Here is a 144179-nt window from a genome sequence, read left to right on the forward strand (position 1 = left end):
GCCATCATTTGCTAATCCCTGGTCTAGGCAAAAGATTATGGTGACTGGAATCGGGGAGATGGCATTGGAGATGAAGGGTTTTAGAAATGCTTAAGACTTTAGGAGATGAAGGAGATGAATACAGGGAGATGAAGGAGATGAATACAGGAGAGGGACATATCACGGAACTCATTCACCCATTCCACGGTATTTAATAAGGTCTGTCTCGGGGGCAGACACTGCTAGCAGTAGGGATACAACCAGTTAAAAACAAAACAACAACAAAAGAGTTCCCTGTCCTCGTGGAGGTTATATTAAATGCGGGAAGCAATAAACAGGTGGTGGTAAGTACTAAGAATATTTAAGAAGCCACAGTGACAGGACTGGAATGTGCTATTTTAGAAAGGGTGGTCAGAGAAGGCTTCCTATGGAAGAAATATTCACCCGTTCTTTTTCATCCCCGATCCTTCTCCCCTTCCATCATTTCTGTGATTTCACTCTGAGGGTTCTCCCAGCTCTCTGGCCATGCTCTCTCAGGCTTTTGAGGGCTGTTTGCTCGCTTCTTAATACCTGTGCTCAGCTGCAACCTCTTCTCACTTGATAACTCTTCCTGACAATTCCATTGACTCCCTGACTTCAATTACAACCTAAACACTTACAGCCGAAACACGGGTCTGGGTTCAACCTCAGCTGCACATACCAAACACCTGCTGGATATCCTCCGCCAGATTGTCCTCAAATCCAGAAAGCAAAAAAAAGGAATTCATTTTTTCTTGTCTTCTTCCAAATTCCCATTACTGGGGAATGGCATCACAATCCACCCAGTTGTACAAGCCTGAAACCAGGGATTCTTGCTAGACTATTTTCCCTTCCCTCCGGATCCCATCAATCATCAAGTCCATCTGCTCCTGTCTCCCTTCCCGCTGTCCTCTTCCCTGCGTCAGCACTCTCACTGGGACTCCTGCAATTACCACTACTGGCGTGATTTAATTTTTTTGAGTAGGTAAACCGTTTACATTTTCAAAAAGCATAAAAGGGGTTTATAGTGAAAAGTCTTCCTCCACCCATCTCCCAGATAACCCAGTTCATCTTCCCAGAGGCAACGATGTTACTCACTTTTTTATATATATCTTTCCAGGAATATTTTATACAAGAATGTGTATTATATATTCTAACCCTTTCTTCCATCACCAAAGTTGTAGCATACCACAGACAGTATTCTAATTGTTTTTTATGTGATACATCTTTGAGATCTTTCTTTTCAGTACGCAAAGAGCTTTACTGTTCCCATTTCATGTCTGAATAGTATTCCTTTATATAAATGCAACTATTTAAGCAAACCCGTTTGTTTCCAGTCACTTGTTATTATACACAATGCTGTAACCAACAACCTTGTAGTCCATAATTTTGTCCATTTATAAAATTCCTAGAAGTAGCTAGGTCCAAGGATTTGTCATTTTGATAGACACAATGGCTTATTTTAATTTTTATTAAAGTATACAAGCACATAGGTTTAAGAATCAAATAATTCTATAGGATTTGTTATGAAAAAAAAAAGGAACCTAAACAGATACCATTCTCAAAGGCACCTCTGTTAACCCCCCCTTTTTTTAAATTTATCCCCATGACTAGATAACAGGATGCTTCGTCTATTTTCATGAGTTTTAGCATTATCCATCGCTCTACACTACGGAGATGAGGATTTGGCCTTCCTACCCGGTCCTCATTACACATTCGTATTCAACCGCACGCACACCTTTTCCAAGGGTCCTCCCTAAGGCAGCTTTTAAGGGGTTTCCGACGGCACTCCCCCGCGAACTCGCAGCATTTCCCCACGCTCGCGACGCCCCACACCACGTGAAGCCACTAAGCCCCCGGAAGCTGGCGGGACCGGGGGCGTTCCCGCTCCAACCCCCGCCCCCTGCGCCTTTCCGCCGTTCCGGCCTCTTAGGCTAGGCCAGAAAAGAGGCGGAACCCCCGAATCCGAAGGCAGTTTACTCGCGGGACTGAAAAGCCGAGTGCACCGAGTGTCGCGGGAGCAGCGCTTTGGTCCCCTGCTCCCGCGACATGGCCTTCAACTTTGGGGCTCCCTCGGGCACTTCTGGCACCGCTGCAGCTACCGCAGCCCCCGCGGGTGAGTGATCCTCCCGGACCTTCTCCCGGGGAGAAAGGGAGCCCTCCGGTCCACCCCCTCGGTCCGAGATTCTCCAGTTCGGGGATCCTGGGGGCGGAGGGATCTCCTGGCTGCTTGGGGATTTTAGGTGTTTCGGGAAAGGGCGGGCGGCGGCGGCGGCGGCGGCAAAGTGGGCCCAGGCGGCTCCTGAGGAGGCCGCGGGGGAATTCGAGGCCCAGCCTGTGGCTCTCACGCTGTGCGTGGGTCCCCGCAGGGCCCTGTCCTTCTGGGGGTCGCTTCCCGCCGCCGGGGAGCCCTTCTCGGAATGACTGGAGGGCGGCTCCTCTTTCCCATTGCGGGAGACCCGCCCTGCCCTCCTCACCTCAGCCTCCGGGACCGGCGGGAACGCTTGCTCGGCTCCCTCTGCTGGGCTCGGCGAGGTGAGGGGTGGGGAGCCGCGGGCGCTGCCCTGCGGCTCCTTCGGTGCTGGCCCTTTGGTTCTTGCCGCGGGGACTTGACGCTCCTGCTCCTCTCTCCTGTCCCCACCTGCGCTTTCTTAACTCGTTTGGAGCTAAGTCAAGGTTTGTCTTTGTTCCCTTCTGTAAAACCTGCTGACTCTTCTAATCCTTATCTTGCTTTCTTTTTCTTTTCTTTCCCCTCCCCCGTTTTAAAATTTTGTTTGTTTCTTTGCCTACACGCCTATCAGGATTTGGTGGGCTTGAGACTGCCAACTCCACCGCCAGTGGGTTTAATTTTGGGGGTTTCGGATTAACTGCTAATCCTGCAGTGAACTTTAATATTGGGAATTTCGGTGTTTCTACTACCTCGGCGACTCCGTTCAATTTTGGTAACAGTCTGGCAAGTGCAGGTAGATACTGCGGGTCGTATGTGTAACGAATGTCGGGAGCTGGAGTCCAAGAATATTTTGTGGTTCCTAGTTTTGGAAAGAACAGCGACTTGTCTAATGAAGAAAGGAAATTCATTTTCTAGTGTCGAATCAAAAACATTTGTATCCAGTTTTGACTATCTTAAAAGATTTGGTATTAAGAAGTCTTGCAAGTTATAACGTTCCTTTGTTAAACTTGAATTTGATTGAACAGAATATACCTTCCAAGTGACAAGAATTTGGAATGGATTATTATTTTGAGTAGAATATGTTTTCCAAATTGTTACATATCTCTTCCAAAATAGAAGCTCAGCAGTCAGGCCCATTTCTCTGGGATTCTTGGACTCCTGCAGTCATTTTTTTTTTTTTTCATTTTTCCTGCATCTTTCATTGGAATTTCATTTGATTGTCCTTGTGTTTCCCAAGAGAAACAAGTCTTATACGAACAGCAGTATCCTGTCTTGTTTTTTTAAGGTGTATAACAACAATAATGTATTTCTTTGATCCACTCAGCAGATTAGGATACATTTCTATAAGGTATGTAATTATAGAAAAAGCCCCCAATTTTTTGCTGGATTTTTTGAGAAATGAGCAGAGCAACTTAATTTATTGTCAGATAGCATTGAGTTCTAGTAGGTAGGCTAGACATCTTTGCGTTAAAAAAAAAATGAAGATTTTAGTATCTATATAGGTTGAAGCTCATTGGAAATTTGCAAAACACAAACTATAATGTGTATATATGTGTATATCAATTTAAAATAGGTCTGTGTGTACTTCATATAGTTATCCTATAGAAAAGTCTTGTTCCTCTGCTGCTCGTATATGAATTTATTGTCCATATTCTCTTACATTATTCTACTTCTGCCCATGCCAATTATATGCATTTGGTAAACATTATTTATTCCCTAAAATTTATTTGAGTATTTGTGCAGTATTTGTTACTGCAGTGCGAATATCACCTTGGCATCTGATTTGAAACATTTTGAAGAATACTTGAAACCTTGGATTCCAAAGATAAAACTGTCCATTATCGTTAAGGTATATTTTAAGTGATCATGTATCACTGTCATTGGTATGTTTATTATTCCCTGTTTGCTTAAAATTGGCACTGGGTAAAACAACATTATTTTGAAATTTGTGTTTCCGAACAGAGCCACCCAGCTTGTAATTCAACAACAATAAATCAACCTGTTGGTATTTGCTTGATTTCATGTTCATGTGGAGTTATCATTGTTAAGTATTGAGTTGTGATAATATAACTGTATTTTAACCACTTTTATATATGTTCATTAACTGAGACTTCAGCAAAGGGATGATAGAAATTCTTGTTTATTTTGTATCTTTGCAGATCCACTATTACTAATAAACATTTTTGGTATTAAGCATGATAAGACACTAATACTGTGTAGCCAATTCAGAATATATCAGTAGTTTTTCTGTAGGAGGGAAGAATAATGAAAAAGACTGAGAACAATGTTCTATACTTTTAGGTGATTTTTTTTTTAATGAAAATGTTTACGGTTTCCAAAACTGCAAATAGAACCTACAAGAAAATAGAGTATTTGGTTATGGCTACAACATGCAGTCTATTCTTAAGTAATTTTCCAAATCAAAATTATATGATGAACATCAGAGGGTTGGGGTTTTTTCCTTCTTATATCTTTTATGTAACATGAATCTGTCTCTTTTACTAGAAATATATGAGATTAAAAGTTAGAATTGCAAAAAACTGTGGCATAATTCAGCACTAACGGTTCAAATATTTTTCGTAAAAGTCTTTTTGGCACCACATTGGTAATCAGGTAAAAACTGACAATAAGAAAAAAAAACAGTATTAGATTGGCTACATTCCATCCCATTCATATGTGAAGTTACATATGGTTAAGATGAGTTTCATTTCTAAACTTACCTAAAAATGAAATTTGCGTATCCGTCAGTTGCCAGACTAGTGCAGAAAGCTGTGCTAGTTCTGCTCTCCTTCCTTACCGCTGCCTTCCACTTGGGGGGGTTTCCCCTTATCTCTTCCTTCAAGAAAGGGAGTTCATTATGTTTCCTTTGAAAAGTTTCTAAGTTTTCATGAAGACTAAGTAGAAACATAAGCTAAAAGAGAATATAAGTTAATTCACCAAAGCCAAAGTTGCAAACTGGCACCACAGTCTGCCAGTATGATCTGTTTGACACACTATTTTAAAAACGTTTGAATTTGTTGTCCCCCCCCAAAAAAAATTGAATTAGGGTTTAAAATTCTGTAAATTTCATGTAGAAAATCTAGATCTTCTGTTTCTCTTGGGAAAAATAGGAATATACAACATTACTAAACTACCATTCTCCCGTAGCAGTAACCTGCTGGAATTTAGAAACTCCTGCCAGTTTTAAAAACTATTCATGTTGTCTGTTTCACTTATTAATGTTCTCAGCCTAAATCTTGTAGGCATTTGAATTTGCACCTCCTACTCTAGAAAGTACATGCATAATCATTTTAGAGTTTGTTAAGCATGGTAATAGGCTTAACATGTTTTATCACCTGTAACTGTTAATCGGCCCTTTAGTTGAAGGGTATATATTGCATTGTGGTATTTCTATTTTAAATACTTAGTCACTTATTTCTTGCAACATTGACTTCTTGATTAGTAGTATAGTTTAAAAAATTGAAGTTGAAAGTAGAGAAAGGAAAAATTAGATCAAAATATTTTGTCTTTTTACGTAGCAATGATATAAAATAATTCAAGAAAGAAATTAGTTATGTATACAAAAGATTCTTCCTTTCTGTTTTATTTGTCCTTTTTAAATTAGGTGGGTTTGGAGGATTTGGGACAACATCTACAGCGGCAGGTTCTGCATTCAGCTTTTCTGCTCCAGCTAACACAGGCACTACTGGTAAGAGGACATCTGAAGTCATTTGTAGAAGTGAATGAGCTAGAGAGCAGATTTTTTTTTTTTAACTTTTGCAATTTACATTTTTCCTTCAAAGGACTCTTCGGTGGTACTCAGAACAAAGGTTTTGGCTTTGGTACTGGTTTTGGCACAACAACTGGAAGTAGTACTGGTTTAGGTACTGGTTTGGGAACTGGACTGGGATTTGGAGGATTTAATACACAGCAGCAGCAACAGCAAACTAGTAAGTATAAGAGGCCTTCATCTTACTTCAAATATAAAACTGTGACATATAGCTAACATTGAGTGCACTGGTCAAAACGCTTTAATGGATATCTCTTTTTTCGAAGATTTATCAATATTATGTTCCACAAGACTCCAAAAGCTACTTCTCATGTTTATATATGAAGATAGCAAGTGGGGAGAAGAGTGATTGACAGGATCAGGATTATAAAGCCTCTGTGTGTAATAGCATTGTTTAAATTTTCCCTGTTGTTAAAAGTAACACAAAAAAGAAAACTGCACAAAAGTACAGCTTAATGAATTATATCAAGGTGAACACCCTTGTAACCACTGCCTATGTCAGGAGGTGGCCTCTGGCCAGCCGCTTGAGAAGCCCTCCACATTGCGCTCACGGTCACTTCCCTGTCAGAGGAACGATCGTCCTCTTTCATGGTGACCTGTTCTTTACTTTACTTTACTTTATAGTTTTGTCATGTAAGTGTGCAAGCATTATTGTTTAGTTTTATTTGTCTTAAACCTTTGTAAGTTCCCCTGTTAGCCCTCTTTTTTTTTTTTCCCCAGTTTGTTAAAGAAATGAGATACTTGTCATACAGAATTTTTCAAGTCAGGACTTTACTGGATTGCATTCCTGTGGTATAGTTTAACATATTTCGTTGTCTTCATGTTTCTTGTAAATTGGGTTGGATGTAGGTACCTATTTATGTTGCTGGTTCAGTGTTTTGTTGGGTTGCAAGACTATAGGTCGTATTGCATTCTTTATCAAGAGGTATGTAATGTCAGTCGTGTCTATTCTTTGTCGTGTTAGCAGCGGCTGTTGGTGATCATTACTTCGATCCATTAATTTATCAGGGGTTGCAAAATGGTATTATTCTGACCCTGTGACTCTTTTTCCATGTATTTGTTAGAATACTTTTATAAAGAGAAACTTTATCTACTATTTGGTTGATTCTTTCCATATTTATAATTAGTTTTCAAAATAAAGAGTTGGTTCTCTATGATTCTCCAAAGGAGACCAATTAATTTTTATTTAATGTTAGGAACTTAAGTATTTCAGCTCTTTGGTATTTTTTAATCTGTTGCAGTTATTATCCTTATTGATACTTAAATTGTTCCATTTTTGGCCAAAGATACAAGCCTCTTCGGCTTGGCTTCCAAGTCCTTTGACACAAGCTTAGAATTAGTCTTTGATAGCTGATAAGGCAGTATGCTCCAGGGTTATCTTGTATGGATTAATTTATTTGATTCTCACAAGAACCCTATGAAATAGTACTCTTCTTACCTCCATTTTATAGGTGAAGAGAGGAAACAGAGATTGTGACTCTTCCATAGACCTCCCAAGATGTAGGATAGAAACATAAATTCAAGTTCTTTGACTTCCTACCTAATGCTCTTTTCACTTTTCCAGTCTGCTACCTCTTAAAATCACTTTCATTTCATTGTTCTTAGGTAACTTGATTGATTGGCTAAAATTCATCCTACTCAGTTATTGAAGATTATTAGTTTATTAAACATGAATTTCAGGAATTGTCTAGCCAATAGGACAAAGAGAATAGTAGTCTCAATTCTTCTTTCTAGTATTTCGGTCATTTCTCTTTGTTGGAAATCCAAGTACTTTAGGAGAAAAAGGGGAAAGTGAACTTTTTGTTTGTTTGTTTCTTGAAATAGTCTCTCCAATTCTCAGTTATCATAGTTACACTTACTTTCATTAGGAAAAATGGGAAATTGAATTTGATTTTATTCATTTGCAGAATAAAGGGGCTTATTCAATTATTAGCAGCCACTTACTGACTGTATGTTGTATGTCAGGTACTGGTAATATAAGGTTGAAAGCCACAATTTCCTGCTAATAGCCTACAAGGAGACAGAATAACAAATATTTAATTAGAATAATAAACATCCAGTTATACAAAATACATATGTAATGTGAAAGCACTAAAATGAACCCCTACAGGGTGTTGTGGAATACAAAAGAAGAGCTGAATCTTGAAAGAATTAGTTGGATAAATTCAGAAGAGGGTATTCCAAGTAGAGGGGATAACTGACAAAAGCATTGCATGGCATATCATAATGACATTGGGACCTGCTGCTGTAGGGAGTTTTGAGTTTAATCTGCAAAGATTATGGAGCTGTTGCCTTATTTTTAAAACCCCTGCTTGTATGAGATGCTTGCTGTCTGGTTATACTGTCTGTGATATGTCTAATCTCAGCTGCTGACTTCCTGGACGGTACTTCTTATTCATTGAAAACTTTGGCAACTGGCTGTTAGTCTTCCTTTTCTTTTCAACTTCTATCTATCTGGGTTATTTAAACATCACATGCCAAATATTCAAACAGTCATGCCATCTACCTTTTATTCCAAAAACCTTCCATTTCTCTTAAACAATTCTTACCCTGGACCTTGGTGACATCTGAAAACGTTCTAATTTCAAAATCACTGGTGTGACCATCCCACAACCTATTGTTCTTTTAGCCTGCCTTTTTAAGTACTTCGAATATAGCTGTTCCTAGACCTCATTAGGTCTTTAGATCAGTGATATTTTCATTTAGCCCATTAGACCATTTAGAACATTTTCTGTTCTTCCATCAGCTCCTTCTTGTCTTCACTAACCTCTCTAATTAGCTTAGATTCCATGTCCTTCCATTTCAGTCACTGGTTGCCAAATGCTAAAATTTCTTGTCATTGTATCATGTGCCTGAGGGGGTAAAAAAAATCCCAAGCGGGTGAAAGCCCAACTGTCTATCCGATACTGCTTGAGAAAAATCACGCAATACAAAAGATTGAATAATACCTCTAAATTCTTAATCACTGACTTAAGTTGGGGCCTCAACATTGCCTGGTAATCCTTAGAAGTTTATTTAATTTATTCTCCCACCTTCTGTAACAGTTAAACCTTTATTCTCTCCAAATCTCAGATTTCTCTATTCTTATTTTTAGCAGATGGCCTTGACCTCCACTTCAAAAAGAAAATAAAATCCCTCATTGCAGTTCCTTCAGTCTCCCACTACCAGATCTGTTTATCTGCCGCCCTCTGTACTCATCCTTTTTCCCTTTTCACCTGTGCTCTGGATCGCATTCTTCCAAGCGACCCTTGTACTGTTGATTATTCTTTTCAGCAATACCCCTCTCCCCAAAATAGTCTTCAAGTTCTCTCCCCAAAGATCCTTCTTATCTACATTTAAACAACCTGAAGTTTCCTTTTTCTTAAAACAGTAACCACAAAACAAAACTTTAATCTCACATCACACTTCAGTTGCTGTTCTCTTCTCCTCTTCATAAACTACATGAAATAGTTATGGAAAAGGGGATCCCCTTCTGTTGTCTTCTGTTACCTCTTAGCCCACACTGATCTGGATTCTGTTTTCTTTACTCAAACAGATCATTAATCCTCTCAAATCCAATGAATACTTACTTTCTTCACTTACATGAAAAATTTAATACACAAAAGAGTAAAATGACCCCATAGTCTACTGAATAGATTCAGCAAGTCAGAATTTGCCATACTTGTTTTATCTATCTCCTTGCCCCCCACTTCTTTTTTTGATTGCTGAAGTATTTTAAAGCAAATCCCAACATGTCCTTTCACCCTCACTTTACTGTGCTTCTCTCTTTAAAAACTTGGACTTCATTCCAATTCACCATTAATAATTCCTTGGTATCATCTAATACCTAGTCCTTAATCATATTTCCCCATATGTTTCATTAAGGCTGGTTTATTCAAATCATGATCCAAACAAGATCCCCACATTCATTTTCTTGTTATCATATCTCAAGGTCTTTTTTTTTTAGAACAAGAAAGCATGTCGGGGGTGAGGGAGAGAGAGGGTGAGAGAGAATCTTAAGCAGGCTCCACATGCAGAGCTGGGTCTCACAACCCTGAGATCATGACCTGAGCTGAAATCAGGAGTCGGACACAACCAACTGAGCCACCCAGGCGCCCCTCAAGTTTCTTTTTAGTATAGAGAGTTCCCCACTCCTTTTTCCCCCCTCAAGAATTGTTGGAGAGACTGGGCCAGTTGTCCTGGCCCTACAGACGTCCCCAATTGTAGATTTGTTTCCTTGTAGTATCATTCAACTTTATCCCCCATTTTTCTGGTAAATGAAGTTAGCTTTAGGTACTTCATTAGATTCAAGTTTGACTTTTTGGCATGGATACTTTGCCAGTTGTGCAGTGTACTTCATACTGCATCACATTAAAAGGTGTATCCCTCTTTTGGTGATGCTAAGATTGATCAGTGGGTTTGGGGGAGTGACAGCCAATCTGTCTTATAAAGTTCCCCATCAGCCTTTAACTTAATGGTTTCATTCATTGATGATCATTGCCTCAGTCAGTTATTTTATTAGGAGTTGCAAAATGGTGATTTCCTAACTCTGCCCTCCCTTCCACACTAAAATTCTTCTGTAAAAGGAAGTTTTTAATCATCCCACAAGATTGCTTGGTCACCCTGAAACATAATTTGTAGAGGAAAGGCAGGCGAAATTCTTTTTAATTGACAGTTTTTGTAAAGAAGTTGTTGGTGGCCCGATTATTTGCAGTGGTGTCCAAGGAATTGAGGTTTTTAAAAATTTTTTATCTTTTAAAAAATATAATTCTGAATGCAAAGGTTTTAAGAAATCGAATGTGCTTGAGTTGGTTGCATTCTTTTTTTTTTTGATGCTCAGATTGTCAGTTTTGGCCAATATGAGCCCTTAACTTCGATAACCTGGTCTATTTTTTTCTTACCTAATTGTTTAGTACTCTTTATTGCTTCTGCTGGTTCATCTTCCTCCTCCTCTTTACCAGAGATTTGCCCATGCTGTTCATCTTTGCCCCTACATCATGGCCTGGCTGACTGCTTCCTTTATGCCTTAGTGAATTTCTAGTGGAGCAGAGCAGCCTTCCCTTGACCTCCCGCCCCCCACTTGATTAGCTCCCCCATTTAGTACTCTGATGACCTCTGTATTTCTCTGAGGGACTTATCACAGTTGTTACTATTTATTTGATTTGCTCAGTTTGTTTACCACTCTGTCCTTAGTATTTAGCTCTGTGTCTGATATTTAGTGGATACTCAATAAGTATTTGTTGAATGAATGAACGTATGTATGTATGGTATATAAAACCAGGACAGACTATATATTGTCAGGAAATGTAAAGGAAAAGAGCTTTTCAAGGAGGATGTGTGTTCAGTGAAAGTTGAAGATTTTCTTTGGGAGCTAAGCAATAATCAACAGCATGAGGGCCCTGAGAATTTAGAAAGGTATGAGAAGTCTAATACACTAAGGTTTGAAAAGAGTGTATTGGGTTTTGTAATTTGAGTTCCTCAGTGCCTTCCACCTAGTGAACTCTGAGTAGATTAGTATTGCTGTAATCTAGTTTGAAGTGTAAAAAGGAAGCTCAGTGTAAATCAGTCCAGATCATAATTTATCTCATTTAAAAGCTGAAGAGATAAAGCCTAGGAATTTCTTGGCCAATGCTACAATAGATAGCTTATTTATTTATTTATTTATTTTTTTTACAATTTTATTTATTTGAGAGCACAAGTAGGGAGAGGGATAGAAGCAGAGGGAGAAGCAGGCGCCCCGCGGAGCAGGGAGCCCTACGTGGGGCTCAGTCCCAGGACCTGGGATCACGACCTGAGCCAAAGGCAGACGCTTAACCCACTGAGCCCCCCAGGCGCCCCTACAATAAATAGCTTATGAGCTTATAATGACCAGGATTCAAGTCTTCTGGCTTCTAGTCCAGTTCTCTACAATTTTTATATGTTCCCATTTGGAAATTAATACTATTCATCTGGAGGATAATAAGAGACCCTCTCTAGCCCTGTAGCAGCCCCAATGACCTTGTGGTACTTAGAACCTTTAGATCTGAAAGAAAAGTTAAATATCATCTAATATAGTGGCCCTAAAACTCAGAGCATTTTGGTATTCGTGGTTTTTCTCTTATCTCTATACCATTTGTATTATTAAGAATTTTAAGTCAGTTTTCTTTTAAACATTACCTATTTATTTTAAAAGGAAGATTTGTATTACTGCTATAAATTTTGGAAAGCCGGTATCATCTGCTGTAACAGGATAACCGAAATTAAGTACACAAAATGTAATAATGTTAATAGATTCTAGCTAATACTTTTGCCTTAAGCTCTAAGCCTTAGACTTATGCTTTCCTTTGGTAAAATGTGAGATAAGCAGGTGTTGTGAGTCATTAAAGGCAGACTAGTACCAAACTGAAACTTTTAAAATACATTATCAGATAATTAAAAGATAACTTTTTGTTCTGTGAATTAGTCCATTTAGTGACTCAACTGTTGCCTGACAGCTATAATTTCATGTACTGGGGATACTTAACCTCCCACTTTGGAGATACTGATCTGATCTAACAACTTTACCTTTTCTGTTGGAGAAATTGTAAGCACAGAGAAGTTAAGTGACTTACCCAAAGCTACACGGCCTGCTAAAGCTTTTAGCTTAGAATCCTAATGATTTAGTTCATTTGTTGTTCTTTTTACTATGTATTTCTTTGTAGTAAGAGAAGGAAAAGTGATTAAGTTGATACGGATAAAACAATGATATAATGATTCTTTTTGCTTATTTTGTGTCCTCCAATTTGTATTTATTACACACATGTAATAGCAATTAAGGTTTAAAAACCAGTTCTGCAACTTCACAAACTTTACTTTTCCTTATATCCATATGCATTTTTTTAATGTGGGTCTAATATGAATCCAACTAGTGTACTGGCAATGGAATTACTTGTATTAAGAAGATAATCGTTAGAAAAGTTAAGTTTAACATTATAAGAATTGTCCTAGTATATTAGTTTCCTAATGTTGCCATAACAAAGTATCACAGACTTAGTGTATTAAAACAATACAAATTTATTATCCTATAGTTCTGGAGATCAGAAATTCAGAAATGGGTTTCACTGGGCTAACATCAAGGTGTTGGCAGGGCCATGTTACTTCTTGAGGCTCTAAGGGAGAATCCATTCCCTGGCCTTATCCAGCTTTTAGTCTCTCTCCCCGCATTTCCTGGCTTGTAGCCAGCCCCTTCCTTCATCTTCACGTCTCACTTTGACTCTTGACTTCCCCTTTCCCTCCTCAGGACCTTTATGATTGTGTTGAGCCCACTTAGTGATAATCCAGGATAGTCTGAACTCAATCTCTTAATTTCATCACATCTACAAAGTTTCTTCTGCTGTGTAAAGTAACATATTTACAGGTTCTGGGGATAGGATGTGGACATGATGGGGGGAAGGGGCATTATTCGGCCTACCATACCTAGGATCTGAATTGATGCATTCTTTTGTTTTGAAATACTAATTACGGGGTACATTTCTAGCATTAGGTGGTCTCTTCAGTCAGCCCACACAAGCTCCTACACAGTCCAGCCAACTGATAAATACTGCAAGTGCTCTTTCTGCTCCAACGCTGTTGGGAGATGAGAGGGATGCTATTTTAGCAAAATGGAATCAGCTGCAGGCCTTTTGGGGAACAGGAAAAGGATATTTCAACAATAACATTCCACCAGTGGAATTCACACAAGAAAATCCCTTTTGCCGATTTAAGGTATTAGTATTTCTTTTGATCCTCACTTGAAGAGTGTGTGTAAGAGAGAATGTGATATTTGGATTAAAATAATACGAAGGAAACAATTGCTTGGTCTTTAGTACTCCTTGAATATGGTACAATTATACTTTTGTTTTAAAGATATAGACGTTATTAAATTGAAGTGATTTCTTACGTATATGTGATTGAAGGTGACCAGAGTATGAATGAAGGACGGTATGATCAGAATGTAATTTAAAACAGGAAAAAATGTTAACAGAAGGGGAGTGGTCTGCTTGGCATCTATAAAGTGGAGACCCAAAACTAGAATTCGGTGATACTCATGTAACATTGTCGAGGAATGTATACCCTAGCCAGCAGACAGACTGTATGTTCTGTTTGGCATGTATAATTCTGTTGTCACTATTATAACTGGATGCTAAAGCCATTAAAACAGTATAATCTTTTTCTTTCTGATTCCATGCCTACCAAACAACCTTCTCATTTGAATTTGGCTTCTCAGAGATTGTTTCATCAGCCAGTCAAGAGTATTTAGGTCGACTTGATGGCATATTTTTAATAACTAATGTATTGCAATCCAGTTTATACTTCAGCTACTTTTTTTTTTAAGATGTATTTAATAATTTTCTAGAGAGAGCACATGTGTGCGGGGGGCAGAGGGAACGAGAGAATCCCAAGCAGATTCTCCGAGTACGGCGGAGCCTGACTTGGGGCTGGATCCCACGACCCTAAGATCCTGACCTGAGCCAAAACCAGGAGTCAGACATTCAACCGACTGAGCCACCGAGGCACCCTAGCCACATTTCAGTGGCAAAAAAAAAAAAAAAAAACTTTTTGTTGCCTGTGTCAGTCTCTAGTCAATATGTACGTAAGCTTGTGTTTGGAGCTGCAAGGCTAAGGATCAGACCCTTCTCGACATGGTTAAACAACAAAAAGTTACTAGCTTATCTTACTAAAGAACATCTCTCCATCTCATCACTCTAACAAAAAGAATTTTTAAGTGTATATAGTTGAAATTTTATACTTCAGTGACTAAGAGCTATACAGTGGACATAGGTTGAATAGAACTTTTTTTTAAGTTGATATATAACATACATGTGATAAAATGAGAACTAGAATTCTTTTTTAAAAGGTGGATTATTGGGCTCCTGGGTAGCTCAGTTAGTTAAGCATCTGACTCTTGATTTTGGCTCAAGTCATGATCTTAGAGTCGCGGGATCCAACCTTGTATAGGGCTCTTTGCTCAGTGGGGAGTCTCCTGGAGATTCCCTCTGTCCTTCTCCCCTTCCCCCCCCCAAAAAATCTTTTTTAAAAAGGTGCATTATAAGTGGTGACAAAAGAAAAGGCTTCTGTCTAAAAGAGTAATTCCTTAGAAAGGTATAATCTGTCATATTTAATATTATGTTAAAAACTAACATGCTTTGTAAAGTTTTGTATTACATGAAACCATAAAATGATGTAGACATTCTTTATAGTATTGTAAGGTTGACAGTGTTATTCTACTTTTAAAGTATTTATATTTAGAAAAAAAGTATAGTAATCATATCTTTGTATATCTAAAACTTAGTTTAACATTCTGTAAGTCAGTATAGTAAAATAAATTAGGTCCTGGTCCGTGAGTTTTGCAGTCATTTTTATAATGATATGCGGAATTGTTTCATCAGAGTTCAGAAACACCCAACAATAATGAATATCAAAGTTTTTTAGAGGAGAAGGCTATTTGGTTACTCTGTTGAAGAGGAAATTTTAATTTCACTGTAAGTTTATATTATTCTTGGGTAAAATAGTTTCTCTTTATACTTGTGTGATGACCTAGGGCACAGAGTGGTGGGAAGAATAATTATTTCCTTCATTAGCAGACATTAAGCTGTTTTCCCTGTTTTAGCAGATATTTAACGTATTAATATTAAACATCTGATGTAAAATCTGTACATAGTTTTGATACTGTTTTTGTCATTCTACAGGCAGTAGGATATAGTTGTATGCCCAATAATAAAGATGAAGATGGGCTAGTGGTTTTAGTTTTCAACAAAAAAGAAACAGATATTCGAAGCCAACAACAGCAGTTGGTAGAATCATTGCATAAAGTTTTGGGAGGAAACCAGACCCTTACTGTAAATGTAGAGGGTATTAAAACATTGCCAGATGATCAGTAAGTATACATTAAATACACCATTTATTTCCTTGCGCCTTTGTCCAAAGAGAGTGATCCAATAGTGTTTTTGTTGATAAAGCACAAATTAAATCTTAGAATGTTGTTACTCAGCTAGTGATTATTCGGTATTTATAACATTTGTTTAAAAACATTTTTCTTAATCTTGGAGTTATTTTATTTTATATTTATTTATTTTTCAGAGGCAGGAGGGACAGAGTGAGGTGGGGAGAGAGAATTTTGCAGGCTCCACGCCCAGTGCGAAGGCCAGATGCGGGGCTTGATCTCACAACCCTGAGATCATGACCTGAACCGAAATCAAGAGTCAGACATTTAACTGACTGAGCCACCCAGGCGCCCCTTAATCTTGGAGTTCTTAACTTACCAGATGCTAATAATTCCTTAGATTTTTCATTCAGAAACAGAAAGAAATGTTAATCATGGCTGTGTGTGCAAATCAAAGGCCACAAAGACGTTATTGGAAAGTTTTAACTGATTACTGTTCATGTTCATTCATGGATAATAACTATGATTCATTTACTTCTGATGTCTTCTGTGTAATTTTCATACTTAGTTGCAAAAACATTTACTTTGGGATATGTTGGGTTAGAAGAATTATTATTAGTGAGATATAATAACTGAGATCAGATAAGCTTCAGCAGAGTCTCCAAAGTACTTCTCAATGCTGGAAAAGATAGTAACATTTACATAGGACTTTGCAGCGAAGCAAACCTTTTACAAATATTATATGTCTGTCTCATTTTAACTTTTATCATTTAAGTTGATTTACAAGTGAACATAACATTAAATAAGGTTCTTTATTTTGCAAGATTTAAGAGAATACTATTTTCTAAAACAACAATTTCTGAATTCAGCTAGCACCTTTCTAAAATTACATGCTGCACTGATACTGAGTTGTAGCTATGAGTTGTGTGCTCTTTTATAACTTGGTTATTTTTCCCCCAGGACAGAAGTTGTCATTTATGTTGTTGAGCGTTCTCCAAATGGTACTTCAAGAAGAGTTCCAGCTACAACACTATATGCCCATTTTGAACAAACTAATATAAAAACACAGTTGCAGCAACTTGGTGTAACCCTTTCTATGACTAGAACTGAACTTTCTCCTGCACAAATCAAACAACTTTTACAGAATCCTCCTGCTGGTATGTTTTTAGTCACAGAGTTGAGGAAATTAAAGATTTAGAAGTATATATGCTTCCTCTATTTTTGGAAGGTGTTAGTTGGTTATTAATAAAACTAGTGTCTATCATGTCTGCTAATTTGGGACAAAGTTTTGAATGTTTGCATTTAGCTTTTTTATTCTCTAGCTAATATGCTTGTTAGAAATGTTGGGAAATGACAAACTAAAGAAAAATAATCCATAATCCATCTACCCAAAGATAATTCACTTTTAATATTTTTATTTTTTTCTAACTTGTGCTGAGCATTCAAGTAAAACCTAAATAAATGTATTCTCACCAAAAAAGATTGTAAATGGCATAACTACATTGACTGTATTACAGATCCTCTTTGTCTCCTTTCCACAGAAATAGCTACTACTACTAATTTATTATACTCTATTAGTCCCTTATCTGTGATTTTAATATGGCATATGTACATGGAAATCCTTAAAAGGATTCTGCATTGTACATTTACTGCAACTTGCCTTTTCAATTGTAGTATTTCATAGCACTTCCCATCCCATATCAGTACATGAAAGTAAATATTCTTTTTAAAAATCTACATGGAATACCATGGATGTACCTTACTTCACTTAACTTCTATGTCATTTCCACTTTTTCATTATTATAAACTATGCAGTAATTAACATCCCTATAAATATGTCTTAGAACACGTGGATATGTATTTTAGAATAGATCTCTGGTAATGAAATTTTTGAGTTAAGATTATATATATTTTATGTATTGTTAGATACTGCCAAATTGCTCTCCAAAGAAAGTTGTACACATTGTAACAGGAATGTCGTCTTTTTCTCATATTTCTCTTTTTTAATATTTTCTCATTTTGATCCTTTTTTGCCAGCAGTGAGATTGTCAGTCTCTTTTAATTTTGCCATTCTGAATGCAAAAATCACTTACTTTCATTAGCATTTCCCTGATTTCTAGTCAGTTGAGCATATTTTTATATGTTTATTAGCCATGTTTGTATCTTTTGTGAATTAACATCTCATGTCCTTTACCCATTTTCTGTTAGATGTTTTTGTCTTCCTTCCTGATTTATAGGAGCGCTTTCTATATTCTGGAGGTTAATGTATCATCCTATAGATTATAGATATTTCCTTTCAGTCTATAATTTTTTTTTTTAAGCTTATCCTACAAAACTTTTCACTTTTGTAGCGGTCATATTGAATAGTCATTTTTCAGCTTCTTTAGGAAGGCCTCTTTAGGAAGCTTCTTTAGGAAGGCCTCTCCCATACAAATATAAAAACAGAGAATAGTTTTTTTCAGAAAAAATATTTCTTCTTTTTGGTAGGTGTTGATCCTATTATCTGGGAACAAGCCAAGGTGGATAACCCTGATTCTGAAAAGTAAGTATACCTTCATCTTATTTTCATATAAGGACTAAAATTTGCTAAAGAATGTTGACCCCTGGCTGGTTCAGTTGGTAGAGCATGGAACTTTTGATCTCAGGGCCATAAGTTCAGGTCTCATGTTGGGCATGGGAGCCTACTTAAAAAAAAAAAAAAAAAAATGTTGACTGATAAGGCCGTATAAAATGGTGAAAACCTTGAAATCTGAGTATCACTCCCCTAATTATACTTGTCTTTAAAAGTATAATTTTTGACTGCACTTTATTTCCTCATTTGTAAAATAAAGTTGAATAAAATCTGATTTAACACTGTTGATTTCATAGTCATTGATCTGCCTTTGAACCCTAGAAATTTATTGTGAAATTACATGAATGTTATTATGAAAAACCCTAATTTCTTGTACTTTGTAATAACAGTAAAAAGCGTAAGGTCTGATAATTGACCACTTGGATTTCTTCAGGTTAATTCCTGTACCCATGGTGGGTTTCAAAGAACTTCTTCGAAGACTGAAGGTTCAAGATCAGATGACTAAGCAGCATCAGACCAGATTAGATGTAAGCATTTAGCTTCATTCTCTGCCTCTGGGAATAGTAAAAGAGATTACAGACACTTCTTTTTACCATGTGGATTACTGTTATATCTTAGAGGGAAACAATATAGTGTTATGTGCAAATTAACAATTATAGTTTTGTGTAGCTACTTAATATACAGCCTCCAAAATCATGTAAATCTGATTTGGTATATTTTAACAAAGAAATTAGAATTGTTGGCTTAGCATTGCTATTAGGCTGTTATTTCCATTTCCAGCCAGGGAATGCATATTATTATTTGGGGGGAGTTCTTTTTTTTAATTTAAAGTCAATTAATTAACATATAGTATATTATTAATTTCTGAGGTAGACAGTGATTCATCAGTTGCGTATAACACCCAGTGCTCATTCCATCAAGTGCCCTCCTTAATGCTCCTCACCCAGTTAACCCATTCCCCCCTCCACCTCCCCTCCAGCAACACTGTTTCCTATAGTTAAGAGTCTCTTACGGTTTGTCTCCCTCTCTGTTTTCATCTTATTTTATTTTTCCCGGGTTTGTTTCTTTTACTAACCAGAATCATGCTGTATGTATTGTCCTTTGATGTGCTTGTTGGGGATGTTCTCAGCCTAGCACACTCCTTTTATCCATTATATATTGCACAGAATTAGTGTCACTATTTGGGTTGCTTCATTCTGCTGTTATAATTATGCCCACTTTTGTGCACAACCCAGCACAGGGGCTGGAATTTGAGGGGAAGGTGTGTTGACTTGGCATTGAGCAGGTGGCAGGCTGTGCATGCTGACTCAGGCAGGAGGGCGGCTAGACTGTGAATTTGGGACCCACAGGCCAATGGCATCCATGTGTGATGGGGACGTGGCTGGTTTTGCTTTTAACTTTTATTTTTCTGGGAAACTATCTCTCCTTCTATTCTGAATGAAAGCCTTGCTGGATAGAGTATTCTTGGCTGTAGATTTTTTTCTTTTAGCACTTGGAATTTATCATGCCACTTCCTTCTGGACTGCAAAGTTTCTGCTGAAAAACCCACTGATAGCTGTATAGGGTTTCCCTTGTATGTCACTGCTTTCCTTTCTCTGCTGCTTTTAAAATTCCCTCTTTCTCACTACTTTTGGCCATCTTATTTACTTTGTGTCTGGGTGCAGACCTCTTTGGGTTGGTTTTGTTGGGGGCTGTCTGTGCCTCCTGGATCTGGATTTCTCTTTCCTTCCCCAGATTCAGGAAGTTTTCGGCTATTATTTCTTCAGACAAATCTGCCACCTTTTCTTGCTCTTCTCCTTCTGGGGTCCCTATCATGCAACTGTTATGCTTGGCAGTGTCACTGAGTTCCCTGGGTCTGTTCTCATTTTGCATATTTTTTTCCCCTCCCATCCTCTCAGCTTGATTACTTCCCATTACTCTGTCTTCCAGGTGGCTGATCCTTTCTTCTACTTCCTCTTGTTTGCTATTTATTCCAGGTGGTCTATTTTTATTTCCATCTAGTGAGTCCAATAGCTCTAACTGGTTCTTTTTTATATCTCCTATCTCTTGGTGGAGGGTCTCACGGAGGTCCTGCACTCCTTTCTCAATTCTAGTGTGTATCTTCATGAGCATTACTTTAAATTTGCTATCAGACATATTACTTATCTCCATTTTGTTTAGGTCTCTTGCTCTGATTTTGTTCCGCTCTTTCATTTGGGACATACTCCTCTGTCTCCTCATTCTGTCTATTGCTGTGTCTGTTTCTATGTGTTAGGAAAGACACCTGCATCTCCCGCACTTGAAAGTAGTGGCTTTATGAAGAAGAGGTCCTGCAGCACAATGTCTCCTTTTCACCAGAAAATGGTGTGTCAGGGCTGTCTCCTATGTGTGTTGCTACAGGGGTGTCCTGTCGTTGTGGCGGAGCTGTGTTTGCCCTCAGTCCAGTCTAAAGTGGCTCTCTGCCTGTTGTGGGCAGAATCTGGTGCCCGTGTTGTTAGTGGGCCGGTCTGAGGATGCCTTGGGCTTGAGTTGAGTCAGACCAGGCGTTTGCTGGAGATGCAGTAGCACCAAACTGCAGGCACTGTCCCTGTGTAGTCCCCTGAGGAGCTTTTGTTGGTGGGTGGGGCCTGCACTCAGACCCACTGCCTGCCCCCAGCCCACTGCTGGGGTCACTATCAGACCGGTGTGTGGTTATCTTCCCCTCTCCCTGGAGCAGGACTCACTTTGGAGTGGTGCTGACCTTGTCTGGGCCGCACGCACACTGCCAGGCTTGTGGCACCACTTTGATGGGATCTTACTAAGAGCGATCGGAGGAGGTGGATCTGCTTTGCTCTAGTCTCTTGTCTATGCCGGGCTGCGGAGAGTCTGTTCTGTCAGTTTTCGGGCTGCTTTCTGGGTTATTTATGCCGACGTGGGTTTTCTCTAGGCGGCGACGCGGCAAGAGGTGAGCCCAGGGTCCTCCTACTCTGCCATCTTCCCAGCTGCCTCTCGCATATTATTTTCTTAAACACGTATTTATGAGGCCTTACCAAAATGAAGGCTATAGTTGTGATTCTTTTTGTTGGCATAGTATAATTGTAGATTAATGAAGCACACTTAAATTATTGAATGCTTAAATCTACCTAATATCCTCAATGGTTCTTAAAGGTAACCTCCAAATTCTCTTATGTGGAATTTCTGATACCATACTCATTCAGACTGAATAGTGAAAAACTTACTGTTTTATAAGCAACCCATTTCATTGTCAGCTAATTGGTATAAATTCTCTTATTTACATTGATCCAGTATCTGCCTTGGTATAACTTAAACCCATTTTCTCTGGCATTGATTTGTAGGTGATCACTGTGCTTCCTATGATAGCATTACAGATATTTGAACATCGTAATCATTTCTTCCTTTTTATTATTCTCTTCTCTGGCTATAAACTTAAGCATGGTTTTTCATGTGACATGATTTCCAGAGCCTTCATTATCTTGGGCTGGACACATTGGATTTATCAGCATCATTTTTAAAATGAGTTGCCACAGTACTATAAATTGGGTATGACCAAAGTTCTTCAAAATAAGATCAAAGAAGCTATTACCTCTCTTTATTTTTGTTAGTCTTAGAGGTTTGTCAATTTTGTTGATCTTATCAAAGAACCAAGTTTTTGGTCTCATTACTTTTTCTCTAGTATTCTGTTTATAATTTCATTTCTGTTTTTAACCATTTTATTTGTTCTGCTTGCTTTGGGTTTATTTTTTTCTTTTTCTGGTTCCTTTAGGTAGCAGCTTTAGGTTATGAATTTGAGACTTTTTTTTCCCTTCTAAGCACTGCTTTAAATCCCACAGATTTTGATGTCATATTTTCATCTCTGATACATTCAAAATATTTTCTAATTTCACTTGAAAGTTCTATCTGTTGAATTTTTTTGATTAATAGATTATTTAGAAGTATGTTTCATTTCTACATGTTTGGAGATTTTCCTTTTGCTCGTTGATTTCTAGTCTAGTTCTATTATGGTCAGAGAACTTTGTATGATTTCAATTATTTTAAGGTTTTTAACCCACATGCCTTTGAAAAGAATGTGGAGAATGCTGTTCTTGGGTGGAGTTTTCTGTTAGTGAGATCTGGTTGGTAGATTGTTCAAGTTCTTTATTCTTGTTGATTTTTGTGTTTACTAGTTCTGAGAGGAGAATTGGGAGTCTCCAGCTACAGCTGTGGATTTGTCTTTTTCTTGCAATTCTGTCAGTTTTTGCTTCATGTATTTTGAAGATCTGTGGTTTCCTCTTTTCTGCCTTCTTTTGGGTTTTTTGGGACACTTTTTAGCATTGTTTTTAACTTACTGTCATTTCAACAATTTTTTTTTTGATTGCCATAGGGCATCTCTCTGGGTGTGGGCGTTGTGTTTTGTCCCCAGGGCACATTTGGCAATGTCTAGGGACTTGTTGGGTTGTTAGAACTGGGGGAGTGCTACAGGCATCTACTGAGTAGAGGCAAGGATGCTGATCAGTGCCTCTGCAACAATTACCACGCCCAAATTAATACAGTAGTCCCCCCTTATCCACGGTTTCACTTTCCGTGGTTTCAGTTACCACGGTCAACCACTATCTGGAACCCCTATCTATGAATCATCAGAAGGACAGTAGTAGCCTGGTGCTATGTCACAATGTCTACGTCATTCACTTTGCTTCATCTTATCCGGTAGGCATTTTATCATCTCACATCATCATCAGAACAGTGGTGAGTACAGTACAATAAGATATTTTGAGAGACCACATTCATGTAATTTTATTACAGTATAATTGTTCTATTGTTAATTTCTTAATGTGCCTAATTTATAAATGAGGCTTTATCATATGTATGTTTATATAAGAAAAAACATAGTAAATATAAGGCTTGGTACTATCCATGGTTTCAGGCATCCATTGGGGGTTGTAAAACATAACCCTCATGGATGAGGAAGGACTGCTGTAGTACTGGAGTTGAGGAAACCTTTTCTAGATATTACAGTGTATCTCCTAACATCAGTGTTAACACAGACTTTTCTTGGAGCTGTAAGCATGATGCTCACTTCACAGTTTTGGGCATTGTTGAACCCAGAGTGGGGTATGCCAGAGGTTGGAGACAGTGGTAACTCACCACCAGTTCAGTGGTACTTCAAATTCATGTCTTCTTCCCCGATCCTCTTGCCACTATTTATTTTTCAGAGTCCTCAAATAGTTGCCTATGCATTCAAGTTTTATAGCTATATTCAATAGGAGAGATAGAGTAGCATATACTTAAGTCCATCTTGTCCAAAATCAAAATTGTTCCTATCTTATGCTAGTTTTTCTGTTGCACTTAACTTTTCTTTACTGAATTTCAGGAGTTCACCATTACTCTGGATTTTAATCTCTAGTCTGATTATATTGTTCAGATATCTCCTACTTTCTCATCTCTCTGCCAACTCTGCAGAGTGTCCTTAGTTGAACAGAAAACTTTAATAATATCCGCTAGTATTTTGCCCTGTTTTCTTTTTGGGAATTTGCTCAAGAAATCATTCTTTACCCCAAGGTCTGAGTGTCTCCTACATTTTTTTTTCCCTAATATTTTAGAGCTTAACCTTCCACATTTGGGTCTTCTATCCTCATGGAGTTCAAGTTTGCACAATAAGTGGTATGAACCCAACCTTATTTTTCTTTAGTGGGTCAGATTTTCCAGTGTCACCCATAAATAACATCAGTGTTATTTTCCCCCAGTGATTTATCTATCAGAGCATTTATCCTCTCAGGTCCCCATATGTAAATATATATATATGATGTATTCTGTTCTTTAATCAGTGGCTTGGTAGTGTATTTCAGCGTGTGATAGTGAATCTGATTCTTTGTTTCAGAGTTGTGGCATCTTTATGGATCTTTACTGTTCTACTAACAGTGTTAGATCAGTTTGTCAAAATGCTAGAATTTTAGTTGGAATTGCATTAAACATATTATTTGTAGAGAACTGAATCTTAATAAGTTATTCCACCATGAACATGTTACATTTCTTTACTCATTCAGGTCTTTACTCATTGAGGTACTGTCCTTTGAAACAGTTCTAAATACTTTATTTTTATTATGTTAGTCACCATACAGTACATCATTAGTTTTTGATGTAGTGTTCCATGATTCATTGTTTGCATATAACACCCAGTGCTCCATGCAATACGTGCCCTCTTTAATACCCATTACCAGGCTAACCCATCCCCCCACCCCCTCCCCTCTAGAACCCTCAGTTTGATTCCTGGAGTCCATAGTCTGTCGTGGTTCATCTCCCCCTCTGATTTCCTTAAAAACCTCGTGCATTCTTCCTTGGGTTAATGCCTAGATTATTTTAGTGTTTGTGAATAAATACTGAATGGTAACATTTCCATTTTTTCTTAGTTATTGCTGGTTTAGAAGACCACTATATTCTTTCGTGTCTGGAAGCCTGCCAACTTCTCAGAACTGGGGCGGGGGAGGGGGGGGTGCCTAGGTTACATAGTATAAAACATGGCTACCTACTTTTGTTCCTTCAGCATGACCTGTCACTGGAAAGTTTCCTTAAAAGGTGACGTGTCCAGGTGGACATACTAAAATATGTCTTGCACAATCTTCCCTCTTTCTTATAACCTCTTAATATAAGCCAGTGCCGAAGAATGATTAATTATGATAGGAACAATTATGGGATTAATTTAGGTTGGGTAGCTTTTGTTAAATCAGATTTAACTCCCATCTGTAAGGTTAAGACTTCATAAGGCAGAACAGTATGCTTTCAGACCAGGCAAAGAGCAAATCCAAGATGCAGAGGCATAAAAACGTATTTGGTTGTATGATTAATATCCTTCCTTTCCCCCTACACTCTCATCAGTCCCTCTCAAGTATTGTGCAGCAGTTAATACTGGAGTATACTATACTTTCCAGAAGTAGTTAGATTTAATTGTCTATTAATGCCACTCCTGGATGTCACTATAGCTATTAACTTTTTCCATTCATGGGCTGGTTGTTAATATTACTAAAAATAATCCTTATTTCTGAAGTATATGTTTTATTTTTCTGTGCACTTCGCCTCATCACTAAATTTCCTAGAGCTCTTAAGAAACCTTTGAGTGGTACTTTTTAATTTTTAGATGCACAAAGGGGAAGAAATATAAGGCAGATTTAAAGAGTTTATATTTTGAGAGATGAATCTGTCTCATTTTAGAATTAGACTTTGCATATAGATAAACCTGATAAATATTTGTGATGTCTATACTTCAAAACTTTCTTTTAAAAAACAGATCATATCTGAAGATATTAGTGAATTACAGAAGAATCAAACTACAACTATGGCCAAAATTGCACAATATAAGAGGAAACTCATGGACCTTTCCCATAGAACCTTACAGGTAGTAATTTGGAAAAAATTTTTTGAACAGTTTAAGACGGTATGTGAGACAGTGCTTAATAGAGATTTTTCTGGAATAGAGAAAAACATACTGAAAGGAAGTAATAGTAACTTGAAACTGAAAGTACCAAACTTTCTCAGTAAAACTTGGAAGATGGAGGAGAGGTCTCACAGGAGTGGGTGAAGAAAGTAAATATATTCTAAAATTCACATCTTATTGAGAGGGTAGAAGCAGTGAAGAAATAAATCATCTTGGTGCAAAGAAAGCCTGTAATCAGATCACTAACATCCAGTTTTCATAAAAGTAGTAGAAAAAAAAATACTTGATTTTTCAGTGCTAGAAAAGGGAGTATAACCATTAATGAAAACAATAGGATGAAAAACAACAATAGAACTTCAAAATTAACAGAGGGAATAAAAGCATGAACAGCAACAAAAATTGAAATTATAAACTATCATGAAGACAGAACCATTACGTGTCAGAATCCGTGGAATACAGCAAGAGCTGTAGGCAGAGTAAAATTTATATAGCCTTTAAGCCTTCTTTTTAAAATGCAAAAAGTAAGGAACCTAGTACTCATGAAGTTAGAAAGACTATCAAGGAGAAGCCAGTAAGAGAAATAAAGATATGAAATGAGTGAAACAAAATTAATCATAGTACAGAAAATAAATTGAAAGCTGTTTCTTTGAAAAGATGTTTTAAAATAGCTAAATATGAGTCTGAAGGAGGAAAAGAAAAATTAGTGAGAAAGGAAATATTACTTATAGATAACACAGAATAGAATGAGAAAATACTTTATGAAATTCAGGGCAACAAATTTGGGAGCTAGAGAAAATAGCTTAATTTTGCTGATTTTAATTTTGCTAAAAAATCATCTACAAGAGATGCAAAAATCTTAAATAGACCAATACTATAGAAACAATTGAGAAACTTACTAAATATCAACCATGGAAAAATACCAAGGCCAGACAGTTTAATTGCTGAACTTTGTATAACCACTAAAGAGCCAAATCCAAAGTTGTTGTTATTCTAAACAAAAGGAAAAATATATAGACCATCTCCCCGTTTTTTAAAATCACTTTGAGGTAAAATTCACCAGCCATACAATACACCCATTTAAAGTATACAATTCAGTGGTTTCTAGTACATTTAGTCTGTGCAACATGGCCACAATTTTTGAACATTTTCATCACCCTAAAAAGAAGCTTCATCCCTATTAGCAGTCACTCCCCATTTCATCCCGAACCCCCCAGCCCCAGGCAACCACTTTCTGTCTCTATGGATTTGCCTATTCTGGACATTTCATGTAAATGGAATCATGAGATGTGGTCTTTTGTGACTGGCTTCTTTCATGTAGCATAGTGTTTTCAAGGTTCATCTGTGTTGTAGCATATAATCATATTTCCTTTTTATTGCTGAATAATATTCCGTTATATGAATATACCACATTTTTAATCTATTCATCAATTGATAAACATTTTGGTTGTTTCCCCTGTTTGGTTATTATTAATGTTGCTATTAACATTTGTGTATAAATGTGTGGATGTGTGCTTTCATTTTCTTGGGTACATAAACCTAGGATTGGAATTGCTTGATCATATGGTAACTATGTTTAACATTTTGAAGAACTGCTAAAAACTGTTTTCCAGAGCAGCTACACTATTTTACATCTGCTTTTGGTACCCCAAAATAAAAATCTGTTAACAGATACTTCTTATAAATAAAGATACAAATTATGCTACATGAAAGCAGCCAGATTTAAAGGCTACATATGACATAATTCTGTTTTTATGATGTTATGCAAAAAACAAAACTAGAGACAGATAACAGATCCATAGTTGCGAGGGGCAGGTAGTCAGGGGAGAGGAGTGGCTACAAGGAGTAAATGAAAATGTTCTGTATCTTGATTGTGGCGATGGTAACATGACTTTATCAAGATTCATGGTAACTGTACACCTAAAATGGGTGGATTTTGTTATATGTGGATTATACTTCAATAAATATGACCAAAACAACAGAAGTGCAGTAGTTTTAAATGAAATACAAGCAAAAAGATTTGAACTATTTATCAAATTCTGTAGGAATATACTGTGACTAAGTAAGGTTTATTTCAGGAATGCAGGGTTGGTTTTATAACAGGAAATCTATCAGCATATAATTTATCATGATCAATGCATTAAAGAAAAAAAATACGGTAAAGGCTTTAGCAAAAATTCAAAGAAGCAAAGCACTAAAATCACATTTCAGAAAGCAATACCCAATACTATTGTTATCTTGGAGGTTTTCATAAATATAATGAATAGGTAAGTAAGTTAACAAACACTGGAAGAGATTTTCTTTTTGCTAATGACTTGATTGCTTATCTAGAAAACTCAAGGGGAAGAAAACATAGAATATGGTAAGATGGCTAGATACAAGATAAATGTATAAAACCAGCATTTCTTTATACTATTAGTGGAAATAGGAAAATATTCCATTTACTATGATGAAAAATTGTAAAATACTCAGGAATAAATTTGAGGGAAGTAAAAAAATGTGAGATAGTCTTTACAAATAGACATATAAACCATATTCTTAGATGAGATTTACTGTTCATTTAATAAGGTTAGAAAACACAACTTTTAAAGACTTGATTAAAATCTTTCAGTTCATAAAGAAGGGTAAGTGTTTTTTGAGAATAGCTTTTGAGGGAACAAAATAGTGAGGGGGACTTGTCAGATTTTGGAATCTATTTTAAAGGTTCTATAACAAATCAATGTGGGATTGGCATAGAATTGGACAATAAAGATAATAGAACAGAATAGAGAATCCAGAAATAGATGCCAGTATACCTTAAAACTTAGTGTAACAAAGTGGTAGTATTTCAGTTGGTTTATTTAATAAATAATGCTAGAGTAACTGGCTGTCTAGGGGGAAAAAATGGACTGCTGTATTTTACCATAGACAAAATAGGTGGATTAAAGAGATTTAACAAATTATGAAGTTACACACACAGCCCTAGGGATTGGAGAGATTTTTGGCCAGAAAGCCAGGAACTATAAAACAAAATTGGCTAAATAATACAGAAATTTTCTGTAGCAAAAGATACCAGAAGCCATTTGTTAATAGTCATGTGACAGATACCAGAAAAAGAAAATTGAATTTGCAAATGGCACTGATTATTCATATTATACAAAGAGATCCTTTAATTCTGGCCAAAAAACCCAAGTGAAATATGGGTAAAGAATGTGTAAAGGCACTTCACCGAAGAGCAAATGCAAAGTAGTTCTTCACTATTAAAAGATGCTCCTTTAACTTTCAGGGAAGTGCAGATTAAAGAAAAAAATGTGGGTTCCATTTATACTCATTAGTTTGGGAAAAACTTAAACAACTTATTGCTGATTGGCATGTGGGGAAAAGGATACTCTCATGTGGCTTATGAATCTAAATTGTTTGTGAAACAATTTAGCAACTTGTTAGACTGAAAACATGCTTTTAAAAGAATCCAGCAGTTTTATTCTTGGGGGGGGCGGGTTCTATATCAGCGAATCTATCTATATATATATAAATGTTTATTACAGTATTTATAATATCAAAACTAGGAACAAAATATATACCCCTCAATAAGAATAACAATAAATTACTAGTTATTAATGCATGAAAAATTATGCAGGCATTAAAAACAAATTACAGGCATATATTGATATACTAACGTAGACTGCCAAATAAAAATGGGCAAACCTAATTCAAATCTTGAACTCTTAAGATTCTCAGCTGGTCTCTTTCAACAACTGACTGTAATAATATTACACAACTAAAAAGAGAATCATGATTCTATTGGTATTGTTGGTGGGTTTTCTTTATATAGGTCCTAATCAAACAGGAAATTCAGAGGAAGAGTGGGTATGCCATCCAAGCTGATGAAGAACAATTGCGAGTTCAGCTAGATACAATTCAGTGTGAACTGAATGCACCTACGCAGTTTAAGGTAGGCATTTGTAAGACCATAAAGCCAGAATTTGCTAGTCTTCAAAAAAGAGGAATTTTGTATTTATTTTTATTTTTTTAATTTTTATTAAATATTTTGCTCTCTTTAATCAAAACTTCCCTTCTAAAGTAGACTCTTAATGTTGTTTTTGGCTTGTGTTACTGTTTCACATAATGGACAGAGGGAGAATTAGGTAACTTTATTAGAGTAGTACCCATCCTTTTAAAAAAAAGAAGATTCTCTCGGGTCGCCTGGGTGGCTCAGTAAAGTGTCCGACTCTTCATTTTAGCTCATGATCTCAGGGTCATGAGATTGAGCCCTGTGGCAGGCTCCCTGCTCAATGGGGAGTCTACTTGAGAGTCTCTCCCTCTCCTTCTGCCCCCCCAACACACACGTGCAAGCACACAGTCTCAAAGAAATCTTAAAAAAAGAAAACCTGTTGTTAGCAGTTGTAATTTGACTTGGTCTTATTTTTAGGGCCGACTAAATGAACTGATGTCCCAAATCAGGATGCAGAATCATTTCGGAGCAGTCAAATCTGAGGAAAGGTATTACATCGATGCAGATCTGTTACGAGAAATCAAGCAGGTAAGTGCAGTAGCATCTTTTAAAAAGGTGAATTCACTTCACATCCGTTAGGCCTGCTATTACCCAAAAAAGAAACCTAACAAGTGTTGACAAGGATGTGAATAAAATAGAATCCTTATGCATTGCTGGTGACAATGTAAAATGGTGTGGCTGTGGAAAACAGTTCTTCAAAAAATTAAACCTCTGTCTACCTCTGTGATCCAGCAATTCTACTTCTGGATATACACCTAGAAGAATTGAAAGCTGGGACTTAGATATTTGTACATCTGTGTTCTTAGCATTATTCACAGTAGCCAAAATGTGGAAGCAACTCAAGTGTTCATAGATAGATGAATAAACTACATGCAGTATATATACATTGTGGAATATTATTCAGCCTTAAAAGCAAAGGAAATTCTGACACTCACTACAACATGGATGAATCCTGAAAATGTTATGCCAAGTGAAATAAGCCAATTTTTAAAACGACGCGTACTGTAGAATTACACTTCTATAGTATACCCAGCGGAGTACAATTCACAGAATGGTGGTTGCCAGGGGAGGGGGAGCGGGGGATGAATATTTATTAGGTACAGAATTTATTTGGGAAGATGAAAGTTCTGAAGTTAGACTATGGTGATTTTTGTATAATGTGAATATACTTAACGCTACTGAACTGTACACTTTTAAGAACGGTTAAAATGAGTATTTCAATGTTTTGTCTATTTTATAATAAAAGATGAATTCAGTTAGTAGAGGCACAGAGTTCCCGAGACCCTGCTATTCAAGGGGCAGTGGTAGTGGCGGCGGCAGCAGCACTTGAGAGGTCATTAGAAAGGCATAATCTCAGTCCTTACTCTGTACCTACTTAATCTACATTTTATTTAAGGTCAGTGATTTGTACGTACACTGAAGTCTGAGAAGTAACTTCTGTATGTCATATTCCCAACCTATGTGCTACATATAAATTGTGAATATGTCCAGTTATGGATCCCCTCAGGGGACCTGGGTAGAGGTTGGGGTGGCCAAAACCACTCCAACCACTTTTAGACTCATTTGGTTTGAAAAACTTGGGAAGTAGTGCTCTAGCTTATTTTCTTTAGTGTAAATACAGTTTGGTTTAATGAAAAATAACCATTGACTGTATCTAAAGATACCTAAATGGTAAATTTTATAGAACATATTTGGTGGGCCTGTTGGCATGGCCTTGAGGATTTTAGATGGTTATAATTATCATCCACAAATCCAATTTTATTATGTGCTTTAGAATGGATATTGTCATTTTATACAGTTAAAAGACCAGTTTGGCCCCTAGATTCTTGGGAACTTAGGTATACACTTGATTATATCCCATTGTAAATATCTACAATAAAATTAGCTGAGAAAGATTTCAGCATATTGAGGTAAAGGACTATTTATTAAAGAGTTTATGCAGTAAAATCTGGAATAACATAAACACCTCCCTAAAACAATGAAAAGCAGTGTATTATTTTGGGATTGAATCACATCTCATCACCTAGTTTAGGACCTTGAGCAAGTTTCTTACCTGCATCTCAATTTTTGTATCTGTAGCACCAAAGCGTGCTTAAAAGAATATTAAATAACTTATTTAGTACCCGCGAGGCTCTAAAAACTGCCTTAACACCTGGATACTTAAAAAATGTCAGCAATTGTAGTTACCACATTATCATTATTATATACTTTATACTTCAAAACATGAAAATTCAGTTTACAGAATGATTATTTTGCTAGTCATCTATATTCGGGTACCTTCTTGCATTCCATTTTAATATAAAATCTGCATCTTCTGTAAAATTTCTGTTGAAGATATTGTTCATGTGATTTACAGTATGTTATAGTAGTTCATAGAAATGTTAGCAAAAGATGTAGTATGAATGTCTATGCATGTGCACTATATTTAGAGCAGCTATTAAGTGCTGTATTGCTAGTAAAATAGTGAAAAGTCCTTATTCCTGTGGGTAACTTGCACTTTAATAGATTAACATATTATTTTTTTAATTCCTTCTAGCATTTGAAACAACAACAGGAAGGCCTTAGCCACTTGATTAGCATCATAAAAGATGACCTAGAAGATATAAAGTTGGTAGAACATGGATTGAATGAAACCATCCACATCAGAGGTGGTGTTTTCAGTTGACAGTTCACAAACCTATGTTAAGGGTTTGTGAAATGTATCTTGCTACATCAGACCTTCCTTAGGAATGAAACTGACCACATGGAGGGAGAAAAAGGGAAACAATCCTCTCCTGGCTTTTGAGGAGTTAGACAAATTACTTTTCATCAAATCTGAAATGACATCGACTTCACAGCTCTTCAAGATAGCCTTTGAAAGATTTATACCTGAAAGCTGTTCTTTACAAGTACATAATTACCAAAAATATGTACCATTGTACATTTTGACAACGGCATTGTTCTTAAAACTAATCAGTGTTTAATGATTATTCTCCATTGAGCCTGTACTCCGCTTTCCATAGCAAGTAAATATGAAATACCTACTTTGCACATAAACTATAACTACGTGGCTGTTGGAGCTTTGTACTTCAGAATGTAAATGTACATCAGTTTTTATATATTTGTGAATTCATCTGTGGGAGGAGTAAAGGAAATCGAAGAGTATTTAATGATTAATGTGGTTTTCCTTTCATTCTATAAAGATTTGAAAATATATTTTTATATTATTTTACTTATTTGGAATTCACAGAACACACAAGTGATTAGGATATAACAGAATTACATTTTATCATTTTTGCAACTTTTTTGTTTAGGCTTTTTTATTTCTAAAAAAGAAAAATAAATTCTTGATTGTAATTACTTTTATATAATTCTGTCTGATGCTTTATTTGGCTATGGGAGAGTAACCATGTCCTCACAAGTATTAAATCATAATCACAATTCAAGAATTTCAGTCTTAAGTCTGGTTTTTCCCTAAGGAAAATGTATCAATGCTGACATATTTTGACTAGCTTATGGCAGATAAAGCTTACTTCAAGTATCATCTATAGTAAAGAATTCCCTAATATATCATTAGTATTTGAAAACACTAGAAAATCTGAATTAGACATCATATGATAGTGATTTTTGAACAATCAGAAATTAACTAGACTTCAACCTAGCCTGCATGTGGGCCTCTCTAGTAATGCTTTAACTTTGCATTTCTGTATGATGCTTTGGCTTATGAGAGGTGTTTTGAGAAACAGGCCTATGAATCTTGCCACTGTGTTTATGGGGATGGTGAGGAGTGTGATACATATCCAGAGGTCATCCTTTCAGATCCCACTGAAGGAATTTAATCTGTCCAGTTGCAAACTAGGTAAAGTTGTGTAGGAGACTGGGAATTTTAGAAATGATTCTGATTCTAAGATAGCTAAGTTTGCAGCCACTTTTGCCAAGCTGATGGCATGCAAACTTGTTAATACCCTCTTCCGTCATACTTTCCTACTCAATTCGTTGCAATTCCAACAGTGCTGGAAGAGGAATTTCTCTTTCCTTGTGTTTTCTCCTTGGCCCAGAAAACAGGCAATCTCATTCTTCTCTTCCATGTAGCAGAGTATAGGAGTTTCTGTCCTTCTGTACACCCTCATATTAGGAAGAGCTGTTGATCTAACCGGTAAGTTTTACTCATTGAGCCATAAATGCTAGTGCACAGATTGCTAATCATGCATGCCATGTTCACTTCTCTAGCCTTTCATTTTTTTGTGCTCTGATATTCTCAGGCTGCTAATTTCACAAGATAAATACTCCTAGGCAGGGCCCAGGACCTGCCTTTTAAAGACTGACCCAGCCTGCCTCCTAAGTTTCAATCCCACTGACTGCAGGTGTTAAGGCAGGCCTATCACCTTTGTTCATGTGGCCTTTTAGAAAACAGGACTTGGTCAAAGTACAGGTGTGGTTGGAGCAAATACATGACAGTCAAGTTCTTGTGTAGGTGGGTAAGAAGGGGGAGAACCCACTTTGGCCTGAGAACTAAGTTGTACAGCACAATTTACAGTTCTGTGTTTAATCTTCAACTGGCTAACAGTGCTTGTGGACATGAAGAGAGGTAAACAGAATTGAAGCACATTGAGACTACACGGAAGATGACAGCATAGGAGGATCCTGGGCTCTCCTGCCCCGACAAACACACTGAGGATGCAACTAATACAATGCAACTAACTCTGAAAATGACCTCAACAGTAACAGCACGGCTCTTCCACAGCTAGAGATATAAACACACACACACACACACACACACACACACACACACACAGCAGGGGAAGCAAAGATGCAGTTAAGAAGCTAGCATGGTGGTGACCCACAAGCAGGAGGGATATACAGGCAAGGAGGTCTTCCCTGAGGAGGGGATCAGATCCTAAACAGGGCACTCCCAAACCCTGGAAGTGTTCCCTGGGACGATGAGCCGTAATAACATCTGGCTTTGAAGGTGAGACACCGGGAGGGCAACAGGAAACTGAGACTCCACCCCCAAAGGGCCAGAGCCCTAAATAACTGGGTTCAAGAACCAGCACCGAGGCAGCAGTTGCAAGAGTCTGGCTTATGCGTGAAGATTTATTGACTAATTTTAGGGTATGTGCTGGAGGGGTATGGATCTGTCAATGCTCTCCATGAAAAGATCTGCTAGGGCGCACAATTGTTCTTGCCCCCGCTCCTGGAGCTTCGCTGGCCAGCTGCCGCCAGGAGCCAGTTGACACTCCACCTACCCTGCTATCCCTGCTCACCCAGCCCTGGAGTTCCCCTGTGGACCTGCCTCAGCAGGCTCCCCTCCAGAGTAGCTCCTACCACGCTAAACCCAGCAGGCAGCTTCCTCCTCACCCCAGGCTCTTCCAAACCAAATCCTGCCCCAGGAAGGCGGGGAGAGGGGCCAAGCCCTGCCCTCCAGCACACACACAACAGTGGCAGCCAGGCCTCCCAGCCACCTGCACCAGGAACTAACTAATCCCACCCCATCGGCACACCCAGAGCAGCTACAGCCGTGCCTGGCAGCCAGCCATGCGCGGAACAAGCCCTGCCCACCAGGGTAGGTGCAGCCGTGGCAGCCAGGTCTCGCACTCACCTGTGCTGCGGGCCCGCTCTACCCACCAGCGTATCCTCAGCACTCATGGCCCTCCAGTCACAACAGGAGGGTGCATGCAGCCCACACGTGACACCCCTGGAGTGCCAGGTTCTAGTGACCAAAGGGACTATGCTACTGGGCCCCACAGGATGACTTCTATATAAGGCCACTACTTTCAAGACTAGGAGATGTAGCTGACCTACCTAATGCATAGGAACAGAGAGCCAGACAAAATGAGGAGACAACAAAAGAAGACAAACCTCAGAAAAAGAACTAAATGAAACAGACAAGCAATCTACTTGATAAAATAGTTCAAAGTAATGGTCATAAAGATGCTCAGACTTGAGACCAGAGTGGATACACTCAGAACTCTAACAAAGAAGTAGAGAATAAAACAACCGGTGAGAGCTGAAAAATACAGTAACAAATGAAAACTACACTAGAGGGAACCAAAAGCATGTTAAACGATGCAGAACAGATCACCAGTCTAGAAGACAGGGAGGGTAGTGGAAACCACTGAAGTTGAGCAAACAGAAGAATTTAAAAAATGAGGCTAGATTACAGGAACTCTGCAACAACATCAAGTGTACTAACATTTGTATTACAGGGATACCAAGAGAAGAGAGAAAGAGGCAGAAAACTTATTTGAAGAAATAAAAGCAGGTAACTTCCCTAATCTGGGGAAGGAAATGGACATCCAGGTCCAGGAAGCCCCAAACAAATGAACCCAAGAAGGTCTACACCAAGATACATAATAATTAAAGTATCAAAAATCAAAGATAAAATCTTAAAAGCAGCAAGAGAAAAGCAACTAGTTACATAAAGGGAAACCCCATGAGGCTATGAGCTGACCGCTCACCAGAAACTACAGGCCAGATGAGAGTGGCATGATAAAGTGCTGAAAGAAAAAAACCTAACACCAAGAATATTCTGCCCAGCAAAGTTATCATTCAGAATTGAAGGAGAGATACAGTGTTTCCCAGCAAAATTTTAAAAAGTTCATCACTACTAAACCAGCCTTACAAGAAATGTTAAAGGGACTTCTTTAAGCAAAAAAAGGTTATAACCAGAAGAAAACTATGAAAGAAAAATTTCACTGGTGAAAGCAAAATATATAGTAAAGGTATGAGATCACTTATAAAGCTAGTATGTAGGTTAAGACACCAAAGTAGTAAAATCAATTATATCTACAATAAAGGATACACAAAAAGATGTAAAACGTGACGACATATACATAAAACGTGCAGAGGGCAAGTAAAAATGTCGTGGTTTTAGAATGTGTTTGAACTTAAATGACCATCAACTTACTATACACTAACATATAATCTAGATATTACATACACATACACACACACAGGATGTTATAGCCACAAACCAAAAACTTGTGATACACAAAAAATAAAGAAGAATCCAGGCATAACATTATAGAATGTCATCAAATCACAAGGGAAGAAAGCAAGATAAGAAAAAAGGATGGGTGGCTCAATCACTTGAGCATACAACTCTTGATTTTGGCTCAGGTCATGATCTCAGGGTTGTGAGATCGAGCCCCGCATCAGGCGCCACACTAGTGGAGTTTGGAAAACAAAACAAAAAAGCCAGGAAACTACATTAAATGACTAGAAAACAATAAATAAAATGGCAGTAAGTACATGCTTATCAACAATTACTTTAAATGTAAAGAAACTAAATGTTCCAATCAAAAGATAAAAGACAAAAGGTGACTGAATGGATAAAAAAACAAGACCCATCTATATGTTGCCTACCAGATACTCACTTCAGACCTAAAGACAATACAGACTGAAAGTGAAAGGAAAAAGATATTCCAAGCAAAAGGAGGCCAAAAAAAAAAAAAAAAAAAAAAAGCCAGGGTAGCAATACATATATTAGATGAAGTAGACTTTTAAATGAAGACTGTGGTTGGCTGGGAAGATGGAGTAGGAGGACCCTAAGCTCACCTAGTCCCATGGATACAACCAGATAACACCCATATCAGTGTAAATAACCTAGAAAACAACCCCAAGACTGGCAGAACAAACTTCACAACTAAAGGCTAGGAAGAGGCCACATCAAAGAAGGTAGGAAGAGTGAAGATGCGGCCAAGGAGCAAATCAGACCATGGCCATCCACAGTGGGGGAGCTGGTGTGCAGAGAAGGGAAGAAAATAGACTTTCACACCAGGGAGTCAGTCCAAGAATGGGGAAGACAAATCTCTGTAATATTTGCCTTTGAAGGTGAGAGGCGCTAAATATTTTGAGTTCTTAAAACCAGCAGAACTTAACAGCCTAGAATTTAAAAAATTAGTGGGTTCAGCTCAGCCTAGACAGCATTCGAAGTGGAGTTTCCACCATAAAGAGAAAGCACAACAACCCACCCATGCAAATATAGCTTAGAACTAGCAGTCTGAAAAACAGGGGCAGATGGAAGGGATAGTATTTCCTCAGCTCAGAATGCAGCCCAAAGACAGGCATTACAGGGACACCCCTCCAGGAACAAAGGAACTGATAGGCACCATTTCTCTCCTCCAAGCCCCAGCATAAAAAATGGCCACCTGCGAAAAGTAGCGTGGTGCTGAAACTCCTTACCTAACTTGCTGGCACTAAGCCCTGTCCCCACTTGCTTCAGCAGATCCGCCTTCCCAGTCATACTTGCCTGAGTCCTGGCTCCATGGGCCCCTCCCTAAGAAGACCTATGCAAACCCTGCCAACACCACATCTACTGACCCACCCATTTTACAGGACCTCAGTTCATCTGGCAGGGGGCAGGTCTCATTTTGCAGGCAGACCACCACACACCTTGCTGCCCACAATAGGCAAAGAGAGCCTCTGCAGACAACTGGACTGAAGGAAAAAAGAGACAAAGACTCAAAAGCAGAACACACACAACACACATAGGAGACACTCCCTGAAGCACTAGGCACTGCGGACCAGGGGACACTGCACTGCAGGGCACTATAAGACCTCTCCTTCACAAGGCTATTATTGTTAAGAACAAAAGAAGTAGCTGACTTTCTTAACCTATGGAAACAGATACAAAAAGTCAGACAAAATGAGACAGAAAAACATCTCCCAAATGAAAGAACAGGACCAAACCACAGCAACAGACCAAAGTGAAAAGGATATAAATAATATGCCTGGTAGAGAATTTAAAGTAATGATCATAAGATACTCACTGGACTGGAGAAAAGAGTGGAGGACATGAGTGAGACCCTTTAGACAGAGATAAAAAAGAACCAATCAGAGATGAACACAATCAATGACATTAAAATACACTTAATGGAATAAACAGCAGGCTAAATGAAGCAGAAGAACAAATTAACGACCTGGAAGGCACAGTAATGGAAAGTAACTAAGCTAAGAAAAAGACAAAATTATGCAAGCTGAGAACAGTGTTAGGGAACTCAGTGACTCCATCAAGTGTAATAACATCCACATTACAGGGACCTCACAAGAAGAGAGAGATAAGGGGGAAGAAAATTTATTTGGAAGAAATAATAGCTAAAAACTTTCCTAATGTGGGGAAGGAAACAGATATCCAGATCCAGGGGGCACAGACATTCTCCCCCATCCCCAATTTAACCAAAGGAGGTCCAAACCAAGACACAGTAATTAAAATGTCAAAAAGTAGCAATAAAGAAAAAATTTTAAAAGCAGCAAGAGAAAAGAAGACAGTTACATGCAAGGGGAAACCCCCTAAGGCTATCAGAGGTTTTTCAGCAGAAATTTTGCAAGCCAGAAGAGAGTGGCATATATTCAAAGTGCTGAAAGGCAAAAATCTGCAGCCAAGAATACTCTATCCAGCAAGGTTATCATTCAAACCAGAAGGAGAGAGAAAGAGTTTCTCAAAAAAAACTAAGGAGTTCACAATCACTAAACCAGCCCTACAAGAAATACTAAAGGGGACTTTTTGAATAGAAAGACCATAAGGGAGAGTATGAAAAATAAAAAACACAAAAGCAGTAAAAATAAATATTTCTGTAAAAATTAGTCAAGGGATCCATAAAGTAAAAGGAGGTAAAATATGACACCATACACTTAAAATGTGGGGAGGAGAGGAGTAAAGAATGGGTTTAAACTTAAGCGACCATCAACTTAATATAGACTGCTCTATGCAAAAGACATTATATGCAAACCTAATAGAAACCACGAATTAAAAACCAGTAATAGGGGGTGCCCGGGTGGCTCAGTTCGTTGGGCGGCTGCCTTCGGCTCAGGTCATGATCCTGGAGTCCTGGGATCGAGTCCCGCATTGGCTCCCTGCTCGGCGGGGAGTCTGCTTCTCCCTCTTACCCTCTCCCCTCTCATGTGTGCGATCTCTCTTTCTCGCTCTCTCAAATAACTAAATAAAATCTTAAAAAAAAAAAACAACAGTAATAGACATGCAAAGAATAAAGAGAAAGGAATCCAAGTATATCACTAAAGAAAACCAAAAACCATGAGAGCAAGAAAATAGAGAAAATCTATAGAAACAACAAAGCAAGTAACAAAATGGCAATAAATACATATCTATCAGTAATTACTTTGAATGTAAATAGACTAAACATTTCAATCAAAAGACACAGGGTGTGGGGCACCTGGGTGGCTCAGTTGGTTGGGTGTCCATTTCGGTTTCACCTTGGGTCATGATCTCGGTCGTGGGAGTAAGTCCCTCATTGGGCTCCATGCTCAGTGGGGAGTCGTCTTCTCTCCCTCTCCCTCTGCCCCTCCCAGTGCATGCATGCGCTCTCTAAAATGGGTAAATAAGGGGTGCCTGGGTGGCTCAGTCAGTGAAGCTGCTGCCTTTAGCCTAGGTCATGGCCCCAGGGTCCTGGGATCAAGCCCCACATCGGGCTCCTTGCTCAGCAGAAAGCCTGCTTCTCCCTCTCCTCCCCACTTGTGCTCTCTCTCGCTATCTCTGTCTCTCTCTCTCAATAAATAAAATCTAAATGAATAAAATGGGTAAATAAATCTTAAAAAAAAAGACACAGGGTGACACAGTGGATAAAAAAATAAGACCCATGTGTATGCTACCTGTAAGAGACTCATTTCAGACTGAAAAACATCAGCAGACTGAAAGTGAGGGAATGGTGGGGCACGTGGGTGGCTCAGTGAAGGTTGGCCTTCAGCTCAGGTCATGATCCCAGGGTCCTGGAACTGAGCCCCGAGGTCAGGCTCCCTGCTCAGCGGGGAGTGCTTCTCCCCCTCCCTTCACCCCTCCCCCCCCATGTTTCCTCTCTCTCCTTCTCTCTCAAAAATAAAATAAATTAAAAAAAAAAAAAAGAAAGAAAGAAAGTGAAGGGGCACCTGGGTGGCTCAGTCAGTTAAGTGTCTGCCTTCGGCTCAGGTCATGATCCCAGAGTCCTGGGACTGAGCCCTGCATAGGGCTCCCTGCTCAGTAGGGACTCTGCTTCTCCCTCTGTCCCTCACCCCACTCATGCTCGCTCTCTCTCAAATAAATAAATAACATCTTATAAAAAAAAAAAGTGAGGGGATAGAGAAACATCATGCAAATGGATGCCACAAGAAAGCCAGCGTAACAATACCTATATTGGACTAAATAGATTTTAAAACAAAGACTGTAACAAGAGGCAAAAACACTATATAATAATCAATACCCCAGTAAAAGGATATAACAATGTAAATATTTATGCACCCAACATGGGAGAACCCCAATATATAAAACAGTTAATAAAAACATAAAAGAATCAATAGTAATACAGTAATAGTAGGGGACATTAACACCCCACTTACATGGATGGACAGATCATCCAAACAGAAAATCAACAAGGAATAACACACTGGACCAGATGGACTTAAGAGATATATTCAGAACATTCCATCCTAAAACAGGAGAATACATATTCTTTGCAAGGGCACATGGAACATTCTCCAGAACAGATCACATTTTAGGCCACTAGACAAGCTTCAACAACTTCAGGAAAAAAAAAAAAATCAAAGCTATACCATACTTCTTTTCTGACTGTAACACTATGAAACTAGAAATCAACCACAAGAAAAAATCTGGGCTCACAAGTACATGGAGGTTAAATAACATGCTATTAAACAATGAATGGGTCAACCAAGAATTCAAAGAAAATAAAAATTACATGAAAACAAATGAATATGAAAACATGACAGTCCAAAAATCTTTGGGATGCAAAATAAGTTGTTCTAAGAGGGAAGTTTATAGCAAATATAAACCTACATCGAGAAACCAGAAAAATCTGAAGTAAACAACCTCACCTTACACCTAAAGGAGCTAGAAAAAGAACAAACAAAACCCCAACTCAGCAAAAGGAAGGAAATACTAAAGAGCAGAAATAAATTATATAGAAACAAAAAAAGAAACAAAACAAAAACAACAAATCAATGAAAACAGGAAGCTTGTTCTTTGAAAGGATCAACAAAATGGATAAACATCTAGCAAGACTCAAAAAAAAGAGAGAACCCAAAGAAACAAAATCATTAATGAAAAAGGAGAAATAACAACCAAAACTACAGAAATACAAACATTTATAAAAGAATATTGTGAAAACCTACATGCTAACAGATTGAATAATTCAAAGAAACGGATAAATTCCTAGAAACATATGACCTATCAAAACTAAAGCAGGGGAAAAAAAAAACCCACAAAAAACTAAAGCAGGAAGAAATAGGGAATTTGAACAGACCAATTACCAGCAGTGCAACTGAATCAGTAATCAAAAGACTCCCCAAAATTCCAGGACCAGATGGCTTCACAGGTGAATTCTATCAAACATTTAAAGAAGAGTTAATACCCATTCTTCTCAAACTATTCCAAAAAAATAAAGAAAACTTCCAAATTCATTCTATGAGGCTAATATCACCTGATACCAAAACCAGATAAAGACACTACAAAAAAAAAAAGAGAGAACTATAGGACAGTATCTTTCATAAATATAGATGCAAAAATCAACAAAATACTAGCAAACTGAATCCAACAATACATTAAAAAGTAATACACCACGATCAAGTCAGATTTATCCCTGAGATGTAAGGGTGGTTCAATATTCACAAAACAATCAACATGATACATCACATCAATAAGAGAAAGGATAAAAAATATATGGTCATTTCAATAGCTGCACAAAAAGCATTTGACAAGGTACAACATCCATTCATGACAAAAACCCTCAACAAAGTAGGTCTAGAGGGAACATACCTCAACATAATAAAGGCCTGATATGAAAAACCCACAGCCAACATCATACTCAATAGTGAAAAAAGGAGAGCTTTTCCCCTAAGGTTAGGAACAAAACAAGGACATCCACTCCCCCCAGTTTTATTCAACATAGTACTGGAAGTCCTAGCCGTAACCATCACACAACAAAAAGAAATAAAAGGCATCCAAATTGGCAAAGAAGAAGCCAAACTCTATTTGCAGGTGACATGATACTATAGATAGAAAACCCTGAAGATCCACCAAAAAACTACTAGAACTGATAAATGAATTAAGTAAAGTTGCAGGATACAAAATCAATGTAGAGAAATCTGTTGTTGCCTTCGTATACACTAATAATGAAGCATCAGAAAGTGAAATTAAGAAAATCCCGACCTAGCCACGGTGGTTCAGTCAGTTAAGCATCTGCCTTCTGCTCAGGTCATGATCCCAGGGTCCTGGGATTGAGCCCCGAACTGGGCTCCACACTTGGTGGGGAGTCTGCTCTCCCTCTCCTTCTGCCCCTCCCCACCGCTTGTGCTCTCTCTCTCAAATAAATAAATCTTAAAAAAAAAAAAAGTCCCATTTACATTTGCACCAAAAACAAAATACCTAGGAATAAACTAAAGATGTAAGAGATCTGTACTCTGAAAACTATAAAACACTGATGAAAGAAATTCAAGATGATGCAAAGAAATGGAAAGACATTCCATGCTCATGGGCTGGAAAAACAAATCCTGTTAAAATGCCTATAACTACCCAAAGCAATCTACAGATTTAATGTAATTCCTATCAAAACACCAACGCATTTTTCACAGAGCTAGAACAATCCTAAAATTTGCATGGAACTACAAAAGACCCTGAATAGCCAAAGCAATCTTGAAAAAGAAAATCCCGGAGGTAACACATTTCCCGATTTCAAGTTAAATTACAAAGTGGTAGTAATTAAAATGGTATGGCATAAAAACAGACACATAGATCAATGGGAAAGAACAGAAAATCTAGAAATCCACAATTATATGGTCAATTAATCTTCAACAAAGGAGGAATGGATATGGGAAAGAGACAGTCTCTTCAACAAATGGTGCTGGGAAAACTGGAGAGCAACATGCAAAAGAATGAAACTAGACCACTTTCTTTCACCATACACAAAAATAAACTCAAAATGGATTAAAGACCTAAATGTGAGACCTGAAACCATAAAACTCCTTGAAGAGAGTACAGGCAGTAATTTCTCTGATATCGGCCCTAGCAACATTTCTCTAGGTATGTCTCCTGAGGCAAGGGAAATAAAAGCAAACATAAATTATTGGAAATTCATCAAAATAAAAAACTTGTACACAGCAAAGGAAACCACCAAAACTAAAAGCCAACTTACTGAATGAGAGAAGGTATTTGCAAATGACATATCCGATAAATAGTATCCAAAACATATAAACAACTGATCCAACTCAATACCCAAAAAACAAATAATCTGATTAAAAAATGGGCAGAAGATATGAACACACATTTCTCCAAAGACAACATCCAGATCACCAACAGATACATGAAAGGATGTTCAACATCACTCAACATCAGGGAAATGAAAACCAAAACCACAATGAGGTATCACCTCACACCTCAGAGGGGCTAAAATAAAAAACACAAGAAAAGTGTTGGTGAAGATGTGGAGAAAAAGGAACCCTCTTGTACTGTTGGTGGAAATGCAAATTGGTGCAGCCATTGTAACAGTATGGAGATTCCTCAAAAATTAAAATAGAACTACCCTATGATCTAGGAATTGCACTACTGGGTGGGTATTTACCTAAAGAATACAAAAACACTAATTCAAAGGGATATGTGCACCCCTACGTTTATCGCAGCATTATTTACAAGGGCCAAATTATGGAAGCAGCCTAAGTGTCCATCGATACCTGACTGGATAAAGATGAAGTGGTATATATATGTATATATAATGGAATATTATTCAGCCATAAGAATGAAATCTTGTCATTTGCAACAACATAGATGGATCTAGAGAGTATAATGCTAAGTGAAATAAATCACTCAGAGAAAGACAAATCACTCAGAGAAACAAAACAAATGAGCAAAAGAAAATAAAAAAAGAGACAGAGGGCACTTGGGTGGCTCAGTGAGTTAAGCATGTGCCTTTGGCTCAGGTCATGATCCTAGCATCCTGAGATCTAGTCCCACATCAGGCTCCCTGCTCAGCGAGGGGTCTGCTTCTCCCTCTGCCCCTCCCCTCTGGCTTGTGCTCTCTCTCTCGCTCTCTTTCTCAAATAAATAAAATCTTAACAAAAAAAAAAAGAGAGAGACAAACCAAGAAACAGACTCAACTATAGAGAACAAACTGATAGTTACCAGAGGGTGGGCGCCTGGGTGGCTCAGTTGGTTAAGCAACTGCCTTCGGCTCAGGTCATGATCCTGGAGTCCCGGGATCGAGTCCCACATTGGGCTCCCTGCTCAGCAGGGAGTCTGCTTCTCCCTCTGACCCTCTTCCCTCTCGTGCTGTCTCTCATTCTCTCTCAAATAAATAAATAAAATCTTTAAAAAAAAAAAATGATACGTTGCCAGAGGGGAGGTGGGTGAGAGATGGGGGAAGAGTACACTTAACATAATGAAAAAAATGATTAAAAATAAGTAAATAAAATGAAGACTATAACAAGGGACAAGGGTATTAAATAATGATACAAGGATCAATCCAACAATTATAAATGTACACCCAACATATGAGCACCTAATATATAAAGCAAATATTAACAGACCTAAAGGGAGAAACTGTCCCTGATACAATCAATAGGAGACTTTAACACCCCACTTACATCAACAGATAGATCTAGACAGAAAATCAGGAAGGAAATTGTGGCTTTGAATAATATATTAGGCTAGATGGATTTAACAGATATATACAGAATATTCCATCCAACAACAGAATACACATTCTTCTGAAGTGCATAAGGAATATTTTCCATGAAACATCATGTTAGGTCACAAAACAAATAAATTTAAGGTGACTGAAATCATATTAAGTATCTTTTCCAACCATAACATTATGAAACCAGAGCTCTGTTACAAGAAAAAACTTGAAAAAACACAACCTTATAAAGACTAGACAACATGCTATCAATAAACAATGGATCAAAAAAGAAATCAAAAAGAGGAAATGGAAAAAATACGAGACAAATGAAAATGGCAACACAATGGTTCAAAATCTTTGGGATACAGCAAAAGCAGTTCTAAGAGGAAAGTCTACAGCACTAAACCTAATAATCAAGAAACAAGAAAACTGTCACACAATCTAATCTTACACCTAAAGGAACTAGAAAAACAAGAAAGCCCAAAGTTACTTGAAGTAAGGAAATAATAAAGATCAGAACAGAAATTAACAGACTAAAAAAATATAAAAATTATTAATGAAACTGCTGTTTCTTAAAAAGATAAAACTGATAAACCTTAAACCAAACTCATCAAGAAAAAAAAAGAGGACCCACACAAATCAGAAATGAAAGAGAAGTTACAACCGACACCACAGAAGTACAAAGGATTATAAGAGACTACTATGAAAAATGTGTGTCAACACATTAGACAACATAGAATACATAAATTTCCAGAAACATACAATCTTCCAAGACTGCATCAGGAAGAAACAGAAAATGTGAACAGACCAATTACTGGTAACAAAATCTAATCGGTAATCAAAAAACTCCTAACATCAAAAGGTCTAGGATCAGACAGCTTCACAGGTGATTTCTATCCAACATTTATCTATTTATTTATTTTAAAGATTTTATCCATTCATTTGTCAGAGTGCAAGAGAGAGAGAGAGAGAGAGCAAGCACACAGCAGGGGGAACAGTAGGTAGAGGAGAAGCAGGCTCCCCGTGACCCCAGGGCCCTGAGATCATGACCTGAGTCGAAGGCAGATGCTTAACCCACTAAGCCACCCAGGCATCCCTATTTTTTTAAAAAAGTTTTATTTATTTATTTGACAGAGAGCACAAGCAGGGGGAAAGGCAGAGGGAGAGAGAGAAGCAGGCTCCCCACTATGCAGGGAGCCTGATGCAGGGCTCGATCCCAGGACCCTGGGATCATGACCTGAGCTGAAGGCAGATACATAACCAACTGAGCCACACAGGTGTCCTCTACCCAACATTTAAAGAAGAGTTAATACCTATCCTTCTCAAGCATTCCAAAAAATAGAATAGGAAAGAATGCTTCCAAATTCATTCTTCCGAGACCAGTATTATTCTGATACCAAACCCAGAAAGAGACACCACAAAAAAAAAAAAAAAAATTACAGATCAATATCCCTGATGAACATAGATGCAAAAATTCTCAACAAAATATTCACAAACTGCATTCAACAATACATTAAAAAAAGGATCATTCACCACAATCAAGTGGAATTTCAAGGATGCAAAGACAGTTCAATATCTACAAATAAATCAACATGATGTATCACATTAACAAAATTAAGCATAAATCATTTCAATAGATGCAGAAAAGGGACGCCTGGGTGGCTCAGTCGGTTCAGCATCTGCCTTCAGCTCAGGTCATGATCTCCGGGTCCTGGGATCGAGTCCTGCATTGGGCTCCCTGCTCAGTGGGGAGCCTGCTTCTCCCTCTGCCTTCTGCTCCCCCTGCTTATACTCTGACAAATAAATAAAATCTTAAAAAAAAATAGATGCAGAAAAAAATGACAGAATTCAACATCCATTTATGATAAAAATTCTCAACAGAGTTGGTAGACAGGGAACGTACCTCAACATAATAATAAGCCATATATGACAAGCCTATAGCTAACATACTCAATGGTGAAAAGCTGAAAACTTTTCTTCTAAGATCAGGAACAAGACAAGGATTTCCACCCTCACCACATTTATTCAACATAGTATTGGAAGTCCTAGCTGTGGCAATCAGACAAGAAAAGGAAATAAAAAGCATCCAAATTGGTAAAGAAGAAATGAAACTGTCACTATTTGCAGGTGACATGACACTATATACAGAAAACCCTAAAGACTCCACCAAAGGACTACCAGAACTAATAAATGATTCGGTAAAGTTGCAGGATAAAAAATTAATATACAGAATCTGCTGTGTTCCTATATACTAGTAACTATCAGGAAGAGAAATTAACAATCCCACGTACAATTACCTCAAAAAGAACAAAATACCTAGGAATAAATTTAACCAAGGAGGTAGAAGAACTGTATGTACTCTGAAAACTATTAAGATTACTGATGAAAGAAATTGAAGATGACACAGATAAATGGAAAGATATTCTGTGCTAATGAACTGGAAGAATAATAACAAAATGTCCATACCAACCAAAGCAATCTACAGATTCAGAACAATCCCTATAAAAATGCCAATAGTATTTTTCATAGAACTAGAACAAATAATGCTAAAATTTGTATGGAACCACAAAAGACACCAAATAGTGACAGCAATCTTGAGAAAGAACAAACCTGGAGGTATCATACTCCTTTATTTCAAACTACACTATAAAATCTATTGTGTTCAAAACAGTATGGTACCAGCATAGAAAAGACACATGGATCAATTGAACAGACTGTAGAGGACAGAAATAAACCCTTATTTATATTGTGAATTAATCTATGATAAAGGACAAATATACAACATGGAAAAGACAGTCTCTTCAATAAATGGTGCTGGGAAAACTGGACAGCTAAACGCAAAAGAATGAAGTTGGATCACTCTTATTCCACATACAAAAATAAACTCAAAATGAGTTAAAGACCTAAATGTGAGACCTGAAACCATAAAACTCAGAAAACATAAAAGTAATAAACTTCTGGACATTGGCCCCAGAAATATTTTCCTGGATCTGTCCCCTCAGACAAGGGAAATAACTGGAACTACATCAAATGAAAAGGCTTTTTGCACAGCAAAGGACCATTAACAAAACAAAAAGGCAACTCTATGGAATGGTAGAACATATTTGCAAATTATATACTAATAAAGGGATGATACCCAAAAAATATAAAGAATTCATACAACTAACCAAAAAAATTAACAATCTGATTAAAAATGGGCAGAGGATCTGAATATGAATTTTTACAAAGAAGACATACAGATGACCAGCAGATACAGAAAGAGATGCTCAACATCACTAATCATTAGGGAAATGCAAACCAAAACCATAATGAGGTATCACCTCACACCAGTCAGAATGCCTAGTACCAAAGACAGAAGAAATAACAAGTATTGGTGAGAATGTAGAGAAAAGGGAATACTTGTGCATTGCTGATGGGAGTGTAAATTGGTGCAGCCAACATGGAAAACATATGGAGTTTCCTCAAAAAATTAAAAATAGAAATACTATACAATCCAGTAATTCCACTACTGGGTATTTAGCCAAAGAAAACCAAAACACTTAACTCAAAAGATATATGCACCTCAAGTTCACTGAAGCATAATTTGTAATAGCCAAGATATGGAAGCAACCCAGTGTCCACTGATAAATGAATGGATAAAGAAGTTGTGGTGTATATACAGTGGAATATTACTCAGCCATAAAGGGAATGAAACCTTGCCATCTGTGACGACAAGGATGAACTGGAGGGTATTCTGCTAATTAAGTCAGACAGGGAAAGACAAATATCATATGATTTCATTGATAGGTGCTATCTAAAAAAAAAAAAAAAAAAAAGAACAAACCAAACACAGAAACGGATCCCTAAATACAGAGAACTGGTGGTTGCCAGAGAGGTAGGGGGATGGGCAAAATGGATGAAGGGGATCAAGAGGTACAAACAGTTATAAAATAGTAAGTCACAGGAATGAGAAATAAAGCATAGGGAATATAATCAATAATATTGTAATAACTTTGTATAACGACAGCTGGTAACCACACTTATTGTGGTAAGCATTTCATAATGTATATAATTCTGAAATTACTGTTGTATACCTGAAACTGATATAATATTGTGTGTCAACTATACCTCAATTAAAATTCTTAAAAATAAATATAGAGGTGCCTGAGTGGCTCAGAAGCGTCTGCCTTCAGCTCAGGTCATGATCCCAGAGTCCTGGGATGGAGCCCCGCATCGGGCTCCCTGCTCAGCAGGAAGCCTGCTTCTCCCTCTCCCACTCCCCCTGTTTGTGTTCCCTCTCTGGCTGTGCCTCTCTGTCAAATAAAATTTAAAAAAATAAATATAAATACAAATAGGGACGCCTGGGTGGCTCAGTTGGTTAAGCATCTGCCTTCAGCTCAGGTCATGATCCCGGGGTCCTGGCATTGAGCCCTGCATTGGGCTCCCTGCTCAGTGGGGAGCCTGCTTCTCCCTCTGCCTGCCACTCCCCCTGCTTGTGCTTGCTCTCTGACAAATAAATAAAACCTTCCAAATAAATAAATATAAGTAAACCAGACTGGAGGAAAAAAGTGTGCAGACAACTTTTTTATTTTTATTTTTTTTTTTTTTTGACAACTTTTTTAAAAAAGCACACTGAACCGGTAACACCTAGTCTAGATTCTAAGTAGTTTTTCTCTTATCTTTCAAGGTGGACTTAAATCCTTTTTGAAATACTGCAAAATGTAAACAAGTGCCAGTTACCAAAGCCTATGCCTAAATCAGTCACTATTCAACCACCACAATACCTTGGGGAAAAGAATACCATACTGTATAATCTCATTTTTCCTTACTTAGCATATATACATTCCTTCACTACTGTCTATTTTCCTGGATTAATATGAGATTTAAGTTAGGGACTATATGTGAAACACTTGGTAAATAGTCATGTTTACAGAAATATAAAGTGTTTATATATTAAAGGAAGATGAAGAGATTGTGGGGTGATACTATTTGAAGTCAAAGTTTGATCCTTCAACGATGAGTAAAACTTCTTTAAAATTCTAATTCAGGAATTAAATTCATGTTAATCACTAACAGTACTGCATATTTTAATACGTGGCAATTCTACTGAAATTATATCCAACAATCTTAAAGTCTTTTATTGAATTCAATCAGAAGTATACAGGGTTTTTTTTGCAATCATAAATATAGAAATAAATGAAAAATGAATTCTATGACATATCTGGACCAACTCTGAATTTACAAAGTAAATAAAAAATACTCGGTTCTCATTTTATCAAGTGACTCTGACTAACAAGTGAAAAATACATCATTCCTGTTGATGGTTTCTTGTGGGATTCCTTGAGTATATTTTAAGTAAATAAAGAATATATTAGACTACAAAGCAACAAAGAGATTTACAGCAGAAGCACTGATTAAAATGATGAATGTCCCCAACGGCGGAAGAAGCATTTTGCCACAGGATGCAGAGGGATGGGTTTTGGGACCTGGAACTGGAACTGGACCTGGAGCTGTTAATGAGAACACACAGTCATTGACACATGTCATTTCTGATACCCAGTTTCATGCACCTAAACCATGTATCCTTAATATGTAGACATTCAAGTTGAGCTACAAAATTTCCTAAAACACTAACCAGGAACAATGTTGAAATAAATATAGTTCATTACAGATTTCAGGCTGTATTTTCATGTATTATCATCAGGTTGGGTGTGCTGACAGTTTTTATCTAGGATTCCACAGACTTTTCAATATCTACGTAGACAAGATACTTTTTGCTGTTGTTCAAGTTCTCTATAATTTCTCAGCAATTTTTTGTTTTCATTTGCTGTATATACATGCAAGGTAAAGTTTGATTCTATTTCAAGACTATATTTCATATGTATATGCTAATAGTTACCAATATGTGATTAAATTCAGCTGCATTTTTAAACACGAAGCCGTGCCAGCTGAAAAAAAAAAATTAACTTTTTCTCTCAGTACACGAAACACTGGTCTGGAGGAAACGGTTTCCCTTTCATCTGAACTAGTGAAGAGAAACAGTGGAGTCCATTCATAGGATGATGATCTGTTTCACATTCCCTGTAACTGAATTATGGCTGTGTTTTGGTTCAGAGTGTACAAGGGAGGACTGGGAAGTATCCAAATGGGATCACCACTCAGATTTCATACATGAAGCCAAGAGAAACAGCCAGTAAATTTTATGTCTTTAACTCATATTATCAATTTACTCGCCATAATTATAAAAATGCAGTTGTATGTATACAGATGGGGAAAGGGACAGGCAGGTACACTCATACATTAGTTCGTTACTATAGAGCAGTGGTTCTCAAGGGAGCAGTACTGCCCCCTAAAAGGCAGTTTGGAATTTGTCAGGGTATATATATATATATATTTTTAAGAGTTAAATTTGTCAGGGCACCTGAGTCGCTCAGTCAGTTAAGCGTCTGCCTTTGGCTCAGGTCATGATCCCAGGGTCCTGGGATCAAGTCCCAGATCGGGTTCCCTGCTCAGTGGGGAGTCTGCTTCTCCCTCTGCCTCTGCTGCTCCCCCATGCTCATGCTCTCTCTTGTTCTCTCAAATAAATAAATAAAATCTTTAAAAAAGAGAGAGTTAAATTTGTCTTTAATGGGACCATCCCTACTAAAATTGTCAGCATGTGCTGAGTGTAAGGAAATTGTGAGTTAGAATCTTGATCCTGAGCATTTCCTTCTTTTGTTTTTAACCTTTTCCAAAATTTATAAAATTCCTTTTATAAATCATTTCCATTTGTAGGTGATCTTCAGGATCTCTAAAAATAGCATACTACTTTAGTTGTCTTGTTTTTTTTAAATTTTTATTTAAATTCAATGAACACATAATGTATTATTGGTTTCAGAGGCAGAGGTCTGTGATTCATCAGTCTTATATAATACCCAGTGCTCATTACATCACGTGCTCTCCTTAATGTCCATCACCCAGTTATCCTAACCCTCCCCCACCCCTCTCCCCTCCAGCAACCCTCAGTTTGTTCCCTATGCTTAAGAGTCTCTTATGGTTTGCTGTCAGGTATTTTCTGATAGTCACAACAGTGGGGTAGAAGTAGAGGGCTCTTTGGCTCGGGTCATGATCCCAGGGTCCTCGGATCGAGCCCAGCATCGGGCTCCCTGCTCTGCGGGGAGCCTGCTTCTCCCTCTCCCTCTGCCTGCTGCTTCCCTTGCTTGTGCTTTCTCTCAAATAAATAAAATCTTAAAAAAAAAAAAAGTAGAGGGCTAGATATCTTGCAATGCTCTGGACAGTGTTTGCACCAACCCACTTCCACACGAATTTCAAATGCACTGGCAGACATACATATCAGTTAATAACCTATTTATAATGCTTAAGCCCAGAACCTGAATCAGTTTTACATAGAAACAAAATATTTTTGGATAGTTCTAATAAACATCAGTTTCTATCTAGCTTCTATTTCTTGCCTTTCATTTTCTTAAACCTGCACAGAATTGCTTCCAGTCTTTTCTTAAATCCAATTTGTATAATACAATCATCTGTCCATTATTTCTTTTAGTATAATGTAGGCACTTAATATTGAAATCTATATAATTTTGTTATAAATTATAATTAGGACATTATATTGATATTCTTATGGGTACAAGTAGGTCTCCTTATCTATGCATGTTATTCCAGACACTACAAAGGCTTTATAAATATTTGTTATAAAAAGGGAGAACTGGGTTGATAGGGTTGAGAACCACTGCTCTAAATAAAACACACAGTTGAAAATGATTGCTTAAGAAATTAAGTTACTCCCACAATATACACACTAATAAGCATTTGGATATGACATTATATCCCATACTATGATGCCTTAAACTCTTGAAACTTTGTTCCTGTTATTGAGGAAAAATAAATTTGTCACTTTTTCTATACTGCAGATCAGACATTTATCAACTAAGGAAATGAAATATTTCATACCAGGATTGCCGGGATCTTCCTGACTTTTGTCTTCTAAAATATAAACAGATTTTGAGTTAATTATATTGTACATCTATTTATCCAGAAGAGAATAATCTGATTAAGCAAACTTGGTTATCTCTGAAAATGGGCCTGCAGGGCGGAGTATTAGGTTTAGATTTATGTGTGGGGTTGAGGAAGTGTTTAATTTTTACTCACTTGTGCTCTCTGAAATTTTTTTTTTACTACAATGTATACGTGTTTCCATTAAAAGAAAGATTAAAATTTTATTTACAAAAAAGTATTTTCTGGACATTGAACTAAGATTCCCAAGTACAACATTAATACTATCAGTTACTGAGTGCTTCCCATGCATCATACTTTGTGAAAATGATTGATGTACATTGTCATGTTTCTTACAGTCTCAGTAGGTAGGTATAGTTATCAGTATTATACAGATGTTCCTCAAAACTTGCATAAAACCACAGAGGCAATGACTGGAAGCAATGTCTAATTTCAAAACCTCTGCTCTCAATTACTATGATACACGACCTCAATTATAATGCTATACTAGCACTGAAATATTACGATATTGCCATATTTTGACAGCTTTGAAGCCAAATACCAATTCTAGGAGCCCAGGATAGAGGTGTATTTTCTATAACTACATCTGGTTGGAAGACAAGTGTCACACGACAGAAACTGAACAAAATTTGCAAAGTCTGAGTCCCTAGTTTTCTCTTTCTAGTCTTTTACAGGTTCCTTAAACTTCCTATATTCCATATCTTCATCTCTAAAATGGCAGTAACAATATTTAAGTGGATTAAACAAGATCCTGTGTAAATGTTTTTTGACACTTTTAAAAAGCCTGCACTGCACACAGCTTTCCAGATGAGTGCACAATACAAAATATTCCCAGCAAAACTTAGTGGCCTATTTGTTGGAGGACATGGTGAGGGCAGTCAGGAACACAGAACTGGTCTCATGCTGTAGGGTTCTGATACACACCTCTTTGATGATGCTGTTCCAATTACGACAGATTCCCTCACAGTAGCCACGTTACCTTGGGAAACCTCCTGTCCCATTCCGGAATAGACCCCTGCAGCAGGAAGCCAACTGTTCCAGCTGCAAGTCAACTGTCTTTTTCTTTGCTTAGCCCAGAGAGCCATAATAGCGGCCTGCTGCTCACACTGGTTCCTCAACGTTTTCTCCCTCTGGCTTGCAGACTGGGATATCAGAAGCTGTATAGCCCAGGTGTTTTCCTTTGCCCTCTTAAGACTGAGCTAACTGAATGGTGATGGTAAAGGACCCACAAAATCGTGATACCTCCACCCCCAATAAAGAATTTATTACCAGGTTTTTCATCCAGTTGTACCACTTTTATTCCTAAATGAGAAAGAATTTCAGATATTAAGAAAGACAACTACCATTTACTACTATTTTAAACTACCATTCATTTTGCCAGACTTTATCTCATTAGGACTTTAATCAGTCCTGCAAGACGACGTTTTCTTCATTTTACAGATTTGGAAGCAGAAGCAAAGAAAAGTGAAATAACTTATATATAAGTTACTCAGAGAAAATGAGTCTGTCTACACAGCCTGTGTTCATTCCTTACTCGGCTCAGCCTCTGCCGTTCAGATAACCACTGGTTCGAAGGAGCCAATGAGAACACTACGCAAACTCAGGTCACTGAGTTGAAGGTTTGTAGACACAAAAGATGTGTCATCAGTGTTGTTAGAGGTTCACTTCAAAGTTGTGAGCAAATAAACATGTGGCCCAACATGGCAAATCCAGGTGAATATAAAAGAGCTGCTGGACCTTCTCTCTGGGCCTAAATCTGTGAGTGAGGCAATTAACTGTGAATATGCTGTCTTTGTATATAGCACCGTGCTGTTTCCATAGACAGCGATGTTAGGCAAAGCTCAGCACTGTGCTATTCATTCCATAATAATAAGACATACCAAAAATTATTTTCAAAATACAAGAACTCAGGAGAAAGGATTTAAGCATTAAATGGGGGCTTGCACCCTGAGATTTTGTGTTTTTCTAGTCCTTATAGATATCCCCATAAGGTAAACATGACAATTATTAGCAGTATTTGAAAGATAACAATTCTGAGGCAGAGAAGTGTTATTACTGTTCATAGCACTCTTGGAAATTATGTCCACTTTTTAAAAAATTTACTTCTCTTTGTCCCAGGAAAAAAATTAAGTTTAGAGACCTTTTTCCTCCTCTGTAAGCGTAAGTTCTAAGCCCTTTCTGAGGAACTTGACAGAAATTACTGTTCAGTTTCTCTGGCCACAGAAGCTCAAGGCCCCTCAATGGCCTTGTCCTCAGCAACAGGCTCACACTGTTTAAATGCCTATTTGACATTTTCATGATTATATCTTATAGGTAAGTTAAATCTGCCATGGTAAAATAAAACTGGAAAAACACTTGAAGAACCACAAGTCTTAAGGAATGGGTGGGTACTAGGTCGTAAGTTAAGAAACGTGGGTCCTTTATTCACTTATGTGATCTTGTGCAAAGTACTTAGGCTCCCCTGCATTATCTAATGGTGACAATTATTAACTATACCCCCCAAACTGGCAGCTTCCTCTCTCATATGCCAACCACTGCTTACCTGGTAGTGAAAAAGTTTCTGGAATTGTCATTCCTAAATGAGAAAGAAGTTTTCAGTGACTTACAGTTTGCTCCAGTGAGTCTATTTTACTCTTATCTGATGAGCCTAAGTGATAACAAGTGCCAAAGCTCCCACTGCACTGTAGTTTCTGGCTTTTTATTTGAAACTTCTGGCTATGAGAACCCTCATTGTGCAAATCCACTTCAAGCTTAGAGAAGCATTCTGCCATGGCACCACACACTGAGTTTGTCTATATGCCAGAAGACTATATTTTGTTACCTGGAAATTCTAGATGTGAGTTGTTAGCCAAAGCTTTTTAAAAGTCAGCTTTTGTGTGAAGGTGAAGTTTCTACCAAGTAACATTAGCTGTAGAACCTAGAAGGCACTGGCTTGCATACCTCCAGGTCCCAGCAGCCTTGCCTTCAGCCACGCCCCTAAGAAGCTAACTTTCCTGCTCCAGGAACACACGTATACTAGTGATGAAAGACTCTTTTTTTCCTCTCTACTCTCTTCCCCAGCTACATCTTTGTAGAATGGCTAGTAGGCAGCTGTAAGGGAACTCTTAATGAATAACAGTCTCATGATAATACATTCTTTAATGCCTGGGGGAATACTTCTCACCTCATACTTGGGCCCAAAGAGTAAAAAGAAAGCTGTCTTACCAGGTATTTGGGTGGGTTCATGGCCTGTCATACCTCAAGACAGAAATGAGTGTTAGTGTTAATCAATTATCTTGCACTGTGAATGCTCTTTTGTCTACCCTCCCCCCTCTCCAACCCTAAAAAAAGGAAGAAGAAAACAGTGACAACGAAAACATCTTTCAGTGGCTCTTCATTCTCTGACAAAGCCCACTCCAAGAACTTCCATGATCTGGCCCCTATCTCTCCAATCTTATCTTGATAAGTCAGTCCTAGTACAGCAGCTTTTAAATGAAAACAGTACTGAGTTCAAGACTCTGTGTGGTTTACGGGCGCCTGGGTGGCTCAGTTGTTAAGCATCTGTCTTCGGCTCAGGTCATGATCCCAGGGTCCTGGGACAGAGCCCCACATTGAGCCCCACATTGGGCTCCCTGCTCAGCAGGAAGCCTGCTTCTCCCTCTCCCACTCCCCCTTCTTGTGCTCCCTCTATGTCAAATAAATAAAATCTTTAAAAAAAAAAAGACTCTGTGTGGTTTAGTTTTATTGTCATAATTATTAGCTCTATGATTGGGCAGGCTTCTTAATCCTTCTGAACTTCAATTCCTTATTTATGCAAAAGAAATACATCGTAGGTTTGTAAGTAAGTGATGATTAAAGGAAATAAGTCATAAAAGTGCTTAGTATACTACATGGAATCCCTCTGTTCTGGCTTAACTCATTCCTCAAACTCTCCATGTCCAGTTATGTCCCTAGTCCTAGGAGTCAGCTCTTATGTTTCCCCCTAATCTTGTAGCTAGTCACAGAGGGTAAGGAAAAAGATCACTTACCAAATAAGACAGTGGACTCCTGGCTTTTCACTTCTAAAGATGAGAACAGAAACTCTTTAGTGAAAAATGCAATCAACTTGAAAATTAATTTAATCTTGTATTTATATGGCTATTTACAGTGAAAAACTAAAAGCTTTGAGAGATGGCAGGGACCAGGGTAAAAGGGGAGAAAATTTAATCCACTGGAGCTTGACTGACTTATAGTGAAAACAACTATGGCTAGAGACCCAGGCTCTCTCCTAGATTAAGCAAAACAGCTCTTTTTGATTTTTTTTTAAGATCAGTCCAAAGACTCTAACCTACATTTGTCCTATTTCTTAAAAATAAAATTTCTGGATTACATAACACATTATAATTACAGATAATTTGGAAAAACACAGGAAATCATTAAAAATTACTCATAATCCCAGATCTCAGAGCTACTCATCCTCAATATTTTTGGTATATCTCCTTTCAATTTTTTTGCTATGTATATGTACATATACATTTTTAAGCATTTTTTTCAGCCTTGAGAGATATAACTGATAGACAGCACTGTGTAAGTTTAAGGTGTAGAGCATAGTGTGACCTACATATATTGTGAAATGATCACAACTAACATCCAGCATCTCATACAGATATTTTAAAAAAGAAAAAAACAGCTTTTTTCCTTGTGATAAGAACTCTCAAGAGCTACTCTCTTAAAAACTTTCAAGTGTACCATACTGCTATACTACTATACTCATCCTGCTATATATTATATCTCCAGTACTTATTTCTCTTACAACTCGAAGTTCGTATCTTTCGACATTTAAGATTTATTTATTTTAGAGAGAGAGAGAGAGAGAGAGATAAGCAGATTCCCTGCTAATAAGCACAGAGCCCAACGTGGGGCTTGATCTCACAACCCTTAGATCATGACCTGAGCTGAAATCAAGAGTTGGATGCCCACCAGGGAGCCACCAGGCACCCCTCTTTTGAAATTTTTAAATAAACTGCTATTACAGTTCATATGCTTTTAAAATATATTTTACTTGCCACTATATTATAAGCACTTTCTCATATTTTTCAAAAATATGATTTTAGGGGCACCTGGGTGGCTCAGCATAGAGTCAGCTTCTCTCCCTCTTCCTCTGCCCCTCCGCTGGCTCACATGCCTGCATGCACTCTCTCTACAATGGATAAATAAATCTTTAAAAAAGATATGATTTGTTTAATGTTTCATTATATGGATAGTATTTAACAATACCCAACTGTTGGGACACTAAGGTTATTTATAAATTTTGGCCACCACACACTGTAAACATTTTGTACACAAATCTTCATTTCCTTAGTACAAGGATATAGGATATAACACAAATGTGTTATAACTAGGTTAAAAGGTATGGACTTTTTAAGGCTAGTAATACATACTATCAAACTGTCCTTCAGAAAAGTTCCAATTTATAATCTTACCATTAATTTATGAGTGTCCCTGCCCCAGCACCCTTGAGGACATTTGAGTAATACCATTACAAAAAGAGACAAAAACAAAAACTTGGGAATGAGCTGTACTTCGAAATATACCAAATAATCAGACGGATATAGCTAAAAGCATCTATTACTCAGATTGCTGGAAGCAGAAATAAATACAGAAAACATTTTAATTTAGAAAAAGATAACGCCATTTTTTAATGCCCCTGCCCAACACCCCAGAGGTTACAAGAGTTTGTAATTTGTCACACCTTCCTCTATCCATATAACAGCTAACATAAAAGCAGAAAATATGCTCTTTAGTATATGTGCTGCCAAAGTGAGCGTAGAAAATATGCCCTTTAGAACTAGTTCCTCATATCATGTCTCTAAATGCTCTGTCAGTCATCTCAGAGATAAACAGGAGAGTTAGGTAAGAGAGAAGGCTACTGCATCATCTTTATAAAGGTCTATCTATATAACTCAGGAGGGCTCTGATATACCAAACTAGTAAGCTAAAGTGGGTTCTGCCTTCTTCCCACTTTTCCTTACTGTGTCATGCTTACCTGTTTCCATCCCAGGAGAGCTATATTGCAAATGAAAACCCCCAGAGTTTACAAAAATGTCTTACCAGGGTCTTCAAGGTTCTGGTCTTTCTCACCTAAGTTATAAGAAGAAACTTATCCATTTTAATGATAAAAAAAAATAACTGAGAATAACTATAGTTACAGCAAACTATTTTCAGGTATTAGAGCCACAAAGAACCACTTGGTATGTCCAGTAAACTAAAGCTACTAAATTTAAGTGTGAGCCAGAATCTAAATGCACCAAATTGGGCTGGAACCTTCCTCTGGCCCCCTTTATTAAGAAAAATCGGGGAGACAAACCATGAGAAACTATGGACTCTGAGAAACAAACTGAGGGTTCTAGAGGGGAGGGGGTGGGGGGGATGAGTTAGCCTGGTGATGGGTATTAAAGAGGGTACATTCTGAATGGAGCACTGGGTGTTATACGCAAACAATGAATCATGGAACACTACATCAAAAATTAATGATGTATGGTGATTAACATAATAAAATAAAATTAAAAAAAAGAAACCACTATCCTGTGGACATTATGGAGAAATAACAAAAAAAAAAAAAGAAAGAAAAAAGAAAAGGAAAAATCATCACATAGAGCAAGTCTCCTGGGGATCTCAATGAGGTAGAAAAATGTCCGTCTTGAAGAGTTAGCTGAAGTCCCTGTGAAATGACCAGTAAAACTTGTGGCTGCAATGGGCCAGTAAGAAGTGCTGTTAAGCAAGTCCTCAGGGGCTTCACATGAAACTTCACAAAATGCTTCACATCGGGGCAGGAAGTATCTTCCAAACCTCAAGTAAATTGCATACTTAAGGAAAAGCCAGATGCTTCCCTCTATTCAATAAAGAAAAACTTACTGTAGCTAAATGGGCCAAACACATAAGGAACTTATGCAAAAAAGTGATTTGAGCCATATCAACGGAAGTGGAAGCTTAATGGGGAAAGCATCCAATCACCCAGATATTTTAGTCAAATGATCGCAAACATCAGCATATTTGACATATTTGACGCATGAAAATGCGTAGCTTTTCTACTTTCATCTGGATGTGTGGTGCCACACAGGCTAATCTCAATGACGGAATACAGAGCTATACATAAGAGGCCCTGAGACCTGTCAAGAGCAACTAGCCCTTCAGGTCCTACCAACCTTACTCCCCAGAATGTTTCCGTATTATTCAGATCTCCAGAGACACAACCTTCCCATTTACAAAAAGTTGTTTCCCCCAGAATAAATTCTTTTTTCCCCTTCTCTTTTCTCTCAAGTTACACCTTCATATCTGCAAAGTACTCTTTCTTCACTAAGAAGTGAATTTGCTAAACAGGAAAGAGCTACCAAATACTAAACATCCATGTAAGGATTATTTTTAAAAATTAGAGCACACTTACCAGGGCTGTAAATATAGATGGGTAGATGATGTTCTGAAATACAAACATGTTTTCATTACCTAGTACTATGCTCAGATTTAAGTAAATGTCAGGTTCAGTCTGTTTTTAAATGCTTATCAATAAAAAAGATTTAAGTTGGCTTCTAAAAATATAGTAATATGAGAAATATAAAACTTCAATTTCAAAAACAAATGGGTATGGATTTATTTTAATTACATGAAGAATTCACAGAAAAACTAGCCAGGAACACAGCTAGAAAGAACTTTATAGTCAAACTTTGAACAAGGAAATCTTTAAAGGGATCCACCCAAAGCATACATTAGCCTAAAGCACTTTCTGGAAACTTGGTTCAAATCTGTTGGGCTTATCTGATAAAGCTCCTCCTCCTAGAATTCATGTTTATCTTCCCAAATCTTTCCCATGGTCCTCTAAGGAAGATTGTTTTTGCTACCTCCTCCTATTTTTCCGTGAGGAAGGTGAGACAGACCACATTACGACTCTGTCCCCTCAGTCTCCCTTCAGCCATACGCACTATATTCCTTTCCTTTTTGGTCTCCCAAATGTTATTTCCTAAGCTATCAAAATATGGGAATATGAATCTAGCACTGTGCATAGAAATCATGTAGGGACATTCAAAAGTCCTTAAGCTCCTGCAAGGACAGGCTAGGGTGAGAGTGGCATGGTCCTTGCATGCCCAAGGCAAATGCAGTGTTTTTTGAGAGAACAGCTACAGGCAGGGCTGGGGGTGGAGCGCAAGTCACAGAGGCTCCTGGGCCCTCCACCTGACGGGATGGTGGTGGTGGTAGCTGTAGCAGCAGAAGCAGCAGCACAACTCAGCCTTCAGAAGATGATGGCTGCAGAATGACAACGGGGTGGGTGGCTCTGACCCATACCCGGGAGAAAGCCATACTCCCATTACAGAGATAATACTTTAAACGCATATCTTACCTGTGTTCTCAACACAATTTTCAGTTTTTAGACCTGAAACAGGAAGATAAAGCTTTATTAGTTAGATACTCTCTGCCCTAGTAAGATTTCAAAGATTTCATTTATTTATTTGACAGAGAGAGATAACGAGAGCAGGAACACAAGCAGGAGGAGCGGGAGAGGGAGAAGCAGGCTTCCCGCGGAGCAGGGAGCCTGATGCGGGGCTCAATCCCAGGACCCTGGGATCATGACCTGAGGCGAAGGCAGACACTTAACGACTGAGCCACCCAGGCGCTCCTACCCCAGTAAAGATCTCAATTTGGTCTTGTAGCTACTGGTAATCTAATCTGTCAGTTTTAGTCTATCAGATCCATAATTTGGTGGGATTTGAAATGCGGAACAATTACATTTTTGTACTCACATTACAGCCATTTAACAGCAGTATGATCTTTGACAAAACATCTAATGTTTTGGGAATTCAGTTTCCTTATCTGTATCTTTCACTGGGAGTTTGCTTCAAATAACCTCCAAATGCCCATACCAGGCTAACACTTTATGATTCTATTCTATGATTAGTTGGCAAATGTTAGGAAAAAATTTATATGTCTAATTAATCTTCTCTTCGGATACTAAATGTCCTCAACAGAAAACCTATCCTTTTACTATGACAATTTCTTTTTTTTTTTTTTTTTTTAGGAGAGAGTGAGAGGGCATGTGCATGCACAAAAGCAGGGGGAGGGGCAGAGGGAGAGAGAGAATCTTAAGCAGACTCCACGTTCAGCACAGAGCATGACTGGGGCTCAATCTCATACCCTGAGATCATGACCTGAGCCTAAATCGAGAGTCAGACGCTTATCTTACTGAGTCGCCCAGATGCCCCATGACAATTCCTATTCATTGGAGAAAAAGAATCTCAATCAGTTCTTAAAGATCCTTGGATATATAAAGAAAGATCCTTCACATTCATATAAAGAAACAAGTTGGTCTATCCCAGAACACTGATCTGTGGTCTGTCCCAGAACATTGATCTATATATGTAAGGAAATCCAGTTTTTGGAAAGCAAGAATATGGCATCTATCACTGTATCTTTATAAGGCCCTAGACCCTCCTGCTGGGTCTAGGGCCCTTAAAAATAAATCATCAGTGCTGCAGTGACTCCTCTGAGACATGACATCCAGGGCTATCTGCTAGCCTGCCCAACAGAGTTATAAGGCAAGAACTTCAGTGGGAGGATGTTTAGATTTGGTGCCAGCATGAGCCACAGAGGAACTCCTAGAATGCCAGAGAAAGCCTAGAGTCCTATGGTCTCTTCTCCATGCCTGGCTAACTCACTGATCTAATCTGGATATTGAGCTACCTGAGGATGAATCTCTCCATATAAAATGGGGGAATCCCTAAGAGGTCTGGCTTCACTATGAGAGATGTGCTTTTCTGTAATCTGCTCTCAAATCCTGTTCCATTTGTGGAGTTTGAAACAAGAATCTAGGTGACTTGGTCCAGTTTCTACTGGTCCAGGAAATAGTACGATCCATTAGAATCTGGATGGTGCCCTGAGGCTAACCTCAGGTCTCTAGCTAAACTAGAAATTAAAAAAAAAAAAAAAAGTCTAGAGACTAATACAGAATATCGCATTAGCAGGAGATGAATGAGTTCAAATCTCACTCAGAGGGCTTAGCTGAGGGTGAGGTAAAGGTGAGGGAAGACGTGGCTAAGAAAGCTACAGGTGTAATAGATTCAGCCAGGGGTCTAGACACTGGGGCATTTTTTTTTTTTTAAGATTTTATTTATTTGACAGAGAGAGAAACACAGTGGGAGAGGGAACACAAGCAGGGGGAGTGGGAGAGGGAGAAGCAGGCTTCCTGCTGAGCAGGGAGCCCGATGCGGGGCTCGATCCCAGGACCCTGGGATCATGACCTGAGCCGAAGGCAGATACTTAACGACTGAGCTACTCAGATGCCAGAATGCTGGGGAGTTTTAAAGGCTTTATCTTTCATCTGTACCACAAATTAGAGCATGTTTCTTAAAGTGTAATCTTCTAATCACATACTTCAGGATCATCTGGGCGTTTACTGAAATCGCAAATTCCAGGACCCTAGCCAGGACTACTGACAAAGAATTTCTGGGGGTGATGTCTTGTAATCTGCATTTTAAACAAGGACTCCAAGTGATTTTTTATGCACCAAATTTTTGAGAGCCTTCTCAGTAGTAGAGGATGGATCTCCTTTAATGTTTAACACAGATCCATTTATTCAAGACTGCATTTCTCCTTCCTATTTGACTTTGGATTTAATTCTCCATTAGTGTTTCAACAGCAGAAAGTAAACTACTTTGGGTTTCTAAAGAAGTAATAGGGTTAAAATGAATGAGACTGATCAAAAATAAACAGGAGAAGGCAGAAATATATAGGGAATGAAAGAAGAGAACATAACCACAGATGTGGTAGGTGTAAAAAAAAAATGAGATTCCTATGACTAGCTTTAGGCCAATAAATTTGAAATATAAGACAAATACCTAGAAAAACAAACTTTACCAAAATAACTCAAGAATAAATACAGGGGCGCCTGGGTGGCTCAGTCAGTTAAGCATCTGCCGCCTTCAGCTCAGGTCAAGCTCCCAGGGTCCTGGGATCGAGCCCCGCATCGGGCTCCCTGCTCAGCAGAGAACCTGCTTCTGCCATTTTCACTTGCCCTCCTTGTGTTCCCTCTCTGGCTGTCTCTCTCTCTGTCAAATAAATAAAATCTTAAAAAAAAAAAAATAGAGAACTTGAATGACATTATAACCATTTAATAGCTTAAACTTTTTCCACAAAGAAATTACCAAGATAGTTTTGTTTTTACAGGGTACTAAAGAGAAGGTAGCTGCACAGAGAGCTCCAGAGATCTTCAAAGGGTTTCCCTCAAGTATTGAGCAAAATACTGTCCAACTTACACATGTGAGGAAACTACGTAAGGCCAGGAAAAGAACCCACAGGAACAAGAGTAGTGCCTATTCCCACCAGTCACACTGGAAAACCTTGTCATTTTAGCAGTGAACTCTACAGGAGGAAGACTTAGAAACAGTCCAGACAAGAGTAAATAAAGCCTCTCAGGAATTCCCAATCTCCTTCAGATCCTAAGAAATTACAGATGTCTGTGACCAAACTCACAGCTGGTTGGAATTTCCAGCAACAAGACTAAGGCAGTATTTGGTGATCACTGGGTTTCTGCACACAAGCCCTTTGCAGGGCTGCTACTGCCAGTCTGTCACTGGGACTGAGACAGACTGTCTCAATGAAAGAAAAGTCATGACTCTCCAACCCCCTATCTTATCATGCAATGGATTCTCTCTGAACTTAAGTCCCATAGGTAGGATAAACCCCAAAAGTTCCATCACATGGAAATTTTATGTCCAATTAAGAGCCAAACCTGGCTGCTAAGGCCTTAACCACTTTCACAAACAAGTGCCTGTCCATCTATCAGACCTGCAGTTTCCAAACAGTGGCAGAAATTCACAGGGCTCCCAAGGGATATTTTAAAATTTTAGGACAAACACAGATGTACTTGGTATCTGCCAGATATAGCATGAACTACTAGCTTGCAATAGAATGCAGTTTCACAGTTATGCCATGTTACATTCTGTTTGATGACATCAAGTATTTACAAGGCTGTGTTTTCAGCAATTGTGATAAAAAAGCAAATATATGTGAAAATCAATGTGGATCAGCAAATAAGGTGGTATCCAATCTGATTCCAAGCTTTGAGAAGCTGTGCAGTGTCCAATAGGCACATACATCCCATTAGCAAGTTATTGTGGCTAAGAACGAAATAATATTTTTTTAAAAATTTGTGTATTATTTTTTAAAACAGTTACTAAGATGTTTAAAATACTTAGATGAACATAATACTTATTGAGTTGTTTGACTTCACTTAATAAATGGAACTTTTAGGTATTTCTTTTGCCCTGTGGACACTGTGAAAAAAATTACAACACAAGGGACACCATGAACTAAGAAAATTTGAGAACCTCTGCATTAGACACCACAAAAGCTTACTTACTACTTTACCCAAATTACTGGCTCAATGGGGGCCTTACCTACAAGAATTCACATCTGAAAAGACAGTAGAGTTCTCTAATAAAACAGCCTGCCCCCAGGTTGGACAAATCCAATGGAATGCTGTATCCATCCATTGTAATAATAATTTGTTCATTGCCTTGGATGTTCTTATAAGGAGCAGAACTTCAAATGGTGATCCTGGCAGGGATCCAGGCACCACCTTGGGACTGACTGAAATCTACTAGTGCCAACGCTAATGTTCTAAAGCTGTATGATCAGGGCACTGAGACACTCAGAACTGTATTACTAAAGATAAAACCATATGCAGTCCCTCTCTATGGAAACAAACACAGCAAACACAACTCATGAAGTCAATCTTTATGCTATACATATATATGTTTATGCGGCGAATGCATCTAGAGAAAGGCATCTGGAGACTGGCAAAACAAATCAAGCATGTGTGGCCATTGTCTCTACTACAGCTTCTGGCTCTATAAGCAAAGGATTAGGACTTCCAATAAAAAATTCTATCAGCCTCCCCATTAAAGATCTCTACAGGCTGAACTGGTCTGGCTGTCTTCGGCTATTTATTAGTTGCATACAACCATGCTAAACTGTCCTGGCTGAGTTCCCAAGCTCCAAGGAATTAGGTATTAAAGAATGAGGTGGATTGGAGGAATAGTATACTCTCCTTTTTGTGTAGTTGTGCTTGTCCTGACCTCAGTGGATGGAAATTTATATAAAATCTGCTTTTACTTCAGTAAATGAATATGTATTTATATTTCATATGACCTCAGCAAACAAACAGATCATACTGATTAGATCAAAAACACCAGTATATGAAACTGTAGGCTGACTTTGCTTCCAGTGGTTCTGTAGCTAGTCTCCTTTGCCAGAGAGGTCACTGTGGAACTGATCATTATGGAAAAAAGGACAGCCAATCTGGATCATCCCCAAGAGGAAGTGATAGCATGAAATGGGTTGGGATTATGGTAGGAAGCTTCTGATATGGTTCCCAACGACCCTGCCTCCTGGTAGTCAACCCTTATATAATCCTCTCCTCTTGAGTGTGGCATGAACTAGTGACTTGCTTCTAGCAAACAGAATACAGCACAGGTGATGTTACTTCCGTGATTAGGTTTCAAAAGACTATGACTTACTGGCACTCTTTCTTGCTCTCTCTCTTGCTTACTCTGATGAAGCAAGCTGCCATGTTGTTAGATACTCTATGGAGAGGCCTATGTGGCTAGGAATAAGGGAGGCCTCTAGTCAATAGCTCATGAAGAACTGAGGTCTTAGTCAATACCTACAAGGAACTGAATCCTATCAACAACCATGTGAGTGAGCTGGGAAGCAAATCATTCCCAGTCAAGTCTTATGATGACTGTAGCCTCGTGAGACAGCAAGATCCAAAAAGACCCAGCTACATCACACCCAGATTCCTGACCCAAAGTAACTGTGAAATAATAAGTAGAGTTGTTTTAAGCCATTAAATTCTGGACTGATTTGTTATGCAGAGATGGATAACTAATATAGGTGTCAGGGTCAGTTTTATTTATGTCAGATGTCTAGGATACAGTCCTCTGTTATCCAGTCAAACACTAATCTAGTTGTTGCCTTGAAAGTATTTTGTAGATGTGATTAGAGTCCACAATCAGTTAACTTTAAGGGAGATAGCCAAGATAATCAGGTGGGCCTGATTCAATCAGCAGAAAGGCCTTAAGAGACTGAGGCTTCCCAGAAGAAGAAATTCTGCCTGTAGGCGCAGCTTCAGCTAATGCCCAAAAGTTCCAGCCTGCCCTTCCTGACAGCCTGACCTACAGATTTGGACTTGTCTTGCTAGCCCCCAGTTAATATATATGACTTAATATATATTTCCTATATATTTTCTACTGATTCTGATTCTCTGGTTGAACGCTGACTGATTATAGGGATGAACAAGTTTGGTGGATGAAAGTCTGGAGGAAGTTGGTGGTGAAGAGCTCTCTCTTTTGCTATAAATACAGGTGAACAGTCTGAACAGCCTTCCAAATTGCTCTAGGTGTTGACTCATACTAGGAATTTCTCCTGGTGATGAATATGTCATGTCCTCTCTACATGAGATCTTATTGATGTCCCAGTCCCAGCCAATCTCAGACAACTGCACTGAAACTTCACTCCTCCCAGGGAAGGCTAAAAAAGAGTGTCAATTAGAACCAATGAAAATATCTGGGTGCCTGGGTGGCTCAGTCGGTTAAGCGACTGCCTTCGGCTCAGGTCATGATCCTGGAGTCCCGGGATCGAGTCCCACAAGTCCCACATTGGGCTCCCTGCTCAGCAGGGAGTCTGCTTCTCCCTCTGACCCTCTTCCCTCTCGTGCTATCTCTCATTCTCTCTCTCAAATAAATAAAATCTTAAAAAAAAAAAGACATTTAATTTCAATACTTATATTTATTTCAAGGGCTAGGCGTGGATTTATACAAACTAAGTCTCGATAGCTCTGTAGGTTTATCTTCTTTTCCCCTTTTGTTGGCTTAGCAGAGAGCTGGCTCAACAGGTCTCGGTAAGATTAACAAAATAGACTAATATCAGCCACTGGAGTCCAGGGCTAGAGTTCAGAGTATGATGTATACTTTACTATACTATTTCTCTAAGTATTCTTCCAATAAAACCTTATGTTATATCTGCACTACAAGGTACAGGGAATCCCAAAGCTATGGTTTTCAACCAGGTATTATAATTCATCTATAGCCTTCCCAATCCAGGTACAGTTCTCCAAATGGGTTCTTTTTTAAAAGTAAGGAATGGAGCCTGATTATACCACTGACATTCCACCTTTAATCAAGTTTTCTAGGAAAGCAGTACAGCAGAAGGTTAACCTGCAGTAACTTCCCCAATGAGGAAGGAGAAAGGGTTTTATTGCCATTTACTCACAGTTCACTCACATATCCTTGGATTCGTATTTTTGACCACCAGGAAATTGTATTACCAAATGGGACACTGGTGTTTTCTCCAATTCCTAACCAAATGACCTTTTTTTTTTTAGATAAAAACTTATTGTGGGTCTTATAAAAATGAGTCATCTTGGAAATCATAAGCAAGTTTAAAACAACACAGGACTGTGTTAGCACTAAATTTAGTATCATTTTTTATCCCTTTTAGAAACAACTGTTTTTTTTTCATCCAGAGTTTTATTCAGTCACAATGGAACAAGGATCTGATTATATCCTCCCAGCTTGAGTTTTTAAAGACCCGGCTATTTTCCTTCATAGTGTTGAAAACAGCCTAGCTTTACTTTTTTTTTTAAGTTTTTGTCCCTGAGATCACAATGATTGTCTCTAGATGGCAGCAGAGGACATTGGTCAGAATTCAGTTTGGCATTAAATCAACAGGATCAATTGCAGTGGCCTTTGTCAGAGCTCCCAAACAAACAGTGCATGTGAGCCTCCACAAAGGCCTCACCTTGTGGCTGGTTTGAACATTAACTTGCTGTGACAGCCTCTGCCTGACCTTGTGGGCATACCCACAAGGGTGTGCATATTCCTCTCCTCCCTCCCTCATATGAGCTCAAATTGCACTTCCTCATGAAAACCTGAGCCCTGGCGCATTCTCAATCAACCCAATGGCTCCACCCCTTTTGTTCATAATAATCCCACTCACAAACAACTCTGTGGGTTCCACTGCCTACCTTTTGTCCATCAAACAGTGACTGATTTGGCCTCTATCTACTGCAGCCAGCGTTTCTGTATAACCAGTGCCTCCACAAATGGCATTTGGCCCAATGCATCAGGAGCACCAAAGTGGAATCATTTTGTCAGCCCAGCTTCAACTGGGTTTCTGGCTGTGTTGTATTAGGTGAAAAGGTTCTGGGGTGGGTGGTGGGGTCCTGATTTGTACTGTTCACTGATTTCCATGGTAAAGCTCTCAACCACGGCCAATTTCAAGCTACTGTGATGTATGAGGAACTGGGAAGAGATGCATGCCCACAATCAGCTTCCGTGAGCTGGTATGAGCCAGCTCTAAATGGCTTGGTTTTTGCTCAGGTCCACTATATGATTGATGAGAGGAATGGGCACTTTTCCTCTCAATACAAATTTACTCGCTTCAGTCTTCATCTTCCCTCTCAAGGTAGACAGATAGTTTCATTCACTTGCAACTCAGGACCGGGACTGGGGTGAGGCAAACGAGGTGCCTATGAATGCAAAATTTAAAAAGGCACTCACTCTTAGAATCATACAAGTTTGCAGATGGTACAAGTATATGACCCTAAGAGTAAGGACCTTCCTTAAATTCTGTGCCCCAGGCGTCTCAATGGCCACAACGCTTCTGTCATTAAATCATAAGTGGATCAGCCCCCACCTCGGCATGGTGTCTCATCAGCACTTTCCTACTTACCTACCTGTACTTTTTAATCTCATAGTGCCTTGGCCACAATGAGTCAAGGTCTAAAAGTCTATCCCACTTCTGAGGCCTTACTGCAATACTCACCCTGCTTGATCAGCAGCCCTGGTTTTGGGTTCAGCCAGACAGGCACACTCATAAGACCCAAAAAGGCTCTCCTCTCACTAGTTTACTCAGTTTTACAGAAGAATGCAAGGCAAGAAACATAACACACTATTTACCAGCAGGGTAGCATCAGATACATCCCTTTAACACAAGTCCTCACAGCAATCCAGGCCTGTTCTTTTGCTCCCAAAATGATGGCTTGGGTACAAGGAAACAAGTTTACACAGGTGGGTGTAGGAACCATCCTAGCTTAGTAGCCTCATTTCACATAAAGACAATATCTCTTATGCCAGTCCATGAGTATAGTTTCAGGACTCAGCAAGAAAAACACCTGCATATGTCACACCGCATTCGGGAATGCCCAAAGCTATGGCTTCCCCCAAATATTTACAGTTTATTCACAACCCTCCCAGCTCAGATGCATTTTACCAATCAAGCGCTATGTTTACCATTAGGCAGTGTTATACGGTTACACAGTGGTCATTTCACCTTCAGTAGATTACAGAGAAACAGGAGGCCATTTTCACAGGAGGAAGGAGAAAGGGTTTATTAATTTTTCACTCAGACACCAAGCCACAACATCATAAAATTTCAGAATGCTGGGGATAAGAAAACATTCTAAAACCATCCGAAGATAAAAATAAGGTCTCATTCAAGGTTTTAGTAATTAGAATGGCTTCCTGCTCTTCAACAGCAGCACCAGAAACGAGAAGACAATGGAGGAATATCTCCAAAATTCCAAGGAAAATCGTTTCCAAAACAGAAATACAAATCTATGCAAACTATTATTCAAGCTTACAGGTAGATTTTTCAGACGTGCAAAGTCTTAAAAATTTCCTTCAATGTCCCTTTTCTCAGAAAACTTTTAGAGAACACACACCCTTGCCAAACAAAGAAGTAATACAAGAAAGAGGAGAAAATTCCAAGATATAGGGGATTCCTCACAGGGGAGAAACAAAAGGAAGTCTCTACAGTTGTGAGGAGAGATTTTAGGATATTCAGCAGGCCTAAAGAGTACAGCACAGAGTAGTTTGATGGGGGGAATCCAGGAGTATATTCCAAAAAAAAAAAAAAAAAGAGAGAGAGAGAGAAAGTATCTAATATGTCTGAATGTACTAAGCGGAGATTTGTATTTCTAAGGATTTGGAGGTGAATTATTGATGGGATATAAAAAACTAAGGAAACAAAAAAAAAAAATCATACAACTAATAACCCTGGGGTAAAAAAGGTATTTAAAAAGGTATCAGTCTTGGGGTGCCTGGGTGGCTCAGTTGGTTAAGTGCCTGCCTTTGGCTCAGGTCATGATCTTAGGGTCCTGGGATGGAGCCCCACATCAGGTTCCCTGCTCAGTAGGGAGTCTGCTTCTCCCTCTGCCTCTTCCCCCTGCTTGTGCTCTCTCAAATAAAAAAATAAAATCTTAAAAAAAATAAATAAAAAGTTACCAGTCTTTATTACAATGGGAGATTGGGAAGGGGGGAAATGCACAAACACTGAGGAGGAGCGTAGGGTGGTGGTTATTAGATATATTTGGTTTACTGACGTGACAACTATTTCTAACTCCCTTCTCCTTGCCTCCCTATACTAGAGAGGCTGGAAAAGCTAATTACTTCATTTCCAAGCTTTTCTTCAAGTTATGGATTATCAAGTAGCTGTTCTGGTCCATGATATGTAATCAGAAATCTACTAGCAGTTTCTGGGAAAGCTTTTACTTTCCTGATTAAATAGGCAGATTTAGCTGCGGATACATCCCACTTCCCTTTCTTTTTGTCTTGAACATGGATTGATGCCTACAGCTACAATAGTCACATTGCAAACATCAATCAATAAACCCAACAGGGTAAGACTGGTGGAACAGAAAGACAAAAGACTGAGAATGAGTTACTGATGATGTAATTGATGAGGTTTAAAAATTTAAAAATCAAGAAATAACATGCTGAAACATATTATTAAAAAGTTTAGCTGAGGGGCGCCTGGGAGGCTCAGTCATTAAGCTTCTGCCTTCAGCTCAGGTCATGATCCCAGGGTCCTGCGATCGAGCCCTGCATCAGGCTCCCTGCTCTGCGGGAAGCTTGTTTCTCCCTCTCCTGCTCCCCCCGCTTGTGTTCCCTCTCTTGCTGTCTCTCTGTCAAATAAATAAAAATAAAATCTAAAAAACAAAACAAAACAAAACTTTAGCTGAGAGGCAACTCGGTGGCTCAGGTGGTTAGGTGTCTGCCTTCGGCTCAGGTCATGATCCCAGGGTCCCGGGATCGAGCCCCACGCTGGGCTCCCTGCTTGGTGGGGAGTCTGCTTCTCACTCTCCTCTACCTCTCACCTTGCTTGTGCTCTCACCCTCAAATAAATAAAATCTTTTTTTTTTTTAAGATTTTATTTATTTATTTGACAGAGACAGAGACAGCGAGAGCAGGAACACACGCAGGGGGAGTGGGAGAGGGAGAAGCAGGCTTCCTGCTGAGCAGGGAGCCCCATGTGGGACACGATCCCAGGAGCCTGGGATCATGACCTGAGCCGAAAGCAGATGCTTAACGACTGAGCCACCCAGGAACCCTCAAATAAATAAAATCTTTAAAAAAAAAAAACTTTAGCTGAAAAATTAAAAATGAATGCCACTGAGGAGTGAAAATTGGGGATAGGGAACAGTGGGGCAGGGAGTTGCTATTTTTCATAGTAAGCCTTACAAGTAGGGCAATGGGCCAAGTACTTCTTTGTTGTGGGGGGCTGTTCTGTGCATTTTGTTTAGCAGCATCCTTGGCCTCTACCCATTAGATGCTACTAGTAGCAACTAGGGATGACTGTGAGAGTTAAAAATTCCAGTTATTACCAAATGACCCTGCAGGACAAAATTGCCCCAGTTGAGAACCATTGCCTTATAGTATTTTATTTAACTTTCCAGAAAGCTATAAATGTATTATTTTGATAAAATTAAATTATGGGGAATAAAACTAATGATATGAAAGGAGCTAGAGACCATCAATGTCATTTCTCCTTTCAAACACCTGTCAGTTTCTTTCCTGACCTTTCCCTGGGCCTAAGAATCCAACTCCTTTCCTCCCAGACAAGCGCAGACAGAACAGAGACACTTACCACCTAGAAACGCACACTCGTAATGGCTGCAGGTCTTGTTTGTGCTTTGAAGGATAAGGTTATTGCTGGCTCCATCCTGTGACACATTAAAAATCTCATTCAGAGGTATTAATATAATTCTTTCACTTTCTTTATCAAAAAAATTTTCTATAGCAACTCCAAAGCATGTGTGGATGGTTAACAGAATGTGTTGGTCATTAGCAGCTTGAGGTTTGGCTGAATACGCCAAGGTGAAATGGCCAAATCTGGCTTGGTTTAGCCCTCCAAATGTAAATGAGACATCCTGGCTTATACTATACACCACAGTTTTGTAACTGTCCTCACAAGGTCTTCTCAGCAACTGCAGGGCTTTTGTCAGATAAAAATGAAAAGCTTTGAACTGGAAGTCATAGATATAATCTTTTCGAGATAGGCCGGCCGTCTTCACAGCTTTATTGAACATATGGTAAAAGGGAGTCTGCTCTTGAGCTTCAGAAACATATGCCATCAGTGCTATTCCATGGTTATCTTTAAAACTCATAGGGAGAAAGATCCGAGTCTTCTGGGCTTCCCATCTGGCTTCTGCATTTTCCCACACATCCTTCAAGAGCTGATGGCTTGCTTTTTCCTCCTTGAGCAATTGGGGAACATATTTGACTTCCATTTTGTCAGTGCATTTTAGGTATTCATCATCAAATGCATTATCTGCCATGTCTAACATTTCAGCCTTCACCTTCAAAAGAAAAGGAAAAGGAAATTAATACTCTTGAAATGAGATATTTGGTGTATATCATTTTCTCTCCCTTACTGTCCCCACCCTCTCATGCCCTGCCTAGAATCTCTCCCTTGCTTAGAACCAACTTTGGACATGATTTTTATGTAGGAAGTATATTCCACTGTTACTGATAACTTTTCTCAGCTGTGATCTCTTTGTATGAAACAGTAAAGGTTAGCAATGAGAAGTATGGGAACGATTATGCCTGTAATTCACTCATCTGAACCTTAGGGTGCAGAGGAAAGAGTAAGTGTGAAATTAAAGGAATGGGTAGCAGTCTTGGCTTTGAACAATATTCTTAGCTAGATTTTTTTCAACCCCTTAAGACTGCTGAATGACTCTGAAATATCATGTGTGAAATATGGTACATGATAAATACATAATGGTAAATATCATTCATTTTCCTTTGAGGATTCCCCCTCCCTTGCACATGTGGTTTGGGTAGAACCGATTCTGCACCTTTGCTCCTATGATAAGTAACGATGCAGGGGTGTTTTCTTTTGTTTTCTTTTTTTTTTTTTTTTGAGAGAAAGAGCGTGCACACACGAGAGAGAGCATGTGAGCAGGTGGAGTGGGGAGGGGCACATGGAGAGGGAGAGAGAGAATCTTAAGCAGGCTCCACACTCAGCAGTGCAGAGCCCCATGTGGGGCTCAATCTCACAACCCTGAGATCATGACCTGAGCCGAAATCAAGAATCAGATGCTTACTACTGGGTATTTACCCCAAAGATACAAATGTAGTAATCTAAAGGGGCACCTGTACCCCAATATTTATAGCAGCAATGTCCAAACTATGGAAAGAGCCCAGATGTCCATCAACAGATGAATGGTGAAGATGTGGTATATATATAAAATGGAATATTATGCAGCCATCAAAAAATGAAACCCTGCCATTTCCAATGACGTGGATGGAACTAGAGGGTATTATGCTAAGCGAAATAAGTCAATCAGAGAAAGACAATTATCATATGATCTCACTGATGCGTGGAATTTGAGAAACAAGACAGAAGATCATAGGGGAAGATAGGAAAAAAATGAAACAAGACAAAACCAGAGAGGGAGATAAACCATAAGAAACTCTTCATCTCAGGAAATAAACTGAGGGTTGCTAGAGGGAAGGGGATTAGAAGGATGGGGTGGCTGGGCGATGGACACTGGGGAGTGTCTGTGTTGTGGGGAGCACTGTGTATTGTGTAAGACTGATGAATCACAGACCTGTACCCCTGAAACAAATAATACATTATATGTTAATAAGAATAAAAAAGAATCAGATGCTTAACTGACTGAGCCACGCAGGTGCCTAAGTGATGCGGTTTTAAAAACCAGAGTGCTCCTAGGGGGGAGAAAAAAAGCTTTTCCCCTCTACAAGCATAAGCTCTACCCATCATATTAGCTTGGGGTGGTCAGTGGTTATCCTTTTGGTTCCATGGAGAATCCTGTCTGTAAATAAAGCCAACAGAGGAAGGCTTGCAGAGCTGAAAGGGAGAGAGAAGAGGCCCCGATGACATTAGTTAAGGCCCTGGGTCTAGCTGTACCTGAAGACTGTCTTCTATTTCAGTCATAAGAATCAATAAATTCCCTATTTGCTTGAGCTAGTTTGAATCGTGTTTCTGTCACACACAACCAAAAAAGGCCTAATGTATCTTTAAATAATACATACAACATAGTAAGTGGGGTTGTATAATATAATTAGCACTAGCTTGGAGCCAGACAAATCTGGGTTCAAATTCCATAACTAGATACTAATTAGATATGGGAAAGTTCTTTCACATTTCTAAGCTTCAATTTTCTCATCTAAAAATGAGGATAAGGGAAATAATATCTTAACTACAGGACTGTCGTAAAGAACTAATGATAAAATGAATATATGCAAAGCCCTTACCCACACTGCCCACCCACCTATTAAGCCTTGAACACACTGTGGTTATTTTCCTTATTTCATGACAGGAATACATGTATTATACTGTAAGTTCCTCAAGGGCAGGAAATGTGTCACATTTACCTTTTGAATTCCAAGCTTCTAGCAGAGCAACTAGCAAAATATTCAAGTGAACTAAATTAATGAAGGACAGGAAGAAAAGGCAGGTAAGGAAACCCCCCCCACCTTAAAAGGATTTTACACCACCCCCAGAAGAAACCCTCCACCCTTTCGCACGTGATAGATAGATGACAAAAATGTGATTGGGTGACCCGTGCAGAGAGGGTTAATCAGATTAAAAGAGCCTGCCAACAAGCCCATAAAAACCCCTAGACTTAGAAACTCTGGGGGACACCCTCTCGGGTCCCCTCCCTCTTCAGGAACTTTGTACTATCACTTTGCTATCACTCAATAAACTTTGCTTTGCTGCCCACCACTCTTCATCTGGTCTGCCTCTTCATTCTTTGAAGCGGCATGACCAAGAACTGCGGGCACTAAAGAAAAAGAAATCCTGTACTCTGGCCTATGGATCAAAACAAAGGACAAGCAAACCTGCGCAGAGACACCACTTAAGGGTTTCTACAAATAAAAGGATAATGCCTTCATCATGTTCTCTTTCCACTATTCTATACTTGTAATAGTACATCGGTTGCATAAGCCACAACCTAAGCAGGAGACCTCAGCTGAAAACTTTATAAGGACCCTTAGACGCTGTTAAAGTTGCAGCCTCCGAGTGAATGATTTTTTTTTTAACCTCATGAATGATTCTTGAAAAGTGTGTTTGAGTGTGTGAGTGAAAGTGGGTGTGGCAGGAGTGAGGAGAGGGAGAAGGGGGGGAGAGAGAGAGAGAGAGAATCAACCTAAAAAAGCAAAATAAATATCCCAGGCTATCTGCTTCCTACTATCTCTCTTCTCCCCCTCACAGACAAACTTCTTGAAAGAAATGTCTACCCTTGATATGGCCATTTCATTTCCACTCATATCTCAGTCCTCTTTACTCAGCACCCCACTCCCATTCCTCCACCTAAACAGCTCTCCCTAAGGGAACACCTCTTAGAGTCTTTTGAAGATCCAACATATTCTACTGGCCATTAAATGTTGGGAGTTTCTCAAAGCTATTTATTTTTTAACTCTCAACTTAGGCAATTATATACATGCTCATAGTGTCAATTATCATCTAAATCTCTCTGACCTGTCCCTGTAAACGCCAGATCCGTATTATCAACTGCCTACTTAGTAACTCCACTTGAATTGCACAAAGACCCTTCAACTGTTAATAGTCTAAGAGCAAACTTACCCTCTTACTGCCTACAGCACCCATCAACAACCTGGCCCTTCATTTTAGAGTTTTCCTAGGTATCTTCTCAGTCACCCTCTGTGGCCACTCTATCACTAAGACCTAACAAACTTCTCCAGGGTGTCTTCTGTGTGCCAAGCACTAAGTGTTCCTATATATTAATGAACTCATTTAATCTTCATGGCAACCCTGTGCGGTAGATACTATTAGTCCCTTTTTTAAGGATGAGCAAACTAAAACAGATAGAGTAACTTGTCTGAAATTGAGATTTGAAGCCAGGCAATCTGGCCCCAGCATCTGTCCTCTTTAAACAAAATGTCCTGTTTCCAATGATAAAGACCACTGACATTTATGTAGCACTTTCAGAAGACTTTAATTTTCTCCTCCTAGCAACTATTATGAAAGTTTGGGCAGACAATTCATAACATCATTTTATAAATGAAGAAACTGGGCCAGCATCAGAAACGGTCTTTATTACCAGCCACAGAATATTCTGCTGGGGAAGTTATTGAGACCACTGAACTCCTGGGTCTGTAGGTCAGTTTCCTGAAGTGGGAATCTGAGCTTCAGGGGATTAAATCACTGCCATCTCCTAGCCAAGAAATGCATTTTCCTTTGCAGCACAGAACGTACCATGGTGTATCTTGAGCACTAATACCTGACTCATTTTCAAGACTTCAATATATTATAAGACATCACACCCTGAAACCACCTCCCACATTCCTCACATATATGAGTCACATCATATCAGAGTCATATCATATCCTATCCAGCATGTTCCTTTCTCTTCCTATGCCTCTAACCAGTCTCCACAGGTCTAATTTTAGACATTAAGTCTTTCTGGCCCAAAGCCACAGTTGATTGTGTGTTCTGTACAGTGAGTGCCTTGAGCAGTGAAAAAGTTCACAAATGCCACCACCATTCAGGGACAACTGAATGGATATTAAGAGACATGTCCAAAAGGCTAGGTGAATACACTGATAACATTTTCTTCCTCTGTCTTATCCACCGAAACAAAAGCCCTTACTAATGAAATTTAATTAGCAAAAATTTATTACAAAAATATTATCAAAAAATGTGGAAATGACCTAAATGTTAATGAAAAGAAACTGGTTAAACAAATTATGGAACAGTCACAGAACACACATGAAAATTATGTTACAAAAGAATGTTAAAAATGCATATCAAAACCACAGTGAGATACCACTTCACATCCATTAGAATGGCTATAATCATAAGGAAAGTAAGTGTTGGCAAAGATGTAGAGAAACTGAACCCTCATACATTGCTGGTGGGAATATAAAATGGTACAGCCACTGGGGAAAACATAAAGTTACCATATGACCCAGCAATTCTACCCATAGTTACATACCCAAGAGAACTGAAAACATGTTCACATAAAAATCTATACATGAAAGTTCAAAGCAGAATTATTCATTCCTAAGAGCCTTTAAAAAGTGAGAACCCAAATGTCCATCAATTAATAAATGGGTAGGGATGCCTGGCTGGCTCAGTCGGTTAAGTGTCTGTCTTTGGCTCAGGTCCTGATCTCAGACTCCCTGCTCGCGGGGAGTCAGCTTCCCCCCCTCCCCTCCCCCCACTCCCGCTCGTGCTCTCTCTCTCAAATAAATAAAATCTTAAAAAAAATTAATAAATGGATAAGCAAAATGTGGCATAACCATACAATGGAATATTATTCAGCTCTAAAAAGTAATGAAGTACTAGTATATGCTACAACATAGATGAACTTTGAAAACAATACACTAAGTGAAAGAAGCCACATAAAGGGCCAGATACTGTATGATTACATTCGGGTGAAATAACCAGAATATGCAAATCCACAGAAACAGAAAGTAGTAATGGTTGTTAAGGGATGCAGGGAAGAGGGAATTGGGACTGATTGCTGGTAACTACAGGACTTCTTTTGGGGGTGATGGGAATGTTCTATAATGAGATAGTGGTGACAGTTGTACAACACAGTGAATTTATGAAAACCACTGAATTATGTACTTTAAAATGGTGATTTTTTTTTATATGTGAATTATACCTCAGTTTAAAAAATCATACGGCAGTACAGGCAACAGAATACACAATGATTCCATTGACAAGGGATCAGTATATTAAATGCAAAAATAAAATTTTAAGAACTTAACATTTTTTTTAAAGATTTTATTTATTTATTTGACAGAGACACAGCGAGAGAGGGAACACATGCAGGGGCAGTGGGAGAGGGAGAAGCAAGCTTCCTGCGGAGCAGGGAACCTGATGCGGGTTCGATCCCACAACCCTGGGATCATGACCTGAGCCGAAGGCAGACGCTTAACGGCTGAGCTACCCAGGCGCCCCAGAACTTAACATATTCTAAAGAAGGCACTTCAAAACAGTGGAAAAATATTAAGTAGTGATGTGACAGTTAACACTGTGGAGAAAGAAATCAAATGAGATGCCTCGCTCATATTTTACATAAAAATATGTTACAGAATGTTTAAAGATTCAACTGCAAAAAATAAAATCATAAAAGTTTTATAAGAAAAAAAGAACCCCAGATGTGAGAAAATGGTCATTATATAGTTTAACAAAACACACATAACCAAACACTGCAGTGTCATCTTATTTGGACAAAATACATATTTTAAGAATATGACATAGACATTTATATACAGTAGTAACTTAAAAAGCAAAGTAAAATAATACTTTCTACAGTGTGAATCCATTTTTCTAAATTATACACACACACACACACACACACACACACAGAAAAAAGAACCAACAGATTAAGAGTCTTTTCCCTCTGAGTGGAGGGATTGTGAATGATTTTTACTTTCCTCTGTTTGCTTAATTTTAATTTTTTCAACTTTCTACAGTTGGCCTGTATCTAATGTGTAAAATGAAAAGATAAAAGCTACTTGTAAAAATCTAATTACCTATTCTATTTATTCTATCCACTCTCATTTCCAACATCAACCCACACAGATGCCTCAGGCAACAAGAGTTCCCATTCCAATGACCACATATTTCCCATTCCCAACATTACCTGGAAAATGTCCATTAGAATCATAGCTGCCAGCAGCATGGTGACCATATCAAAATGTCCCATCTTCATTTTTCTCTTCTACATTAAAATAAAGAAATTCTAATTTAGCAGACTTAAAAAAGTAAGTTTAGGGAAGTAGAGCAGGATGACACAGTATATGTATTTCATTCAGGGTGAGAGTAGATATCATGATGGTCAGGAAGTGATCATCAGTAAATTTCCAATGGCTGGATGGGCCATTAGATTCTGTCTGGTGGCTAACATCCTCATTCTACAGATAGGGAAACAAAAGCTCAGAGAACTTCAGAAATTTGTTCAAGACTGAATCTGTCCATTTCCATTCTCCTCCAGCCATGGTGTCTCTCCCATCACAGACAGTCATTGGTAGTCATATTTTCTTCCTATCTCTGAATTTCCCCTTAGCATACACAGGAAATAACACAAACTAAAAAACAATCACTTCAGACTGGTGGTGTCCTAGCTCCCAGTTTCCAAATATTCCCCAGTAGTTATGGTCCATGCACATCATCCATTCTTTTATCCTCTTTGCAAACTAAGTCACACCCATCTGTGTAGGATGGAGGGAATGATGAGACCAGTAGTGGTACTAACTGGAGGGTTACCCAAGGGGGCCTCCTTCCCCCAAATATTCAGATTCAAGAGAAGCCCAAGGATAAAACAAGTGTCTTGCATAAATTTCTGATGGCAGGAATGAAAATAAGAAAAATTAGGTAGGCAGGAATTCTAATAAGATTCCTTTGGCCAAATTCCTTTGGCCTAAGACTCTTTGGCCAAATGCCCAATACTTGTCCCAATATTTAGGAGACTGAAAGGGGTAAACAGGAGGGTGAGAGGGCCTCAAGAGCTGAAGCTGTCCCCACAGCCATTAACTGATTCAATTAAAGGTTGGTTCTTTCCACATACCTGCAACAAAGCTGACTTTACTGGAACTGAACAGAGATCTCTACTTTATCCTACCAATCACCATATTCTGGCATCTGCAAATGGGAATGAACAGCATAGGGGAAAGGAGAGTTCTCTCTTTGGCCCCACATTCCCATCTTTACTCAGGAGCAGTTTCTTTCACTAGAGACTCTAAAATATACAACCAAATGCCACTTTTGTGTTAAACTTCACTTTCTAAAAAATATTTGAAATATAATACTCGACAGGTAACTGTCACGAGGCAGTATGTGCCAAGCAAGCTCTGAATCAGGGTTTTCTGAAAATTCTTTACTTCTGTAGCTGAGTGTAAGTAAGTTAAAATGTTTACCTGGCTTTTCTGCCTGTGGAGAAGGTTTAACTGATGCTAGGTCTCAAACTGTTTCCCCACTCTCTCAGTTGTGGTAAGCGTGTCTTCAGGATGGGAGGTTGTTGACAGTGAGAGCCGAGAGGGAATGCTTTTCTTTTTATAAACACCCCCAGCAGTAGCTTGGCAGTGGCACCTCACCCCATTTGTGTTCTGCTATTTATATCTGGCCCCCACACTATCCTTTGGAATCACTGCTGTTAACACATGCAATCTCCAAAGGGCTTGCAAAGCCACAGCAATTCCCCCTAACCACACAGCATGTTCAGTTCCAAGCCCTGCTGTAGACTTCTCAGAGAGTGATCCCCTCTCATTCCTAACCCTTGTCAAACTAAAGCAAGGATTTTACCCGAACTAGATGGTTCATATAACCTAGGGAACTTGCTGTGTTAATCTCTGGCAATGATGATGGCCATCACCATTCACTCAAGCAGCTTACTATTTTTCAGGTAACTGTGCCAGCTGCTGGGATACACAAGCAAGTAAAACAAAGTACTAAAAAGCACCCACAATCTGATAAAACAAATTAATATTTATACTTAACCAAAACATATGTTGAAAATCCAAGTGAGTTTTAGAAGAAGTCTAGTGAGAACACTAAGGGAAGGATTTGGTAATACCTGCAACTATAGTTCGATGTGAGTAAGGTACACAGAGCAAATATATAGACTGCAACGCTGAAGAACACTTAGTAGTTCGCTGACTATGGATAAAAAACTGTGAAATGTCCTAGGAAATTTATGCATATATATCAAAATACATTAATACAATATATTAGATAATGCACAATATAGAACAGCCCCAAACTGGAAACCATCCAAATGCCTAACAACAGTAGAATGGGTACATTGTTATATTCATACAATAGAATTTTGTATAGTACTGAAAATGAATAAACTCTAATCATATATAAGAAATGTAAATAAATCTTAACAAAATATTTTCAAGCAAAAGAAGAGACACGAATATGTATATACTGTATGATTTAACTTAGGGAACAAAATCAAACAAAGCACATCTATAAGATTAGAGTCAGAATACTGGTTACTCTGAGTAGGAAATAATAACTGGAAGAGGAGCAATGAGAGTATCTGGGATGCTGTTTAGGTTCTGGGTGTTGATTATATGGATATATTCAGGTGTGAAAATTCACCAAGCTATATACTTACGTGTATTTTCCTCTGAATGTGTGCATATGTACATATATTATTACTCAACTAAACATTTTAAGTATTAAAGTGCACCCATTTTTATAAAACCCACCTCTAATCTTCAGCCTTCAAAACCTCTTCTTCCCACTGCACTAGTTAAGCTGTTTAAGATACAATTTAATACACTAAGTAGACTCCCAGCAATAGCATTAAAAAAAAAAAAAAGGTTTGATCAGAAAGAAAAAAGAGGGTTAGCACATGTTTTCAGGCTTTATGTTCACACTGGCCTTTTAAGTCTTAGGCATGTGAGCCTACAGGAGTGGGATTTTCCTGTCTTTGGTACTAAAGCCTACCAGATTTGTCTATATATCACACAAAAGACAAAGTCCACCAAAAAGCCTGAAGTTCAAGGCAACTCCGGCCTTGTTTATGCTCAATATGCTTTTGCTCCATTCCTGTTTTAAACTTTTAGTTGAGATATAATTAACATACAAAACCTATTAGATTCACGTACATAACATGTTTGATATTGTGTATATTGCAAAATGATCACCATAAGAAGTCTAGTTAATATGTCACCATATTTACAAATTTTTGTCTGTGCAATAATTTTTAAGACATACTCTCTGAACTTTCAAATATGCAATATGGTATTATTACTTACAATCACCATGTTGTACCTTATATTGCCATGACATTTATTTTATAACTGAAAATTTGTACCTTTTGACTCCCTTCAGCCATTTCACCCACCGCTCCCAACCCCCAACTATGGCAACCACCAATCTGTTCTCTGTCTTGGTTTTTTTAGTTTTTGATTTTTAGATTCCACATATAAATGAGATCATATGATGTTTTTGTCTTTGACATTTTATTTTAGCATGCTGCTCTCAAGGTCCACCCATGTTCTCACACATGGATGTGATATGTTTTACTCTTTTTTATGGCTGATAATATTCCATTTATATATGTATATATATGTGTGTGCATACAAACACACACATTTTCTTTATCCATTCATCCACTGATGGACACTTAAGGTTGTTTCCATATCAAACAAACTGAGTGTTGCTGGAGTGGTCGGGGGTGGGAGGGATGGGGTGGCTGGGTGATAGACATTGGGGAGGGTATGTGCTATGGTGAGCGTTGTGAATTGTGCAAGACTGTTGAATCACAGACCTGTACCTCTGAAACAAATAATGCAACATATGTTAAGAAAAAAGAAAAAGAAGAAGATAGCAGGAGGGGAAGAATGAAGGGGAGTAAGTCAGAGGGGGAGACGAACCATGAGAGACGATGGACTCTGAAAAACAAACTGAGGGTTCTAGAGGGGAGGAGGGTAGGGGGATGGGTTAGCCTGGTGATGGGTATTAAAGAGGGCACATTCTGCGTGGAGCACTGGGTGTTATGCACAAACAATGAATCATGGAACACTACATCAAAAACTAATGATGTAATATATGGTGATTAACATAACAATAAAAAATTTTAAAAAAATTTTAAAAAAAGGTTGTTTCCATATCTTGGCTATTGTAAATAATACTGTAATGACATGGGGGTGATGCATACCTTTTCAAGTTAGTGTTTTGTTTTCTTCATATAAATAAATACCCAAAGTGAAACTGCTGGATATGGCAGATCTATTTTTTCCATAGTGGCTGCTTCCAATATATACTACCACAAACAGTGCACAAAGATCCCCTTTTCCACATCCTTGCCAACACTTGGTATTTTTCCCCTCGCAGTCCTACCCCTTTGTTCTTTTTGATAATAGCCATTCTTCTAACAGATGTGATATGATAGCCCACTGGGGTTTTCACTTGCATTTCCCTGATTAGTGACTTTGGAGATCTCTTTAATGTACCCACTGGCCTTCATCTGTTCATTTTTTAAATTGGATTAATTTTTTTTGCTATTGTCTGAGTTCTTCATATATTTTAGATACCAACCCCTTATCAGATATATGATTTGCAAATATTTTCTTCCACTTGGTAGGTTGCCTTTTCATTTTGTTACTGGTTTCCTTTGCTGTGCAGAAACTTTTTAGTTTGATATAGTCCCAATTGTTTATTTTTGCTTTTGTTGCCTTGCTTTTGGTGTCAAATCCAAAAATTACTGCCAAGATTGATGTCAAGGAACTTAATCTCTATATTTTCTTCAAGAGTTTTTATGGTTTCATGTCTTACATTCAAGTCTTTAATCCATTTTGAGTGAATTTTTGTATATGGCCTAAGAAAGTGGTCCAGTTTTCCCAACACCATTTATTAAAGAGATTGTCCTTTCCCCATTGTATATTCTTGGTGCCTTTTTTTTTTTTAAAGATTTTATTTATTTGACGGAGAGAGAGTGAGCACAAGTAGGGGGAGCATCAGGCAGAGGGAGAGGGAGAAGCGGGCTCCCCGCTCAGCGGGCAGCCCGATGCAGGGTTGGATCCCAGGACCCTGGGATCGTGACTGGAGCTGAAGGCAGATGCTCAACGACTGAGCCACCCAGGTGCCCCCTTGGTGTCTTTTTCTAAATTAATTTACCATATATGTATGGGTTTATTTCTGGGATCTCTATTCTGTTCCATTGATCTGTGTGTCTGGCTTTTTGTTGTTTTTAATTTTTTTCATAAAGATTAATCTATTCCTTTGAGAGAGAGAGAGACAGAGACAGCAAGTGAGAGAAAGAGCAGGGGGGAAGGTAGAGGAAGAGGGAGAAGCAGACTCCCTGCTGAGCAGAGTGCCAAAAGCGGGGCTCAATTCCAGGACCCCAGGATCATGACCTGAGCCAAAGGTGGTCACTTAAATGATGGAGCCAGTCAGGTGCCCCGGTTGTTTTTAAGTAGGCTCCATGCCCAGTGTGGAGCCCAATGTAGGACTTGAACTCATGACCCCGAGATCAAGACCTGAGCTGAGATCAAGAGCTGGATGCTCAACTGACTGAGCCACCTAGGTGCCCCTGTGTGTCTGTTTTATGTCAATACTGTAGTAGTGTGATTACCATAGTTTTATAATATAATCTGAAATCAGGAAGCCTGATGCTTTGTTCTTCTTTCTCAAGATTGCTTAGGTTATGTGGGGTCTTTTGTGGTTCTACACAAATTTTAAAATTGCTTGTTCTATTTCTGTGAAAAAATGCCACTGGAATTTTGACAAAGGTTGCATTAAATCTATAGATTGCTATGGGCAGTATGAACATTTTACCAATTTGAATTCTTCCTATCCATGAGCATGGAATATTGTTCCATTTATTTGTGTCTCCTTATATTTCTTTCAATCAATGTCATACTTCTCAGTACATAAGTCTTTCTCCTCCTTGATTATATTCCTAGTACTCTGCTCATTTTAATGCAACTGAAAATGGGGTTATTTTCTTAATTTCTTTTTTTTTTAAGATTTATTTCAGAGAGAGAGAGCATGCATGCAAGTTGGGGGGAGGAACAGAGGGAGGGGAGAGGAGAGAGAGAGAGAATCACAGACGCCCCACTGAGTCCAGAGCCCAATGTGGGGCTTGATTTCACAACGCTGAGATCATGCCCAGAGCCAAAATCAAGAGTTGGGACACTTAACCAACTGAGCCACCCAGGTGCCCCCTTAATTTTTCTGATAGTTTGTTATTGGTGTATAGAAATACAACATATATGCCATGGACAGAGACACACAGGACAGAAGGCTATGTAAAGATATGGGCAGAGATTGGTGTGATACATTTACAAGCCAAGGGACACCAAGGATTGCTGGAAACCACCAGGTGCTAGCTAAGAAGCATGGAACAGATTCTCCTTGGGCCTCCAGTGGAAACCAACCCCGCTTATCCCTTAACTAGCACCAACTGTCAGAGTGGAAACCAACCCCGTGTATCCCTTAACTAGCACCAACTGTCAGAGAATAAATTTGTTGTTTAAAAAAAAAAAAAGAAATACAACATATTTCTCTGTATATTGACTTTGAAATACTTTTTTTTTTTAAGAGAGAGAGAGAGCCCAAAACGGGGAGGGGCACAGGGAGAGGGAGAGGGAGAGAAATCCTTGAGCAGACTCCCCTCTGAGCACAGACGCCAACTTGGGGCTCAATCCCAGGACCCTGAGATCATGACCTGAGCCAAAATCAAGAGCTGGACACTTAACCAACCAAGCCACCCAGGCAACTCTCTGTATATTGACTCTGTATCCTGCAATTTTACTGAATTTACTAGTTCTAATGGTTTTTTGGTGGAATCTTTTAAGGTTTTCTATATATAAAATGCCATGTCATCTGCAGAGTGATAATTTTCCTTCTTTATCTCCAATTTGGATGGCTTTTATCTTTTTCTTGCCCAATTGCTGTGACTATGACTTCAACATTATGTTGAATAAAAGTGGCAATAGCGGGCATCACTGGGGCTCCTGGGTGGCTCAGATGGTTAAGAGTCTGACTCTTGGTTTCAGCTCAGGTCATGATCTCAGGGTCCTGGAATCAAGCCTTGCATTGGGCTCTGCGCTCAGTGGGGAGTCTGCTTTTTCCCTCTCTTTCTGCGCCTCCCCCACTCACACATAGTCTCTCAAATAAATGAATAAATCTTAAAAAAAAAAAAAGCGGGCATCCTTGTCTTGTTCCTAATCTTAGAGAAAAAGCTTTCACTTAACCCCACTGGGTTGTAATATTAGTTGTGGGCTTGTCATAAATGACCTTCATTATATTGAGGGACATTCCCTCTATACCCACGTTAATGCAAGTTTTTATTATAAATGGATATTGAATTTTGTCACATGCTTTTTCTGCTTCTATTTAAATGATCATATGATTTTCTCGCCTCATTTTGTTAATGTGGTTTATCACACTGATTGATTTGTAAATGTTGAATCATCCTTGCATCCTTGGAATAAATTCCACTTGATCACAGGGTACAATCCTTTTAATGTATTGTTGAATTTGGCTTGCTAATATTTTCTTGAGCAATTTTGCATCTATGTTCATTAGGGCTACTGGTCTGTAATTTTCTTTTCTTCTCAGTAATTGTCTTTTCTTGTCTGGTTTTGATATCATGGTGATGCTGGTCTCATACAAGGAGTTTAGAATGTTCCCTTCTCTTTTATTTTTTGAAGAGTTTGATTGGTGTTAATTCTTCTTTGGTAGAATTCATCAGTGAAGTTATTTGGTCCTGGAATTTTGTTTGTTGGGAGGTTTTAGAGATTTTCTTATTTATTGGACACAGAGAGAGACACACAGCAAGAGGGGGAACACAGGCACAGGGAGAAGGAGAAGCAGGCTTCCCACTGAACAGGGAGCCCAATGTGGGGCTCAATCCCAGGACCCTGAGATCATGACCTGAGCTGAAGGCAGAACGCTTAATGACTGCGCCACCCAGGCACCCCTGTTGGGAGGTTTTAAATTATTGCTTCAATCTCCTTACTAGTAATCGATCTGTTCAGATATTTTTTCTCTTCCTGATTCAGTTTGGAAAGGTTTTATGTTTCTAAGAATTTATCCATTTTTTTTCTAAGTGGTCCAATGTGTTAGCATGTGATTGTTCAAAAGTCTCGAGTGATCCTATGTATTTCTGTAGTATCAGTTGTAATGATTCTTCTGTCATTCTTGATTTTACTTAAATCCTCTTTTTTCTTCTTGGTGAGTTTAGCTAAAGGTTTGGCAATTTTGTTTATATTTTCTAAGAACCAGATCTTGGTGGGGTGCCTGGGTGGCTTAGTTGGTTAGGCGTCTGCCTTCGGCTTGGGTCATGATTCCAGGATCCTGGGATCGAGCCCCACATCGGGCTCCCAGCTCAGCGAGGAGTCTGCTTCTCCCTCTCCCTCTGCTGCTCCCCCTGCTTGTGATCTCTCACTCTCAAATGAATGGATAAAATCTTAAAAAAAAAAAAAAAAAAAAAGAACCAGTTCTTGGTTTCATTGATCTTTTCTATTGTCTTTTTGTCTCTTTTTCATTTATTTCTCCTCAGACTTTTATTTCCTTCCTTCTACTAACTTTGGGCTTCATTTGTTCTTCTTTTTCTGGTTTCCTCAGGTGTAAGTTAGGTTGAGATTTTTCTTGTTTCTGAGGTATATGCATTTATTGCTATGAACTTCTCCCTAGAGCTCTTTTTGCTGTAATCCCATAATTTTTGGTATACTGGTTTGGTATTTTCATTTTCATTTGTCTCAAGATATTTTTTTGGATTTCACTTTTGAATTCTTTACTGACCCACTGACTATTCAGTAGCATGTTGTTTAATATCCACATATTAATTTTTCAGTTTTCTTTTTGTAATTGATTTCTAGTTTCATACCACTGAGTTTGGAAAAGATGTTGATATGATTTCAATGTTAAGTTTGTGAAGACTTGATCTAACCTAGAGTTATGTTTCATGTGCACTTGAGAAGAATGTGTATTCTGTTGCTTCTGGATGGTATGTTCTATATATACCTGTTAGGTCCATCTGCTCAAATGTGCCATTTAAGGTCAATGTTTCCTTAGTTTTTGCTGTCTGATCTAACTATTGATGTAAGAAAGGTGGTGTTCAAGTCCCCTACTATCATTGGGTTGCTGTCTAATTCTCCCTTTAGGTGTGTTAATACTTGCTTTATGTATTTAGGTGCTCCTACTTTGCGTGCATAAAACTTAATGTTATATCGTGTTTTTAAATTGACCCCTTTATCATTATGTAATGCCCTTCTTCGTCTCTTATTACAGTCTTTGTTTTAAAGTCCATTTTGTCTGATATAAGTATAGCTACCCCAGCCCTCTTCTGGTTTCCATTTGCATGGAGTATCTTTTTCCAACTCTTAATCTTCAGTCCGTGTGTGTCTTTACGTTTGAAGTGAGTCTCTTGGGGGCAACATATAGATGGGTCTTATTTTGTTTTGTTTTATCCATTTAACCACTCTACATCTTCTGATTGGAGAATTTACTCCATTTACATTCAAAGAATTATTGATGGCTAAAGACTTAATATTACCATTTTGTTACTTGCTTTCTGGCTGTTTTGTACTTCCTCTGTTCCTTTCTTCTTCTCTTGCTCTCTTCCATCTTGCTTTGACGACCTTCCTTAGTGGTATGCTTAAGATGCCTTTCTCGTTACCTTTTGTTCATCCACTACTGGTTTTTGCTTTGTGGTAATCATGAAGCCTACATACAAAAATTTCTAAGTCTATTTTAAGTTGATGACAACTCAAGTTTGAATGCATTTTAAAGTCTACATTCTTATTCTCCCTCTAATGTTTTGTTTCTGATGTCACATTAAACATCTTTTCATCACATCATGTGTATCCCTTAACTAATTATTGTGGTGACATCTATTTTTTGTATTATTTTGTATATTTGTCTTTTTTTGTTTTTTAAAGATTTTATTTATTTGAGAGACAGAAGGCAAGAGAGAGAGCACAAGTGGGTTGTGGGGCTCGATCCTGGGATCAAGACCTGAGCCGAAGGCAGACGCTTAAAGACGCCCCTATATTTGTCTTTTAACCCTCATACTAGCCTTAAGAGATTAATCTATTCCCTTCAGTAAATATTTACCTTTACCAGAGATATTTTTTTTCATATGTTTTCTTGTTACTGTTTATATTTCTTTTCAAGAAGTCCCTTTAGTATTTCTTTAAGGTCAGTTTGGTGATGATGAACTCCTTTAGCTTTTGCTCGTCTGGAAAACTATTTACCTCCCCTTCAATTCTGATTAACTTTGCTGGGTAGCGTATTCTTGGTTGGAAATCTTTTTCTTCCAGCACTTTGAATATATTGTGTCACTCACTTCTGGCTTGCAAGGTTTCTGCTGAAATATATGCTCAGAGCCTATTTGGGTTCCCTCCCATGGTAACAACTTGTTTTCCTCTTGTTGTTTTTTAAGAGTCTCTCTTCTTTCCCTTAACTTTTAACATTTTAATTATAATGTGTCTTGGTATAGGTCTCTTTGGTTTCATCTTATTTGGAATCCTTATTTGGAATCCTCTGCCTGGATCTGTAATTCTATTTCTCTCCCTAGGTTAGGGAAGTTTTCAGTCATTATTTCTTCAAATAAATTTTCTGCCTCTCTCTTCTCTTTCTGGGACCCCTATAAAGTAAACATTAGTCTGCTTGAGGTTGTCCTATAAATCCTTTAAACTATCTTCATCTTTTTAAAATTCTCTTAAGTCCTGTGTTCATCCATTCTTCTTCCAAGTTCAGTAAGCATCTTTATGACTGTTACTTTGAACTCCTTATCAGGTAAATTACTTACCTCCATTTCACTAAGGTTTTTTTTCCTGGGATTTCATTTTCTGCTTTCATTTGGAACATATTCCTCTGTTTCTTCATTTTGCTTGACTGCCTACATTGGTTTCTATGCATCAGATGGAACAACTGCCTCTCTGTCTTGAAGGCTTGGCCTCGTGAAGATAAAACTTATTGTTCAACACTGTTCTTGCTCTTAGTTGTCTCTCAAAACCTTGTAATTATACAAACATCATATTTTCTTTTTAATAGGTCCCCGTAATTGACCAGACTGGCCCCCAGAGCCAGGTGATCTGGAGGTGTCTCCTGGGAAGTAGTCACAAAATCGGGGCTCCAGACAAATGTATGAGCTCCTTTCTGGGAGGTATGGGTGAGCTAGAATGCAAACATGGCATTCCCTAGCCTACATTCACTGAGAGCACCTGTATAGCCTCTAAAGGTATACCAAACCTAAAGTTTGCCCTTTAGGCTGAAACTCCAGGACTAGAAAGTAGGTGTCTTTCACAAAAAGACTAGAGGTGTGTTTCAGTCTGGTCTGTGCAGTGTCCTGGGATTGGTGTTCTCCTACCAAGAACTCTATTACAGTCCCATGAGAGACAGGAGTGCCAGTGCCCCTGGCCACCAGAGCCAAGAGTGATCAAAGGATATTCCCTGGGTGACAGCCACTAAAACCAGGCACCAGATATAAAAACCAGGATACCAGACATATATAAGAACTCCCCTCTGAGGGATGATGGCACTCTAGAGTGTAGCAGAGGGAGAGCATAAAGATAATGCCCACTCTCTGAGGTGTCAGGGAAGGTTTTAGCCCTTAGATGTGTGTAACAGAAGCCTGCCCCTTAGGTTGCAACTTTGACGATAAACTTATAAGCCTTTTTCACAGAAGAATTGGGTTCCTAGGTCTTTTGCCTCTTGCTGTGGTAGTTCTTGGGGCAGCCACTGGGAGTGGTACTACTATTTAAGAATTCTCTGTGATAGTCCCGTGGGACCTAGGAACTGCTACCACCAAACCTAGGTGATGGAGAGGTGTCCCCTGGCAGCAACTGTAAAAATCAGGGCAGCAGAGAATGGTGTAAGCTCCTCTCTGTACGATACTGGCAAGCTGGAGCAAGGCAGAGGGAGAGCACAAAGACTGCATCAATCGGCCTCTGTTCCCTAATAGCAGTTTTGTAGTTTGTAGGCCCCCTTATGTGCGCCAATCCAGAAGCCTGCCCCTCAGGCCAAAGCTCCTGGACAAACAGGTCTCTTTATCAGATAGACTGGGGGTGTGTTTCAGTCTGCTATCTGTGCACTGTCCCAGGAGTCCTCACAATGTTCCAGGCACCGTTTTAGGTACTGGGTATAGATCAATGGACAAAATAAACAAACATCTTACCCTTGTTGAATTTATATTCTTGTGGCAGGAGGCAAATAACAAAATAAATAATCAAATGATATGAGTATGTTAGAATACAGTAAGTACTCGTTTTTTTGTTTGGTTGGGTTTTTTTGTTGTTGTTTTTTTTAGTACTACGGTTTTTAAAAAAGTATTACAAGGGAAATTGGGAGTGCATGTAGAGTTTGCAATTTAAACTGAATGATTAGGGAGTTAAGAGGGCAGAGTAGTAGGAGGACCCTATGCTTGCCTCATACCTAAAACACAGCTAGATAAATATCAAATCATTCAGAACACCAGGAAATCAATCTGAGGACTAGGAGAACAAACTGAACAACTAGAGGGAGAAAAGAGGCCACGTCGTGGAAGGTAGGAGATGAGATGTGATTTGGGGGAGAAAAGAATAGCGAGTGCTAGGGAAGGGAGGGAATCTGGATCAGGGAGAGAGGGGAGGGAGGAGGACGGGGGGGGAGAGAGAATAGAACACAGGGCATTACACAAGAAAAACACTTCTCTAAAACCACTGATGTGGAAAACGAGAGTGGTTGATTACTGCAAGTTTTTACAAGTGGCTGAGTTCAGAGACTAAAGTTTTAGCAGTCCATGCGATCACTGGGTGTAGCCTGGTGGGTACAGAGGTGCTCCTGTGGAGAAGGAGGGCAGAGGCCCCGGAGCAGACAGTGTGGTCCGAAGATCCTCTGGGTCCCACTGGGAGAGACAGTCCCCCTTCTTGCAGTGCACTTGGGAGAGGTGGCACTGCCTCTCCAGGGACAAAAGAGCCAGCGGGTGCCACTGAGCTGGCCAGTTCATTAGCATAGGAGCAGAGATGTCTGCTGCGGGCCGCTAACCAAGACACCGGCTTTTTGCTACTCTTTGCTATGAACTCCAAGCCCGTGCTCAGTGCTACTGCCCTTCTGGGACAAACTGGTACCATCCATACCACTGCGAGACCCTACCCCAGAGGATCAGTGTGACATGCAAGGTCCCTATGATTTGGAGTTTTGAAACTTAGATGGCGGGCCTGAGATAAAATACAGGAGCACAGTGCCACCGGGTGGGCAGATGGCTTTGACACAGACATGGTAAAGGCAGGGTGAAGCCTGGGACAAACAAGGGGAGATTGTTCACTCTTCTGTAAGGGCTTCTGGAACAGCAGTGGGTGCGAACTCCCCTCTCTGAGGAAAGAGCAGGCTTACAACATTTTCCCCCCTTGGACATCAGCACTGATGGACTTCAGTGAGCAGCACAGCTTCCCACAGAGGAGGCTTGCACCACTTACACCAAGACCCACCTCCCTGGACTCTGCAGGTGCTTCTGAACCAGGGCAAGGATGCCTGAAAGTCAGAGAGCAGAAAGCAGGCCCCTCCCGCAGAAGACCAGCACAAGACACCTGCACACCAAGTCTACTGACCATTGAGTGTACAAAGCTTAAATTCTAGGGGAAATAGTATTTAGTCTCTTTTAACAAGCTGACCAAAACACACCTAGTTAAAGCTCACCACACACTGGACAAGGTCCAAACACTCCCCGCTGCAGGCAAGGAGAAACTCTGCAGAGGCCTGACCTGAGGAATAGAGCGGCCAAAACACAACAGCAGAGTGCACGCAGCACACACCAGACACACTTTCCGAAGCACCAGGCTCTGGACAGTATAGGACCTCTTCTTAATATAGACAATACTCTCAGGAGCAGGAAATATAAGAGGCTTTCCTAACACACAGAAGACAGGTCTAGAAAAAAAAATGCCAAGATGGAGGAATTCACCCCAAAAGAAAAAACAAGAAGAGATCTCAGTTAGGGATCTAATCGAAACAGATATAAGTAATATGCCTGAACCAGAATTTACAACAACAATCATAAGGATACTAGCTGGGCTTGAGGAAAGCACAAAAGACATCAGGAGTCCCTTAGCACAGAGATTAAAAAAAAAAAAAAACCTAAAAATTAGGTTGAAATTAAAAATACTATAACCGAGGGCACTGGGATGGCTCACTTGGTTAAGCGACTGCCTTCGGCTCAGGTCATGATCCTGGAGTCCCGGGATCAAGTCCCACATCGGGCTCCCTGCTTGGCGGGGAGTCTGCTTCTCCCTCTGACCCTCTTCCCTCTTGTGCTCTCTATCTCTCATTCTCTCTCTCAAATAAATAAATAAAATCTTTAAAAAAAATCATTAAAAAAATACTATAACCGAGATGCAAAACTGACTGGATGGAAGGAATAAAGGATGGAAGAAGCAGAACAAATAAATGATATAGAAGTAGTATATAATAATTTATATACTACTACTAATTATATATAATTATAATATAATATAAGTAGTATAATAATTTTATTAATTTTAATAAAATTAAGGAAAACAGGGGCGCCTGAGTGGCTGTCGGTTAAACATCTGCCTTCAGCTCAGATCATGATCTCGGGGTGGGATCAAGCCCTGTGTTGGGCTCCATGCTCAGCAGGGAGTCAGCTTATTCCTCTCCCTCTGCCTCTCTCCCACTCATGCTCTCTCTCTCTCTCTGATAAATAAATCTTTAAAAAATTATGGAAAATAATGAAGCCGAAAAGAAGAGGGAAAGAAAAATATTAGATCACGAGTGTAAACTTAGAGAACTCAGTAACTCCATAAAGTGTAATAACATTCATATCATAGGAGTCCCAGAATAAGGAGCAGAAAGGTTTACTTGAGCAAATTATAGCTGAAAACTTCCCTGATCTGGGGGAGGAAAGAGACATCCAAATCCAGGAGGCACAGAGCACTCCCATCAAAATCAACAAAAGCAGGCCAACACCAAGACATATCATAGTAAAATTTGGAAAATACATAGATAAGGAAAAAGTTCTGAAAGCAGTAAGGGAAAAGAAAACCCTAACCTACAAAGGAAGACAAATAAGGTTAGCAGCAGATCTCTCCACAGAAACTTGGCAGGCCAGAAGAGAGTGATGTGCTGAATGGGGAAAAATATGCAGCCAAGAATACCTTATCCAGCAAGGCTGTCATTCAAAATAGAAGGAGAGAAAAAGAGGTTTCCAGACAAACAAAAATTAAAGGAGTTCATGACAACTAAACCAGCCATGTAAGAAATATTAAAGGGGACTCTTTGAGTGGGAAAGAAAGACCAAAAGCAACAAAGACTAGAAAGAAACAGACCAAATCTCCAGAAACACTAACTTTACAGGTAATACAATGGCACTAAATTCATATCATCAATAATCACTCTGAATGTAAATGGACTAAATGTGCCAATCAAAACACATAGGGTATCAGAATGGATGAAATAACAAGACTCATCGATATGCTACCTACAAGAGATTCATTTAGACCTAAAGACACCTGCAGGTTGAAAGTGAGGGGATGGAGAACCATTTATCATGCTAATGGACATCAAAAGAAAGCCAGAGTAGCCATACACATATGAGACAAACTAGATTTCAAACCAAAGACTGCAACAAGAAATGAATAAGGGCTCTATATTAAAAGGGGTCTATCCAACAAGAAGATATAACAATTATAAATATTTATGCCCTCAACTTGGGAGCATCCAAATATACAAATCAATTAATAACCAACAAAAAGAAACTCACTGATAACAATACAACAGTCGTAGGTGACTTTAACACCCCACTTACAGCAGTGGACAGAAAATCAAAAAGGAAACAATGGCTTTAAATGACACACTGGACCAGATGGACTTAACAGATATATTCAAAAAATTTCCTCCTAAAGCAGAAGAATACACATTCTTTTCGAGTGTACATGGAACATTCTCCGGAATAGATCACATACTAAGTCACAAATCAGGCCTCAACAAGTACAAAAAGACTGAGATAACGCCATGCATACTTTTAGACCACAAGGCCATTAAACTTGAAGTCACCACAAGAAAAATTTGGAAAGACCACAAATATATGGAGGTTAAAGAACATCCTACTAAAGAATGAATGAGAAATTTAAAAATGCACAGAAACAAATGAAAATGAAAACATGACAGTCCAAAACCTTTGGGACACAGCAAAGACAGTCTTAAGAGGGAAATATATTGCAATACAGGCCTACCTCAAAAAGCAAGAAAAGTAGCAAATATATAACCTAACCTTATATCTAAAGGAACTAAGAAAAGAAAAGCAAATAAAGCCTAAAGCCAGCAGAAGAAGGAAAATAATAAAGATTAGAGCAGAAGTAAATGATACAGAAAGGAAAAAAAAAAAAAAGCCAACAGAACAGATCAATGAAATTAGGAGCTTTTTCTTGGAAAGAATCAATAAAATTGATAAACCGCTAGCCAGACTTATAAAAAAGAAAAGAGAGGGCACCTGGGTGGCTCAGTTGGTTAAGCAACTGCCTTTGGCTCAGGTCATGATCCTGGAGTTCCGGGATCGAGTCCCGCATCAGGCTCCCTGTTCGGCAGGGAGTCTGCTTCTCCCTTTGACCCTCCCCCCTCCTCATGTGCTCTCTCTCTCTCATTCTCTCTCTCAAATAAATAAATAAAATCTTTAAAAAAAAAAGAGAGAAAGGAGCCAAATAAAATCATAAATGAAAGAGGAGAAATCACAACCGACACCACAGAAATACAATTTTAAGAGAATATTATGAAATATTATATGCCAACAAATTAGGCAATCTGGAAGAATTGGATAAATTCCTAGAAACATATAAACTACCAAAACTGAAATAGAAAATTTGAACAGACCCATAATCTGCAAAGAAATTGAATCAATAACCAAAAGTCTCCAAACAAAAGTCCAGGCCAGATGGCTTCCCAAGGGAATTCTACCAAACATTTAAAGAAGAGTTAATACCTCCTCTTCTCAAACTGTTACAAAAAGTAGAAATGGAAGGAAAACTTCCAAATTCATTCCACAAGGCCAGCATTACCTTGATTCCAAAACCAAAGACCCCACTAAAGTGAAGAATTATAGGCCAATATCCCTGATGAAAATGGATGCAAAAATTCTCAATAAGATACTAGCAAATCAAATACAACAGTACATTAAAAGAGTTATTCACCATAATCAAGTGAGATTTACTCTTGGGCTGCAAGGGTGTTTTAACATTCAAAAATCAATGTGATATACCACTTTAATAAAAGATAAGGGACGCACGAGTGACTCAGTCAGTTGAGCATCTAACTCTTGATTTTAGCTCAGGTCATGATCTCAGGGTCATGAGACTGAGACCCCCGTCAGGCACCTCTCTCAATGCAGAATCTGCTTGAGATTCTCTCTCTCCATCTTCCTTTACTCCTCCCCCCACTCATGTGCACTCTCTCTAAATAAATATTAAAAAAATAAAAGGATAAAAACAATATGATCCTCTCAATAGGTACAGAAAAAGCATTTAACAAAATACAGCATCCATTCTCGATAAAAACCCCTCACACAAAGTAGTAATAGAGGGAACATAACCTCACCATCATGAAGGCCATATATGAAATACCCACAGCTAATATCATCCTCAACGGGCAAAAACTGAGAACTTGTCCTTTTTTAAAGTCAGCAACAAGACAGGGATGTCTTCTATGACCATTGTTATTTGACATAGTACTGGAAGTCCTAGCCTCAGCAATCAGACAACAAAAAGAAATAAAAGGCATCCAAATCAGCAAAGAAAAAATCAAACTTTCACTATTCATAGATGACATAATACTCTATGTAGAAAACCTAGAAGACTCCACCAAAAAATTGCTAGAACTGATACACAAATTCAGCAAAGTTGTAGGATATAAAATCAATATACAGAAATCTGTTGCATTTCTATACATCAATAATGAAACAGCAGAAAAAGAAATCAAGGACTCAACCCATTTACTACTGCACCAAAAACCATAAGATACCTAGGAATAAATCTAACCAAAGAGGTAAAAGTACTCTGAAAACCTTAGAACACTTATGAAACAAACTGAAGAGGACACAAAGAAATGGAAAAATATACCATGCTCATGGACTGGAAGAAGACATGCTGTTAAAATGTCTACCCAAAGCAATCTACACATTTAATGCACACACTCCCTATCAAAAGAGCACCAGCATTCTTCACAGAGCTAGAACATACAATCCTAAAATCTGTATGGAACCACAAAAGACCCTGAATAGTCAAAGCAATCTTGAAAAAGAAAAGCAAAGCTGGAGGCATCACAATTCTGGACTTCAAGCTTTATTACAAAGCTGTAGTCATCAAGACAGTATAGTACTGGCAGAAAAACAGACACACAGATCTGTTTTCCACACAGTGGAACAGAACAGAAAACCCAGAAATGGACCCATAGTTATATGGCTAAATAATCTTCAACAAAGCAGGAAAGAATATCCAATGGGAAAAAAGACAGTCTCTTAAACGAATGATGTTGGAAAAACTGGAGAGCTGCATGAAAGAATGAAATCAGACCACTTTCTCACATCATACCCAAAAATAAACTCAAAATGGATGAAAGACATAAATGTGAGACAGGGATCCATCAAAACCCTAGAAGAGAACACAGGCAGCAACCTCTTTGACCTTGGCTGCAGCAACTTCTGGCTGGACACGTCTCCAAAGGCAAGGGAAACAAAGGCAAAAATGAGGTATTGGGACTTCATCAAGATAAAAAGCTTTTGCACAGCAAAGCAAACAGTCAACCAAACCAAGACAACTGATAGAATGAGAGAAGATATTTGCAAATGTTTTATCAGATAAAGGGTTAATATCCAAAATCTATGAAGAACTCAAACTCAACACCAAAAGAATAATCCAGTCAAGAAATGGGCAAGAGACATGAACAGACATTTCTCCAAAGAAGACATCCAAATGGCCAACAGACACATGAAAAAATGCTCAACATCACTCGGCATCAGGGAAATACAAGTCAAAACCACTATGAGATACCACCTCACACCAATCAGAATGGTTAACATTAACAAGTCAGGAAACAACAAATGTTGGCAAGGATGCAGAGAAAGGGGAACCCTCTTACACTGTTGGTGGGAATGCAAACTGGTACAGCCACTCTTGAAAACAGTATGGAGGTTCCTCAGAAAGTTAAAAATAGAGCTACCCTACAACCCAGCAATTGCACTACTGGGTATATACCCCAAAATTATAAATGTAATGATCTGAAGGGGCGGGGCACCTGCATCCCAATGTTTATAGAAGCAATGTCCACAATAGCCAAACTATGGAAAGTGCCCAGATGTCCATCGAAAGATGAATGGATAAAGAAGATGTGGTACATATATGTATATATACAATGGAATATTACTCAGCCATCAAAAAAAATGAAATCTTGCCATTTGCAATGACGTGGATGGAACTAAAGGGTATTATGCTAAGCGACATAAGTCAATCAGAGAAAGACAATTATCATATGATTTCATTCATATGTGGAATTTAAGAAAAATGGATGAACATGGGGAAGGAAGGGAAAAATAAAACAAGGCAATCAGATAGGGAGACAAACCATAAGAGACTCTTAATCTCAGGAAACAAACAGGGTTGCTGGAGGGGAGGAGGGTGAGGGGATGGGGTAACAGGGTGATGGGCATTAAGGAGGGCACATGATGTAATGAGCCCTGGGTGTTATATAAATTGATGAATCACTGAACTCTACCTTTGAAAATAATAATACACTATGTTAATTCACTGACTTTAAATAATAAAAAAAGAATTGACAAACTCAACACCCAAAAGACAAACTCAACCACTTTAGAAGTTTAGATAGTGGGCAGAAGACATGAATAGACATTTTTCCAAAGAAGACATCCAAATAATCCAGTTTAGAAGTGGGCAGAAGACATGAATAGACATTTTTCCAAAGAAGACATCCAAATGGCCAACAGACACATGAAAAAATGCTCAACATCACTCGGCATCAGGGAAATACAAATCAAAACCAGGATGAGATACCACCTCACACCTGTCAGAATGGTTAAAATTAACAAATCAGGAAACGACAGGTGTTGGCAAGGATGTGGAGAAAGGGGAACCCTCTTACACTGTTGGTGGGAATGCAAACTGGTTCAGTCACTCTGGAAAACAGTATGGAGGTTCCTCTACAAGTTAAAAATAGAACTACTCTACCACCCAGCAATTGCACTACTAAGTATTTATCTAAAGTATACAAAAATACTAAGTTGAAGAGCACATCCACCCCAATCTTTACAGCAGCATTATCAACAAAAACCATATTATGGAAAGAGCCCAAATGCCCATCAACTGATGAATGGATAAAGATGTACTGTGTGTGTGTAGAAGATATACATACACACACACACACACACACACACACACACACACACACACACAATGGAACATTACTCAGCCATCAAAAAGAATGAAATCTTTCATTTTTCCATAACTTGGATGGAGCTGAAGTGTATTATGCTAAGCAAAATAAGTCACTCAGAGAAACACAAATACCTTATGATTTCACTCATATGTGAAATTCAAGAAACAAAACAGATGAACATAGGGGAAGGGAAAAGAAAAGAGGGGGAGGCAAACCATAAGAGACTAATAACTATAGAGCACAAACTGAGGGTTGCTGGAGGGGAGGTTGGTAGAGGGGTGGGTTAAATGGGTGAAGAGTATTAAGGGGTGGATTAAATGGGTTAAATGGGTGAGCCCTGGATTTTATATGTAAGTGATGAAATCACTAAATTTTACTCCTGAAACCAATACTACACTGTATGTTAACTAATCAGAATTTAAATAAAAACTTTTAAAAAATTGGATCGTTAGGGAGGACTCACTGAAAAGGTGATATTTGAACAAAGATTTGTAGGAGGATAGGGAGGTCAGCCATGAAGAATATGGTGGAAGAGTCATCGGGCAGAAGGAACACAAGAGGCCAATATGGCTGGAACAGTAGGTATGGTAGAGTGTTAGGAGATAAGGTCACAGGGGTAAGAGGGGTGGTGGAAATATCATACAAGCCTTTGTAGGCCATCGTAAAAATGCTGGCTTTTGACAAGGTTTGAGCAAAGGCATGACATGATCTCACTTATTTTTTAAGAAGATCACCTGGCTATTATGCTGAGCATAGGGTGTAAGTACGGTGAGAGTAGGAAGACCAGTTTGCAGGTTATTATAATAATGCAAGCAGAGATTATGGTGGCTTGAACCAGGATGGCGGCAGTAAAGGTGGTAAAGGTGTGACTGACTTAGCATAATACTTTGAAATCCATCCACTGTTGCATTAATCAGTAGTCCTAAAACTGACTGCAGTGATGGCTGAACAATTCTGTGAATACACTAAAAACCATTCAATTGTACCCTCTAAATGGATGAGTTATATGGTATCTGAATTACATACCAATAAAGCTCTTTTTTAAAGAAGGAATGAACTACTGATATATGCAACATGGATGAATCTCAAAAGCATTATGCTAAGAAGTCAGTTACAAAAGGCTACACAGAGCATAATATTTAAATGACATTCTAGAAAAGGCAAAAAACAGATTTGTCACTACCAGGGGCTTGAGTGGAAGGAGGAGACTGACTACAAGGGGCATGAAAGAATTTTGGGGTGATGAAATGTTTTACATCGTGATTGTATTAGTGGTTACATGATGGTATACATTTGTCAAAAGTCATAGAGTTGTACTCTTAAAACTGATAAATTTATATAAATCATAAGCACAGCTGATTTTTAAAAATAAACTAGGGGTGCCTGGCTCAGTCAGTTAAGTATCTGCCTTTGGCTCAGGTCATGATCCCAGGGTCCCGGGATCAAGACCCCCATCAGGATCCTTGCTCAGCGGGGAGCCTGCTTCTCCCTCTGCTTGCTTGTCCCTCTCTCTGTCAACTAAATAAAATCTTTAAGAAAGCAATTTTTTTTCATATTCCTTGGAATGTCTTTGTGTACACCAAGAGTTGTATGTATCCCAATTTGAAAACTACTACTATAAAGCAACTGTAATATTGCAATGGCCCATAGAAGAGGCTGAAAAAGAACTGGGAGGTCCAAAGGAACTTAGAGTTGTGATCAGATAATTCAAAGTACATGTATCTTAGAGACTGGAGGTGAAGCCAGGACATCACAGCAGTACATGTAAATTACCATCATCCAAAGAAAACGAACCAGGATCAGACACCTCAGTGCAGGTCAGTGACCACTAGAGGTCAGCACCAGAACAAGATACCTTTCTTCTAACGGCAGGATTTTAAATTGCTCTCAGAAAAGACAGAAGAGAAGGGGAGAAAAGAATTCTGAATTTAACTATTTACTCAAAGAAGGCTGTTTCAACTTACAAATGACTAAATTTTAATTGGCAAGATTAACATTTCTACCATTAATGGACACGAGGGTTTGTGAACTAAGCTGAGTTCCAATATAAAGAAATATAGTTTTGTTTTGCACACTGTGCCCTCTCTACATTGTGGCACTCTGCCAGTAGGAAAAATTGTAGTCCGTGTTCTGCTAGCTCTAGTGGTTAGGCTGGTCTCCAGCACTGGTGACATTTAATTGCTGGTTCAGTAACTACTGCTTTTGGGCCCCAGTTGGCATTGGGTATTCTAAAACAATTTCTATGTCCTCTGACCCCATTACCACAGATGAGCTTCTTTGGCCTTGCTGGACATCCTCTTAGAAAAAATCATAGCTAGTTTGTGCTCCCTGATACCTTAACGAGGCCCAAAGGCAAACCTAGGAATTCCTTCACAATAACCTTGATTGTGTAGAAAACTGGAGAGGAACCTTTGCTCTCAACATATTCTGCTACTTTGCTATTTCCAACTTACTGCTTGGGTGGCCCCATGTTAGACTTAGTGCTTTTCTAAGAGACCTCAAAAATGATCCAGTTTGTTCAAGGAGAGTCAAGAAAACAATCCCAATTGTTCAAGGATACCCTGAAACTTATGACGTTGTTTCTGAACTCCTACATCAACCCTTTACAGGGTTTCAGTCTAGAGAAGCCAGGACACAGGAGTCTCATCTTGTTCCCTTCTCCTTTTCTTTTTGTTCAGGAACCAACTCTTCCACTACCAATACTTTTAGGGGTACTTCCTATATGCTATTTCTGCCTCCTCTATCCTATGAACCCCCTTGTTCTTGTGTATCTACCTTTCCTTCCCTTGGACTACTTATGACTTAATATTAAAGGTGATTGTGGAGCACAGACATAACAAACTTTATAAGAGGAAATAAAAAGTTTATCTACTTAGTATTTTCAAAATAATTCAGAATATTACTCCTGTAACATTCCATATATAATTATACAGTGTCATATTGAAGACATAGCTCTGTTGGTAGATTTTAAACTCTAGGCTTTAATTCTCAACTTTTTTTTCTTATCAAGGACAATGGGTCTCTATGGCAATGATTTCTAAATGTGTATGTAAGAATATGTGTGGAGTAAGTTGTATGAGAGTGCAAGAGGTATGGTATTTCAAAAAAAACTCCTTCTGAAATTTCTCATATGTCCCTCATTATATATGTCATCAGCCTATCTTTGCATCTCCTATAATGCTTAGTGTGTCTTTCATATGTCTTTCACACTACGAGTACTTCATAAATGTTTATGAAATAAAGAGAAGGATAGGAGAGGGAATAAAGAAGATCAGCCTTACTAGGTTTAAGATTTCCAGAATAAATATCAGCAGGAACAGCATTAGAATCCTTAGTCACCACAGGCAACAATTTAGCTTTTGCAACTACATCTAATCTATCTACTTCCTTGAGAAGAAATTATACTAAAAGTAACTTTCAGTGAAAGTGGTAAGTTGTCCTGTTTCTGGTCACCTGGACTTACAATTTTGGCCTCACTGAACAGTTAGATGAACTATGACTTGAAACCATATACCTCAGTGACTCAGCAATCTTATACTATTGGACCGTGTTACACACACAAACTCAGACACAAGTTCACATAAAATACTAATGTGCCAAACCATGGAGTTCGATGTCAATGCTTTAATATTTGTAAACTAACTTTATTTTCTTCAGCATTGTGATAGAAACACTTGTAAGTGTGAAGCACTAAGGAAAAAAAAGAGTTTTTTTCTATATGTTGATGCTGGATGGAGGCTAAAGCCAAGTGAACTGTGACTGTTTTTAGCTAACCTGTTATGGTCTTACAAATCTCTTTTTCAGCTGTAGATTTCACCCCAGAAATTTTACTATATTGAAATCTACAGTCCTATTTTATTATTTAAATCAGATAATTTTGCCGATTGTCAAGAAATCTAGACAAGAACCATGAAGTTAGCAATTCACTTTTCTGTGGAGTAAAGCTGCAGAGTCCAATTTACAAATAAATATTCACCACAGAAACAGAGTAACTAAGACTACTGTGGCAAAATTTTAAAAACAAACTATTTAGAGAATCATTTTATTGAATACACAAAACACTCTAGGCAGACATCACTCAACAAATACAAATGACCTATAGTAATTGTTGAGGATTTGGTTTCTCATATACCAATCATTGATTTGGATAATAAACCACCTCTGAGGAAAAGAAATAAGGGCATATGACTATTCCCACTTGAAGTCCATCCTTTCAGGATACTCCCAAACTTGCAAACCAAGATTCTGGGACAATGGATTGTAAATGAAACTTCTTATTGAGAACAATGTTAACACTAAATAACAAAGAAAACCAAAAACTGAAACATGACATTAATAAAATTAGGGGATCCCTTGCACTCACAAAGTACTTTAAAAGAGAAAAGAAAGTTATCAATAATTTAGGAACACAGACTTAAAAGGAAAAGGAGATGCAAGAACACAGCATATAGGAGTCAACATCAGGATTTTTCTCCAGGCAAGGGCCCAATCTTGAGTGACTGACTGGCTAAAAAGGCAAGCCCAGAGATAGATTTTTGTCGAATTCTCCATATCCATATGATTCTACAAAGGCAGGCACTCATTCATTTATTCTTCACTCTAATACTTACTTAAAAAATAAAACAAAACCTTGAGTTGTCTACTATGTGCCAGACCAAAGAGTTCAATGTCAAGGCTCTAGTATTTGTAAATTAACTTTATTTTCTTCACTCTTGTGATAACAATACTTGCAAGTGGGAAGCACTGAGTTATCTGGTTAGTATTTTCCTAGATGCTGGACTGAAACTAATGCCATGTGAATGTGACATCTCTATACCTCACTCTGTCTCAGTAGGGTGACCAGGATCTTAGGTGCACAGACGGTTATGCAGACAATTGAGTTATTTACTGAGTGCTATGTGCTGTCAGGTGAGAAATACTAACAATTTTAAGACAGTCTTTGGCCTCAAAATGAACAGATTAAAGATGAGGAAGTTTGGGTATCACATTGCTAGGAATGAACAGAGAAGTCTTGATAAGAAGCATATTTTCTTTCTTACAAATATATAATTTGGTTTTCTTCCAAAGAATATTGGCTTATAATTATCTTTCTTCTGAATACATCTATCCCAAGTGTGTCTATTTTCTTAAAAAATTATACAATACTTTCAGCTTAAACATCAACTATTTCAGAGAGTTTACAATGATAAACAACAGCCCCTGCTCCATTTGTTGCCAGCAATAATCACTTGCAACTATTTTAACTTTTTTTTTTTTTTTAGTATAGTCAACATACATCACATTAGTTTCAGGTGTCCAACATGGTGATTTGAATTTATACATTAGTTTATGGTATGTTTATCACAAGTGTAGCTACCATCTGTCACCATACAACACTATTACAATATCACTGACTATATGCCTTATGCTGCGCCTTTTATTCTCATGATTTATTCATTCCAGAACTGGAAGCCTGTATTTCCCACTCCCCTTCACCTATTTTGCCCATTCCCACCTCCCTCACCTCTGACAACTGTTAATTTGTTCTCTGTATTTATAGGCCTGATTCTGCTTTTTATTCATTTTTTAGATTCCATTTACGAGTGAAATCATAGGATATTTGTCCCTCTCAGTTTGACTTCATTTAGCATAATGCCCTCTAGGTCCAACCAGTATACTGTCACAAATGGCAGTCTTATCCTTTTTTATGGCTGTGAAATATTCCTGTGTGTATGTGCATGCACACATATAGTGTATACAGTGTGTATATATACACATAGTGTATATGTACATATAGTGTGTATACATACATACATCTTCCTTATCCACTTGTCTATCGATGGATACTTGTGTTTCCGTATCTTGGCTATTGTAAATAATGCTACAATAAACACAGGGTGCATATATTTTTTCAAATTAGTGTTTTCATTCTTTGGGTAAATACCCAACAGAGGAATTACTGGGATCATATGATATTTCTATTTTTAATTTTTTGAGGAACCTCCATACTGTTTTCCATACTGGCTACACCAATTTACATTCCCACCAACAGTGCACAAGGATTCCTCTTTCTCTACATCCTTGGCAACACTTGTTATTTCTTGTTTTTTTTATTTTAGCCATTCTGACAGGTATAAGGTGATATCTCATTGTGTTTTGATTTGTATCTCCCTGATGAGTGATGCTGAGCATCTTTTCATGTGTCTGTTGGCCAGCTGAATGTCTTCTTTGGAAAAATGTCTATTCAGGTCTTCTACCCATTTTTTTAATTGGATTATTTCTTTTTTTGGTGTTGAGTTGTAGAAGTTCCCTATATATTTTGGATATTAACCCCTTATCAGATATACCATTTGCAAATATCTTCTCCCATCAATAGGTTGCCTTTTTGTTTTGTTGATGGGTTTCCTTTGCCGTGCAAAAGCTTTTTAGTTTGATGTAGTCCCAATAGTTTATTTTTGCTTGTTTCCTTTGCCTGCGGAGACATATCTAGAAAAATATTGCTATGGCCTATGTCAGAAATTATTGCCCGTGTTCTCTTCTAGGGCTTTTATGGTTTCAGGTCTCACACTTAGGTCTTTAATCCACTTTGAGTTTATTTTTGTGTATGGTGTTAAAAGATGGCCCAGTTTCATTCTTTTACATATAGCTGTCCAGTTTTCCCAGCACCATCTACTGAAGAGACTGTCTTTTCCCCATTGTAATTTCTTGCCTCCTTTGTCATAGATTGACCGTATAATCATAGGTTTATTTCTGGGATCTCTACTCTGTTTCATTTATCTATGTGTCTATTTTTGTGCCAGTATCATATTTTGACTACCACAGCTCTGCAGTACATGCCCCATTTTGGTCTATTTCATATTTGGTCATTACAATTTTTTATTTTTGATTTTCTGGAGTGCTGTTGTTGTTGGGAGACAAAAATGTTTGTCTCCATCATATCCCTAATGTATTTCTATTTCCAATTCTATTGTTGGAATCCATTTTGTGTTTGTTCTTAGAGTCTAGTTTTAATCTGGACCAAATGCTTTCTAGGCCAACAACCACACTAGAAAATCTTTAAAGTATCCCTGGGTACTTTTTCCATTTCTTGTATTATATAGTTTTTTTCTTCAAATTTATCTTGTGGGAATACATTCTGAAATAATTTTCTCCTAAAGGATGCAAGGAAAATAAATATTTTAGTACTTTCATTTTTGAAATGTGAATATGATTAACAGTTTGGTTAGTATATAATTCTAGGTTCAAAATAATCTTCCCTCACAATTTTTTGTTGTTGTTGTTGTTTGTTTGTTTTTTAAAGATTTTATTTATTTATTTGAGAGGGAGAATGAGATAGAGAGCACATGAGGGGGGGAGGGTCAGAGGGAGAAGCAGACTCCCTGCTGAGCAGGGAGCCCGATGCGGGACTCGATCCCGGGACTCCAGGATCATGACCTGAGCCGAAGGCAGTCGCCCAACCAACTGAGCCACCCAGGCGCCCCCCTCACAATTTTGTATAATGGATGATTCTCAAAGATTTGTATAAATTCAACTTTTTAAAAAAGCTGTTTTAGGGGCACCTGAATGGGTCAGTTGGTTAAGCATCCGCGTTCGGCTCTCAGGTCGTAATCTCAGGGTCCTGGGATCCTGCGACTGAGCCCTGCATCAGGCTCCCTGCTCAGCAGGGAGTCTGCTTCTTCTCCTTCTGCCCCTTCCTCAGCTTGTGTGTGCTGTCTCAAATAAATAAAATCTTTAAAATAAATAAATAAAAAGCAGTCTTAGAGGGGTGCCTGGATGGCTCAGTCGGTTAAGCATCTTAATCTCAGGGTCCTGAGGTCAAGCTCTACATTGGACTCCACGCTGGGCATGAAGCCTTAAAAAAAAAAAAAAAAAGGCAGTTTTTCATTCACAGCAAAATGAGAGGAAGGTATAGAGATTTTCCATATACTTCCTGCCTCCACACATGCATAGCCTCCCCCATTATCAACATTCCCCCACCAGAGACTTGTTACAAGTGATGAACCTATATCAACATATCACAATTATCCGAAGTCCACAGTTTCTATTAGGGCTCAGTCTTGGTGTTGTACATTCCAAAGGTTTGGAAAAATGTATGATGGCATGTGTCCATCATTATAACATCATATAGAGTAGATTCACTGCCCTAAAAGTCCTATGTTCCACCTATTCATTCTTCTCCCCTGCCTCAACCCACTTACCTTTTTACTATCCCCATAGTTTTGCCTTTTCCAGAATGTCACAGAGTTGGAATCATACAATAGGGGTCTTCAGATTGGGGCCTTTTCAGATTGTCTTTTTTTTTTTTTTTTTTGCTTAGTAATGTGCATTTAAGTTTCCCCCATATCTTCTCATGGCTTGACAGTTCATTTCTCTTTAGTGCTAAATAATCCCATTCCATTCCATAATTTCCATTTAGTGCTAAATACTCCACTGTCTGGAAGAACCACAGGTTTATTTATACATCCACCTACTGAAGGACATATCGATTACTTCCATGTTTTGGCAGTCATCAATAAAACTACTATAAACAAGAGCTATATGCAGGTTTTTGTGTGGACATACATTTTCAACTCCTTTGAGTAAACTGGGAATGCAACTGATGGACTATATATTTAAGAATATATTTCATTTTCTAAGAAACCCCCAAACAGTTTCCCAAATGGTTGTAGCATTTTGCATTCCACCAGCAATAAATGATATTTCCTTTTTTTTTTTTTTAAAGATTTTATTTATTTATTTGAGAGACAGAATGAGAGAGAGAGCACATGAGAGGGGGGAGGGTTAGAGGGAGAAGCAGACTCCCTGCCGAGCAGGGAGCCTGATGTGGGACTCGATCCAGGGACTCCAGGATCATGACCTGAGCCGAAGGCAGTCGCCCAAGCAACTGAGCCACCCAGGCGCCCCAATGATATTTCCTCTTGCGCCACATTTTCTTGCCAAAATTTGGTGTCATCAGTGGTCTGGATTGGGCCCTTCTAACAGATGGATAGTGGTATTTCATTGTTGTTTTAATTGGCATTCCATGATGACATATGATGTGGAGCACCTTTTCATATGTCTCATTTGCCATCTATATATCTTTGGTGAGGTATCTGTTAAGACCTTTGGTCCATTTTTTAATCACAGACACTCTAGTAGTATCAAGTCAGATCTAGTTCATCATTCCTTCATTCTCCATATCATTACTCCTTCCATCCAAGGCTGCTTCTCCTCAAGTAGTAAGAAAAGAGCTCTCTCTTTTTCCTTTCTCATACCATAATTTAATTTTAACTATCATTTATGCAATTGCCATATGTATTTTTTATTTTTTTAAATAATAAATAAATTTTTTAAAAGCAGGTGAAGCAACAGTTACATTCTCTCTTTATTTTTTTCTCCATATAATACAAAATTGCTTAATTAACATAGATTTAGGAAGGAGAAAAAGGCTTTTCAATGGGACAAAAAATAAGCTTTTTTCATTCATTCATCAGCTATAAGATGTCCAAAATTGCATGGGACCTTGTGGATTAAGGAAACAACACAAGGGTAAAGAGGATCTGATTTATTAACTGGAAAGGCCCTGTGGAAGTTATGCCTTCCTATGAGAGCAGAAAAAAAGGAAGAATAATTTTTATTTTTTGCCCTGTACATTTCCTTTTTAAATGCATAAAGAAAAATATTAAAATGGTGAACATTTTACATAACTTGAAGGATAGAGCAACATTCTGTCTCTGGGCATGACTAAAGTTTTTCAAGAGTTTAGTTATTAACTCTCTTCCCAAAATTGGAAACCCCCACATGAAGTAACTATGGTTAGAATACCATTCAAACTCAAATGAAAACAGAAGATAACTTAATGCTTGTTAATTTAAGCTTACTTGTTTCTAGAACAAGAAATCTTGCCTTTAAAAAAGGGGAAGCAAAACTAAACGGGGTGGTCCCTTCTGTAGATGAGAAAAGTTGATGGCTACATAAATGGGTCTGGTAGCTTTCTTACATGTGTCTCATCTGTAACTGCTTTCTCTTCTGAAAGAATTGAGTTCCTGCCTACTTCTAATCCAAATACCAAATTCAAACGCTCTCTTGTTAGCTTTTACATAATACTGACAAAAGACCGACATTGAACAATCTCATAAACTTTGCTGGCTAATGCTGTCCTTAGACTATCCAGGGAAAAATTCTAAAAATTTATGTGGAAACCCACTTTCTCACAATCCTATACTTTGGAATTCTTCTCATTCACTCTTTAAACCAATATTTACTAAGCCCCTAAGTATCAGACACTGTAAAGGTGCTTAAGACACAAAAATAAAGTCCCCTGTCCTCAAAGAACTTAGAGTTTATAGAGAGGTGATACCATATAAACAAACAAAAATTATAGTATGTGAGGTAAGAGCTAGGTCAGAAATATATATGGGGCACTATGAGTCCATAAAGGAGGGCAACTCCTTCAGCTTGAGATGGGGAAGAGGTGCTGAAAGGAAGTGGCAATTCAGTTGAAGACTGGATACCAAACGGTAGTCAGGAGAAAAAACCAGACAGCATTCCAGGCAGATTTAAAAGTATATACAAGGCACTAATGGCATAAAACAGTAGCACATACTGAAGAAAATGCAAGTTATACAGTACAGCTGAACAGCATGATATGTGTTATGGAAGTTGAAGGCTAGGGAGAGAAGCAGGGACCATGATCATATAAAAAAGCCTTGTGTGTAATGCTTAGAAGTTGGGACTTTTCTTAAATGGCAATAGAAAATCATGAAGCAAGGGAGAAACACCCAATTTCAGAATGGTCCTGTTTCTTCACAGAACATGAATATGGATTAAGCTATAAGCTTTAACTAGAGGCAAGGCAATGTGTTGATAGATTTGAGAAATCTAAGTGAGAAGAGGCAGGAGCCTGACACATACCAGTGTAACAAACCTAGAATCAAAAAGATTTCGTAACGAATGACATGGGGTGGGGATGTATAGAGGGATAGTGTAATATGAAGGAAATTAAGCTGATTCTCAGATTTCTGACCCAGTAACTGAATGGGTAAGACCAGTAACAATCAAGGTAAGAAAAAGGAGCAGGTTTTAGGGGGAAGTTTCATTTCAATGTAATGAATATGAGGTTCCTACAGGATATCACAGAGAAGATAATCCAGTAAATCCTTGAATTTATGGTTCAGAGAGAAATAAGAGATAGTGTTTCAAATTTGAGAGTCAATAGTTACATCAGTTTTCTGAATGGCTTAAAACAACACAAATGTATTAGAGTTCCTAGATCAGAAGTCCAACATAGCTCTCCACAGGCTAACATCAAAGTGTTGGCAGGGCTAATTCCTTTTTAGAGGCTCTAGGGGAGAATCCATTTCTTTACTCATTCAGAGAGCTGGCAGAATTCAGCTCCTTGAAGATGTAGAGCTGAGATCCTAGTTTCCCTGTTGGCTCTCAGCTTAGAGGGATTCCCACATTCTAGAGGTGGTCACCATCCTCCATCTTCAAAACCAAAAGTAGGTGGAGTCCCTCTCATACTCAAATCCACCACCCTTCTTTTGTTGTGTCTGACAGTTCTCTTTCACTCTTAAGTGCCCATGTGATTACACTGGTTTCTATGTATATTAAGATCCACAACCTTAGCTCCAGTTGCAAGGTTCCCTTTGCCATATAATATATCTACAAGTTCCAGGGATTAAGGCATGGACATACTTAGGGAGCTATTATTCTGCCTCCCATATTAGCTCGTAAGTGTAGTGGGCTTGAATGCAGAGGATAATGCCCTGGAGAACACTGGCATTTGAGTGCAGATGGAGAGCAGTGATAGAAGGAAATTAGGAAGCAGACTAAGCGTAAGTTGTAAGAAGAGAGATTTTCATGAGGTGAAAAAAAGTTAATAAGATCACAAAGAAGTCAAGCTAGATAAGAAACAAATAGAGTCCGGGGCGCCTGGGTGGCTCAGTTGGTTAAGCGACTGCCTTCGGCTCAGGTCATGATCCCGGAGTCCCAGGATCGAGTCCCACATCGGGCTCCCTGCTCGGCAGGGAGTCTGCTCCTCCCTCTGACCCTCTTCCCTCTCGTGCTCTCTATCTCTCATTCTCTCTCTCTCTCTCATAATCTTTTTTTAAAGATTATAAATAAAATCTTTAAAAAAAAACAAAACAAATAGAGTCCTTTGAACTTTGTTATATAAGAATAACCAGTAGCTTCAACATCACTTGGCATCACAGAAATACAAATCAAAACCACAATGAGATACCACCTCACACCAGTCAGAACGGCTAAAATTAACAAGTCGGGAAACAACAAATGTTGGCGAGGATGCGGAGAAAAGGGAAACCCTCCTACACTGTTGGTGGGAATGCAAGCTGGTGCAGCCACTCTTAAAAACAGTATGGAGGTTCCTCAAAAATTTGAAAATAGAGGTACCTACGACCTAGCAATTGCACTACTGGGTATTTACCTCAAAGATACAAATGTAGTGATCTGAAGGAGCACCTGTACTCCAGTGTTTATAGCAGCAATGTCCACAATAGCTAAACTATGGAAAGAGCCCAGATGTCCATCAACAGATGAATGGATAAAGATGTGGTATACACACACACACACACACACACACACACACACACACACACACACACTGGAATATTATGCAGCCATCAAAAAACCAAAATCTTGCCATTTGCAACAATGTGGATGGAACTAGAGGGTATTATGCTAAGCGAAATAAGTCAATCAGAGAAAGACAAGTATCATGTATGTGGAATTTGAGAAACAAGGCAGGGGATCATAGAGGAAGAAAGGAAAAAATGAAACAAGACAAAATCAGAGAGAGAGACCAACTATAAGAGACTCAATCTCAGGAAACATACCTAGGGTTCTGGAGTACAGGGGGGTGGGAGGGATAGTGTGGCTGAGTGATGGACACTGGGGAGGGTATGTGCTATGGTGAGCGCTGTGAATTGTGTAAGACTGATGAATCACAGATCTGTACCCCTGAAACAAATAATACATTATATGTTAATAAAAAAATAAATACATAAAAGAATAACCAGTAGCTTTTGATCGTTCAACAACAGAAAAAAAGATCTGGTATCAGTAGGTCAAGGAGAAAGGAAAAAGTATAGAGACTACACAGAGAGATTACTGAAAGGATGTGATGATGATTGTATTAGTCTGCTGCTGCTGCCATAACAAATACTACAAATTAGGTAGCTTAACCAATAGAAATTTACTTTCTCACAGTTCTGGAGGCTAGAAGTCCAAGATCAAAGTGCCAAGATCAAGGTTCCTCCTGAGGCCTCTCTCCTTGGCCTTCAGATGGCCACCTTTTCTCTGTGTCCACACACGGTCTTTTTTCTCTGTGCACGTGCCCTGGTGTCTCTTCCTCTTCTTGTAAGGATGCCAGTCCTACTGGATTAGGGCATCACTCTTATGACCTCATTTAACCTTAATTATCTCTTTTAAAAGCCCTATCTCCAAATAAAGTCACACTCGGGTCAGGGCTACAACCTATGAATTGTTAGGTAAGGGGACACAGTTCTATTAATAACAATGATGATGACAATGACTATCACTGCTAATATTTACTGATCATTAAATGTGCCAAACACATTGGTAAGCACTTCATATATACTGTCATTTGACCCTCAAAGCAACCTTATAAACAACTGTTATTTCTCTCACTTTATCACTTGAAGAGCTGAAGCAAGGTCATACATCTATAAGCAGCAGAGCTGAAACTTGAATCCTGGTCTTTTAACTTGAGCTCATGTTCTCAAACGCTTTGCTCTCTACTTTTCCAGTAGTTTTAATAGAAAAGAAACAAAAAGACAGCAGCCAGGTTGATAATATAAAAATGAGAGAGGGTTGCTGTTTTTTGTTTTTTCGGTTGTTTTGTTTTTTTGCTTCACTTTTATCTTGTTTCTCTAAATCCAAAGCTAGGAAAGGCTTAATGACTTAGTATCTTAACTGGGGAAAAAAAGCTCACAGAAAGGGAGAGGCTGAAGATTGATTCTACTGTTCCACATATACTTCTGCCCTGACCTTCATGAAAGCTGAATAAAAAAGTTGCACTGCACAGCCACTTAAAATTATTCCCTCTACAAATAATTCTTATCTATCATGTGATAAGATGTATGATATCATGTGCACTATGTAAGAATCTTATAACACTATAGTGAGCAAAAACAGGAAACTGTCTTTCCCTTATAACACTAGTTACATAGTCTCGTGGGGGAGGAAGATACCAAATACTAATAAAGAAGTATATAATGATAAACCGAGATAAGTGGTATGAGAAAAAACATACTTTTATGACTCTTTTATTTTATTTTTTTTTTAGATTTATTTGTCAGAGTGAGGGAGAGAGCACAAGCAGGGAGAGTGTCAGGCAGAGGGAAAAGCAGGCTCCCTGCTGAGCAGGGAGCCCAATGCTGAACTCAATCCCAAGACCCTGGAATCATGATCTGAGCCTAAGGCAGATGATTGACTGAGCCACCCAGGTGTCCCTTTATGAGACTATTTAATAAAGGAAACTGGGGGCACGTGGGTGGCTCAGTCAGTTAAGCATATGACTCTTGATCTCAGCTCAGGGTGATCTCAGCTCAACTCATATCAGGGTCATGAATTCAAGCCCCACGCATTGGGCTCCACACTGGGTATGCAGCCTACTTTAAACTTAATTAATTAATTAAAGGAATCTGACCTAGACTAAAGGGGGTCAGGGAAGGCTACTTTAAAAGAAAGTTACTACTGAGCTCAAAGCAGATGAATGAACAATATGTGTAATGGGGAAGGGGATGGGCAAGACGAAGGCCCTGTGGGAAGTGTGGGAAGGACTACGGAGCATTTGAGGAACTGAAAGATAGTATGGCTGGTGCTAGATAACAAGAGACAGAGTGGTGGAAGATGAAGCTGGGGAGGCAGGCAGAGCCATTATAATTAATTGGTTCTTAACCCTAAAGGCTTTTGGAATGTTTTAAGAGTACCACAGATTAGATCTGCCTTTTAAAAAAGATCCTGGGTATGGTGACTCACATAATAAAATAAAAATTTTAAAAAATAATAATAAATAAATAAAAAAGATCCCTCTGGCTCTACTATGGAGATTAGAGTCAAGAAAAAACAGAATGAATGCAGGATGATCAGGTAAGAAACTACTGCAAATTCACATGTTTCTGGCTTGCACAACTGGTTGCAACTGGTGGGTGATGGTCCCATATACTCAAACTAGGTACACTGTAGGAGGAAAGAATTTATGTCTTTGGATTTGGATATGTTGAGTTTGAGGTGCCTCTTAAATACCCAAAGGGGAATGCTGACTATGCAGTTGTATATGAGTGTAGAACTCAAAAAAAGAATCTGGATTAGAAATATAATTTGGGAACCAGTGATGTATATGTAATTACTGAAACATGATCATTGACTACACTGCCTAAGATATAGCTAATGACACAGGACAGAGGTTATAGGACAGAAAGTGGTAAGACTAAGTCTGAATCAGAAAGAAAGAGGAAGAGAGAAAGACAGATGGATGACACTTAATTAACAAGGAGGGACAGATGGGCCTACAAAGAAGGAAGAGGCAGAGAGATGTAAAAACCATGAGTACAATACCATAGAAACCAAAGTAAGAGAATTTCAAAAAGGAGTTCAATAGCATGAAATGCTCTGATAAACACCAGTACTCATACTGTTAGAATCTAAAGGAACCTTAGAAACTGTGTGATTCAGTAGCCCTTTATTTCTTAAATTATGGAATTAAGATTCAGGGAATACTCTAGTTAGTTTATAGGATCTAGATTAAACCTTAAATTCTTAACAAAGAGGACAATATTCTTTTCATATACTCAGTTGCCTGATGACTAGTGATGATGACTAGTACTTGATTCAGCTTTTCCTTCTTAAGTCACCTTTACTCCTTTGGTCTTTTACAGTATTTCACCAAACCTCTGGCTATTTAAAAGTCATATTTCTAAAGCTTCTCCAAGCCCCCCCCCCTTTTTAAGATTTTATCTGTTCATTTGAGAGGGGCAGAGAGAGAGAGAGCACACGAGCAGGGGGAGGGAGAAGCAAACTCCCCGCCAAGCAGGGAACCCAACTCGGGGCTCGATCCCAGGACCCCAGGGATCATGACCTGAGCCAAAGGCAGATGCCCAACTGACTGAGCCAACCAGGTGCCTCACTTCTCCAAGTCCTTAAGTCATAATCCATTCTAAGAGTAGCCTTCACCAACTCTAAATTAAGCTGCAGACTGATCTGGAGCTACAATAAGAAAGTAATTTTCCACCCACTCCCCACCCCTACCCATTCCCACCACCCCTAACCAAAGCCATTACACATCAGAGTTTCAGAATAGCATCCTACACTCTGTATTCAAAGGACTGTTTAATGGGAAATAACTGGAAGAAAAGTCTGGAACATAACATAACTCTTTGTCAAGCTGGCATATTCAGTCATCCTCTCTTGCTGGGGTAATATTAAAAGTTCAGCCCCAAAGAGAGATGACAGAAAGAAGAAATTTAAAAAGGAAGGGGAAAAAAAAAAAGGACAGGTGATAGAAGGGTAGGAACATTGGACACAGTCTCTTTTCTTTTATTATGTGATTTTTACATGGCAGAGAAAATTAAGGTAATTATTATAAGTACCCTATAGTCCATTCTAAATTATCTTTTACATAGAGGTAAACCTATTCCATAGATAAGCAATCCAATGCTGGACAATTCAAAATTCATTTGTTTTTGGAGTATTGTCTGTTGTTGGGGTAGTGGTGGCATTTTTTTTTTGTCTTTCCAATTTTTTTAATTTAAGTTAATTAACATATATTATTTGTTTCAGGGGTACAGGTCTGCGATTCATCAGTCTTACATAACACCCAGCACTCACCACAACACATAACCTCCCCAGTGACCATCACCCAGCCAGTGGTATCTTGAAAATAATCTTACATGTGAATTAGCCTTATGACTAATAATCTAGGAACCCATAATACTTTAAAATAAAGAACTACCCTGTCAAGACACAATCTCCATAGTTTCTGTACCAAACCCTGCTTCTCACTCCATGCTCCCAATGAATAATATCACCTTTCAAACTGATGCACAGCGCAGTTTCTGCGGGTTTTTGGTTTTGTTTTATATCTGTAAACATCCTAGTTGTTTCATACTGTCTACAGCATACTCTGGGGTAAATGGTTAATCAAGATTTTCAATTTAAGCGACCCCCTTCCTTAACTTCTATGGTATTCGAATGAATGAAGACTTTTCCTGTATTGGCATACCTCAGAGATACTGAAGGTTCAGTTCCAGACAACCGTGATAAAACAAATTATTGCAAAGAAGTGAGTCAAATGAAATTTTTTGGTTTCCCATGCATATGAAAGTTATGTGTACACTCTACTATAGTCTACTAAGTGTACAATAGCATTGAATTTTTTAAAAACGTGCATGCCTTTTTTTAAGTAGGCTCCATGCTGGGCTTGAATCACGACCCTGACTGAGGTCAAGACCTGAGCTGAGATTAAGAGTCAGACACTTAACTGAGTCACGCAGGAGCCCCAAAAATGCATATACCTTAATTACAAGATATTTTACTGCTAAAAAGTGCTAACCATCATCTGAACTTTTAACAAGTCATTATCTTTTTGCTGGTAGAAGCTCTTCTTGCCTTAATGTTGATGGCTGCTGACTCATCAGGGTGGTAGGTGCTGAAGGTTGGGGTGGCTGTAGCAATTTCTTAAAATAAGACAAGTTTGCTGCATCAATCAACTCTTCCTTTCAAGAACAGTTTATCTGTAACATGTGATGCTGTCTGACTACATTTTACCCACAGTAAAACTTCTTTCAAAACTGGAGTTAATCCTCTCAAGCCCTGCTATTGCTTTAATAACTCAGTTTATGTAATATTCTAAGTTCTTTGTTGTCATTTCAACAATCTTCACAGCATCTTCACGAGTAATAGATCCCATCTCAAGAAACCACTTTTATTTGTTTGCTATAGAGAGAGATATTGTGAGAGAGAGAGTACAAGCAGAGGGGAGGGGCAAAGGGAGAAGAAGCAAACTCCCCACTGAGCAGGGAGCCCGATGCGGGACTCTAACCCAGGACCCTGAGATCATGACCTGAGCTGAAGGCAGATGCTTAACCAACTGAGCCACTCAGGCTCCCCAAGAAACCACTTTCTTTACTCATCAACAAAAACAAGTCCTCATCAGTTAGTTTTGTCATGGGAATGCAGCAAAGTCAATCACATCTTCAGGCTCCACTTCTAGTTCTCTTGCTATTTCCACCACATCTGCAGTTACTGCCTCCACTAAAGTCTTAAACCCCTCGAAGTCATCCATGAAGATTGGAATCAATGTCTTCTGAACTCCTGTTAATGGTGACATTTTTGACCTCTTCCTATGAATCACTAATGTTCTTAATGGCTTCTAGAATGGTGAATCCTTTTCAGAAGGTGTTTTTTTTTTTAAATTTTATTTATTTGAGAGTGAGCAAGTGAGCAAGTGAGAGGGCATGAGCAGGGCGAGGGGCAGAGGGAGAAGCAAGCTCTCTGCTGAGCAGGGAGCCTGATGTGGGACTCAATACTGGAACTCCAGTATCATAACCTGAGTCGAAGGCAGATGCTTAACCGACTGAGCCACCCAGGCGTCCCAGAAGGTGTTTGATTTATTTTGCCAGATTCATCAGAGGAATCACTATCAATTAAATGATTCATGACAATAACAGCAGAACTTCTTGGCTAAATTCTAAATGAAATTTGATTCTACTTAAATTTATTGTACAGACTGCAACTGTTACTTATGAGTAATTAACACTTTACAGCTGACCCTTGAACAATGCAGGGATTAGGGGAGCCGAACCCCCACACAGTCAAAAATTTATAATTTTTGATTCCCCAAAAACTTAATTGCTTGCTGTTGACCAGAAGCCTTACCAATAATATAAACAGTTGACTAACATATATTTTGCATATTATATACTATATTCTTATAATAAAGCTAGAGAAAAGAAAATTAAGAAAATCATAAGAGAAAATACATTTACAGTACTATATCAAAATATATCCACATATAAGTGGACCCATACAGTTCAAACCCATGTTGTTCAATGGTCAAGTGCACCCATAAAGGCTTCTTGCCAGACCACCTCAGATGGGATTCCCTAGTTTCCAACATAGTTGCTATCTATAATAGTCAGCATGCCCTGAGAAATTTCTGAAAAGAGAACAGAAGATTGCCAAAGCACAGCTCTGAATATCATGGGTGAAAACCAAAGTGGGCTGCTATCAATGTTCAAGAGTAATTATTCTCTGAAGGATTAAAAAAATAGATTGCCTCAGGAAAGGATAGACCTATTTTTGGTAACTCTGATTTATTGTTTATTGAAATAAAATTGGTTATAACATTATATAAGTTTCAGGTGTGTAACATCGTGATTTGATATCTGTATGCACTACACCAAAAGTCTAGGTATGATCTATGAGCATATAATCAACCCCCTTCTCCCATTTCGCCTACCCTTCAATCCCCTCCCACTCTGATAAACAATCTGTTCTCTGTATCTATCATAGTTTGTTTTTGTACTTTTTTTTTTTAAGATTCTATATGAATGAAATAATGTGGTATTTGTCCTTCTCCATCTGACTTATTTCACTTAGCATACTACCCTCAAGGTCCATTCATGTATATTCTTGGCTTCCTGATCATAAATTAATTACCCATATACCTGTGGATTTATTTCTGGGTTCTCAATTCTGTATTCTGTGTCATTGATTTGTGTGTCTGTTTTTATGCTAAAGCCATACTGTTTTGATTACTATAGCTTTATAGCATAGTTTGAAACCAGGAAGCATGATACCTCTGGCTTTATTCTTTCTCAAGGCTGCTTTAGTTATTTGGTATTTTTTGTGGTTCTATACTAATTTTTAATTATCTGTTCTAGTTTATGAAAAATGCCATTGGAATTTTAATAGGAATTACATTGAATTTGTAGATTGCTTTGAGTAATATGGACATTTTAACAGTATTAATTTTAATCCATGAACACAGACCATTTTAGTTGTGTCTTCTTCAATTTCCTTCAACAATGTCTTACACTTTCACTGTGTATCTTTTACCTCCTTGGTTAAATTTATTCCGAGGTATTTTACTTTTTTTTTTTTTTTAAAGATTTTGTTTATTTGAGAGAGAGAATGAGAGAGAGAGCATGAGAGGGGGGAGGGTCAGAGGGAGAAGCAGACTCCCCTCTGAGCAGGGAGTCCTATGTGGGACTCAATCCCAGGACTCCAGGATCATGACCTGAGCCGAAGGCAGTCACTTAACCAACTGAGCCACCCAGGCGCCCGTTATTTTACTCTTTTCAATGCAGTTGTAAAAAGGATAGCTTTCTTAATCTCCGTTTCCAATAGTTTGCTATTATAGTGTACAGAAATGTCACTGATCCCTGTGTATTAATTTTGTATCCCCCAACTTTACTGTATTAGTTTATTCTAATAGTTTTTTAGTGGAGACTAAGGTTTTCTGTATATAGTATCATATCCTCTGCAAAGAGTGACAATTTTCTTTCTTTCTTTCCAATCTGGATGACTTTTATTTCTTTTGCTTGCCATATTTCTGTCACCAAGACTTCCAATACCATGTTGAATAAAAGTGGTGAGAGTGCACATCCTTGTCTTTTTCCTAATCTAAAGAAAAAGCTTTTAGCTTTTGACCACTGAGTATGGTATTAGCTGTGGGGTTGTCAACATATGGCCTTTATTACATTGAGGTATGTTCCTTCTATACTACATGTCAAGAGTTTTTAAACATAAGTGGATATTGAATTTTGTTAAATGCTTTTTAAAAAATCTATTCAGATGACCATATGGTTTTTATCCTTCATTTTGTTAACGTGGTGTATTTAAAGTACGGATTGGTTTGCTGATACTGAACCATTTTTGCATCCCTAAAATAAATCCCACTTCATTGTCGCATATGATCATTGTAATGTCTTCTGAATTTGATTTGCTAATTTTTGTTGAAAATTTGTGCAGCTATGTTCATCAAGGATACTAGCCTTTGTGTGTGTGTGTGTGTGTGTGTGTGTGTGTGTGTGTCTGTCTGGTTTTGATGTCCAGGTAATGCCAGCTTCATAAAATAAGTTTAGAAGCATTCCCTCCGCTTCAGTATTTTGGAAGAGTTTGAGAACAACAGGTATTAAAACTTCTTTGAAAGTTTGGTAGAATTCACTAGTGAAATTGTCTGGTCCTGGGATTTTGTTGGGAGGTTTTTGATTATGATTCAATCTTTTTACTAGAACTCTGTCTATTCAGATTTTTTATTTCTTCACGATTCAGTCTTGGAAGATGGTGTTTCTAGTAATTTATCCATTTCTTCTAGGTTTTCCAATTTGTTGGCATATAAAGGTTTACAGTACAGTTGACCCTTGAACAAATATGGGTTTGAATCATGCAGATCCACTTATACATGAATTTATTTCAATAAAAACAGTATAGTACTATAAATATATTTTCTCTTCCTTGTAATTTTCTTAACATTTTATTTTCTCTAGCTTATTTTATTGTAAGAATACAGTATACTATAGATATGACATACGAAGTATGTTCAATGACTGCTTATGTTATCAGTAAGGCTTCCAGTCAACAGTAAGCTAATTAGTAGCTAATTCTGGAGAGTGTCAAAAGTTACATGTGGATTTTTTAAGATTTTATTTATTTGACAGAGACACAGCAAGAGAGGGAACACAAGCAGGGGGAGTGGGAGAGGGAGAAGCAGGCTTCCCCGCGGATCAGGGAGCCCAATGCGGGGCTCGATCCCAGGACTGTGGGATCATGACCCAAGCCGAAGGCAGATGCTTAACAACTGAGCCACACAGGTGCCCCTACATGTGGATTTTTGACTGTGCTGGAAGTAGGTGACCTTAACCCCTGAGGTTGTTCAAGAGTCTGAACAACCTGTAGTTTGTTATGATCTCGTGTATTTCTGCATTAATTTCTCTTTCATTTCTGATTTTTTAAAATTTTAATTCTAGTACAGTTAACATACAGAGTTACATTAGTTTCATTTCATTTCTGATTTTATTTGAACCCTCTCTTTTTTTCTTGGTCGCATCTAGCTAAAGGAACATCTTCTTTTTATCTTTTCAAAGAACTAGCTCTTAGTCTCTTTCTGCTCTGGATCTTTATTATTTAATTTCTTCTACTAATCTTTGGCTTCATTTGTTCTTTTTCTAGCTCCTTTAGGTGTAAAGTTTGATATTTAAGATTTTTCTTGTTTCTTGAGGAAGGCCTATAATTCTATGAACTTCCCTCTTAGAAATGCTTTTGCTGTATCCAGATTTTGGTATATCATATTTCTGTTTTTATTTGTCTCAAGGTAATTTCTGATTTCTCATTTGATTTCTCCATGACCCACTGGTTGTTCAGTAGCATATTGTTTAATATCCACATTTCTGTGGTTTTTCTAGTTTTTTTTTTTTTTTTCAAGAATTACATTGAGAGAGAGTGAGTGGGAGGGGCAGACGGATAAAATCTTCAAGCAAACTCCCTGCCAAGTGGGCAGCCCTTTGAAGGGCTTGATCCCACAACCCTGAGATCATGACCTGAGCCGAAATCAAGAGTTGATTACTTAACTGAGCCACACAGGCGCCCCTCCAGTTTTCTTCTTTAATTGATTTCCAGTTTCATACCATTGTGGTCAGAAGGTGCCTGATAGGATTTCAATCTTCTAAATTTATTAAGACTTGTTTTGTGGCCTAACATATGATCTATCCTGGAGAATGTTCCCTGTGCACTTGAGAAGAATGTGTATTCTGCTCCTTTGGGAGGGAATGTTCTGTATATATCTTTAAGTCCATCTGGTCTAATTTGCCATGTAAGGCTGATGTTTCTTTATTGATCTTCATCTGGCTGATCTATCCAATGATGCAAGTGGAGAGTTAAAGTCCCTCACTATTATTGTACTGCTGTCAATGTCTCCCTTTAGTTCTGTAAATATTTGCTTTATATATTTTAGTGCTATTATGTTGGGTGCATATATATTTATGTTATCTCTTCTTACTGGACCTACCCCTTTATCATTATGTAATGCCCTTGTCTTTTAGTACAGTCTATTTTAAAGTCTATTTTGATAACAATTAATTTTTTAAAAAATCTATTTTGTCTGATGTAAGCATAGCTGTATCAGGTTTCTTTTCATTTCCATTTGCATGGAATATCTTTCTCTGTCCCTTCACTTCATTCTCTGGATCCTTACTTCAGAAGTGAATCTCTTATAGGCAGCATATACAGATGGGTCTCATTTTTTTTTATCCATTCAGCCTCTATTTATCTTTTGGAGAATTCAGTCCATTTACATTTAATTATTGATATATTGGTATATAACTATTGCCATTTTGTTAATTGTTTTCTGGTTTTTTTTTTTAAAGATTTATTTATTTGAGAGAGAGAGAGAATGAGCAGGAGGGGCAGAGGGAGAAAATCTCAAGCAGACTCCATGCTGAGCATGGAGCCCGACATGGGGCTTGATCTCCGGACCATGAGATCATGACCTGAGCTGAAACCAGGAGTCCGTCACTTAACCAACTGCGCCACCCAGGTGCCTCTTCTGGTTGTTTTTATAGTTCCTCTCTGTTCCTTCCTTTTTCTTTCTCTTTCTCTCTTCCCTTGTTATTTGATGGTACTCTTTAGTGTGATATTTAGAGTCCTTTCTCATTTTCTTTAGTGTATTTACAGTAACTTTTTGCTTCTGATTATCATGAGGTTCACATATAAAATACTATGTAACAGTTGGTTTTAAGATAATAGGAACTTTAATTTGAACACATTCCAAAACTTTACATTTTTACTTATCCCTCATCTTTTATATTCCTAATGTCACATTTCACCTCTTTTTATTTTATGCATCCTTTAACTTATTGTAGTTTTAATTTTACTATTGACCTTTAACCTTCATACTTCCTTTAGAAGTTACTTATCCACTATCTTTACTATATATTGATCTTTTCCAGTGATATTTTCACTTTACTATGTTTTCTTATGTTATTTCTTATGTAATTAATTAGTGTCATCCCTTTTTACTTTGAAATCTCTTTAGGGGCACCTGGGTGGCTCAGTCATTAAGCGTCTGCCTTCAGCTCAGGTCATGATCTCAGGGTCCTCGGATCGAGCCCCACATCAGGCTCCCTGCTCTGTGGGAAACCTGTTTCTCCCTCTCCCACTCCCCCTGCTTGTGTTCCCTCTCTCATTGTGTCTCTCTCTGTCAAATAAATAAAATCTTTAAAAAAAAAAAAGTTAAACATTTAAAAAAAAAGATAAAGTCTCTTTAGCATTTCTGTAAGACCATGTTAGTGATGATGAACTCCTTTAGTTTTTACATAGCTGGAAAACTCTTTAGATCTCCTCTTTAAGTCTAAATAACCTTGCCAGTTAGAGAATTCTTGGTTGGAAGTTTTTTCCTTGCAGCACTTTGCATATGTCATGCCACTCCTTTCTGCTCTGCAAAGTTCTGCTGAAAAATCCACTGACAGGCTTATGGAATTTCCCTTATACATAACAAGTTGTTTTTCTCTCGCTGCTTTTAAGATTCTAACTTTTACAATTTTTATTATAATGGGTCCTGGTGTAGATCTTTTGGGGTTCATCATATTTGGAACAGTTTGGGCTTCCTGAACTTGAATATTGGTTTTCTTTCCCAGATTGGGAAAGTTTTCGGCCATTATCGTTTGAAGTAAGTTTTCTGTCACTCTCTCTCTCTCTCTCTCTCTCTTCTCCTTCTGGGACCCCTGTAATGCAAATGTTATTCCTCCAGATATTGTTCCAAAAGACCTTAAGGTGGCTTTACTTTTTTAAAACTTTTTTCTCGGGGTACCTGGCTGGCTCAGTCGGTTAAGCATCTGCCTTCAGCTCAGGTCATGATCCCAGGATCCTAGGATCGAGCCCCACATCGGACTCCCTGCTTGGCAGGGAGCCTGCTTCTCTCTCTCCCTCTGCCTACTGCTCCCCCTGCTTGTGTGCTCTGTCAAATAAATAAAATATTTAAAAAAAAACAAAACTATTTTTTCTCTTTGTTGCTCTGTCAGGGTGAGTTCCACTGCTTTGTCTTCCAGCTCACTGACATGTTCTGTTTCATTCAATCTGCTACTGAACCCCTCTAGTAAATTAATTTTTCAGTTATTGTATTTTTCAGCCCTCTAACTTCTGTTTAATAGTTTCTTATATTTTCTAACTCTGCTGAGGTTCTTACTGTGTTCACCCATTCTTCCCCCAACTTCAGTGAGCATCTTTATGACCATTACTTTGAACTGTTTATTGGACACATTTCTTATCTCTGTTTCATGAAGGTCTTTTTCTGAAGTTCTGTCTTCTTTCAGTCAGATCATATTCCTCTGTCTCCTCATTCTGCCTGCATCTTTGTTATGTATTAGGTAAATCAGCTACCTCTCCCAGCCTTGAAGGAGTAGTTTTGTGTAAGAAATATATGATGGAACTCAGAAGTGCTATCCCCTCTGGCCACCGGGGCCAAGCACTCAAGCAGCATCTCGTGTGGGAGCGGTGCACACTTTCCTGCTTTGGTGGGGCCACAACATGAGAGTAGGTGAAGCTCTTGCTGGTCTGGCTGTGATGCAAGACTGCAGTGCAGGGATGGGCAGGGCCCTCAGCAGGTTGTGCCCTCCTGCACCAACAGGCTAGAGGAAGAGTTCCAAAATGGCAACTGCTGGTGCTGGCACCAGCCCATCAGAGTAAGATTGCAAAAATAGCACCTACCAGTGTCTCCATCCCAGCAGGGTCCCAAAAAGTTCCTGCCTCTCAGGCAGAAACTTCAAGATTAGTAAGTGTGTGTCCTTCACTTATAATCTAGGTGCTTTCCAAACTGATACTTCTGCACTGGGTCCAATGGCCAGGGAGTCTGTGAAGCATTTTAATAGCAAGTTCTTCTTGGGGCGCCTGGGTGGCTCAGTCGGTTAAGCGTCTGCCTTCAGCTCGGGTCATGACTTCAGGCTCCCTGCTCAACAGGGAGCCTGCTTGTCCTCCTCCCTCTGCCCCCTCCCCTGCTTGTGTGCGTGCGCGTTCTCTCTCTCTCAAATAAAATCTTAAAAAAAAAAAAAATAAAGAGCCAAGTTCTTCTCCATCCCCTATAGTTCTGTGGTTTTCCTGAATATAATCCCTGTTGGTTTTCAAAGCCAGCATGTAGGGGACTCCTCTCTCCTGTGCAGGCTGGAGTGCCTGATATGCAGCAGAGACCCTTGCTTCTCAAGGGAAAGTTCCATATTTTTGAGATCCTTCCTGGTTGTAGATTGCTGTGCCTGAGTTGGGTTTTTTGGTGTGTTTTGTTTTGTTTGTGAGACCATGCCTCTGCCTCTCCTACCTGTTTCAGTGCAGCCCTTTTATCCTTTATTGTGGAGGTCCTGTTCATCTCGTTTTCAGGTTTTTCTTAGAGGAAATTATTTCCTATGTAGTTGTAAATCTGTTGTGTCTGGGGTAGGAAGTGGGTTCAAGATCGTCCTACATGGCCATCTTGAACCTGTCTCTTTATGAATTATTTTTAAGTCATATATATTGGGGTGGGGAGGAAGAGAAGCAGGGAGAAATGTATGCACACATGCAGGAGCACACTGAAAGCCAGTATGATGCAATGAATTTCTGGATACAGAATGCCTCTGTTTAATTCCAACAGTCATTTTCTAGCTATGTGACCTCTTAATAACCATGTAGCAGTGGACATGTTTTTTACTTCTCTGTATCCAGTTTTCTTATCTGTCAAATAGGGATAATAATAGTTCCCCTCACAGGGCTGTTGAGAGGAATCAAAGAATTAAAATAGATGCAGAGTCTGGCACACAGTAGGCATGATATAAGTATTAGATATTATTCTTAACTTTTTGAGTTAATTTTAGACTTTTAGAAAGTTGCAAAAATAGTACGGTATATCCTTACCTCCCTCACTCTTCTTCTCCAACTGTTAATATCTTATATTACCATAGTACAATTATCAAGGACAGAAAATGAACACCAGTACAGTCTAACTAAACTGCAGACTTTATTTAATTTCACCAATTTTTCCACCAATATTCTTTTTTTCTAGGATCCTATCCAAGATCTACATTGTGTTTAGTTATTTCTTCTTAGTCTCCCACAGTCTGTGATAGTTCTTCACGGCAGACACAGACATAACAGTATTTTGTAGTTTTCTTGCCAAAAAATGCATAACCTCATTATAATTATGAGAAAACAAAGAATAAGCCAAAATTGTGGAACATTCTATAAAATGATCAGTCTTCCTCAAAAATGTCACTATTATTTTTTAATTTTTTAAAAATTAAGAGTAAATTATCTTTTTAATGAATATCTATAAGCCATGATAACATCCTGAAGTTTGGCTATTTTTTTCTTTAATTCTAATTTACAGGTAGTTCCCCACTTATCAATGGAACCTAATTCAAAAATTCACATGAAGACCCATTATTTTCTATCAAGATAATTTTTTCACAACAGACTCTATATATTTTTTTAAGATTTTATTTATTTATTTGAGAGAGAGAGAGAAAACAAGCAGAGGGAGCTGCAAGCAGAGGGAGAAGGAGAAGCAGGCTCCCCGCCAAGCAGGGAGCCAATGCGGGGCTCCATCCCAGGACCTGGGATCATGACCTGAGCCAAAGGCAGACGCTTAACCGACTGAGTCACCCAGGTGCCTCCAGAGTCTATATTTCAAGTGCCTTATGAGGTAACTCTACTTTAGCAGGCTAGCCTAGAAATCTAACTGACTTAATAGGCATTATTTTTTTAGGGAGAAATACACTTCTGGTCTCAACGTACGATGTCAGGAATACATCTCTTTTTCTTATTTGCTCTGTCCCCAACCTGATGGACAACAGCAACTCTGCCTCTTTCCTGGTCTATCAAAATACATTCAACACCTCATTACTCTGCTGCTGTTAAGCAATAATGCTTATTCTTGGCAATTCCCAAGGCCATTTACTCTAAAACTTCTTTTCTCTTTCCCTAATTCTTGGATTCCTGGCAATGTGAGACCTATTTCTGACACCTCAATTTTGGCAATATGTTCACAGCCTCTCTCTAGTTTTCCAGACTCAGCTCTGGACTCTGCACATTCTTCAGATTTGGTGAAGACTCCAGAACTACAAGGAAAAGTCTTCCTCCACTAGTTTAACTTACAGAACCCCATCTACTAGCCGGGCTGATTCCTGGCATCCTTCCAAATATGTAAATTCAAACTTCAAAGGTACAAGAAGGGAAGGGGCCTGGGATGAGGAGACAGGTAGAAATTAAGGCTACTGGAACTCTAAGAAAGGATTTAGAATATAAGCTAGAGAAAAGAAGAAAGGTGGTGGGATGAACTGATGACAATAAGGAGCAGCACTGTGACAGTTAACACTGATGTCCTAAAACAGTTTCATTACCTCCTCCTCTATCCTTCCCTGTTTTCCCTGGAAGGATCTAAGGCCTTCATCCAGTATAAAGTCCCAAGGAGAGGGACTGACCTGCTGGTTGCCTCTTGCACTGACTTCAACTACTGCCTACGACCAGTAGCTAGCTGTCCATCTCAGCTAATTGTATAAGGAACACAGGCTTCTTTCTTTTTTCTCTATACCTGGGGTAAGCATCAGTTGTTCTGAAGTTTTCTATGAGTCACTACTGCTGGTCATGATGGGGAAACAGAGGATAAATATTACTAACAAAGGGAAAATTTTAAGAAGTCTCACAATATATATTAAATGGGTTCTAGACCTTCTCAAACTTTCCTAACTGCTCTTTCACCAGGACCCTAAGAGTCTATCCAAAATTATTCCATACTTAAATCTTCTACTCCAATCTTCTTTCTGAGTTTTCTATTTTCCAGGAAGCTTGTATCTGGGAATCAAATTCAGACCTCTGAGGTTGCCTTTCACTCCCGTTTCATCACAGAATGGAACTCCAGTGTGCTTTATCACTGCTGCTGTCCCTATTCCGCTACTCACTAAAGTGTTACTAAATGTGTTAAATGTTTTGAAGAGTTACATAATCTTTTGAAGCCTCATTTTAAACAGTGGATGGTGGTGCCCTTCCTTACAGAATCATTCTGAGGACTAGTGAGACAGTATGTACAGTAGCATATGCCAGGCATCCAACAAATGGTAGCAGTTGTGGTCTCTATCACCCATCCTATTACCACCATATATTCAGCCTACGACTGATACAGATGCAAGGCACAGTAGATGCATCAGCCAGATGCAAGGTGCGCAGTAGGAACCACAGCTGAGGAGTGAGCCATGTTTCCCTGACTATACCTCCTAGTACTTACCCACCCCCACGTTAAAAGAAAGAATACTGAAAGTAAGCTAGGTTGTATATGTGTCTACGGTGGAACCAGGAAGTTAGGAAATTCTCAGAAATAAGAAAATGAGAATAGAGTTTTGTTGGCTTTTTATTAAAAAGGAAAACAGCATTCAGCATAATGTACAAAGTAAAAATAATATATAGCTAATCTAAATATTTAGAAGTTGTTTTTATAACAGGTCAAGGCAAGTAAATTTGGTCCTAGATAAACAATATTTATATGCTACACTTTAAAAAGCAATCAGAAAGTCATTTATTCTAAGTATCAAGATAATATTGTAACAAAAAATATCCTCCTAGTCCTTTTGCTTTTATAGTTTTGACTATATCTCCTATTTAAAACATTACACTGATAAACCTTTAGTTGCAACTCTTAAGTCACATGTACCAAAATGCTCCTTATAAACAGCTATTTTCGTATCCTACTAAAAAATATATACAAATAAATCCAATGCAGCTTCATACCTTACATACACAGCTGCTCCTTTAACATTCACATGCAGGACTCTTCTCTCCAGGCATGATCCTTTTGTGCATTACTCTTTTTACAACTAGCGCCGAAATAATATCAGCCAGATCAATTTTCCTCTCTCTTCCAACTTCTCTGAATAGCATGGAAGTAAACTAACAGTAAGTGAAGCTACTGCATAATTTTCACTCTTACTGAATGAAACTTCCTTCAATTAGTTGTTTGCAAAGTTGCTCATTGCTAATGTCTCACATGCTTCTAACCCCTAACAATAGACATGTTGTTTCCCCACTCAGATAATTAACATGAACATCCACATTGACCTGGCAGTTGTGGATTACAGTCATTTTTCAGGCGGCCAGTTTAAGGCCATCCACAAAACTGCCTTTGTTGTGAGAAAAACGACTTCTCTGAGGTTTATGGTGATATTGAAGCTACTTTGTACAACCCACTGCGCCTGGCTCAATACATGCTAATGGCAGCATTCTGTGAGGAGTACAGAAGACATGGAAAAGAGGGTTAATCTATTTACTGATGTAACAGAACTTGATTGTTTCTTATTCTGTGTTCTAAATTTTACCATACGAGGTTTTAAATTTTACGTCAATTTTTTAATGGAAGTAGTTCATTCTAAACCCATGTTCTTTTTTTCCCTTCTGAATTATTGTGAAAACAAATCAAGTAGCTTCTCTTTTACAGTTGTTAATTATAACCTAATAAAATCAACTTGGCCATAAACCTGGCAAAAAGTAACAGGTCAAAGCAAGTAAATTTGGTCCTAGATAAACAATATTTATATGCTACACTTTAAAAAGCAAATAATGGGGGCACCTGGGTGGTCAGTCTATTAAGCATCTACCTTTGGCTCATGATCCCAGGGTTCTAGGATGGAGCCCAGCATCGGCTCCTTGCTCAGTGGGGAGTTTCCGTCTCCCTCTGCCTCCCCCCACTCCTCCGGCTTGTGCTCACTCTCTCACTCAAATGAATAAATATAATTTTTTTAAAAAAGCAAATAATGATTGTTATTTGATAACTCTCATTCCAAAAGGGTAAATATTAAGTTTTCTTTTCGGACAAGGAATGGTAGATCAAAATCTTGAGTAATTTCTAAGAAAATGAAAAAGCTGTAGTTCAGTAAATCACCTGTAGCTTAGCTATTCCAGGAAACCCTCTCCTTTGCAATAAATTTATTTAAGACAATGGAAAAACATTATTCAACTCCAGGAACAAGAAAAGCCTGTGTCTGACCAGCATGAATAGACATAGTTAAAAAGCAAAGTAAATTGAACTATAACTATTTTTCAAATCTTCAATTACTGAAAGCTAAAAGCTTATTTCTTCTCTTTGTGCTCATCTTTCAGATATCTCTTCTTTAATATCAGAAATTTGGTAGAGTTCAGGGACTCCTGGGTGGCTTGGTTAAGCGTCTGCCTTCGTCTCAGGTTGTGATTCTGGGGTCCTGGGGATCGAGCCCCATATCCAGCTCCCTGCTCAGGAGGGAGTCTGCTTCCCCTTCTGCCCCTCCCTGCTCATGCTTTCCCTTTCGTTCTCTCTTATCTCTCAAATAAATAAATAAAATTTTAAAAGAAGTTTCCCAAACAATGGTTAAAGGAATTCATGACCACTAAGCCACCCTACAAGAAATGTTAAAGGGGACTTTTTGAGTGGAAAGGAAAGACCGTAAGAGTAAGAAAATTATGAAGCACAAAAGCAGTAAAAAAAAAAAAAATACGTGTATCTGATAAAATCATTAAAAGGACTCACAGGGGGGACCTGGGCAGCTCAGTCATTAAGCGTTTGCCTTCGGCTCAGGTCATGATCCCAGGGTCCTGGGATCGAGCCCCGCATTGGGCTCCCTGCTCAGCAGAGAGCCTGCTTCTCCCTCTCCCACTCCCCTTGCTTGTGTTCCCTCTCCATCTCTCTCTCTGTCAAATAAATAGATAAAATCTTTAAAAATAAATAAATAAATAAAAAGACTCACAAAATAAAAGGGTGTAAACAAAGTATGAGACCACATACCTAAAATGGGGGGGGGGGGAGGAATAAAGAACAGATTTAAACTTAAGTGACCATCAACTTAATATATACTGCTATATGTAGAAGCTGTTATAAACAAACCACAAATCAAAAATCAGTAATAGTGGGATGCCTGGGTGGCTCAGTTGGTTAAGCATCTGCTTTCGGCTCAGATCATGATCCCAGGGTCTTGGGATCGAGTCCCACACTGGGCTCCTTGCTCAGCAGGGAGCCTACTTCTCCACCTGCCTGTGTTCTCTCTTTCTCTCTCTGACAAATACAATCTAGAAAAAAAAAACTTACAGTAATGCAAAAAATAAGGAAAACAGAATCCAAGTATATTACTAAAGAAAGCCAACTAACCGTTAAAGAGAGCAAGGAAACAGGAAAAGAGAAGAACTACAAAAACAACCATAAAATAAGTAACAAAATGGCAATAAATACATACCCTATCAACTACTTTGAATGTAAATGGACTAAACACTCCAGTCAAAAGACACAGGGGGTGGGGCACCTGGGTGGCTCAGCTGGTTAAGCGTCTACCTTCAACTCAGGTCATGATTCCAGGGTCCTGGGATTGAGCCCCCTGCGGGGAACCTGCTTCTCCCTCTCCCTCTGCTGCTCCTCCTGCTTGTACGTTCTCTCTGTCAAATAAATAAAAAAATCTTAAAAAAAAAAAAAAAGACACGGGGTGGACACTTGGGTGGCTCAGTCAGTTAAGTGTCTGACTCTCGGTTTCAGCTCTGGTTGTGACTCACGGTTGTGAGATCAAGCTCCACATTAGCTCCGCACTCAGCACAGAGTCTGCTTGAGACTGTCTCTCCCCTCCCTTTGCCCCTCTCTCTGCTCCACTTGCACGCTCGCTCTCTTTCTGAAATAAATTAAAAAAAAAAAAAAAAGACACAGGGTGACAGAATGGGGGGAAAAAAACAAAAAAACAAGACCCATCAGCAAGAGCAGGGGAAGTGGCAGCAGAGTAGGAGGACCCTAGGCTCATCTTGTCCCAAAAATACAACTAAATAACCATCAAATAATACTCAATACCCCAGAAATCTACCTGAAGACTCGCAGAACAACTCCACAACTAAAGGTAGAGAAGAGGCCACATTAAAGAAGGTAAGAAGTGCAGAGACAGGTTTGAGAGAGAAATGGATCATAGCTGCCATGGTCAGGTTGGAGTCCCAGTTGTGGAGAAAGACAAGAGACAGACTGGCACACAGGAGAGCCCACACAGCGATGAATCCCCAAAGCAGTTGGCTTGGAAAGTGAGAGGGACCAATTTCAGAGTTCTTGCAATCAGCAGGGTTTAAAGCCTGGAATTTTAAAGGTCAGCGGGCTTGGCTAGGGAGAGCCCAGAGGGCATCGGGACTGCTCTTGTAGAGAAGGTAGGGCAAACAGCCTGGGGACATAGAATGGAAACAGTGATCTGAAGTGTGCCTGGGGCACACAGTGGGGAGGTTATTCACTCATCTCAGAGAGTATTCCAGAGAGGCAGTGCTCATGGAGGGATCTCTCTGGGAACAAAGGAACTAGCAGGTGCTATTTCCCTCCCCCACCCTTCGACATAACCACAGGACTACCTGCAGAACAAACACAGCACCAATACTTGCTACCTAACTTATTTATATTAAGCCCCAGCCTCCTGGTGTCACCCTGGTGGAACTGCCCTTCAAAGCCACACTTGCCTCAATCACAGTACAGGCCCCACCACCCCCCAGAAGACTTGCCCAAACCCCTGCCAACACCATGTCTCCCAACTCAGGAATTTTGTGAGGCTTTGGTTCTGATGGTGGTGGCGACAGTTCTCATTTCACAAGCAAACAAGAGCACACCTAGTTAAAAATGGCCACATTCAGGCCACACTGGGACCAAACACAGACCATAACAGGCAAAGAGAGCCTCTGCAGATGACTGGCCTGAAGGATAAAGCAGCCAGTTCACAAAAGCATGCAGCACATACTGGAGACACTCCCTGAAGTGCCAAGCCTTGGGGAACAGGGGACATTATACTGCGGGATGTATGGGACCACTACTTCATAAGACCATTACCTCAAAAACAGGAGAGGTAGCTGACTATCCTAAAATACACAGGTACAGAAACTTAGACAAAGTGAGAAGACAATGGAATATGTCCCAAATGAAGTAACAGGACAAGGCCACAGCTAGAGATTTAAGCAAAACAGATATAAGTAACATGCCTGCTGGAGAATTTAAAGTAAATGATCATAGAGGTGCCTGGGTGGCTGAGTTGGTTAAGCATCCTACTCTTGATTTCAGTTCAGGTCATGATCTCAGGGTTGTGAGATCGAGCCTCACATCAGACTCCGCACTGGTGTGGAGCCTACTTTGGATTCTCTCTCTGTTTCTGTCTCTTCTGCCCCTGCCCCCACCCCTCTAAATAAATAAGTAAGTAAGTAATCAAAATAATGATCATAAAGATACTCACTGGACTTGACAAGAGTAGAAGGTGTCAGTAAGACACAGAGATAAGGAATAACCTAGCAGAGACAAAGCGTTCACTAAATGAAATGAGAAACACATTCGATGTAATGACCAACAGCAGAGGAATGAATTAATGACCTGGGAAACAGAGTAATGGAAAGTAATCAAGTTGAACAAAAGAGAAGAATTACGCAAAACAAGAAAAGACTTAGGGAACTCAGTGATTCCATCAAATGTAATAACATTTGTATTACAGGGATCCCAGAATGAGAGAAAAGGGAGGAGAAATATTTATTTTAAGAAAATACAGATTCCCTAATCTGGGGGAAGGAAACAAAATATCCACATCCACGAAGCACAGTGAACCCCTAACAAATCAACAAGAGCAGATCCACACCAACACAAATTGTAATTAAAATGACAAAATGTAGTAGAAACAAAAATTTTTTTTAAGCAGCAAGACCAAAGAAGACAGTTACATACAAGGGAATCCTCATAAGTCTACCAGTGATTTTTCAGCAGAAACTTCGCAAGGGAGAAAAGAGTAGCATGATATATTCAAATTGCCAAATGGGAAAAATCTGCAGCCAAGAATCTGCTTTCCAGCAAGGCATTCAGAATAGATGGAGGGACAAAGAGTTTCCCAAACAAACAAAAATGAAAGGAGTTCATGACCACTAAACCATTCCTGAAAAAAATATTAAAGGGCACTCTGAATGGAAAGACCAAAAGTGACAATATGAAAATAGGAAGCACAAAAGCAGCAAAAATGAATACTTCTGTAAAAAATCAGTCAAGGAACTCACAAAATAAAAGGGTGTAAATATGACACCTTATACCTAAAACGTGGGGAGGAAAGGAGTAAAAAATGGATTCAAACTTAAAACACTGTCTTAGAATATAAATGGCTACATACAAAAGAGGTTATATACAACTATAATGATAACCATAAATCAAAAACCAGTACTAGACATGCAAAGAATAAAGAAAAATCCAAATATATCATTAAAGAAAACCAGCAAACCAGGAAAGGGAAAGGGATAAAAGGATTGATAGAGTAGGCAGTCAGACATAAGTTGGAGGAAAAGGCAGTGATAAATAGGTGACACATTAGAAGCCTCAGGGAAAGCCTGGCTTTGTGGCTTTTAACATCCTGGCCTTACTGGTTTCCGACACCCTGGGGCTGAAAGACAAGAGCCACAGGTGCAGAGCATGTACTCTCCTCTTCAACCTCTGCCCCAGGTAACTTATAACAAATATATTTACATTGTGGTTTTGACCCTTCCCCCCCCCCCGCACCCATGGCAGAAGATGACCACAACAGTTCCAGCAAGAACCTTGTAGGGCCTAAAACTCCCCCTCCCAACCAACAGGAGTCTCTTAGATGACTAGAAACAACTTCAGTTCAGACTACCCTAGCTATGATCCATAACCTCTACAAACATAAAAAGAAAAGCTATCCCTAACCCCAGTGCAGTTGCTACCTCTAGGCCTGCCCACTCTCCCACCTTGACTGTGTACTGTACTTAATAAACCACTTTGTGCTTGCTACTTTCCTCTGGTTGTCTTTATTCGAGTCCATATCCTCAAGTAAATCTTTCATGCGGAATTCAAGAACTGAAACCTCTGTTCACACAATGTAGACTCTCCCACTGGTAACAACTTCAGAGGGAAATTCAGAAACAACCACAAAACAAGTAATAAAATGACAATACATATCTATTCATAATTAAACTTTGAATGTAAATGGACTAAGCATTCCAATCAAAAGACAAACGTTGACAGAATGGATAAAAAAACCTAAGACCCATAGGGGCGCCTGGGTGGCTCAGTCGTTAGGCGTCTGCCTTCGGCTCAGATCATGATCCCAGGGTCCTGGGATTGAGCCCCATATCGGGCTCCTCATTCTGCAGGAGGCCTGCTTCTCCCTCTCCCACTCCCCCTGCTTGTGTTCCCTCTCTCGCTGTATCTATCCCTGTCAGATGAATAAATAAAATCTTTAAAAAAAACAAAAATAAAAAAAATAAGACCCATCAATATGCAACCCACAGGAGACTAATTTTAGACCTAAAGACACCGTATCTTGAAAGTGAAAGAATGGAAAAACATCTATCATGCAAATGGATGTCAAAAGAAAGCTGGAGTAGCAATACTTGTAACAGAGAAAATAGGTTTTTTTTTTTTTTTTAAAGATTTTATTTATTTGACAGAGAGAGACACAGCGAGAGAGGGAACACAGACAGGGGGAGTGGAAGAGAGAAAGCAAGCTTCCCGCAGAGCAGGGAGCCCAATGCGGGGCTCAATCCCAGGACTCTGGGATCATGACCTGAGCTGAAGGCAGACGCTTAACGACTGAGCCACCCAGGCGCCCCGAAAAAATAGATTTTAAAACAAAGACTGGGGGCCCCTGGGTGGCTCAGTTGGTTATTCAGCCCAGGGTCCTGGGATTGAGCCCTCCATCAGACTCCCTGCTCAATAGGGAGTCTGTTTCTTCCTCTCCCTCTGCTCCTCCCCTCACGCGTGCTCTCACTCATTCTCCCTCTCAAACAAATAAATCTTTAAAAAAATAAAATAAAAAATAAAACAAAGACTGTATGAAAAGACAAAAGACACCATATATTAATAAAGGGGACAACAGAACCAGTAGATATAACAATTGCACCCAACATAGGAGCACCCAAATACATAGAACAGTTAATAATAAACATAAAATAACTGACAGTAATATAATAACAGTAGGGGAATTTAGCACCCCACTTACATCAATGGACAGATCATCCAATCAGAAAATCAAGAAAACAGTGGCTTTGAATGACACATCGGACCATGTAGATTTAATGGACCTATATATAACTATATATATATATATATATATAATGTTTATATATAAATATATATGTAGCTTATATATATAATATATATTTAATATTTATAAGTTTATGTATTTATTTATATATATTTATAAAGATATAAACATATTATGTATAAATATATATATAAGAAACTATATATATAAAACATTCCATCTTAAAACATCAGAATACACATATTTTTTACGTGCACACAGAGCATTTTCCAGAATATTAGGCCACAAACCAAGTCTAAACAAATTCAAAAAGATCCAAGTCATACCATGCATCTTTTCTGACCACAATGCTATGAAACCAGAAATGAACCACAAGAAAAATTCTGGAAAGACCACAGATACATGGAGGTTAAATAACATACTACTAAATAATGAATAGGTTAACCAGGAAATCAAAAAAGAAATCCAAGGATAGAAAAAAAGGAAAATGAAAACACAATGGTCCAAAAACTTTGGGATGCACCAAAACTGTTCTAAGAGGAAAGTTTATAGCAATACAGGCCTACCTCAAGAAACAAGAAAAACCTCAAATAAATAACTTAACCATACACCTAAAAGTGCTAGAAAAAGAACAAAAACCCAAAACCAGTAGAAGGAAGGGAATATTAATAATTAGAGCAGAAATAAATCAAATTAAAAAAAAGAAAAAACCCAAGAGAACAGATCAACAAAATTGATAAGCCTTTTGCCAGACTCAGCCAAAAAGAGAGAGGACTCAAACAAAATCACAAGTGAAAAAGAGAAAATAACAAATGACACCACAGAAATACAAAAGCTTGTAAGAGAATGTTATGAAAAATTCTATGCCAACCTCCCCACTGAATCAGGAAGGAAAAGAAAGTTTGGATAGATTACCAGCAATGAGATTGAATCAGTAATCAAAGAACTTACAACAAACAGAAGTCCAGGACCAGATGGCTTCACAGGTGAATTCTACCAAATATTTAAAGAGTTAATACCCATTTTTCTCAAACTATTCCACAGAATACAAAAGGAAAGAAAACGTCCAAGTTCATTCCCTGATACCCAAACCAGATAAAGACAGTACAAAAGGAATTTTTTTTAAAGATTTTATTTATTTGAGAGAGAGAGAATGAAAGAGAGCACGAGAGGGAAGAGGGTCAGAGGGAGAAGCAGACTCCCCTCTGAGCAGGGAGCCCAATGTGGGACTCGATCCCGGGACTCCAGGATCATGACCTGAGCCGAAGGCAGTCGCTTAACCAACTGAGCCACCCAGGCGCCCTAAAGACAGTACAAAAAAGAGAGCCGCAGGCCAATATCTCTAATGAATATAGATGCAAAAATCTTCAACAAAATACTAGCAAACCCAAATCAAACAACATATTAAAAACAATCATTCACCATGATCAAATTGGATTTATTCCTGGGTTGCAAGGGTAGTTCAATATTTGCATATCAACCAATGTGGTACATTACATCCATAAGAGAAAAGATAAGAACCATATGATCATTTCAATAGATGCAGAAAAAGCATGTGACAAAGTAAAACATCCATTCTTGACAATAACCCTCAACAAAGTAGGTCTAGATAACCCTCAACAAAGTAGGTCTAGAGGGAACATACCTCAACATAATGAAGGCCTTATATGAAAAGGCCCCAGCCAACATCATACTTAATAAAGAAAAACTGAGAATTTTCCTCTACAATCAGGAACAAGAGAAGGATACCCACTCTCACCAATTTTATTCAACATAGTACAGGAATTCCTGGCCACAGCAATCACAACAAAAAGAAATAAAAGACATCCAAATTGGTAAGGAAGAAGTAAAACTCTATTTGTAGATGATGTGATACTATGGATAGAAATCCTTAAGACTGAACCAAAAAACTACTAGAACTGATAAATGAATTCAGTAAGTCACAGGATACAAAATCAATGTACAGAAAACCGTTGCATTTCTGTACACTACTAATGAAGGAGCAGACAAATTTAAGAAAACAATCACATTTATAATTCCATCAAAAATAATAAAATACCTAGAAATTAAACTTAACCAAGGAGGTGAAAGACGTGTACTATGAAAAGCATAAAACACTGAAAGAAATTAAAGGCAAGAAAAACAAATGGAAAGACATTCCATGTACACGGACTGGATGAACAAATACTGTTAAAGTGTCCATCCTACCCAAAGCATTAATGCAATCCCTATCAATACACCAACAGCATTTTTCACAGAATTAGAACAATCCTAAAATTTGTGTAGAACCACAAAGACCCTGAACAAAAAAAGCAATCTTGAAAAAGAAAATCAAAGCTGGAAGTATCACAATTCCAGATTTCAAGTTATATTACAAAGCTGCAGTATTCAAAACAGTATGGTAATGGCACAAAATAAACACACAGGGGCGCCTGGGTGGCTAAGCTGGTTAAGCATCTGACTCTTGATTTCAGCTCAGGTCATGATCTCAGGGTTGTGAGACTGAGCTTGTGTTGGGCTCCACACTGGGCATGGAGCCTGCCTAAGATTCTTCCTTTCCCTCTCCCACTTCCCCTCCCCACATCTCTTAAAAAATAATAGATACATAGATCAACGGAACAAAATAGAAAACCCAGAAATAAACCCACAATTATATGGTCAATTAATCTTCAACAAAGGAGGAAAGAATATGCAATGAGAAAAAAACAGTCTCTTCAACAAACAGTGTTGGCAAAACTAGAATAGCTACATGCAAAAGAATGAAATTGGCCCACTTTCTTACACCATACACAAAAATAACTCAAAATGGATTAAAGACCTGAATGCGATACCAGAAACCATAAAAATCCTAGAGGAGAGCACAGTCAGTAATCTCTTTGACATCAGCTGTGGCAACATTTTTCTAGATATGTCTCCTGAGGCAAGGGGAACAAAAGCAAACATAAACCACTGGGACTACATCAAAATAAAAAGCTTCCAAACAAAAAAGGAAACAATCAACAAGACTAAAATATAACCTATGCAATGGGAGAAGATATTTGCAAATAACATATCTGATAGTATTCAAAATACATAAAGAACTTACACAACTCAACACCAATAAAACAAATAATCCAATGAAAAAATGGGTAGAAGACATGAACAGGTATTTCTCCAAAGAAAAATATATAGATGGCCAACAACCACATGAAAAGACGTTCAACATCACTCATCACCAGGGAAATGCAAAACAAAACCACAATGAGATATTACCTAACAACTGTCAGAATGGCTAAAATCAAAAACAGAAGAAACAACAAGTGTTAGTGAGTATATAGAGGAAAAGGAACCCTTGTGTTTTGTTGGTAGGAAAGCAATCTGGTCCAGCCTCTGTGGATAAAAGTATAGGGGTTCCTCAAAATATTAAAAATATAACTACCATATGATTCAGTAATCACGCTACTGGGTATTTACACAAAGAATATGAAAACACTAATTCAAAAGGATATGTGTACCCCTATGCTTATTGCAGCATTATTTATAATAGCCAAATTATGAACCCAGCCCGTGTTCATCCATACATGAATGGATCAAGAAGATGTGGTAAAACCATAAAAAAGAATGAAATCTTGCCATTTGCAACAACATGGATGGACCTAAAGTGTATAATGCTAAGCAAAAGAAGTCAGAGAAGGATAAATACCATATGATTTCACTCATACATGGAATTTGAGATACAAATGAATGAAGGAATAAAAAGTGACAATACAAAAAAACAGACTCTTAACTATAGAGAACAAATGGTTACCAGAGGGGAGGTAGGTGGGTAGGTGGGTGAAACAGGTAAAGCGGGGGCACCTGGGTCAGTCATTAAGCATCTGCCTTCGGCTCAGGTCATGATCCCAGCATCCTGGGATGGAGCCCCGCATCGGGCTCCCTGTCCACAGGAAGTCTGCTTCTCCCTCTCCCGCTCCCCCTGCTTGTGTTCCCTATGTCTCTGTCAAATAAATAAAATCTTTAAAAAACAAAAATAGGTAAAGGGGATTAAGAGTATACTTATCTTGATGAGCACTGAGTAATACATGGAATTATTGAATCATTATATTGTACACTTGGAACTAATACAACACTGTATGCTAACCATACTGGAATGAAAATAAGGTTTTTGGAATCAGGTATTGTACAACTTTACTAAAAAACCAACGAACTGGGGCACCTGGGTAGCTCAATCAGTTAAGCATCCAGTTCAGGGTAGTGAGATCTAGCCCTACAGCAGGCTCCACACTGGGCATGGAGCCTGCTTAAGATTCTCCCTCTCCCTCTGCCTGCCACTCCCCTCCCGGAGCTCATGTGTGCATTCCCTCTCTCTAAAACAAACAAACAAAAAACACATTTAACTGTATACTTTACAGTGGTAAATTTTTTGGTATCTAAATTATATCTCAATAAAAAAATAAGATTGTGAAAAACTAAGGTTTTAAAAACTTTCGGTTGTTAAATGAAATTTAAATGTGGAATATGTGTAATAAATATATGATTTCAGGATAAAATGTAAATTATAATTCTCAAAAGAGAAGTTAAATAATATAAAATAATCATCTGAGAACAGTAGACTACCTAAATCCCAGATTACGCAACAGAAGTAGGAAATAGGAGGAAATGTGTGACAGAGTGATTTTCTCATCTTACAAAAAAAAGAACCAGAAGATACTATTCATAGTTGATATAAATAATGCAAAAATGTAAGGTAAAAAAAAACAACTTTATGGATTACTAGCAAAATTTAAAACAATGTATTCCTTTCAAGTTACATAAGAAAAGACATTTAATTTAAAGTGAGAAAGTAATCTAGATATGCCAACTGCTAGTGTCTCTGTGGGAAAAAGTATGTAGGTTCCTCCAAAAGTTAAAAATACAACTACCATATGATCCAGTAACCACACAACTGGGTATTTAAGCAAAGAATATGAAAATGCTAATTCAAAAGGATATATGCACCCTTATGTTTATCGCTACATTATTCACAATAGCCAAATCGTGGAAACAGCCCAAGTGTCCATCCATAGATGAATGTATAAAGAAAATGAGGTGTATATAAATCTATATATATGTAGAAATATACACACACACACACAAATATTACTCAGCCATAAAAAAAGAAATCTTGCCATTTGCAACAACATGGATGGATCTAGAGTATAATACTACGCGAAAGAAGTCACTCAGAGAAGATAAATACCTTATGATCTCACTCATATGCAGAATTTAAGAAACAAACAAAAAAACGAACAAAGGAAAAAAGAGACAAACCAAAAAACTGACCCTTACCTATAAGGAACAAACTGATGTTACCAGAGAGGAGGTGAGTGGGGGGATGGGTGAAATAGGTGAAGAAAGAACAAGAATATGATTATCATGATGAGCACCGATTAATGCACATAATTTTTTAATCACTAGATCATACACCTGAAACTAATAGAACACTGTATGTTAACTATACTGAAATTTAAAAAAGAAATAAAACAAAGAAAACAGGAAACAGCAAGAAAGCATTTTTTAAAAGTTTACAAATTACCAATTACTCAGTAAATAAATTCACCCATTAAATGTCCTTTAGATACATTTTAAAGTATCTGCATATGACCCATTTAAAACAAATGGAGCTAGAAAGCTTGGGTGGAAAAGATAAATATACATAGAAAGAAAATAAGAATTATATTAAAGTAGAACCCAAGATGTAAAAAAACATCACATGAGAAAAGAGGATCATTTTTTATAAATCCACAAGTCAGACAACTTCATACACTAAATAACACTGCTAAAACATACATAAAGTAAAAACTATTAAACATGCAAAAACAAATGGATATAAATTCAGAAGTAGAGACTTCTTTAGATAAGCAATTATAGTCAGTATAAATATAAATAAGGTTAAATGAAAGTCATTTGATGTCAAATAATGTAGGCCTGATGTCAAATAATGTAGGCCTTACATATTAGGAGTTTGGACTTAAAAGCAAAAGGTGATAAAAACTGTTTAAGAATGTTCTTTTGTATAGTGATGTGAAGAATGGAGGGTGAACAGAGTAGGAAGACAATCTTCCTGACTGAAGGAATGAATGGCAATCAGAATTCACTGCCCATGGTCAATCCCATAAAGAAATACATTTCTACGAAATGCTACTTTGAGAAGGCTGGTTCCCGTTGGGGTGTACCCAATTCTATGTCTATACAGCTCTTTACTCTTTACAAAGTGCTTTCACATTCCTATTACTTGCAGCACTGTAACAAACAGGAAAGGACAGTGACATGTAGACGGGAACAAAACAGAAACTCCTGGAAGCAAAAGAGCATGACTCAAGGAGGGGAATTCCTGTTGCCTTTAAGAGGATTGTAGGTGTATAAAAGTGCCCTACATATGCCAGTCAAGAACTTCCTTTCACATTCAGCATTTCTCCTCCCTCCAAGAAGAGTATCGACACTGAAGCAGCGGCAACAGCTGCAAAAGACAAACATGAGTGTGAAGGGCATGGTTATAGCCTTGGCTGTGATAGTCTGTGCTACAACTGTTCAAGGTATATGGTACCTTTTACTTCTTAGCTTATAAATTTATTTTCTAATGCTTCAAATGTCTTTTTTTCCATCTTTTCTTAAAAGATTTAGTAAATTTTTATTT

At 38.5% G+C, this 144179-nt stretch overlaps 3 protein-coding genes across 10 annotated transcripts in view; 2 read left to right on the plus strand and 1 right to left on the minus strand.

Annotated features, from left to right (window-relative positions):
- Positions 1-2000: 2000 nt before the first annotated feature.
- NUP54 (nucleoporin 54) lies at positions 2001-33028 on the plus strand. Of its 2 annotated transcripts, XM_028100717.2 has the most exons (12): positions 2001-2113; positions 5772-5855; positions 5950-6096; positions 13411-13637; positions 15602-15789; positions 16756-16952; positions 18283-18337; positions 18801-18894; positions 25605-25712; positions 29560-29679; positions 30157-30267; positions 32276-33028. In XM_028100717.2, exons 1-12 carry the CDS (start codon positions 2047-2049, stop codon positions 32402-32404), a joined length of 1527 nt encoding a protein of 508 aa, XP_027956518.1. In that variant the 5' UTR covers positions 2001-2046; the 3' UTR covers positions 32405-33028. The 2 variants fall into 2 exon arrangements, with proteins under 2 accessions (XP_027956518.1, XP_027956519.1); XM_028100718.2 differs by lacking the exon at positions 25605-25712 and having other exon boundaries at positions 2017-2113.
- A 17659-nt stretch (positions 33029-50687) lies between these two features.
- On the minus strand, positions 50688-80331 carry ART3 (ADP-ribosyltransferase 3 (inactive)). 7 transcript variants are annotated; one of them, XM_028100763.2, is made up of 11 exons: positions 80260-80331; positions 73257-73968; positions 61675-61707; positions 60727-60759; positions 59394-59423; positions 57332-57364; positions 56529-56561; positions 55867-55899; positions 54594-54626; positions 53262-53294; positions 50688-50821 (listed from the first exon to the last, which is right to left on the minus strand). In XM_028100763.2, exons 1-11 carry the CDS (start codon positions 80326-80328, stop codon positions 50688-50690), a joined length of 1176 nt encoding a protein of 391 aa, XP_027956564.1. In that variant the 5' UTR covers positions 80329-80331. The 7 variants fall into 7 exon arrangements, with proteins under 7 accessions (XP_027956564.1, XP_087876746.1, XP_087876724.1 ...); XM_088020620.1 differs by having other exon boundaries at positions 59394-59441; XM_088020598.1 differs by lacking the exons at positions 53262-53294; positions 54594-54626; positions 55867-55899; positions 57332-57364 and having other exon boundaries at positions 59394-59441; positions 60721-60759; positions 80260-80328.
- A 63686-nt stretch (positions 80332-144017) lies between these two features.
- Positions 144018-144179, plus strand: part of CXCL11 (C-X-C motif chemokine ligand 11) — a 1206-nt gene continuing 1044 nt past the window's right edge. Inside the window, exon 1 of the mRNA XM_028100764.2 lies at positions 144018-144078. Coding sequence (XP_027956565.2) covers positions 144018-144078 — 61 coding nt within the window. The remainder of the gene's footprint in view (positions 144079-144179) is intronic.

The sequence above is a fragment of the Eumetopias jubatus genome, unplaced genomic scaffold (genome assembly GCF_037043125.1).
Source record: "Eumetopias jubatus isolate StellerSeaLion01/CBP00866 unplaced genomic scaffold, mEumJub1_p1.0 scaffold_2, whole genome shotgun sequence".
NCBI classification, from domain to species: Eukaryota; Metazoa; Chordata; class Mammalia; order Carnivora; family Otariidae; genus Eumetopias; species Eumetopias jubatus.

Coding starts and splice junctions, on each gene's coding strand:
- ART3 (XM_088020620.1), bottom strand. CDS start 80,328: ATGAAGATGGGACATTTTGATATGGTCACCATGCTGCTGGCAGCTATG. Junction 73,969..80,259: donor TTCTAATGGACATTTTCCAG/GTAATGTTGGGA, acceptor TTTCTTTTGAAG/GTGAAGGCTGAAATGTTAGA. Junction 59,442..60,726: donor CATCTATATTTACAGCCCTG/GTAAGTGTGCTC, acceptor AAAATGGATAAG/TTTCTTCTTATAACTTAGGT.
- NUP54 (XM_028100717.2), top strand. CDS start 2,047: ATGGCCTTCAACTTTGGGGCTCCCTCGGGCACTTCTGGCACCGCTGCA. Junction 18,338..18,800: donor GATAACCCTGATTCTGAAAA/GTAAGTATACCT, acceptor GGATTTCTTCAG/GTTAATTCCTGTACCCATGG. Junction 29,680..30,156: donor ATGCACCTACGCAGTTTAAG/GTAGGCATTTGT, acceptor TCTTATTTTTAG/GGCCGACTAAATGAACTGAT.